General features: G+C 37.3%; 3 protein-coding genes across 4 annotated transcripts in view; 2 read left to right on the top strand and 1 right to left on the bottom strand.

The window, feature by feature from the left end:
- LOC104593348 (FRIGIDA-like protein 3) overlaps nucleotides 1–35,022 on the top strand; it is a 44,942-nt gene extending 9,920 nt beyond the window's left edge. The window contains exons 2-5 of one of the 2 annotated variants that reach the window (XM_010253107.3): nucleotides 2,421–2,518; nucleotides 5,078–6,143; nucleotides 8,856–9,028; nucleotides 34,417–35,022. In XM_010253107.3, coding sequence (XP_010251409.1) covers nucleotides 5,090–6,143; nucleotides 8,856–9,028; nucleotides 34,417–34,827 — 1,638 coding nt within the window. In that variant the 5' untranslated portion in view covers nucleotides 2,421–2,518; nucleotides 5,078–5,089 and the 3' untranslated portion in view covers nucleotides 34,828–35,022. The remainder of the gene's footprint in view (nucleotides 1–2,420; nucleotides 2,519–5,077; nucleotides 6,144–8,855; nucleotides 9,029–34,416) is intronic. The other variant, XM_010253106.3, reaches the window with a different exon arrangement.
- Nucleotides 35,023–37,051: 2,029 nt separating this feature from the next.
- On the bottom strand, nucleotides 37,052–58,464 carry LOC104593349 (coiled-coil protein). The gene is made up of 6 exons (XM_010253108.3): nucleotides 58,065–58,464; nucleotides 44,054–44,581; nucleotides 42,506–42,729; nucleotides 42,176–42,322; nucleotides 38,171–38,395; nucleotides 37,052–37,446 (listed from the first exon to the last, which is right to left on the bottom strand). The coding sequence occupies exons 1-6, from the start codon at nucleotides 58,320–58,322 to the stop codon at nucleotides 37,197–37,199; spliced, it is 1,632 nt and encodes a 543-aa protein (XP_010251410.1). The 5' UTR covers nucleotides 58,323–58,464; the 3' UTR covers nucleotides 37,052–37,196.
- Nucleotides 58,465–73,210: 14,746 nt separating this feature from the next.
- On the top strand, nucleotides 73,211–128,612 carry LOC104593662 (beta-hexosaminidase 3-like). The gene is made up of 15 exons (XM_010253630.2): nucleotides 73,211–73,394; nucleotides 73,619–73,950; nucleotides 83,738–83,812; nucleotides 85,942–85,977; nucleotides 86,087–86,198; nucleotides 89,959–90,029; nucleotides 91,249–91,379; nucleotides 91,474–91,539; nucleotides 96,450–96,550; nucleotides 96,626–96,685; nucleotides 103,735–103,768; nucleotides 121,880–121,978; nucleotides 122,066–122,125; nucleotides 122,720–122,970; nucleotides 128,257–128,612. Exons 2-15 carry the CDS (start codon nucleotides 73,630–73,632, stop codon nucleotides 128,421–128,423), a joined length of 1,584 nt encoding a protein of 527 aa, XP_010251932.1. The 5' UTR covers nucleotides 73,211–73,394; nucleotides 73,619–73,629; the 3' UTR covers nucleotides 128,424–128,612.
- The last annotated feature ends 15,567 nt before the right edge of the window (nucleotides 128,613–144,179 follow it).

Below are 144,179 nucleotides of genomic sequence, written 5' to 3'. Positions count from 1 at the left end.
TAGAATTGTCTCATTTTATATCTTTTATAAAATTTTTCCTTTATCTTAAGAGGTAGTTTTCCTATCACATAAGACTCTGGGTGCATCTCTCTATTTGGCCCATCCTGATCTAATTCCATGGGTGACATCTTCCTCAATCTCTCCCTTTTTGTGGATTATTGAACAAAGATGATGGTGGAGGTTGCTTGAGATATCTTTTAGGCTTCTCTAGAATAGGAGAGGTGATGAGAGATAAAGAAGGATGTCTTTATTCTTGGTCTAATAGGAGTGGGGGATTCCATCAGGGTTGAATTGCCTGCTACATTGCAAGGAGTACGGATTGTAAATTTAAGTATGGTAAACTTGGAGATTGGGGGGAGGGGACTGAAAATTGGTGGTAGTATGGCAGAAGGACCCTGAGTCTATAATTTGGTGCTTTAAGGATGAGATGAAGTTTTCTTGGGGGAAGGTGGGTTAGATTCTAGAATTTGGGGTCCTAATTCTGATGGATCCTTTTCTTGTAAATCCTTTCTACATTCGATGGTTGCCACACAGTCTTCTCTTCATTTTCCAGTCAAAGAAATTTGGCGCCCTCCTATTCCCCCTAAAATCAGTGCTTTTTGTTGGGAAGTTTTTCATGGTTGTACTAATACCTTTGATGTACTTCAAAGGAAAAGACCAAATTGGTGCTTGTCCCCTAATTGGTGTGTCTTGTGTAAGTTGAGTGATGAGACTGTTTTCCACCTTATATCATGCCCTTTTGTTAGTTTTATTTGGAATTGGTTTACTTCCGTTTTGGGTGCAGGTGGTCCTCTCCTGACAGGGTGGAAGGTTTATTCAACCATAATGGTATCAGTGGTAAGACAAGGAGGGGAAGGATTCTTTGGAGGTGCACTAGAGCAACAATACTTTGGACCATTTGGGAGGAAAGAAATGATAGATTATTTGAAAGTAAAGAAAAATGCACGGAAGCTTTAGTTGAAACAATAACATTGAGGGTGGCACATTGGGTAAAAAGCTTAAAGCTGTTTTCAGATTTTAAAGTCGAAGACTTTTTCAGGGTTTGGGGACTTATTGCTGCTTCATCATCTATGAGACGATAGTTTTGTGAGACCTGGTCCCCTCTAACAGATGGTTGGAAGAAGTTGAATTTTGATTGGAGTTACCCAGGTCCTTCAGGTATTGGGGGGGGGCATTAGAGATGAAAATGGTTCCATTATTGCTCTGTTCTCCGGTCCTGTGGAGGAGGGTGACGTGGCAAGGGCAGAGTTTCTAGCTGCAGTATATGAGGTTGAGAAGGCCAAAGAGTTGGGGATTAATAGACTGTTCATCGAGGGAGACTCAAACACTGTGATAAAATGGTTGCAGAAAGGGGAAGGAGTGACATGACAGTTGAATAATGATTTCAGAAGATTTAAATGGATGCCAAGGAATATGTCAATTCAGGTGGGTTGGGTTAGGAGATTGGCCAACAGTTTGGCTGATAGCTTAGCAAAGCAAGGGGTTCAAAGAACATATATGTTTTGGGCACATTTGTAATTCTGTCCTGGGTCAGCTTCTATGCTGATTTCTTTTGCAATTTCTTGTTGTATCCTAAAGCATCTTAATTAATGAAAAATTTTCAGAGTTATTGATAAAAAAAAGGATGAGATGAAGAAGTTTAAATGGTGTACTAGAAATATGAATTTGAGGATATGTTGGGTGAGATCAGCAAATATGATGGTGGATGCTTTAACTAAGCAAGAAGTAACCAGGTCTGTTACAAGAGTCCCAGAGAGAGGCATGAGGTGCAGCCTCACTCTTAAGAGAAAATTACATCCAACCGGATTAAAATGAGGCTGTAATCGCTTACAAAGCAGCCCAAACAAAGAAACCCTATTAACCCCTTGTTTTGCAAGTAAGTCAGACATCTCATCTGCTGATCTTCTTGCTCATTGGACCTTCACCGTCATATTCCTTGTTAGCCAAAAAATTTTCTTAAGGAGATCCCTGAAGCCCCAAACAATCGAATCCGGATCCCCAACAACCATCCCACAACTATCTCGGAATTGCCTTCAATTACCAATCTTTCTACATCAAGTTGACTGGCCAGATGAATGCCCTGAATAGCAGCTAGCAGCTTTGCCCTGATGGTCTCCCACACCCATTGGACCTGAGAACAAGGGTAAAACAGTGCTATCCTTATCTCTCAGAACCCCTCCTATGCTAGAGGAGACAGGGTTACCTTGACTGCTCCTATCAAAATTCAATTTAACAAAACCCTCACAGGAGGAACCCAATCTGCAACAGTAAACTCAAAAGTAGGGTCTACTTTTTAGGCTTTCACTTCTTCTTCTTCTTCAACTAACCAAATGCCCATTTCACTCTCTCCTCTCTCATAACATATGTTTATATATGATCCATCTTATAATCTTAAACTAATATTCTAGTCTGATGGTCAGATACAAAATACACCACTCAACTGTTTTGACTCATTCAAACTGAATGGTTGAACTACTGACCCAGAAACCAGAGGGAGGGAAAGCGGTTCTGTTTCCAGGTTGTTTTTTAAAACCTTGCTGAAAACTCTGACATTTCTCCCACATGTTCTAAAATTAGTTGTTCCTCTATACTTGTTCTTAATTAAGTTCAGTTACCTATTTGGCACTCCTTTCCTTTACAATACCTGTCATATTATCTCTCTAGGGACTTTTTTATTCTTTATATTAATGAATATTATAGGAGTATATCTTTATTCTCTCTGAACTTTTCTATCAACTGTTTATTGATTCCATGGTTGATCTCCTTGGCATTAAAACACATAGACATTACTATTATGATATAGTTGTTTCATGTCATAACTTCTGCTCAGTTACTCTCTCTGAAAGTCTCACAATATGGCTCATGAGTGTAATCCCATGATAATCATTAAAACTTTGTATATTGCCTTTGTTTTTAAATATAGGAATCATATGTTCTTTCTCCATTCTTTGGCATCTTCTTTGTCTTCAGGATCTTATTAAATAATTTATTTAGCCATGATAGGCCTACCTCACCCTTTCCTTTCATCTTATTTAGGCATTTTTTCATATAAATGGATGGAACTTTTTTTATCATTTAATCAACTTTAACTTCTACTAAAATTGAAACTTTAATTATTATTATTTTCTTCTAGCTCATCACGTTTCTTCTTAATTGTAATAAAAAAAATGAATGAAATGTACAATACAGGGAGTGCTAAACACCCCATAAAATATTTGGATACCCTGATTATCTCCCTTGCTCCCCAATACTTAGCTTTGGTTCATTTTTCAAATTCCTTGGGGGGGATTCCCCTAAAACAACTTATTTCTGTTTTCACCTTGTTTGGCCACTGCATCTGTCATACTATTTACTGATCTTTGAGTCCAAGTGAATGCGGATCCTCCTTGCTCATTGGTTCCATTCATCATCCAGATTCCTTGGGGGTGATTCATTGATTCCATAAAACAATTTATTTCTGTTTACACCTTGTTTGGCCGATGCATCTGCCATACCCTTTCTGTGGGTGTTGCCTTAACACCTGGATAGGTTGTAATATTTAATCTTTTAATGAAATTTTATTTTATTTTCAACAAAAACCCCAGGTTCCATTCATCATTCAGATTCCTTGGTGGTGATTGCCCAAAACAATTTATTTCTGTTTACACATTGTTTGGCCAATGTGTCTGCAGTCTGCCATACTATTTGCTGATTTTTGAGTCCAAGTGAATGTAGATCTCATATTCCTAGCGAAGTATCTAGCTTCTCTCAAATATGTCTATACTGCCAAGGTCCTTGGCTGTTATTTTTGAGCCATCCTATTACTACCTAAGCTCCTTCCACCAGCAGTTTTGAGCCATCCTAATACTACCTATTACTGCCAAGTGAATGTAGATCTTTTGTAATTTAGGAATTTTCCTAGTATTAGCCCTTTAGCAGTTTGGCTCTAATTGAATTTCCTTTGCTAATAGGACCTGAATAAGTTGACAAGACATCACCATAAGAGTTTCTAAAAACTTTTACGTTTCTTTCATAGTATCAGCCCTTTAGCAGTTTGGCTCTAATTGAATTTCCTTTGCTAATAGGACCTGAATAAGTTGACAAGACATCACCATAAGAGTTTCTAAAAACTTTTACGTTTCTTGGATTGCCTAGGCTGTATTTATCAAAATTTAATTTTATGGAATTCATGGATTGAGAAGACATTTAAAAAAAAACCATGGACAGAGGAGATCAATTGATTGATACCAAGCTTCTAGTAAATGAGTAGGAAACTACGTTATACCACCATTTGACAATCATAAAATTAAATGTCGTGTAATGCATTAAGTAATATGTTTTCAGTCATTGTGGGCTTATACTATGAATGATCATGGGCCAGCCTGGGCCTTGGCTGGGCTTAGCACCTATGGTAAGGGGTATAGCTAAGGCCCAAGCAGGCAGGCATGAACTGGCCCACACCCCTACTGTCAAATAAATCCCAGAAATACACTAAATCCAAGTTTTAAATGACTATAAATATGGCATGTGTACATAAGAAAGAGAAATACTTAATAATTTATGTGAAATGTGAACTCTCAAGCACACACAGGAAATAGTAGAAGAATTAAACCAGTGTTGTAAGACTTGGCTAGCCGATCATAAGTTGTTCAGATATAGGGGATATAATTCCTTTTTTGTACATAATCTTTTTATAAAAAGTCTGGGTTTGGAGACTATATAATACTTGGGCAGATACTGTATATTCCCTGTGTATGGCTCCTTGTTGTACAGGGATCTTTTGTTTTGTTTTTGATTAATACAGTACTTTTCCTTTTTCAAAATAGAGAAAAGAAAAAGAAAAAAAAGCATTCCCTTGTTTCATGCCGTGTTTAGCTTATCTGTTTCATGTAGGAATGGTTCAGTTTCTTAACGTGGTAATTATTATTATGGGTTTGACTATGATACCAGAAAAACCTCACGGGGGTTTTTGATTGGTCAAAGCTCTTCCGGTACCATGTCTTTCCAGTATCATAGATTTTTCCTGTCATGACATATCTGCAATTCATCTAGGTTCAGTTTGATTTGATGAGTTGATGAATGCTCCTTTTATTTTTAGGGTTCATCCACCATGGCTGATACTCAATCAGTTGCAACACTCATAGACAGTGCAACCTCTAAAATACAGCAGCTTCAACAGGCATTTGCTGAGCTTGAAAGCCACCGTGCTATAACCCTGAACCTGAAATGGAAAGAACTTGAAGAACACTTCCATGGGCTTGAAAGGTCCTTAAAGCAACGGTTCAATGAGTTGGAGGATCAGGAGAAGAAGTATGAGAGCAAGGTGTCAGAGGCCCAAGAAATGTTGGAGAAGCGGAAAGCTGCAGTTGTGGCAAAGGAACAAGCCTCATTGGAGAAGCTCCAAGAGAAGAGAGATGCTGCTCTCTTTGCCATTGGAATTGTTGTTGACAAGTACAAGAATGCATTGACTTCTGAACCTGCTATTGTTAACATTGAGGAAAGTGGTGGTGCTGATGCAGTTGTGGAAGAGAAACCACCTGATGCCAACTCTACTTCAGTTGACATAGAAGATGTGCAAAACCCTTCCAATAATGGAGATATGGAAGAAAATCCTCCTTCCGAGCTAACTAAACTCTGTAAAGAAATGGACTCAAAGGGACTACATAAATTCATCTCAGACAACCGGAAGAACCTAGCAGCCATTCGTGAGGAGATTCCTATTGCACTGAAAGCAGCAACGAATCCAGCTCACTTGGTTTTGGACTCTTTGGAGGATTTCTACCCTATGGATGTGACTACTCTAGATGGAAAGAAGGATGCAAACCTCTTGGGTCACCGGAGAACTTGTATCATGTTGTTGGAGTGTTTGAGCCAGATGCTAGCAGACCCTGAACTGGATGCTGTTTCTGATGTAATTTCGGAAGATATTAAAGAGAAAGCGAAGGCCATTGCTGAGGAGTGGAAGCCAAAGTTGGATGATCTTGATATTGATGCCAGCAGTGGGAACTCTTTGGAGGCTCATGCATTCCTACAACTTTTGGCCTCTTTTGGTATTTCATCAGACTTTAATCAGGAAGAAATATCTAAGCTAATACCAAGTGTTTCTCGTCGTCGTCAAATGGCTGATCTGTGTCGCTCACTTGGGTTGTCAGAAAAAATGCCAGGTTTGCCTTCTTTTATGCTTGCAGCCTTTCTGTCAGTTTTGAATCTTTTGATGGAAGAGAAAGGGGGATCTGTAAAGCTCTCATTCCACTGTAGCTTGCCTGAATAATGAATAAAACTTAATTTAATTATCCCATGGTCTTTGAGGTCCATGTGGATAATATAAAAAATGCCCTCTCCCCAGGGGTGGTGTAGAAAAGAATGGATAGGGAAAATAACTTGCTGGTGGATAGTTGCTTCTGCTGCAGATCCCTGTCCCTTCATGGTAGATTATTGTCCAGTCTGAATAGTTTGGTCAGATGATTCTTAAGATAGGATGGTGCATTGGCTGATAGCCTTGTAAGGAATGAAGTGGGAAGTAGAACTTTTTTTGGTACAAGTCCTAAAAAAAATAGCTTAGTGGGAAGCAAAACTTTAATGGATTCAGGTATCTACCAAAATTTTAATCCAACCCTGTTAATATTCGAACTTGAATAAGATTTTATCAGCCAGATTTTGATTGGATTTGGATATTATATATCATTAATAAATTAAACTATAAAATGACCACATTATTATATTTTAATAATAAAATGAGTTAGAAGTGACTTAGATATTATATATCTTTTAACAAAATAAATTAAGGCTCCGTTTGGTTCGTGGGAATAGGGGTCTGGAATCGGAATCGGAATGGGCAATTCCAACTGTTTGGTTGGATGAATCGGAATCCCATTCCCATTCCTGCTGGAATGGCATTCCCCCATTTGAGGGAATGGCCATTCCCTGCCCCTCCCTTGGGAATGAAATCCCATTCCTGCTGATTTCAATTCCCATTCCCATTCCTGTCTGAACCAAGCAGACTATGGGAATGGACCATTCCGATTCTGATGCGAACCAAACGGACCCTAAAAATAACTTCCATGAAATGTATGAGTCTTTAATGAAAGTACGATATTTAAACCAACTTCAATAACAAAATATGTTAATTTTATATAGACATGCATATGCACACTAGTATTATCAGATCATTGAGATTGGGGTGGACCCAGGTCGATCTGATTATAAATGGATCTGACTTTTTGAGATTGAAATCTGGCCTAATCAAATTGAATTTTGAAATTGTTGATGGCCTTAATGGGAAAGGGAGAATTCATTGTGGGAATGATTGGAATCCCTGATATCACTTATCAGTACAAGGTTCAAAGTATGAATACATATCACTTGTATCATACATATTGTATTGGTATCAAGGATCACCGGAATGATAAATAATGAGAGTTAGGGGACTTCAATTGTTTCAGATGTTAATAACCATCCTAATATATCAAACATTGAAATATCAAACTGAAAATGTAAATGAGAAATGATTGTTGAAGCTGCCGATAAAAAAGATGATTGATTTTTTTGATCAGTAAAAATGTATTTTATTAAATTCAGATTATAAGCAATTTATACAACTTGGTGATGGGACTGTTGATCCCCTTTAATCATTCTATTCTACCCCTCATTACAGTGCAGCCCAAAATAATTGTTGTCACAATGTCCCCTGTTTTACTAATCCATCAGCTAGCCCATTTGCACTTCTTCGAATCCATTTAAATTCAGCATCAACCCTCTTTTGCAATCTTCTCCACTTCCCTAATCACATGTTTAAACGTCCATAGGGTATGGCTGTTATTTGTTGCCCATGATATTACTACTTTTGAGTCCCCTTCCACTTCAACATGTCTGCATCCTAGTTATTTGACTAGCTTTAACCTTTGTAGTAATGCCAACAGTTCAGCCTTCAGCGAGTTTCCGTTGCCAATTGGTCCTAAGAACATACCCAATATCCTCCTGTCAGAGTTTCTTAATACTCCTCCGATTTCTGAGATGCCTGGATTTCCAAAGGAGCACCCATCAAAATTCAGCTTTACTTTATTGCTTTCTGGTGGTTTCCACTCCAGCCTTGCTTTATTTCTTACTCTCGACGATTGTGCTACTTCGGACCATGTTCTTAGAATGTCTGTGACTGAGAAGACTTGAAAGCTATCCAAGGATTTTACCCAATGGGCTACTTTCACCTTGATGCTATCAATCACTTCCTCTATTGTTCTACTTTTTTCCAAGAAGATTTTGTTGTTCCTCTCTTCCCATGTTACCCAGCAAATTGCTGCCTTTGTTGCTTTCCACATTACCATCCCTCTTTTCCTTCGCTGTCTCAAGAAATCATGGTTGAAAAGTCCTGCCACATCTTGAGAGGGAACTCACCTGCAGACAAAGAGAGAACAAAAGAATACCCAAATTCGATGCACAAAAGAACAGGATATCATTAAATGAGAAAGGGTCTCACCACTTTCCTTACACAAAGAACACAAAAAAAAAAAAAATGATTGTTGAAGCTCACAATTTGCAATTTTTGCACATTGTATCAATACTTCTTTGAACCTTGTATCGATATACCTTGCATCAGCATTGTCAAGCTGATCACGGTGTTTCCCTTCATCAGCCTTTGAGATTGTAGGGGTGCATTGATTTTTCTCTTTTGTGCCATTAAGGCTATGCTTGGTTTGGTAGCGAAAGGAAGGGAAAGGTAGGGAAACCCATACAAGGTTTGTACAGGTTTCCCTACCTTTTTCTTCAAACCAAACACAGCCTAATAATATCTCTTTGATCTATTGTTGATTATTATTTTTCTGTCGTTCAATTTGGTCCTGTTTATATCTTTTGAATCTTATTGTGCTCTTATTTTTCAGGTGTTATTGAAGTATTGTTGAACAGTGGTAGACATATTGATGCTGTTAACTTGGCTTATGCATTTGAGCTTACTGGGCAATTCTCACCTGTGACCTTACTGAAGAACTACTTAAAGGAGGCAAGAAAAGCTTCTTCACCTGTCAAACCTGGAAACACATCTCCCACTGCTCAGGTGTGATTTTCTTATCCAATATGTTATGTTTCAGTGCAATATCTCTTATATTCTTTTTATTTTTTCCTTATACTGAAATTATCCATGCATGTTCTTTTTATTATTTAACTTTATATGTTTTTTGGTGAAGCATTAACTTGGTCCTTCATTGAAGCCTCAAAAGGTAATAGAAGAGAGATCTATTGACCAAAACCTTTTAATTGAATACTATTAGTGTGACCACATCTTGAAGCTTCTTACTCCAAGATTCTGCTTTATATAGTCAAGATGCCATTTATCTCCATACAATGGAATCCAAAGAGCATAACATCCAGATATGCTAATACGTAGCCACCTCAACTATGGAACATACTCAATGTTACTGGTGTATTTGTTGTCTATTCGTTACATGCATGATGCATCCTTTTCTGATTGGTCAGTATTTATTTGAAACTAACAGAATGCGATTTTGGTTTGTTGGTGCAACTTAAAGCTATGTTGTGCTCATAGGTTGAGATTGGCCAAGTAATTTACTGACAAGTTTGTGCCATGGAACCATGTAGGAATGTATTAGAGAATTGCAGTCTAAGACCCTGCTGAGACCCTAGATAGCTGGGGACCAACATTGGATAATGACCTTTTACATCCAATTGTTGGACAGTTGGAGGTTATAAGGGCATACTTGTAATATTGATAAACTTCTGGGGACTTGTATGTATTTATGGGAGGAGGAGGGACCTATGTGTAATTCTGATAAATTGGGTCTTTTGCTTATTTAATCCATTGGTTGTGTTGGATAAGGGTTGAGTGAAAGTGGATGTTTGGTTGTGAGACTGTAGAGAGGTTGGTTATGTATCTATTACTCTCATGTTTGATATTTTTTCCTCTTCCAATGGATGTAGGCTACTGAGCTGAACCACATTAAATCTTGGTGCTTTCTCTCTTCTTCCGATTTTCTGCTTGGTTTACTATTCTTTCTTCTGCTGGTTGACACCAATAATGACATGGTGCTCCCTCTTCCATTTTCACACTTCCTGTACCTATGGGTAATATATATTAATAGTGGGAGTTACAACTTCAGGATAACTATAGAAGCCTTGGCAACAGAATTGAAACTTTTAAGTGTCATTTATTCTAGTTTTTTATTGATTAAACCATAGCCTAAAATCTCTGGTAGTTGAATTTCTAGCCTGTGCTACCTTTTTGATTGGTAAAATCATAGGCAAAATCTTTGGACCAAATTACTCAGTGCTTAGTAATCATGTCCAAACTACAATTCATTTTGCAAAATTTTAACAACTTTTTTCTGGAATTCTTGTTGGTTATTGTGTCAAGTTAATCATTGTAGGTGGGAGTGTGGACCAACTGTAATACCAAGTCACCTGAGAAAAAGGGATCTTAAATGATTATTGTTGAAATAATTTAGTTGTTTGTGTTAGGGTCTGTTTGGCTAGTTAAAGCGTTTTTTATTTCTATTTTTTTTTTACTTCTGTTATGTCTGTTATTGTACTCACTTATAGTAGGGGCACAAGGGTCTTTTCCCTTCTTATTTCTGCCGACCTATATATATTATAATAAAAGCTGGCGCTGCCAGCATTGTTACATTGCCAATCCCTTCTCTTCTCTTCTCCCTTCTCTCTTCTTCTTCTCTTCTCTTCTCTTCCTCTTATTTCTGGCCGGCCACACTGTCAAGATGGTATCAGAGTAGGAATACTGACTGAGAGAACAGATCGAACAAACTTCACTGAGAGAACAGATCGAATAGACTTCACCCTTCCAACTTGTTGAATATGGGCGGAACAGAGATCTGAATCTGGACTGAGGAAAACAGATCTACAATTGGTACAATCCTTCCTTTTTTCTCTTCCTTACCCTCCTTGGTCATGTACCAAGTGAAAAAAACCAAATGAATCTGGGCTGCTGAATGCTGTCAGATCTTTATACCTCTGTTTTTTGGGATCGTGTGATCCTGTTCCTGTGTTAAGGCGACTGTAGGTCAAGGATGACCTGTTATCTCAATTATTTGGCTTGATTATAAGTGTTAAGGATCTCTCCTGCTGATTAATGTTCTTAGACATTCTGGAAGGCTGGTAGGTTGGGACTGTTAAACCGTACAAGTCTGAAATCTGCCGAATATTGCCTTTTTTTTGTCCTGAAATTGGTACTGTTTGTGCTCAGACTGTTTTCAAACCCAAGTGTGTGGGTGTGGACTGAGTGGAGCATTTTTTGTGGAGTAAGGAGGGGTCCTAAGTCCGGTGTTTGGGACTGATTGTCTGTTTTGACCATGTCGTCTGAGAATTCTGCTACTTCAGAGATTTCAGGGAGCCACAATGGAGTGGGTGGGGGAATGGATATGAATTTCCCCATGACTGTTATTCCCTTTGATGGTCTGAACTACCTTGAGTGGTCTAGGGGAATAAAACTCTACATCACTACTAGGGGGAAAATAGGATACATCAATGGGAGAGTGAAGGAACCGAAGTACGGAAGTGCTGAATATGATAGGTAGAACCAAGAGAATAGTATGGTGATGTCTTGGCTCTTGGTTTCCATGCTGCCACAGGTAAGGAAGACTTTTATGTGGGCTGAAACTGCTTGTGAGATATGGGAACAAGCGAAGTCCCACCTATTCAGAGCATAGACACTATGCCAAGATATATCAATTGCAAGCTGAATCCTCTACTTGCAAGCAGGGGGAGAGGAGTCTCTCGATGTATTATTCTGATTTGACATCGATATGGAAAGAACTTGATCACTATCAGAATGTGAATTGGAAGTGTGATGAAGATGCAAAGGCGTATAATTCACTTGTATCTCAGCAACAGGTCTTTGCCTTTCTCCTAGGGTTGAATCCTTCATATGAGTCCATCAGGGTGCAGATCTTGGGTAGTAAAGACTTGCCATCAATTCACGAGGTGTATGCCTTAGTGCAGTCAGAAGAGAGTAGAAGTGTGATGAATTGTGTAGAAGGGGAGTAAGTTGCCCTAGCTGTCCGGGGAAATTCAGATACAAATGTCGGAGGTGTTTTTAAAAAAGGTGACTCAGAAAAAAACAGATGATAAAAGTAAACCTTGGTGCACTCACTGCCAGAAGACACGACACACGAGAGATACATGTTGGGATCTCCATGGAAAACCTAAATGGGCACAGAATTTGGGTAAGAAGTCAACATCTGATCAGGGCAAGAAACCAAGCCAGCAGAATCAGGAAAAGTATAACTCAGCTAATATGGCATCGACAGAGACTAGTCCTTTGGTAACTTAGGAGAGGCATCCCAGTTCTGACCCTAAGGAAGAAATTATCAACTCCTTTCGTGAACATTTGGAATTGTATGGTAGGACTCTTCGCCAGATAGATTCTGGTCCTAATCCCTTTACCTCTTTTGCGTCTACATCAGGTAATGCTGCCACTGCCTTCCATGTGTCATCTCATACCACTGATTTTCCTTGGGTTATTGACTCCAGAGCCTCAAACCACATGACCGGTAAGTCAAATTTATTTCAGACATATAACCTTCTCTCTGGGAGAGATAAGGTGAGACTAGCTGATGGTTCTTTTTCTATCATAGCTGGCCGAGGTACCATACCTCTCCCACTTGGCCTTACCCTTCATAATGTACTGCATGTTCCGAAATTACCTATTAATTTGCTGTCCATTAGTAGTACAATTCACTCCTTGAATTGTTTAGTCACTTTTTTTTTCCGTTTTCATGTGTGTTTCAGGATTTGGCCTTGGGGAAGACGATTGGTAGAGGAAGCATGGTGGATGGTCTCTACGTGTTGGATAATAAAGCTGGTCTTGTGGCTACAGAGTCCATGAGTTTGTCAAGTGAGAATCAAGCCTATTTATGGCATAGTCGACTAGGTCATCTTTCTTTTGAGTCATTAAAAGTTATGTTTCCAAAGTTGTTTGAGTCCTTGTCAGTGAGTCAGTTACAGTGTCAAACATGTCAATTGAGTAAACATTGTAGAAGTTCTTTACCTTTGCGAAATAAAAGATTTGAATTTCCATTTCATATTGTTTATTCTGATGTTTGGGGCCCTGTTACTCTACCCATGAGGCTGGATATAAGTACTTCATTTCCTTGATTGATGATTATTCTAGATACACCTGGGTTTACCCTATGCGATCTCGAGATGAAGTGCCAAAAATTGTGAAAGACTTTCAACGCATGGTGTTCACTTAGTTCCAAACGGAAATCCATATCTTTCAGTCGGACAATGCGAAGGAATACTTCCATAGTGATCTCATGGAGTTTTTTGCTTCGAGTAGGTCATTTCAGCGAAGCTCTTGTGCTAGGACACCCCAACAAAATGGTGTTGTTGAACAAAAGAACTATCACTTTCTTGAAGTAGCTCGTGGCTTATTAATTCATATGAATGTGCCAAAACGTTTTTGGATGGATGCAGTCTTGTATGCTACATACATCATCAACCGCATGCCCTCTCGGTTTCTAGAGTATAAGGCCCCACATAAGCTTTTGTTTCCTACAGCTCCGTTGTCCACCATTCCGATGCGTGTTTTTGGGTGTCGTTGCTTTGTCCATAACTTGTCCCCTACTCGAGGTAAGCTTGATCCTCGGGCTATTCCTTGTGTTTTCCTTGGTTACCCTTTATCTCAAAAGGGGTATCGCTGCTATGATCCTACCTCTTGCAAGTACTATGTCTCCATTGATGTATCCTTCTTTGAGAATCAACCTTTTTTCTCGATTTCTCCTCAGGGGGAGAGTAGGGTTGAGGAGAAACATGCGACTCAAACTCAACTACCTCCTTTACCCGATCCTCCTCCATTCCGGGTTTTTCATCGTCGCCATAAAAGCCAACAGAGTTCAAGAGCTGTGGAACCTGACATTATGCAACCAACATCATCGGTTTCACCAGAGGCAGATCCGTCTCATCAACCAAGTACACTTGCTCCTATTGATATGTCTGTTTCTCTAAATGTTGATTCACCTGTCATCAATGATCTTGATATTCCTATTGCTAAGAGAAAAGGGTATTAGGTCTTGTACCACTAATCATCCTATCTCTAATTTTGTGTCCTATGATCATGTTTCACCTTCATTCCGTGCATTCCTCTCTTCTGTGGACAGTGTCCCTGTTCCTAAGTATGTGGCAGAAGCTTTGTCTAAACTTGAATGGACAGATGCAATGCAGGAAGAAATTGATGCTTTACACAAAAATGACACTTGGGAGTTGGTGGACCTTCCTGAAGGGAAGGAACCAGTGGGTTGCAAGTGGGTGTTCACAGTGAAACACAAGGCTGATGGAACCGTTGAAAGGTACAAGGCTAGACTGGTAGCAAGAGGCTTTACGCAAGTATATGGAGTGGAATGTGTAGAGACTTTTGCTCCAGTAGCCAAGATGAACTCTATAAGAAATCTTGACTGGGAACTTCACTAATTGGACATCAAAAATGCTTTTTGAATGGTGACTTGGAAGACGAAGTGTACATGACCCAACCTCTAGGGTTCTGTGCCAAAGGCAGTGAACAAAATGTGTGCATGTTAAAAAAATCTTTATATGGGTTGAAATAATCACCTCGGGCTTGGTTTAGTAAGTTCCATTTAGCAGTTCAATAGATGGGGTTCAAACAATGCCAGTCAGATCATACTCTATTTGTGAAAAGAGGTGAAGGGAAAATTGCAGCTCTTATTGTGTATGTGGATGACATAGTGTTCACAGGAGATTGGGAGGCTGAAATACGGAGACTAAAAAAATTCTTAGCCACTCAATTTGAGGTGAAAGATCTAGGCCCCTTACGTTATTTCCTTGGAACTGAAGTTACCCACTCTCACAAGGGCATCTTTATTTCTCAACGGAAATATATACTAGATCTACTAGAAGATACATGCAAGTTGGGGGTAAAACCAATTAACTCACCAATTGAATCTAATCATCATCTGGGAGACAGTTAGGGAGAGTTTTTGAAAGATGTGAAGAAGTTCTAGACTCGTAAATAGACTTTTATATTTGTCTATGACCAGGCCTGATATTGCTTATGCAATGGGTGTCTTTAGTCAGTTCATGCACAATCCTAGGACAACTCACTTTAAAGCTGTAGAGAGGATCCTGAGATACCTCAAGAAGTTTCCCGGAGCTGGTTTGTTGTTCCAGAAACATGGTCACTTAAAGGTGGAAGTATATACTGATGCAGATTGGGCAGGAGCAGTCAATGATCGAAAATCTACCAGTGGGTATTGTGCCTTTGTAGGAGGAAACCTGGTCACATGGAGAAGTAAAAAACAAAAATGTGGTGGCTAGATCTAGTGCTGAAGCAGAGTATAGAGCGATGTCTCATGGGGTTGCTGAAATCATGTGGATAAGAAATTTGTTAGGTGAACTGGGTTTTGTAGTGAGCAATCCTATGTCACTCTATTGTGACAATAAAGCTGCCATCAATATTGTTGCTAATCCAGTCCTGCATGATAGGACGAAACACATTGAAGTGGACAAGCATTTTATTAGAGAGAAACTTGTAAATGGAAAGTGTGTACTCCATATGTCAGCTCAGAAGAACAACTTGCAGATATCTTCACCAATGGTCTTCATCATGTGCGGCACAAAGATTTGTGTGACAAGTTGGGCATGATTGACATCTATGCTCCATCTTGAGGGGGTGTTGAAATAATTTAGTTGGTGTTAGGGTCTGTTTGGCTAGTTAAAGCGATTTTTATTTCTATTTTTTTTACTTCTGTTATGTCTGTTATTGTACTCACTTATAACAGGGGCACAAGGGTCTTTTCCCTTTTTATTTTTGCCGCCCTATATATATTATAATAAAAGCTGGCGCCGCCAGCACTGTTACATTGCCAATCCCTTCTCTTCTCTTCTCCCTTCTCTCTTCTTCTTCTCTTTTCTTCTCTTCCTCTTATTTCTGGCCGGCCACACTGTCAAGAATTATTTCATGTCCTTAAAATTCCATGTGAGTCTTGGGTCCTGAATGAAGGCTTGGGCGATGGAATCCTTTGGTTGGTGTGGTCAGAGATTTGGGTCCATCAAGTTTGGTTTGGATTAATATTTTTGGGACTCCTTTGCATGCCTGGTGTTTTCAAATGTTTAAAGCAGTGGGAGAAGCTTGCGACAGGTTCATGGCGGAACCTTGTTGCTGTGTGCATTTTGGTGGAAGTGTTTGAAATACATTCCATTCTTTCATCTTTATCACTTCGATTTGTTGGAGAGAACTATGATTTGAGGCTTTTTGTTGAAGGCTCTATCTGATGAGGTGGGTTGATAATTTGGATTCGTGGAGGGAAGAGAATAGGAAAAGTCCTAATGAGATTGCTGAGTTTGTCGAGAAGTTGAGAGGTCAGTTTTGAACAGGGTGGTTTAGAGGTTGAAGATGAGGTTAGTTTGGGTATTTTGGACAAAGTTTTCTCTAAGAAAGGATGGCAAGTTCGGTCCCAATGTTAGTGGTGTTAGTTTGGTAGTCAAAGAGCTGTGGAGAGAGAGAGAGAGAGAGAGAGAGAGAGAGGGAGGAGGCCCATTTGAAGGATCTTTATGTTAGGGTGGTCTCCCATTTATTGGTAGTTAATAAAGTTTGCATGGGAAAGGGTGTGGTGGGACATGTGGATAGTCAGAAGGCTAGAAGGATTGGAATTGATAGAGGAAAGGAAAATCTGTGACCGTTGTATTTGAAGAGACACGTAGTGATATAGGGTTGGCTGGAAGGTCGGATTGGGAGCTTTTAATAAAGCTCATTAATAGAAGCGTTAACCAGTTGACTAAGTTACTGGTTGATAAGCGGAGTTTTGATATTTCCAAGTGGTTTAAGATTAAAATGTCTGGGGCTTCAGTTTGAGCTAAATCTTCTAAGGCGCGAAAGTGGAAGGAAGAAAAGTGGGTCTGGGCAATTACCAGCTACGATAGAGATGGAAAGGAGATCGATGCAAATGTTGAGGGACATGTGTATAACAGATGTGGTTGAAAGGTTCTTTGAATGACTGCTCTTCTGGGGATCACAAATAGAAAAATGTTTAGTCTGTTGTAGTCTCTGGCATGCCAGTTTCCTAGAAGGATGATGATATTTTGTTCTCTCGAGATTGCTTTTCTCGTCTGATGCTGATGATGCCGAGTGGCCTAGAGGAGGAGGTTGATGGGGTGGATCTTGGTGGCAGTGGTTGGAACAGGGGACATGATGGTAGATCAGGAGGATTTGAAGAAAAAAGTGAAGTTTTAGTTGATCTGTTTGAAAGGGACATTGTGGTGAAGTTAGGTGATGAACACCAGTCTCAGGTCTTGTGTTAGAGGTTGTTTGAATTGAAGTTGAGGAAGTGAAGATTGGTAGGATAGGAGTTGTATTGGGCCGTAGGAGGATGGTTGAGGAGGGGAATATTGATAATGGCACTGGTGTCATGGATGCTAAGAAGTCTCGTGCATCAACTAATTCTCATTTTGTGCATGTGACTTGAGTGTTCTCACAGTGGAGGGATGGGTCAGAGGAGGCAGGGCCTACGATTAGGTACAAAAGGATTTTTAAGAGAAAGGGGAGGAAGCCGAAGGTTTTGATGCCTAAGGCAAGAAGTGGGGTGGATCAAGTTTCTTCTGAAGCAAAAATTCAGTTAGGGGTTCCTAGTTTAGAGGAGGAAAGAAAAACAGATGGGCTTAATTCTGGGGAAGCTTATCACGATCTGTCTTCTGTTGGTAAGGTGTCAAGGCAAGGAAGTGTTCCGGTTGAAGATCTTGTTAACAAAGATGTTGAGGTGGGTAAGGGGCTTGGGCTATTTTTCTGGGAAGGAGAGGAGTTTGCCAAAAAAGCTTTTGAGGAGTTTGAAAAGAGAAGTAGGGAAGAGAGGTCAATGAAAATGATAGTTGGAAAAGGTGAAGAAATTTGGATGAGGATGTTTCAGGGCAGGAGGAAGTGTTTGAAGGGGAGGATTATAGTGTCTTTGTTGGGGGTTCCTTGAAGTTTCTTCTGTTGAAGCCGTGTTTTGAGTTTTTATGCTTGTAGGATCTTTGAGTTGGCACCTTTTGTGGTGGTTGGTGTTTTTCTGTTTCTATTTTAATTTGCTTTCAATGTTAGGGTTGAGGTTGGTCTTTGGTCTTGTCTTTAGTTGGGTTGGTCTTTGGTCTATAGTTTCTTCTCTCGGGTGATTTTTTATCACCTTCCCCTTGTACTTTCGGTTTTTGCTTTTGTTTTTTGGTTAATGAAGTTCTTCCTTTCTAATCCTTGAAAAAAAAAAGAAAGTAGAAGATATTCACCTGAAAGGTAAAGACCCTAGAGGTGTTTTAGAAAAGGATATAGCTGGAGCCTGGAGAGGAGACCTTAGGAGCTGTTCTTTGGACAAGACTTCTGTTGTTAACTCCTCTCATGTGGAAGTGGTGATCGGTAAATTAGGTGTTGACCTGGGTCATAAAAGGAAGAGAAATAAGTAAATTTGAGACGAATGTCCATTTGGCAATTCCTAAGAATCCTTGTGTTGCAAACAACAAGCATATCGTCTCTTTTTTTGATCAACAACAAATAAAGTTTTACTGAAACTAATTAAGAAAAAGGTTTCAACAAGAAATTGTCCCATCTGAACTCCCTTTACATCGAAAGAACCCCCCATCCCATTACAATTAAGCTCAATACAAGTGGTTTCTATGCAGTCCTTGCTTAGCTAATCTAATTTCCAATCCATTAGCGTGTCTTCTTACCCATCTAACTTGAATGTTCATAGCTCTGGACAACATCTTGAACTGCCTGAGATCATTCTTGTATTGCTAAATCACCTCCTCTCCTTTCTTCAGCCCACCCTATTATTATTCTTGAATCCATCAACCTTGTGATTCCCATTTCCTTGGCTTTTTGTACCCAAAAAACAGCAGCCATTAACTCTGCCCTGAGTCACCTTGTCCAATTGGCACCGAAAACAATCCACGTATGTTCACCCCTCATCCCGAATCACTCCTCTAATTGTAGAGGGTCTTGGATTTCCCGAACTAATTCCATCAAAGTTTAATTTCATCCATCCTCCATTTGGGGGTGACCAACCTCATGAACTTTTTGCTTCCTAGAGGATGAGTCAGCAATTGAAAACAATCTCAATAACTGTCTCCTTGTTCTTCTCTTTCTCCTCAAAGGTTCTTGAGTTCCTCTCCTCCCAAACAGTCCAAATTACTGCTGCCCTCGTGCATCTCATAATATTCTGCCTCTTCTGTTAATGCTCCTCAGGAAAGATGAGCTAAAGAGTTTATCCAAACTAACAGGAGGGACTAAGAGGGCAAAACCATTCCCAAACACAGAAAACAAAGGGGCAGGAGATTAAGAGGTGGTAAGCATTCTCACTATTCAACTTACACAAGAAGCACAAATTCCAATTGGGAGACAAGCATTACTTTGGTCTTTTCTTTTGCAACAAGTTGCACATATTGATGCAGCCATGGCAAACTTCCCCACAAAAAGCATTGATTTTTGGGGGATAGGGACACTCCAAACGTCTTTCACAAGAAAGGAAGGAGAAGAAGAGGCCACAAGAGAGGAAAAGAAGGATTTACAAGTAAACTACCCAAAAGGATTGAGAGACCAAACCCGGCTATCATTCCTAGATTCATCAAAGGATAAGTTATCCAACATATTTAGCAAGCAAGAGACTGGAGACATCTTAGACTCTCTAAGATTCCTAACTTTCTTCAAAAAAAAAAAAAAGATTCCTCACCATACCCAAGTTCTAGCTCAACCCAGTAGAGGAGAGAGATCCAATGAAGTCAGATATAGGTGTTTCTTTAAAGCTTGAGAGAGCAAACAAAGAAGGAAACACATCTTTCAGTGGAAACACCCCAACCCAAACATCTTCCCAAAATCTAATTTTATTACCAGAAGCCAAGTCATACTTGACATGTTCAAGAAAATGGGGGAGAAAACCATGCATTGCTTTTCATGATGCAGCAAGATTAGCTCTACGCAGAATACTGGCATACCAACCAATACTTGAGACCACTTTATGCCACAAATTTTCATTCTCCAAGGGGAAATCCCACAACCACTAACCTAATAGAGGCAAGTTTTTCAAGTTGATATTTCTTAAACCCAAATCACCCACCTTCCTTTTGACCACCTTCTCCCATCTCACCAAATGATCCTTTTTCCCATCTCCTGATTCCCAAAGAAAATCCCTCATTAATGCCTCCACTCTTTTTACAACCGCTTGAGGTATCCTGAAGACAAACAAAATAAATAGGGAGATTAGCCAGTGTGGATCTTATCAGAGTGATTCTCTCACCCAAAGAGATTTAGTTCCTTTTCCACCCAACTAGACTTTTCTCTATTCTCTCTACCACCAGGCTCAAAAAACTAGCCGATCTTGGGTTAACCCCTAGAAGTACTCCTAAATATTTTAAAAGCTCCCCCTATCTCACAGTCAAAAGTCTCAGCCATAAATCTTAATTCCTTTGCTTCCACATTAATCCAACTACCACACTCTTATTCCATTTGACTTCTAAATTAGACATTCTCTCAAAAAGGCTCACCACTAATTTCAAAATTTCAATCCCATCTCTGTTCTCCCCATCATAAAAAATCAATATGCCATCCGCAAACTGAAGATGGGTGACAAACACTTTATCCCTCCCCACCATCCGTCTTATATAATTGCAATTGCCTAGCCTTAGATATCATCCTACTTAGATCCTTTGTCACCAAAGTGAAGTGGAAAGGGGATCACCTTGTCTAAGGCCTCTAATAGCTTCAAAGAAATCTACCACCGTCCCATTAACAATTACTTAAAAAAATGGCTAGTTGGCAAGCATCCTTTAATCCATTTGCACGAAAAATCTCCAAACTCACAATTTCTCAGTGTTAATTAAGAGCTCCCAATCAACAAGTTCATAAGCTGTTTCTAAGCCAATTTAATTGCCACTCCCTTTTACCTAGACATCTTTTGAGCCTCTACACATTCATTCGCAATAAGATTTTGGTCCACAATCTGCCTATCCTGAACAAAGTCCCCTTGGAATTGGGAAATAATTGAAGGAAGCGCTTTCCTTATCCTTATTCCTTAAAGACAGCACTTTAGGCTGTGTTTGTTTGAGGTGTAAATGAGAACCGGGGTAAACTTTACACCCCGATTCGACTTTGCAAACGTTTGGTAGAGGTGTTAATATACATCGTCAAACGGTGTAAAGATCCATTCTTGTCAATATATCCATAAAAAATTAGTGGAAAGTTTACATCAATTTTATCGATGTTAAACTTTACCTTCCTCTGTCCAACAGCCACCTTGGGTCTCCTCTCTGTCTTGCAATGGTCTCCCCTGTTCTCTCTCTGGGATTTGACATTAGCAGTGAGCAGTGAGATCCAACTCTCTATGAGATTCAACATTAGCAGCGAGCGGTGAGAGACCCAACTCTGTCCATGCGGAGCATCAAGCAGTGAACACAACTCTATTACATTAGCAACGAGCAGTGAGACCCAACTCCATCCATGCCTAGCATCGAGCAATGAGACCCAACTCTGTTACAGTAGCAGCAAGCAAACACTTCCCTGAAGCAGTCGCTCGGTTAGGGAATCTCCTTGAGTGGTGAGACCCAGTTGCTTGGTTCAAGAATCTCCTTGAGCAGTGAGACCCAACTCTTGTCTCTTACAAGTGAACACTTCCCTGAAGCAGTCATTTTTAGTAGCGGCTGTTGCTCCGTCGAGATCCAGTTTTTATGTGAAATTCCCTTATTTTTCTGTCTCTGGTGTGTTTCTCCACCTTTAATCAAATAGCTTTTTAATTTTGTAAATCTCTTTCAAGTAAAATCCGAATACCCTTATTCTTCTTATTTAATCTGGTAAAGGAGAGCTATTTACACTGTGATAACCAAACGTTATCAGCATAAAAATTCAAACCCACCTGGTTCCATTTTCCATCGATCACTGAACTGGCACTATCATTTTCATTGGTGTAAAAGTGAATTTACACCTCAAACAAATGCAGCCTTAGCAATTATTTTATAAATGCTAGTAACCAAGCTGATGGGTCTGAAATCCTTTGGATGACTAGCATTAGACTTTTTTGGCACTAGGGTAAAAATAGTGGAATTCATTCTTGGATTAATTATTCCCCTTTTGTGAAACTCTAGTAACACTTTGATCAAATCATTGTAACAATCCTGGTAGAAAGCCATTGTAAATCCATCTGGACCTGGGTTGGCAAAAATTGCTTCCTTGATTTCCTCTTGCTCATGCCTTTTTTCCAAGAGTTGGAATTGAGAAGCTTCAAGTAACTCCCAATCAAGCCTATCAGCTGATCATTTTTCACCAAGTGGCCTCAAATAGATTAATTTGAAGCGATCCACAAAGGCCTTCGCTATCTCTGCCTGATCTATCACTTCAATGCCATATATTTGTAAGCAAGAAATCAAATTTTTTTTCTTCTTCTACCATTGGCAGTTGCATGGAAGAATTTGGCGTTACCATCCCCTTAATCTTTTTCTCCCTCGATTTTTGTTTTGAACTTATTTCCTCCCTTAGCAAAGTCTCCTCAAGTTCCTTTTTTAGGCCGAGTCTCAAGCCTCTTTTCTTTTAAGAATCCTTCTACTTCCTTTCTATCTAACTCAGTCTGTGAAATCAAACTAGCCTTCTTCTCCTCCAGTCTCCCAAATTGCAATTTGTTCCATTCTTTTATATTTGCCTTCAACTTTTGTAACTTCTTAATAAATCTCTGCCCCTTCCAATTAGGCAATTGCAATTGCTCACTCCACCACTCTTTCCCCCTTTGTTTAAAGTTAGGAAGTGTAAACCACATATTTTTAAAATAGAAAGGGGTAGGGCCACCTACAACACCCAACTGGAATACATTGATCGACCAGGGATCAAAGTGATTCTAGGAAGAGTACTTCCTAGTGAACCATTCCAATGTTCTACCCAATTAAGAGACACCAAAAATCTATCCAGTTTAGAGCAAGTAGGATTTTCTTGAAGATTTGATCAAGTAAACCTAGATTGCCCCAAAGGGATATCTGTCAAATTAAAGGTATCAATAAACTAATTGAATCTTCTCATACTGGTTGCTATCCTCTGTCTTGTACTGTTTGTTTTCTTTGCAAATCTTATCACATTGAAATCATCTCCCACATACCATGGCTCCTTCTACAGACCCCTAATATCTACTAACTGTTCCTACATTAAGTTTCTTTCCTTGTAAGAATTTGGTCCATGAACATTGGTTAGAACCCATTCAAACCCATCCTGAACAATTTTCAATTTCACTGACAACTCCCTATTAGCTCCTTGGTGCATTGTACTACCTCTTCCTTCCACACAGTTACTAAACCCCCTGAAGCTCCCCAAGATGGATTAAAGCTCCACTTGACATCTCTCTCCCCAAAAACTTCTAATCCATCTCCTATTCAATCTCCTGGATTTTAGACTCTCAAATCAAAAGAACATCAGGCTTTTTCTTCCTAAGTAATTCCTTAATCGCTCTCCTCTTTTCTGCACTTCCTAACCCCCCAACATCCCAACTGATAATTTTCATTGTAACACTTGAATAAGACCTAACCCTTCTGCCTCCACTCGCACTAAACTCTCTATCTCCTTCAATATCATTGATTAATTTCTCCACTTCATTTATCTTCCTCCTCCATTTTCCTCCCTGCTCCTTCCCTCTTTTTGTATGTGCCTTAATTCCCTTAGAAGGGTTTACTTTCAAAACCCATATTAACAGCTAACTCTTCCATTGCATCCTTTTTAATGTTCTCTGTGCTTCCTATATCTACCTCTTCTTCTGACTCCATCTCCTTATTAATTATTCTTCCACTATAATCCTTTACACCACCCACTTCTCCTCCCCCCCTTTTTTTTATCAGCAGCAGAAAAGAAATTATTATTAATTCAGGAAAAATTTACAATAATATGAGTAGCCTCGGCTATCCCAAACTCTTAGGGCAATAGAAGAACCATATTCTTACAGTTACAGATGAGCCCAAAAGCAATTCCCTCTATTAACCCCTTGCTTAGCAAAATAATCAGCTATTTGCTGAGCAAAATAATCAGCTAAGCTATTTGCTGATCTAGGTACCCATTGCACATTCACCTGCATATCTTTTGAAAATCTTTTAAATTTCCTAATCCTACTTCTGAAATACCATGGAGTTTTATCGTTATCTTTCATCCAGCTAATGATCTCCTTTGAATCTCCTTCAACCAACAACTTCCTGATCCCTATCTCCCATGCCTTTTGGACCCCAAATACTGCCTTTAGTTCTGCACCCGTTGAGTCCCCTTGTCCTATATGCCCAGAATACAAGAACACCAATTTTCCTTCACCCCTCCCATTACAGCTCCGCCCGGATTACCAAGACAGCTCTCGTCAAAATTCAACTTGAAAAAATCATCCATTGGTGGTTCCCAGATTACCATTTGTTTCTTCTTAGCTGAAAAAATCATCAAATGTGAAATCAAGAAACAAGTTTGCTGTCTTCACCCAATGTGTCACCTTTACCATTATAATTTCAACCAGAGACCGTTTACTCCTTTTTTCTCCTAAAAATTTCTCTTGTTTCTTTCTTCCCACAATGTCCAGATCAGTGCAGCTCTTGTGCACTTCCAAAGCAATCTTCCCCTCTTCCTTGGCCAGCTGAAAGTCGAGGGATCAAACAATTTATCCAAGCTGAAAGGAGTGTTCCACCTGCAACCAAACAAGGAAAAAAACCAATCCCAAATACAACAAGCAAAAGGACAGGAAATGAGTAAGTGATGAGAAAATTCACCATTTGATTCACACAGGACACACCAGTTTGGAGATAGGAACCAACCAGGTCTCCTCTGTAAAAAGTCATGAGCATTGATTGCACCATGGTAAACCTCCTAATAGAAAGAACTCACCCTAGGGGGGATTGGATGACACCACACTTAACAGGGAAAGATATAGGAAGTAAAGGAGAGGAAGCCATCATTTTAAAGGAGGCACAAGTGAAATTTCTAGAGGAATTACCCATCCATAATCGGCTGTCCACTCTGCTATTATTGATAAAAACACCATCCAATAACAGAAGCAATTGCAACACCAGGTCCACCTCTGAACCCCTCACATTCCTATGGAAACCCAAATTCCAACCAGATCCAGACTGAGAAGGGGAATGAACCAGGAACTCAGATATGGCCCAATCCTCGAAAGATCAAACAGCAAACAGTGAAGGAAAAGACTCCATTAAAGGAGTTTTTCCTAACCATAGATCCTCCCAAAATCTGATTTTGTTTCCCTATTTGGTATCATATCTAGTATGAGGCAAAAAGTGTGGAAGAATTTTGTGGATAGCCTTCCAAGGAGAGGCACTAGAAACCCTGTTAGATATTCCAGCATCCCAACTGTTCTCTAAAAGCCCATGAATGCTCACTACCGCTTTATGCCAAAGTTTGTCTGTCTCCCTTGGAAATCTCCAAAGCCATCTCCCTAATAGATTCTAGTTCTTTTCCTTCGGTCTTTCCAAACCCCAACCCACCACACTCTTTCCTTCTACATACCACCTCCCATCTAATTAAGTGATCTTTCTTTTCCTCCCCAGGTTCCCATAGAAAGTTCCTCATTATTTTCTCAGTTTTTTTTTTCACAATGGTTTGAGGCATGTAGAAGACTGAGAGGTAATAAATTGGAAGATTAGCCTAGTTCTTTTCCTTCGGTCTTTCCAAACCCAACCCACCACACTCTTTCCTTCTACATACCACCTCCCATCTAATTAAGTGATCTTTCTTTTCCTCCCCAGGTTCCCATAGAAAGTCCCTCATTATTTTCTCAATTTTTTTTTGCACAATGGTTTGAGGCATGTAGAAGACTGAGAGGTAATAAATTGGAAGATTAGCCAAAGTGGATTTAATAAGAGTTATTCTACCTCCCAAGGAGATATAGTTTCTTTTCCAACCCGCTAATTTCCTTTCAAATTTCTCCACAATTGGGTCCCAAAAAGACAACACTCTAGGATTATCTCAATGGCCATCCACTTGAAGTACACCCTAACTCCCTAGCCCAATCATTGATCTCAGAATGATTGAAATTGCTTCCAGCAACCTCACTCTTGCTAAGATTTACCTTTAAATTTGTCACTCTCTCAAAGAGATTCACCAACAATCTCAAATTCCTGCATCGTGTTCTCCCCCCTTTTCACAAAAAATTATGAGGTCATATGCAAATTGTAGATGGGTCACCCTTACCCTATCTCTTCCTATCCTCCATCCCTTTATTAGACCTTTCTCATCCACTTTCAAGATCAATCTACTAAACACTTCCGCAATGAGAGTAAATAGGAAGGGGGAAAGTGGGTCCCCTTGCCTCACTCCCCTTAGGGCACTAAAAAAGTCTTCTACTCTCCCATTCACCAACATTGAAAAGTGGCAAGTCTCCAGGCATCCCTTTATCCATCTGCACTATTTTGCACCAAATCCCCATTTAACCATAATTTCAATCAGGAACTCCCAATCCACATAATCATAAGCCTTCTCTAAGTCCAATTTGCACACAATTCCTTTCCTGCCCGACTTTTTAAGGTCCTCAACACATTCATTGGCAATAAGGATTTGATCACTAATTTTCCTATCCTGAATGAACGTCCCTTGGAAATAAGAAATAATTGAAGGAAGAACCATTTTCAGTTGCAAAGAACTTCTCTCCCTATTTTCCTACTCTCCCTTCTTTCCTCCCCCAGCTCTCTCTTTCTAAAAGAATCCACCTTCCCTTATCTACCTCCTTGTTCTCTTCACCTTTTCACTGCACACTCCATTTTTGTGTACCCTTCCCCAATATAGCCAATCTGAACATTTTGAAGGGAAGCACTAGTGCATCCTTCTGTAACAAACTCCATCCTTCCTCCCCAACCAATATTTTAGTGCAAGTAGTCTAGTTCAAATGCAAATCCACTGTCTGGATACCCTGATCTTGCTGCTGATTTGTTAATGCTTCTCGCCCTCTCCTCTTCTTTGATTTTTGTGTACCCCCTACTTTCTTGGTTTGAACTCTCATCACCTTCACTTGACCTGATTTGCACCTCTGTAGTTTTAACTAGAGTTTCAATGTTCACCTGTTCACCTTCCACCTTTTCCAACTTCTGGGCTTCACTGCTCTCTTCTACCTCCTCTGTCTTTCCCACAGTTGATCCAGTTGCTGTCACTGCCATCGTCCTTGCCAACATCTTTACTCCTTGAATATCTTGGGTTGGGTTGATCCTAGCTAGGGGTTTGGAATTTTACCTACTGTAGCAAATTGGAAGTTAAAGCCTTAGACCTGTTAACCATCGATGGGGATGATGATAGACAGAGCTTATCGTTCCCCATTGACTTGACGAAATTGCTCTGGCGTGTGATTTTTAAGTACACCTCCCGAATTTCTATTAAATTCAAAAGATTTTGAAATCTTTTCATTAACAGAGTAATGGGATGCTTCGTCTCCTTTTGCTGCCTTTACAGCTCCCTCATTTAACACTCCAATTAGTTCCATCTTGCTCCCCTCTCCTCTTGCCACGTAGCCTCCATCCTTCAATGTCAGCTTCTTTTTCAACCTTAAGCCTAGCCCTCCAGAGAGTTGCTTTATTAGCTTTCAAGGTTACCCACAGTCTATCCATCGTCCTTTAGCGAACAGATCCAGAGCTCATGGGATCAACTCTAGTTTATCTCCCAGAATCTTCATTCTCACAGCAAGAAGATCAGTGGTATTAACAGCTTCTAACACCCCTCCACAAATTACTGCGATTTGGAAGCTTCCTCATTCAAGGTCCTATTCTCTGCCCTAACAAACCATTTTCTCTGTGCTAAATCCTCCAAAGCCTCTACAGTCTTAATCCATCCTTGTTTTCCCCTTCTCTCTGGAAAACAACCAATCTTTCTTCTTTCTTTCCTAAAAGTTCCAATCAGCGTAATAAAAATGTTTCTGTTATTACCTTTCACTATGGTAGAGACTTTTCCTTCCTTTCTAATTTCACTCTCCCAACCTGGTGTGATAGCAGTCATAATCACCCAATTGATAAATCCCTTGAACCAATCTATAGCTTCTTTGACCAAGATCACTATCGATTTCTTTGTCCTCTCTAACTTTCAGTGCTCAACCGTCATTTGTTTCCTTGAACAAGAAGTTTTTCTTTTCTACCATCATCTCCTTTCTCTATTTTGTCGCTGGTTTGAAGCTCTCAGTCCTTGAGTTCCTAGCTGTCATTTTGTTACTAGGTTGGTTCAACCTATTGACACCAACCATCTGCATCAGTTGACCTAACAAAAAGCATATTGTTCACATTACTAAAATATTTTCGCGGCTGAATCTTGCATTGGTTGGGGCAGGTCATGTAAAAGAGAAAAAGGAGGATAAGAATGTTGGCGTCAGAGAACCCTTCTGGGGTAAAGCCACTGATCATTAGTTTGGATGCTAGATAGTGAATTCGGCTCAAGAGAAGAAGAGTGGGGAAGGGAGCAAGGTTGATGGGAGAGATTGATAGGTCTTTAGAAGAAAAAAAGTAGAAAAGAGGGGAAGGAAGGAATGTGGGAAGGTGCAGGAAGAAAGGTATAGGAGTGGAAAAGTGTGGGAAATCATTGAAAGAGTGTTTAAGGAAGTGGAAGGGAAGCTGATCTGGAGGAGGGAAGGGGAGGAAGGAAGAGAGGAGGGGTTAGTGGAGAGGAGGGAAAGGAATGAGGGTAGAGATGGAGAGGATTACGGGGAGAGAGCAAGGAAGGAGGGAGGTAACATGAAAGGGAGGAAGGATGGAGAGGAAAGAACAGAGGTGGGACCAGAGGAGAGGAAGGAAGGGTAGGTGGACAAAGATGGAGGGGATTCTGTAGGAAGGGTAGGGGTGGAGGACTCGGTGAGAGAAGACACGATAGCAGAATTTGTAGGGAAGTTGGGTTGTAGGCTGGAAGATTTAAATGAGTTGAAAGAAAGTTTACAGAAGAGGAAGAAGCAGATCATAACAAAGAAGAGGAGATTGAGTGAAGTAGAGAGATTGAAGAGAGATGTAGAAGGAGACAAGAAGCTCGGGGTAAAAGGAGATAGAAGGAAAGGGGGAAAGTAGTGGGTAGGTGGCAAGGGGTTTTAAAAAAGAAGCGGAATGAAGATTCTTAGTTTGAATGTGAGGGGAATTGGGAGTGCAAAGAAGAGAGCAACAATAAAGGAGGTAATAAGATGGTATGACCCAAACATTGTGCTGTTGCAAGAGTCTAAGAGAATGGAGTTTAATGACAAGTGGGCAAGGAGTGTATGGAAAGCCAGGGGGATTAGCTGGGTGGCGGCTCCATCGTGGGGTGCTTCCGGGGGGATTGTAACAATGTGGAAGAGGGATGTGGTTGAAGGTCTGGAGGAGTTGATCGGAAAGTACTCGGTTTCCATGAAGTTTAAGCAGCAAGAGGATGATTATGTGTGGGTGCTCACAAATGTTTATGGACTGAATGACTATAGAGAGAGAAAGGAGCTGTGGGAGGAATTGGCTGATGTTAGAGGGTTGTGGGATGGGCCTTGGTGCATGGGTGGGGATTTCAATGTGATCAGATTCTCGGAGGAGTCCAATAAGGTTAACTAGAGGGTGACAAAAAGCATGAGGAAGTTTAACAGTTTTGTGGATGCCTTTGAGCTTAAAGAGATTCCCCTAGCACATAAGGCATTTACATGGTCAAATCTCCAATCTTGACCCATTTGCTCTAAGCTGGATAGATTCTTGTTCTCTTTGGATTGGGAAGAACATTGGGGAACCTTGGCTTCTAAAGCTCTCCCAAGGGTGACCTCGGATACTGGCCCATAGTGTTATGTAAGGAGGAAAGAAGGTGTAGAGGTCTTACCCCCTTTAGATTTGAAAATGTGGTTACTTCATCCAGGGATTCCTAACAAAGCGAGGGAATGGTGGCGCGAGTGTAACCACCAACTTTCCTAACAAAGTGAGGGAGTGGTGGCACGAGTGTAACCCGTTGGTGGAGTGGGAGGGGATGAGATTCCATAAGAAACTACAATTCTTGAAAGCAAGAATCAAGGAGTGGAATTTGATGGAGTTCGGGAGGATAGAAGAAAGAAAGGGAGACCTGATGGATAAGATTGAAAGCCTTGACTCTAAAGAGGAAAGGGGAGAATTTGGAGAGGAAGACAAGGACCTCAGGAGAGACTTGAGAAGACAGTTAAAGGACTACCTGCACAAGGAGGAAATTAGCTAGAGGCAAAAATCTCGGTGTAAATGGTTGCAAGAGGGAGACAGAAACACTAGGTATTTCCACTCTCTAGCAGATGGCAGGAGAAGGAAGAACTCTATTTCCAAATTGGTAGTAGATGGAGTTGAGTTGGTACAACAAGAGGAGATTGCCAGGGCCTGTGTGGAGCACTTCAAATCTATTCTAAGAAGGCCTGTGAGTAGAAGGGTGTGGGTAGAAGGTTTGGATTGGCCAGATGTAGGGGTGGAGAACAAGAGAAGGTTGGAAAGAAGCTTTAATCTAGAAGAGATCAAGGAGGTTGTGTTTTCTATGGATAGAACAAAAGCTCCAGGGCCGGATGGGTTCACAATGGCTTTTTATCAGGATTGTTGGGATATCTTGAAAGATGATCTCTTGCGGGTGTTTGAGGAGTTTTTCAGGAGAGGAATTGTTAATCCGGGTGTGAACTCTACATTTATAGCCTTAATTCCAAAAAAGAAAGATGCATCCCACCTGAAGGATTTTAGGCCAATTAGCTTGGTTAATAGCTTGTATAAGATCATTGCAAAAGTGTTGTCTTTGAGGCTGAAGAAGGTACTGCCAGATATCATTGCACACTATCAAGGAGCTTTTGTGAGTGGAAAAATTACAAATCAGATTTTAATTGCTAATGAGAGTGTGGAGAACTTTAAGAGGGATAAGAAGAAGGGAGTGGTTTGTAAGCTGGACTTGGAAAAGGCTTATGACTTGGTGGACTGGGATTTTTTGAGTAAAGTTTTAACTACATTCGGGTTTGGGGCTAGATGGTGTAAGTGGATCATGGGTTGTGTCCGGAATTGTCATTATTCAGTGCTAGTGAATGTGACAGTGGTAGATTTCTTTCCAGCCAGTAGGGGTATAAGACAAGGAGACCCCCCGTTCTCCTTTCTTGTTCATTGTAATTGCGGAGGTTTTGGGGAAATTGATTCACAAAGCAGATTCTAGGGGGCTCATTAGAGGCTGGAGAGTTGGGAGGATGGAAACCCCCCTCACTCACTTACAGTTTGCTGATGACACGATTATGTTTTGTGAAGGCGGTAATGTGAGGTTTATCAGGAACTTAAAGTCGGTGATACAACTGTTTGAGCAAATGTCCAATTTGAAAGTTAACTTTGGGAAAAGCTATGTAGTGGGGGTGAATTTGGAGGAGGGAGAGATCAGGGAGAGTGTTGAAGTGCTGGGGTGTGAAGTTTCGGGGTGGCCTTTGAACTACTTAGGGTTGCCATTAGGTGATAATCCCAAGAGAGAGTTTTTGGAATCCGGTGATGGAAAGGTTTGAAAAAAGACTGGTATCCTGGAAAAAGAACTACCTCTCTCTTGGTGGGAGAATTACACTAATTAAAGCCACGCTTGCTAACTTACCCATCTTTTTCATGTCGGTGTTTAAAATCCCAGTGAAGATACCTAACAGTTTAGAGAAGCTAATGAGAGATTTCCTGTGGGAGCCGGGAGAGGAGAAGAGGGATCATAGAGTTAGTTGGGAGATAGTGTGTAGGAGTAAGTCGTGTGGTGGTTTGTGGCTTGGGAGTATTAGAAGGAATTTGACTCTGTTGGGGAAGTGGTTGTGGAGGTTTCCTATGGAGAAGGAGAAGCTATGGGCTAGAATAGTGGCAAGTATACATGGGCTGGAGCACAATGGATGGGACGCTAGAATCAGAGCTAGGACCACAAGCAATTCTCCTTGGAAAGCCATTCATGACCTGCTACCAGTTTTCTTCCCTAATATCAAGTATGACTTGAATTCCGGTAACTCCATAAAATTTTGGGAACAAACTTGGGTGGGGAGCGCCCCTCTAAAGGATCAGTTTCCGTCTTTGTATGCTCTTTCTGATTTGAAAAATGAGTCGATCTCGTCTTTCACCACCCTGTCCTCTTCCACTTTTGGGATTGGGTGGAACTTGGGTCTAAGAAGGGATTTGAGGGACTCAGACTTCAACAGTATTTCGAGCCTTATTGCACTTCTTGATAACGTTGTCTTAGACCCCACTAGGGCGGATTCTAGAATTTGGACACCTACCCTCAATGGCATTTTCTCTTGTGCTTCGTTCTTCAAAGTCTTAAGTCAGTCCACCAGTCCTACCCTTCCCCCTTTCCCTGTTGGTGAGGTTTGGTGTAGAGCTATACCCCCTAGGGTTGGTAGTTTTTGTTGGGAAGCCTATCTGGAAAGAATCAACACTGGTGATCTACTCCAAAAGAAGAGACCCAATACTTGCTTGTCACCTCAGTGGTGTGTTCTATGTAAAGCAGATGGGGAGACTGGTTTTCACCTACTGGTGTCTTGCCACTTCGCGAGGTTAATTTGGGATTGGGCTTTCTCCTTATTTGGATGCAGCTGGAATCCCCCATCAGACTTGCAGGGCCTTTTCTCCCCTTCCTTTTTCAGGTAGCGGATAAAAAGGGGAAGGACAATGTGGAGAGGACTAAGGGCTGCAGTAAGTTGGACACTGTGGGAAGAAAGAAACTCTAGGATATTCTCAGAAACTCAGAGAGGAGCGGCAGATCTGAGGGCTATCATACATATTAGGGTGGTACAGTGGCTGAAATCTTTGGAACTATTCACAGATTACACTATGGATGACATGTTGAGGAAGTGGGGTGAAATTGCAAATTGCATGCAGACCAAGTCAGTAATGAGTGTGGCTTGGACCCCCCCACCTAGTGGATTCTTGAAATTAAACTTTGATGGGTGTAGTAGGGGAAACCCGGGACAATCGGGGATCGGGGGTGTTTTTAGGGATGAAAATGGGGTCATCTCTGCTATGTTCTCAGGCCCAATTGGAGTGGGTGACTCCCTTAGAGCTGAGATCTTTGCAGTTATGGAAGGAGTCCGGAAAGCTAAGGAATTGAACATCAAGAAACTCATAATTGAAGGGGATTCAGAGGTGGTGATAGGGTGGCTGACTAAAGATCAAAATGATTTATGGAAGTACAATAATGAGAGGAGGAAATTCAAGTGGCTGGTGCGGGAGCTGGAAGTTAAGACATGTTGGATTAAAAGATCAGCTAATTCCCTAGCTGACGATTTAGCTAAACAAGGGGCAGAAAGGGATTCTTTGTTTTGGGCTAAGCTGTAAAGTTAGTGTCTTTTTCTTTTTTCCTTTCTTGAAGCTCTTTGTGACTCTTGGAAGATAAGTGTGTTTGTCTTCCACTTGTAAATTTTCTACTGATGAATTAATGAAAGTGTTATTGATAAAAAAAAAAGTGGAAAAGCGAGGATGTCTGGTTCTTGAGAAAATTGTTGAGAAAAACGTTCAAGTTGGCAAAAGTCTTGGTTTGTTCTTTTTGGGTGGTGAGCCTTTTGCTAGAAGAGCAATTGAAGAGTTCGAGAGGAGGGAAGAGAGTTGAAGGTTTCAGTTGGGGAATGGGGAGAAGCCTGGATCAAGGCTGATGTTGGCCAGGAGGAGATGTTCAAGGGGGAGGATTAGAGGTGGCTCTCATTGGTGTTTCTCTGTCTGGTTTTGTTGCTGGTTGGTGGTGGTTTTTGGATTTGGGGGTCAGGGGTTGGTTGTGTTTGTTGTTTTGGGTGGTTGCGGGAGGGCTCTGTTGTTGTTTTGTTTTGGAGTCTTGTTTATTTTGGTGGTTGTAAGCTGTATCTCAGGTGTTTTTCTTTCTTTCTCAGGTGATAGCTTATCACCTTTCATTCTTGTATTCTCTTTTTTCTTTTTAATGAGTTGTTCTTTATTATCAAAAAAATTCCTCTGCATCGTGCATTGGTCATGGCAGGTCAGTGGGGCCAATATTTGTTCATGTCTAAGCCATGAACAATACAAATCTTCACATCAAGAACTAAAATGTGGGAATGCTAATATATGAATAATTTTTAGGTGAAAATAATTGATGTCATTGGAAAGGAATTACAATTCCAGCTGGCTTTGATTGTACTGATTAAATTCTCTGAATTGGTAACTCTCTGGACAAATTAAGGTGTGAAAGATGATTTAGTCTGCCATTATGTTTAGGGTTCGACTATGATACCAGAAGGATATGATATCTGAAAAACTTCTGACCAATCAACTGGAATTGTAAATGTGGTAGCCAATCAGGTGTTATTTATCAAAATTCATGGGTGGGTTTTGATTGGTCAAAACTCTTCCCATTACCATGTCTTTCCCACATCATAGATTTTTCCTTTATGTTTATCATATTATATATGTAATTGCCTTCTGTTGCATATCTATTCATATATTCTTTCTTTTCTTGCTCATGATTGATTACGAATATGGGATCAAGATGATGATGATGATATTGGTTTTTTGATCAGCATGATGAATTACACTTAACTAACTCATCTGGCATTTTCTTACATAATTACTTTGTCTCAGAATGAGGTGAATGAGCGAGAACTCAGTGCCCTTAAGGCAGTGATCAAATGCATTGAAGACCACAAGCTTGAGGAGCAGTATCCAGTGGACCCCCTCCATAAAAGGGTGGCCCAACTTGAGAAGGCAAAGGCTGACAAGAAGAGAGTGGCCGAAACTGCAAAACCCCAATCCAAGAGGCCCCGTGCTAATGGTGGGGGATATGGGCCCCGGGTCACTAACTTCCCTGATAAGAGCTTCTATACTAGAGCACCTGATAGGTATCCACCGTACATGTATGACAGGCCATACGTCTACCCTGGACACACTGACAACCACGGTTCTTCACTTCTGGCTTCTGCCTATAGCCTCTCTCCTAGCCATGGCAACTACTTTGGAAATGGGTATCAGTACCAAGCTCCATATCTTCATTAGTTCAGATGGTAAGAGCTGATCCTCTCTTTTTAACTGGTAGTCTTTTAACCTTTGGGAGATCTTTGGGTGTTGCTATGTATTAAAAATCTATCTAAAGAAAATGATAAACAAAAGTCTCTGTTTATTGTATCCTGACTTCTTTCAAGTCATTCCTAACATATGCACTTTGCTTGATATTTTATACTTTCGTCTTAATCTTCTGTACATCAATAAGTTTCATTTCCTTTGTTGTTTCTCGTCTTTGATCAAGCAAAAATTGTTAACTTAACGGATGGTTTGGTGGGTTCATCTGTATCTATTCTGTCAGATTGCTAACCAGAAGAAGCAAGCACTAGCTTGGGCCTCGCAGAATCCAAAGAGAAGATTAAAATTCGTTTAAGAATTAAGAAAAACAGGCCATTCTTTGTTTGTGGTTTTGTGGACCGGGGGGGGGGGGGCGATATACTACAGCGTACACTACATAGCAACTGCTCGGTGGATAGGATTAAGAAGAGCCAATGAGTCTAGTGTCGTCAAATCACAAAGGAAAAAGAATTTTGAAAGCCCAAAACGTCCATATTTAACATGGGTCCAAACACCTCTTACTGTAGTGAACTGAACCGAACTGTATCTATGTAAAATTGGGATAAATTCTAAAAAACTTGTAACCTAAAAATCGATACAAGTGTAACCAATTATATCTTTCCGGCAGAACGGGTTTCCTTCGGAATTTGCAGAAAAGGTAGTAATGTCCTTTTTCAGAAATTTCCTCGGGTGAATTTCTCTAGTCTGCAGAATGCCCATCTTGAGTCAACATTTATCCAAGGTTCAAAGTAAAGTAATCTCTGGATACTGGCAAGCGAACTTGCTGGGAAATGGCCCCCTAAAGACAAATTGATGGTGTCTCAATTGGGAAGTTATTTTGTAGCGGAGACTTGGGATCAAATCTCATCGCCACCAGGGTTGGGGGAGGGGTACGAGTAAGGGGGCAGGCTACACCAAGGTTCAGAGTATCGACATATATCGGCTCGTATCAGTCGATACGTATCGTTCCGACACCCTACTGATATGCCCCTACAGTGGGTGTATTGGTGGTTTGACCGGTTCAAGGTGTGAAGACCTAAACCGGCTCCTCTGAACCAGTTGGCAAAAAAAGTAAAAAAAAAAACCCACCAAAATGAGCATCGATTCGCCTGATATTTTGAACCTTGGGCTACACCCGTTGTGTAGCTTATATATATATTTGAGGATAACTTATTAAAGATATCGAAAAGGGAAAAGCCCCTCTAAAGATATCAAAAAAACTTGTACGAATAATAATATTCAAATTCAAGAAAAAAAGAGATGGAACATGGTGCATAATCCATATGGAACACAATATCTAAACAAAAAATGATTACTGCTTAATTGATTTATTTACTAAAATTGCAAAAAGAAAACATGGAAGTGCGTTTCACAGCTCCCTTCCCCTGAATATACACGACGCAGATTAGGTCTTGCTTTTTTCTTTTAATTTTTAATTAAGCCTTCAACACTGGCCTAGGGTTTAGGGTTTCGTATCATGGTTTTTAAAAACGAACTGGTGATCGAACTGGTCAGGGGTCCGGTTACTAGTTCGAACGGTTCGACCGTTCGGATCATTCTAACAAAAAAAAATAAAAAAATTTAAAAAATTGGAAAACGGTCAAAACCGTTCGAACGGTTAACCAGCCGGATCAGCGGTTTTCTGACCAAAATCAACGGTTTTGGAGGAAAAAGTGGTTTTGGAGGAAAACGGAACCGGTTAGGTGACCGGTTCCTGGTTTTTCCTGTCCGGTTTCGAAAACAGTGTTTCTTATAATATGAACGTGAACCTTGCTTCAAACTCGTACATGCTCATGAGAGCAGGATCTGAACTGAAGACCAACAAGCATCTAAACATGATTAAAACATCCTAGAAGGTGAGAAATGACAGACATTTAACCGGATGCAGTGCAACAATAACTTGCTATTAGTAATTTGAAAAAATCTATTGCGTCCATCCTGCGGTTGTGAATGTGTTCATAATCCTGGTAGAAGTTGATGGGTCTACTGAAACATATTCTCAGTGATTACTTACACCCTAGAAAATTGAACATTTGGAATATGATTTCAGTTACAACGTAGAATTTTTAAGCTCATAGGGTGACAACGATGATTACATGAAAATATTGAAACTACTTGACAGGTTTAAGAGCCATGAATTTTACAAAGGCATAGCACAATTGGGGAAGGAAAATAGACAATCATAATAAATAAATGAAACTAAAATTTTCATTGTTAAACTCAAAATTTAGATTCTAGAAAAATTAATGGACTTAATCTACAAGTGATGTATGAAAAATCACATTCTGGAGGGGGGAGGGGGGTATTTACATCTCTCTGTTATGCAATCTTTGCTCCAAGAACTCATTCTCCCTCCTGATGGCATCAAGATCAGTTTGTAGTCTATTGATGTCTAAACTACGAGAGGCCATTGCTGCAAGCTTTGCTTCGTGCTCAGCAATCTCCCTCCGAGCTCTGTCAGTGGCAAGGATTTTCTCTGAGATCTGTTCAAAGCTCTGGTGGAGGCTCGTAAGGAGCCTATAAGCCTGCCGACTCACTGAATCTTTCTTTGCATCCCTAAGACACGAACCAGCAATGAATAATTAAAGATCTTTTTTATGATCATTTTGAAACATTGTAATCTCGAATTAAGAATATAATGGAGCTTTGAGACAAACAACTAGTTGTGAAAGGAGAAGCAAATAGTCAGGACAGGCCAAAACTATGAATAATAAAAGGGGAAGCCTGAACAGAATAGGACTTGAGGTAGATCCACCTAAGACTGTGTCAGCCATATTCCCACTTATAGGAGTAGGATTTTTATGTTCTTTTGACAGGTTTGTTTAATAAATGCAGTTGATCTTATTACTGATAGAAAAATCACTTGTCTGTTACCAGTTTAAGGCTCTAAACATACTATTCATGTGAAAAAGTTTTCCATCATAACCCCGTCATTTTAACAAAGATACCGTGCTATGATGTACAAGCAACAGATATGGATAACAAAGATGTCAGAAAACAATCGCAGATCAAAATTGACCTAATGTCAATCAATACAATTTTATATACATTTTTGGATTGCCTAACATGTATTTTGATCTCTTGAAAAGAAAAATGGATAGTTAGAATAATCATGGAAGCTGAATTTCTCTTAAAATGGACTTGAACCCTGTGGAAGGTGATCAAGACTTTCTGCATGTAGACTATGCCATTGTACTAAAATAAAAGGACAGCAACCATATTTCTAGCTACCCTAAAATCAATTTCCTCTTATTCAGTTTGTATCATCTCACTTTTGTACCTGAATATGGTTTCATCAACCACAGCATAAGTTCGATGGAGACGGTCTTGGATGGAATTACTCTCTATCTGAAGCTCTCTAGTCTCTTGTAATATCCGCTCAATATCAGCATCTTGTTTCCTACTGTTCTTTGTGATCTCAGAAATCCTCTGAATATAGGATTTTCGTGAAGCAACTTTTGGTTGGTCCTTAAGCTCAGCAGATAGTCTAGAATGTTCTTCCTCTCTACAACCAATGAGAACACAATAAGTAACAATATCATTAGGATATACAGTGCCAATCTGAAAGAAGCTTCAAGGTTAGTCAGCAACAGCCAACTTGCTGGTAAAATCTCCTGCTACTTGTGGAGATTTGGGATTGGATACTGCCTTTCTTCGGGGTTCTTTTCTTCTTTTTTTTTTCTGGGGGGGGGGGGGATGGCAGATGATCTACAACCTGTTGTATAGTAAATTTGCCTTAAAAGAGACTGGAATTTCTTATTGATCTCTTTTAACCAAAGAAGTAGAGAAGGAAAAAGCAATAAACAGAAAGTCAATGAAAACCCATAGCTCCAAATTAACTAATTGATCCTACTATTCAGATATCACAATAACCCACAGAGACAGGCATTGTTTCATATTATCCAATTGGTGATTGCTCCTCCATGCTTGGGTGGGTTTGTCAGGCTTGGGTTAGGTTGGGCACTTGAGCCTGCCCAAGCTACATCCCTATATTTTCCCATTGGAAATGGAGTTCATTGACGACTATAGGCTTCAGATCCAATCATATTCATCTCATGAAAGAGGGTCTGGTCTTCTGCTCTCTTTGAAAAATTTCTCTTTGATTTTCATATCTTTATTTTTCTTGGTGCAACTCCATAAATATTAGTTTGTCTTACACTGTCAATTCCAAGCCCAGATAAAGGAGGGCTGGGTCAGATTGGAATCTTGGGAAACAAAGGAAAAAAAATTTTGTCAATCCAATACAATATGAATTATATATCATCTAAGGCAACACTAGGGCATTGTCCAGATGATGGCATACTGCATTGACATGATGAAGTGATAAACTAGTGAGGTTTCACCACTATAGTGTTCTTTGTAAACAATGAACTACAATGAACCCATCTGCAGTGGTAAGTAAGCCAGTGTTCCTACACCTTGATGGATAAGTGCAACTGTGCAAGTAAAGAAGGCATATTATTTTAGCAATATGGACCTTTGACTAGCAAGAGGATGGAAATAGTGGATACAATGGAAACAAGATGAATTACCAGTGTATTTAGAAGAGATGAAATGGAAAGGGGATAAAGCTAATGAGATTGACAAATATAAAGTTTGGTACATAGGGAAGGTTACTAATAAAAATAGGGTCAGGATAATAATAGAAAAGGATTTCAAACATGAAGCTGTACATTTTAATTTAAAAATAGAATCATATTAATTAATTTTATCTTTGGAGAAAAGATAATTAAAATAATTAGTGTTCATGTGCCTCAAGTAAGATGAGACAAAAGCACTAAAAAATTTGGGGAATATGTATTGGAAGTATTTAAATGGTCATACAGGGAAAAAAGGTGCATAAAGCATAAAAGAAATGAGGCAGGGGGATACCATTTTAGATTTTGCAGGAGCATCAATCTTGAAATAACAAATATAGTCGCATACTTCAAGAGGAAAGTTTGACATTTAATCACTTTTAAAAGCCAATCTAATAAAAGAAAATAATTTTTTTATTAGAATAATATAACGACTAATGTGAAAAGATCACAAGGTTATCCCAAGTAAAAGTCTAATTATACAAAATAGGTTGGCAGTTTTAGATGTTTGTATTAAAAGATGGATGAAAAAGGAAAAGAAGAAAAAGAAGAAAGAGATTGGGTGCCCTAAACTTACGTGGTGGAATAAAAAAGGAGAAAGTAAATAAAATTTAAGGGCAAATTAAAAGCTGAAAAAATGGAATGTAGGGAAAGAAATTAATGATATGTGGTTCAAAAAAAAAAATTGTATTAAAGAAGAGGTTAAAAAGTCTTTGGAAAATCAAAAGGTTAAAAAGTCTTTATTGAGGAAAGTCAACTGGCTCACAAGAAACATGACTGTTACCCCTCTTTGGGTGGGAAGATCAGCAAATACCTTAGTGGATGGGTTAGCTAAGCAGGGGGCTTCAAGGGAACATTTATTTTGGGCTGCTCTTAATTTTACTTCGGGCTATTTCTGTTTCAATTTGATGTAATACTTTATTAGAAGAGGTAACAGCTCGTGCCTCTTTTTGGGTTTCCTGTATTGCCTTATTACTTCTGGATTAATAAATTATTTTCATTCATAAAAAAAAAAATCAAAAGGTAAAATACCTGCATTGCAATTTTAGTAATAGTAGTGCAATGGTAGTCCAATTAAGACTGGTGGTTAGGAGATACCCAATAACTGCTTCCACCTTGGATTAGTCATCCATAATGAGGAGGAAATTGAATAAGGTTATGCCTATAGAATTAGAACAGGGTGGTTGAAAAATTCTGGGAGGAACAGATTGGGAGATTCAAATTGGAGTTCCGCCAGAATTTATACTCTCTTATAATGTGATGTAATATTACATAAATACCCCCATAAGGCCCATGGACCCACTAACTGACTTAACAGGACCAAACTAAATGGAGAAAAGTAAATAACAACTACAGAATCAATCAGGTCCACATAATACTTATTTTCTCAAATCTCAACAGACGGAAAGGCTTTTGATAGAGCACATTGGTGGGACAAAATTCATGTAGGCTGTAGCTGACCCTATATAGCTACTAGGATTGATGCTGAGTTGAATATTTTTCTTGGTGAACCGATGATTTCCATATCTTGAAAAGATGGTATGATTTCCTTGATCATAAATAAACTTTTTATGGAATCCAAACTTGACCAAGGAGTTGAAGACAGGTGCAGCACTTTTATTATAGATGAAATACCACTTTTATTGGGAAGTATTCCATGGGAAAGTAAACACTTTAGACAACCTACAAAAGAGAAGACCTTTTCTCTGTATTTTTCCTAATTGGTGTATCCTCTGTAGAGCTCACGGTGAGGATTGTTACCATCTACTAGTATCTTGTCCCTTTTCTGCAGACCTTTGGGCTTGGCTACTTTCGTTGTTTGGGGGTAGTTGGAGTCTACCAGCAGAAGTTCACATGCTCTTCAACCATTCTACCTTTTATTGGCCTACAAAAATAGGGAGAATTATGTGGAGATGTGCTCGTGCTGCTTTGACTTGGACTCTTTGGGAAGAAAGGAATCTCAGAATTTTTCAAGACAAGGAAAGGAACAACCAAGATTTGAAAGACTGTGTTAAACAGGGCAATACATTGGCTGAAGACCTTGGAAATCTTCCATCAATTCTCCTTTAATGACCTTTGGAGAAATTGGTCAGCAGTAGCAAGGTGCTCATCTTTAAGGGACAAATCAATTACAAGCTGGTCTCCTCCACCCGAAGGCTCAATAAAGTTGAACTTTGATGGAAGCAGCATGGGTAATCCAGGATTATCTGGAGTGGGGGGTGCTTTGAGAAATGAGAAGGGAGAGATTTTGTTGCTCTACTCAGGTCCCTTGGGAATTGGGAACTCCATCAGGGCAGAATTCTTAGCTGCTGTACAAGGGGTGCAATTTGCAAACCAGCTGGGGGTACAACACCTAATAATCGAGGGGGATTCCAAAGTGGTGGTGGGTTGGTTAAAAAATTCTGAAGAGGCTATGTGGCGATACAAGAATGAAATGAAGAAATTTAGTTGGTTGACAAGGAATATGTTGGTCACTGTACAGTGGGTGGGGAGATCAGGAAATACTTTGTCAGATGTGTTAGCTAAGCAAGGGGTAAATAGGGAAGAAATATTTTGGGCTCAGTTGTGATTATTGTTCTTCTTTCCTAGTTTACTTGTAAGACTCAAGGAGGGGCTGCAGCTCATGCCTCTCGTTGGGATGATGTATGAACTCACTCTAAAGTTGCTTCTGAATCAATAAACTTATTATTATTCATAAAAAAAAATACCTCTTTTGAATTTCAGAGATGATTTCTTGTGTCTGCAACTCAACTTCTTTCAATTTTTTGAGCTTGTCCAGAACCTCTGGTGTTTGAGCATGGAGCGACTCCTCCAGGCTTCTCTTTTTATCCTCCAGAGGTTTATTCAAAGCATCCCTGCAGTAAATGTCAGACAATGTATCCTAAGACTAATAAACATGGTAGCAAAGAGAAGCCTGTAAAATTGTGATCTGTGACTGCTCAAAACAATCATAGGTTTGAAAACCTGTGGCTTAATAAAACCACTACAAACTTCATGAAACAAAAAATGATGGAAATGAACAAACAAAAAGCTCCTACCATTGCGATCCAAGTTCGACAAGATCATTTCTTCCTGCTTCTATTCGCTTATTGAGATCTTCAACGTACAAGTCAATAGGTTTTTCATGATCAGTTGCCATTCCTACCACTGCTTCAAGTACATTATATTCATATTGTAGACACTGAGATTCTAAAACCCTTGATGACAACTCCTCCAATAACATCTTTCCTTCACTGTGCAAATCCTTAATCTGGTTTTGTATCTGTAAAATGATCAAATACCAAATTTTTTCCATAGGAACTTTTACCTGATCTATTAAAGAATTATTCTTGCTAGAAAATGATCAAAATACCAAATTTTATCTTTGGATACTTGGACCACATAGTGTGCATAAGGGACTTCCTTTGGGAAGGTCGTGATGGTGAGCACATCATCTGCTGGCTTGGGATACAATTTGCAAGCCCGAAAAAGCTGGATGCTTGGGGCTTCGCAGCTGAAAACCCATGAATAAAGCATGTCTCTGTTTAAGTGGCTTTGGAGATTTGGAATTGAGAGGGAACATCTCTGGCAGAAGTTCATCAGTGATAAATATGGCACTGCACCCTTAGGCTGGGATACCCCTGTTCCATCTCAATCATATGATTGCAATCTATGAAAGGAATCGTGGGACTTTGCAAGGATTTCAGAAGACACTCAAATGGAGGCAGGTAGTGGAGTTTTTTTTGGAAAGACAGGTGGTATGGTGAAGAGGCTTTTGTGAGGTTTTCCCTTGTCTGTTTGCAATTGCTACCGATAGGGATGCCACCACCTGAGATTACTATGAATCCACAGAAGTGGGTGTGATTTGTTGCCCCCAGTTCAGGTGAAACATCAATGATTGGGAGGGTGGAAGATTTCTTCAGGCTGATGGACCTTTTTTGCAGAGCTAGCTTACAGTTCACAAGGTCTGATCACAGGCTGTGTGCTGTTTTCAATCAAATTGCACTATAACAAATTGGAAATTGGAGAGTTTCGGCAGTTTGGTTGTATGGGATAAGGCCTTAACGAGAGAGAATCTATCTCAAGAGGCATGGTGATGGAGGTTAGTTGTGGACTGTGTGGCAGGGAAGGGGAGTCAGCAAGTCATCTATTTATCCACTGTCCTGTTACCTCAGGCCTCTGGCATTATTTGCTTCAGCTGTTTGGAAGGCAATGGATCCCTCAAGAAAGGTTGGATTAGCTGCTTACATCCTCTGGAATCTCACACCGTTGGCTATCTGTTGGGCTCTCTGGAAAAATCAAGGTACTTGAGTTCTTGAGCTCAAGCCTCTTCACAGTACCATGGGCTTGACTTAGCATATCTTCAGTCGAATTAGGGGGACATTTTGCTATCTTAAGGTTTTCTTTTGGATGTAAAGTGGGGTATGGTGTAAATTCTTTTTAGCTATCTTTTGAGTATATATCTCTATACTCTCTTATAAAGTGGGGTGTTTTGCCCCTTCTACCACACACTAATAGAAGTACTTTGATACCATTTATCAAAAAAAAAATCTATCTGAATTAGTTCATTCATCAATTAAATTTTACCTCCTTTAAAATAAGTATACCTTGGATGAGTGCTCCTGAAGAAAAGCCAGATTCTGCTCAAATACAGTGTAGCTATTGGCTGGACTTTCTCTGACTCCATAAGAAGCCCCTTTTAAGTTTCCAGATTCTTCTATTAACTCCTTGACATCTTCCAGTCTTCTGCATCTCGCTTCCTTACTAGACTCTAGCGACCCTTCTCCAGATATGCCAACAGCACCTTTCTCAGCCTTATCTCGTGGAGCCAGGCAAGCATCAATGGGCCCATTAACAGAGAACTCCTTATCCACAGGACATGTAGTCTCTACCACCTCTGTCTCCAATTTCAGATCGTTTAATCCAGTTGTAACAATTAGCTGATTGAGATGTAACCTTGGATTATCATCCTTTTCTACTGTATCCTTCAGCACAACTTCTAATTTATTGTTTTCTGATCTTATTACACCATCAATTTTCTTGTTAGCATTTTTCCCACCTTCTGATGCTTCAGATAATCTCTCCACCAAGAACCTCACCAACTTATATGAGTCCTCTTCAGAAGGATACAGGAACTGCGGTAAGCAACACATATTTTCTACTTCTAAGAAGCATTTAGAACAATAAAAATAACAACCAAAATTAAAGGAATTAGCAGGAGTTCAGTTGCTAAAAGAATAAAAATGCACCTCAATCAACATATAACCTGCATCCAAGTAAAGTTGGCATAACTTAAAAGAAAGAAAAAGAGAGTGATGCCAATATTTCTTTTACAGGGATTGAATTTTCTAATAATGGAGAATTTGAAAATATATCATACTAAGACTTTGTGGTTGTTAGAGAATAAAAACCTATTCAGGCACCTCACCTAACAACTTAAGCTTTTAGGTTGAATGGTTGCTTGAGATGATATCAGAGCATGTTTGACCAAGTGGTTTAGTGTCATTTTTTATTTATATTTAATTTTGTCAAGGGAGACTTCTTTTAAAGACCTTATTAAAAATGATTTATTTACATTATTTATGATCAGCCACTATGTTTATTTTGTATCATATGTAGGTTAAAGAGTCATTCTAAAACTTGATTATATCATCTTAGGCTTCTATTGTATAAATAGTAATTCTATTGTTTTAAGTACCTATATGGTATATATATATATAGCCTTGTAATATATCTAAACTTTTTTTTCACAAGTTTGTAAAATATAGAAATAATCTTACGATTCATGATTTGATTCAATTCAACTTTCACTACAACTTATGATACAATTATGATTTTCAAAACATTGGTTGGGGGTTCTGAAAGTTTGGGAAATTAGGCATCCCTCTCTCATGCATTTAAATAAAAAATTGTTAGTATTCAGTCTGCTTGTTAGATTGATAACAGTCAAGGAAGAGAGAGAGAAGAGAGGAGAGAAAGAGAGAAAGGAGAAGAGCAGAAGAGAAACAAGGAGAAAAGATTCTGGTTCGAATGAGAGAAAATGTTCACTCTCCCATTTGGCCAAATGTATTTTATATTACTAAAATAATGTGGAAAAGTCACATATGCCCATACTTAAGTTAGGGAATTAAATCTAACATAAACTTACACATCAGCACCTAAACACAAGCACAAAGACAAGGGCTGCAGTATGTTGGACATTGTGGGAAGAAAGAAATTCCATGATATTCTCAGAAACCCAAAGAGGAGCAGAAGATCTGAGGGCTATCATACATATTAGGGCGGTACAGTGGCTGAAATATTTGGAACTATTCACAGATTACACTATGGATGACATGTTGAGGAAGTGGGGTGAAATTGCAAATTGTGCACAGACCAAGTCAGTAATGAACGTGGCTTGGACTCCCCCACCTAGTGGATTCTTGAAATTAAACTTTGATGGATGTAGTAGGGAAAATCCGGGGCAATCGGGGATTGGAGGTGTTTTTAGGGACGAAAATGGGGTCATCTCTGCCATGTTCTCAGGCCCAATTGGAGTGGGTGACTCCCTTAGAGCTGAGATCTTTGTAGTTATGAAAGGAGTCCGGAAAGCTAAGGAGTTGAACATCAAGAAACTCATAATTGAAGGGGATTCAAAGGTGGTGATAGGGTGGCTGACTAAAGATCAAAATGGTTTATGGAAATACAACAATGAGAGGAGGAAATTCATCTGGCTGGTGCGGGAGATGGAAGTTAAGACATGTTGGGTTAAAAGATCGGCTAATTCCCTACCTGACGGTTTAGCTAAACAAGGGGCAGAAAGGGATTCACTGTTTTGGGCTAAGTAACTTTAGTGTCTTCTTTTCTCTTTTTCTTCTTTTTTCCTTTTATGAGGCTCTTTGTGGCTCTTGGAAGATAAGTGTGTTTGTCTTCCTCCTGTAAATTTTCTACTGATGATTTAATGAAAGTGTTATTGATAAAAAAAAAAACAAGCACAAAGACAAGATTACCCCTACATACTCGACACTAACACTCCCCCTCAAGCTGGAGAGTATATATTATATAATCCTAGCTTGTTACATATGTAGTCCACTCTCCCTCGACTCAACCCTTTAGTAAACGAATCTGTCCACTGATTCCCTGTGTTGACATATGTAGTGTCTATCACTCCACTCAACACCTTCTCTCTAACAAAGTGATAGTCAACCTCTATGTGTTTGGTTCTCTCATGAAACACCGGATTAGAGGAAATGTGTACTGCAACCTGATTGTCACAGTAGAGCTTCATTGGAGTATCAACAGTGTACCCCATCTCCTGTAGAAGGTCCCTTAGCCACACTGATTCACAAGTAGTATGTGCCATAGCCCCCTTTAAATACCTCACAATCCTTATAATCACATCCCAATGTGGAACCAGAGGTTTTTGCATGAACTGACTTACCACACTAACTGCAAATGAAATGTCTGGCTGAGTGATGGTTAGGTAGTTTAGTTACCTACCAGCTGCCGGTATCTGCCAGGGTCTTCAAACACTGCACCCATATCACTGCTCAACTTAGTGTTTGTTTCCATAGGAGTTTCAACTGGTTTGGCACCTAACAAATCTGTTTCTTCAAGCAAATCAAGAGCATATTTCCTCTGACACAAGTTAATACCATGCTTGGACCTTGCTACTTCTATCCCCAAGAAATACTTCAATTTACCAAGGTCCTTTGTCTGAAAATGATCCTGTAGAAAGATCTTCAACCTGTCAATGCCCATTTTAATCATTTCAGGTAATGACAATATCATCTACATACACCACTAATAGGATCTTCCCTGCCAGAGAGTCATGACTGAAGACGGAATGGTCAACTTGGCACTGTTCCATACCAAACTTCTTTACTACCTCACTAAATTTGCCAAACCATGCTCGAGAAGACTTTTTAAGCCAATAAATGGCCTTCAGTAGCCGGCACACCTTACCATCCTCTCCTTGAGCAGCAAACCACGGTGGTTGCTCCATATAGACCTCCTCGAGCATATCACCATGCAAGAAGGCATTCTTGATATCAAGCTGATAGAGGGGCCAATCATACATCGCAACAAGAGAAATCACAACACAGACTGAACCAATCTTAGCAACCAGGGAGAAAGTCTTTGTGTAATCAATACCATAGGTTTGGGAATACCCTTTGACAACCAATCTAACTTTCAGCCGCTCTACACTACCATAAGGTAAGTACTTAACCGTATAAACCCACTTACAGCCAACAGCCTGCTTACCAGGAGGAAGAGTGGTGAGTTCCCATGTATGATTATGAGCTAGAGCTGAGAGTTCTTCTTCCGTTGCACGACACCATCCTGGAGAGGCAAGGGCTTCCTGGACATCCTTAGGTATAACAACAGAGGATAATAAAGAGATAAACTGGCGATGGAAAGTGGAAAGGTGAGTCAATGAAACATAATTAGAAATAGGATGAAGGGTACAACTACGCTTACCTTTTCGTAAGGCAATGGGAAGATCAAGATCAGATACTAGGGTCGGGGCTGGTGTGGTAACAGCTGTCGGATCTGTCAACGATGATGAAGCTGGAGGAGGTGCCGGTACATGTGGGCGATGTGTATACACGTGATGGATCGGTGGTCGTTCAACAGGTGGTGGCACCAGAGGCAAAGACTTGGTCACTGTGGGAACAAGAGGAACAGAGTCCACAACTGGAAGAGGAAGGGGAGGAGGTGATGAGGAGGAAGAAACATCACAAGGCCCCAAGAAGAATGGAGTAAACTCAAAGAAAGTAACATCAACACATACAAAGGAACGTCGAGAGCTAGGGTGATAACACTTATACCCTTTCTGAGTCCAAGAATAGCCAAGGAAGATGCACTTAATAGACCGTGCATCTAACTTGTCCATTCCTGGTCCTAGATTATGAACAAAACAAACACATCCAAAAACTCGAGGAGAGAGAGGAAACGGATACTAGGAAACAATGTGGTGAATGGGGAATGACCATCAAGGATAGACATGGGCATCCGATTAACCAAGAAAAAAGAATTAAGCATTGCATCACTCCAAAAGAATTTGGGAACATTCATGCGATGCATGAGGGACTGAGCTGTTTCCAAGAGGTGACGATTCTTTCTCTCAGCCACCCGTTTTGTTGTGGGGTGTAGGTACATGAAGTCTGATGGATAATGCCATGTTGGTCTAGGTAGTCCTGAAATGATGAAGAGAGATATTCACGGTCATTATCAAAACGAAAAATTTTAATGTGAATACCAAATTGGTTGCGAATCTTAGCATAAAACTTTTGGAAAATGGTAAACAATTCACTTTTTTCTTTCATTAAATAGAGCCATGTCATCCTTGAATAATCATCAACAAAAATGACAAAATATTTATATCCATTGTATGACATCACTTTATAAGGACCCCAAACATCTGAATGAACCAAAGAAAAAAGACTCAATACACAATTATCAATTATAGGACTAAAGGGAACACTATGATGTTTCCCCAACTGACACGACTCACAATCCAAAACAGAAAGATGACTCAATGAAGGAACCAAAGACTTCAAAACTTTCAGTGAAGGATGACCAAATTGACAGTGCCACTGGAAAGGAGAGAGGGACGATTGGAGAGCTATTGACGTACTTCCACCACCATCAAGATAATACAATCCACTAGCTTCATGCCCTCCACCAATCTTCATCCCTGTCTTGAGATCCTGAAAAACACACGAAGAGGGATAAAAGGTAATGGAGCAATTAAGAGACTTGGTCAACTTACTAACAAACATAATATTAAAAGGAAATTTAGGGACATGCAAAACTGAGGATAGGGATACATGGTCCAGGTCAACATTACCAACACCACAAATGGAGGATGTGTAACCATTAGCAAGGGTAACAGATTCTGATGTTGAGCAATGAGAGAGGGAAGAAAACACACCTGGAGTTCCAGTCATGTGATTCGAGGCTCCAAAATCAATAATCCAAGGATGGAGTGTGGATGCCAAACAAGCCATACCTGAGTGTGCAAGAGTGGTTGTGTTCTTCTGAGATGTGGCCTGTACTAACCTCTCATACTCATCACGGGGAATACTCATCACCTCCTTCCCAACAACATATGTGGATGTAGGAGGTACCTGATCGGCTAAATGGCTCTCCTGTTTGAAGCTACTGTCACTGGTCATGGCATGATTGGCCCAAGTTGAAGGTAGACCATGCAAGTCATAGCAATAACTGATGGTATGTCCATCCATACCACAGTGTGTACACCTCCTTGGACCCGAACTACGTCCTCTGCCACGGGCTCCCCCTGAATCTCGACCTCCAATACGACCACCACCACGGTTATATGTAGGTCCACTACCACCACTCCGGCCATATGCTGGTCCACTACTACCACTACGACCAGACTGAGCTCCCCGAGCTCCACCTCTAACACCACATCCTTTGGATACTACTAGGGTTGATCTATCGGAAATATTAGGGTTCTCGGTAGATCCAATGGAAATCCTCCTGAGTCGAGGTGCTCTTCTAAGGAAGGGAGAGCTCCTAGTATCTGAGCCCGCACTGGATCATATTCAGATTTCAGCCCCACCAAAAACTGAGTCACATCAAGTTGTTCTCTCTGTTGTTGTTGAATTTTGACATCAGAAGTGAGGGGGTGATTAACATTCAATTCATTACGAATGTTTCTCATACTAGCATAGTACTCTTCAAGACTTTGATTATCCTATTGTAGATTAAAGTATTCCTGGTACAACTGATATACTCTGGTTGTGTTGTCTTGACCCGAATACAGCTTCTTAGCATGGTCCCACACTTCTTTGGCAGTATCAAAGAACATGAAATTTACACTAATCTTGGGTTTCATACAATTCCATAACCATGTAATGATCTGTCCATCTGCTTGCTCTCAATCATCACACTCAGGAGAATCGGTGGAAGGTTTTTTATCCCTTATGTGCTTCACCTTCTTCTTTGCCTTAAGAAAGACTTCTACAGATTTGGCCCAAGGTACATAATTTTCTCCATTCAGCTTAATGGAGGTCATTTGAACATTCAGGTAGTTAGTAGGGACCATCACACTAGTCTTGCTATCACTGTTGTCTCCCATTGCTGAATTCGGCAAACTGCACACTAGATCACACTACACCCTGATTTCAGCACTTACTACTACTGCAAATTGCACTCTTTACACCACAAACCCAACTCCATGACTGCTGGAAACTTCCCAACACTGTTTGAAGAACACCCCCCCTTCGAATCACACTGAAGGGTGCACAAACCCTAGTACACTACAATCTGAAATCCCACCATATAGTCTGAAATAGACTTCTCATTTGATTCACACAAAAAAAATGCATAAAACCTCTTACCTGATCACCGAAAAACAGACCACACAAGACACCCACTGCACCACACGAATCAGCCCTCTTCTCTTCATCGATTAGGGGAGGGCTTCTTAGAAACTGCAGCAACCGACCACAAACACCACAACTGGAGGCATAGAAACCTCCAAAGGAAGAGGGCGATCACTCCTTTTCAGCCTTGTCCCTTATCTCTAGCTGATGGCGAAGAAAATAAGATAAAACCCTAGGCTGGGTGCGCAGATAACAGAATTTTGGGCAGATCCGATTTGCTCAGTTTAGCTCTGATACCATGTTAGTGTTCGGTCTGCCTGTTATACTGATAACAGTCAAGGAAGAGAGAGAGAAGAGAGAAGAGAGAAGGAGAGAAAGAGAGAAAGGAGAAGAGCAAAAGAGAAACAAGGAGAAAAGATTCTAGTTCGAATGAGAGAAAAAGTTCTCTCCCATTCGGCTAGATGTATTTTATATTACTAAAATAATGTGGAAAAGTCACATATGCCCCTACTTAAGTTAGGGACATTAAACCTAACATAAACTTACACATCAGCACCTAAAAACACGCACAAAGACAAAATTACCCCTACATACTCGACACTAACAAAAATAAATAAAAAAAAGCCAAGAGTATTGGTGATACTGAGACAGACCGATATCCATCTTTGGAAAATGGGCATATCGATATTTTGATCCTTGGTTACACATGGATATTGGAAACAGGGATCCAACTCTCCCTTTCCTAAAATCCCAGGCACAATTATGGGTAAGGTTATCTCATGTAATATGTTTATATAATGTTTTTGTATCAAGTTTTTTAAGCTAAATGTTATTTCTGAAGACTTATGTCCTGCTAAATTTAATTAAATTTCTAAGATATACAGTCTTATGGTATAAATTGTTTTTACAGTGTTAATGTTATAGAGTACATCTAGAAGTGTCAACACAGTATCTGGTAAGCATTATGCCTGATAGTAGTATGCTAGACATGTACAAGGATCCAGGTATCATAGTGACAAAATAGTAATTTAAAAGAAAATGGGAAAAGAGATATAACTTTAGCCTACTCCAAAAATAAACATTATCATGTCAAGTTACAAAAAAGCACTTCATACTTTTCCAAAATAATGATACTTAATCTTTCTAGCCTTTTCACATAGATCACCATAAGCAAATTGTCATCAGCAAGATCCTCATGAATTATATTATTTATTGGATGGAAAAAGTTGATAAAATATAAAATTATTTTCAGAACAATTGCAATAAGTATGGTTAGTGGTGAAGGGAATGGCTTGTTCAATGGGGATGGAAAATTGAACAGTGTTCTCTTATCTTTATTCTCCTTTTCTACTTTTTTCCTTTTTTTTTTCTTTTTCTTTGTGGGGAGAAGTTGGAGAACAGGTCTTTTAGCCTCTTGAACTCTCTTTTCATTGCAAACTTTGGATTTAGAAGTAAATAAAAACTAGGAGGGAGATTCAAAGATAGTAATGTAGTGAAAGGGGACTCTCATGTTGTAGTAGATTGGCTGAAAAATAAATTAACAACAACCAGATCTTGTGGCAATATAGGGACATTACCCTCAGAAACTGGATCAAATTGGGACTTGGGGTTCAGAAGGGGTTTGAGAGACAATGAGTGTGATTCTCTCCTTGTCCTTTTGTCAAAGTTGGAAATGGTTTACCTGGACCAAAATGGCATTGATAATAGAATTTTGTATCCAGCTTCAGATGGTTTGTTTTCCTGTTCTTCTTTCTTCAACATACTTGCCCAGTTGGATAGTGTGGGGGGTAAACTTCCCTGTAAGAGAAATATGGTGCAAACCAATTCCTCCTAAAGTACAAGCTCTTCTCTGGGAAGTGTTCCTAGGGAAGGTAAATACCTGTGACGTGCTACAGAAAAGAAGGCCAAACATGTGCCTTTCTCCTTATCTGTGTGTTCTTTGCCAGGCTTGTGGTGAAACCCTTTCTCACTTACTTCTCTCCTGCTCATTTGTCTATAGTATTTGGGACTATTTCTGTTCTCTCTTTGGTTGCAGATGGGCTCCCTCACAAGACGAAGTGCGCCTTTCATCCCAACTTTCCTGAGGCAACAGAAGAAAAGGGGAAGATGTATGTGGAAGGTAGTACATGCAGCCATGGTTTGGTCTATTTGAGAAGAGAGAAATCGGAATGAAAAAAGTAAATTCCTTAGGAGGTGATTGAAGCCATTAAAATTAGATCAGTAGATTGGGTTAAAACCTTGGAACTGTTTAAGGCATGGATGACAACTTAAGAAATTGGAGAGAAGTGGCGCTCTCAGAATCACATAGAGAAATTATAAGAATGGAGTGGAAACCTCCAAGTCTAAATAAACTGAAACTAAACTTTGATGGTACTTTTGGCAACCCAGGAAGAGCAAGAATAGGGGGAGTTTTTCGAAACCATCAAGGAGTAGTAATGGCTTTGTTCTCAGGACCAATTGGTTTTGGTTACTCGATTCAGGCTGAATCAAAAGCACTGTTGCAAGGACTGAAGCTTGCTGAACAATTAGGGACAAGAGAGTTGGAAAATGAAGGAGACTCCCTTCTGATCATAACATGGGCAAAGCAAATCGAGTCAGCACCTTGGAAACTCAGATTCACTTTTAGACAGATTGACCAACTTGCAAAGAAATTTAACTCTACTTTTAGATGGGTTAAAAGGGAAGCAAATGGGTTGGTGGATGTGTTAGCCAAGAAGGGAGCTGATAGACCATCCTTATTTTGGGTATTGTTGTAACTTAATTTCAATTATTTAAATTAATAAATGAATTTATTTTCTGGTAAATATATATATATAGGCACATTATGAGGGAAGTTATTGACTCAGCAAAGGGAACTAAGATATGCACTCAAATGGGTTCCAAGGTCAGAAAACTGTTTGGCTGATTTGTTAGCCAAATGAGGGCTGAACAAAAATTCAACTATCTTGGGAAAATTTATTATAATGATAATGCAACTTGTAAATTATGGGGTTAGGTCACACTGACTTGCCTAACAAAATTGGGAATCTATCCTTTTAATGTATATGTCGCATACTTTAGTCCATAAAATTTTCAGTGTTTTTTTTGGACAACAAATTTTCATTTTAACCAATAAAAAGACTAGTAAATCCCTTTATATAGGGAAAGCTCTCTTGCTTTTGAAGGTAATTAGTGGCTTATTTGGGGACTGATTTGTGAGTCTAAACCAACTTTTTTTCAGGGTTAAAGCACTGGCATGCTCCTGCATCACATCCAGTGCTTCCCTTTCATCACAGTCTTTTGAAGAAGCATTGCTAAGATGCTCAGATATAGATACAGACATGGATACAGATGTGAAAAATATGGATACAACTCCCCATTTCTTAAGATCTTCAATATGGAATTATCGATACAAGCATGATTATCCCATTATTTGTTAATATACTAGAAGGGACCAATGTGATGCATGGGCTTGCGTTAAAAATGCCCTATCAACTTGGGAGGGCTGAGTTGGGCTTAAGGTCAACCCAAGCTCAACCCTAACAATTGGGTCTTAAGGCCTAAGCTTTGTAGCATAGACTTGCAGACCACCATAGACCCAGTTAAGTGTATTCGACTCGGTCTAATAATTACCCCAAGAAAGCATGTATTAGGAGATTCCAGAAACATCTTATTAAGGAAAATATAAATAGGGGTCCCATGCCCAAACAGGGACCCAAGACCCAAATACAGATGAGGGATCCAGATCTCTCTCCTCTCCTCCCCTTTTCTCTTGCACCATCGACATTCCCTCCTATATTCTCTTTCAGCTTCTCTCCTCTTCCTTCTCTGAGGTCATTGGCAAACTGTGGAGAACTACAGTGGCCTGATCCCTCACTGGAGGGGATGTAGTGCAGTCCCTCCAGGGGTTCGACCATTTTTGTCTTCCTTAACCCCTTTTCCTTTAAACTTCGAGAGACCTTTGACCACCACTGGATTGAGCCCGAGCTCAAGACCTATCTGTCCAACCCAGGACCAGCTTGAAAAGAAACTTGACACAATTGGGTTGGGCTCAAGTTGGTCAATTGAGATCAAGCAGGCCTATTAGGCCCAACCCAATGTATTGAAAATTTGTCCAAAAACCCATTTAGAACCAGTAATTTGAACCATTAAATAGGAATCTTATATATTTTTAATATATGCAAGCATGCATGCATATTCCTTTGGGCTAGAGTTGGGCCGACCCAAGTTGCACCCCTATTGGTAGGGGCCCAACTTCTTAAAAAAAGCATCTTGATTGAGCATAAGGAGACATGCTACGTTGATATATAAACTGATAATCCATGTTTGTTCTCTTTATTCAATAGGAAAAATCCAAGAAAGGAAGAGGTGGTAAAAAGAGAACCAATGAAGAATGGGGGATACTTGATTCCATGTCCAGAAGTATAAATAAAGAATGTCAGTTTACAGTTACTAGAAAACTAGAAACTAGACAATAGGAAACTGATTCAATCAGAATTTTACTGTTACAATTTGATGAGACTGATTGAGAAAAACAAGTATTTTGAAAAGTTTCTTGCTTATAGAAGACAATGGGAAGGCCAGAGATAACGGGAGATAACAGAGTCATGCACAGACTGTAAGGCCACAACCACAACATAGATTGGTGAATACTTGATTCTTTTGACTGTTTCTCAGTTTGAAAGTAAATAGATAAGCTTCCACTTTATCTGTTCTGCAACCACCTTACATATCAACCCCATGAACCACATTTGGATTTTGGTGACCATGACCAACAATTCAAAAAAAAAGCATCAATGGAAGAGAAGAATAGCAACCACAACCATAAGATGATATCTGTAGAGTTTCATGTTCAGCTAGGATTTCATGGGTTTTGGTAAATTTACCAGTGATCAACCTGATCAATATTAGTTATGGAGAGAGTAGTCATTGTGTTCTTAAAATTACATGCTAGTAGGGGACTTGCCATTTTTACAGTTTTCTTCCTAGCTAAATGAAGTGCTAAAGCAGGGGGGCTCACCATTTTTACAGCTTTTGACAAATCAGAATTATTTACTGCATTTGTTAGCTTTATGAAGATAGGTAGGTCCCTTTAAATTTTTTACAGGGCTAATTTTGTCTCCCAAAAAAGTATTTTTCGTCTTTCACTGATTTAAACATTATTTTCTAAATCACTGGTTTTGTCAATTTTGTTACCTTTGTTGAGAGAGAGAAAGATCAACTATTATTTCAAATACATTATATGGAACTCTTGAGAGAGAGAAAGATCAACTATTGTTTATGCCTAGAAAAAACTCAGGAGGATGGCTGAGTGCAAAATGGGTAAAAGAGGATTTCTATATGGGAAGGTTGTCATCCATGCTGTGTGGTAGTGTATCTGGGAGAGGCATAATAAAAGAACTTTTGAAGACAAATGCTCCTCTTTGGAAGATCTAAAAGGGAAAATTATTTTCCGAGTCAACTCCTGGATGACAACTATAAAGCAGTTAAGAGGCATCTCTATAGGAGATTTAGAAAGAAACTGGGGGCAGGTTCTGAGTTCTTCATGCACGGCTGCTGCTCATAATGCTTCATTGGTTCCAAGACCCTTAACTGAGTACATTCTCCAGTTTGATCGCGGTTATGTTAGTCTGTCAAGCCTCAGGGGTCAGGATTCTAAATTATATTGGGGATCTAGTTTGGGCCTTCAGTGAACCAATTGGAGAGGCAGAAGCTGTTGAAGCAGAGGTTCAGGCCTTGCTGGTGGGTCCGAGGACCATGGTGTCTCTGAACATTTCTTCAGTGGTGGTGGAAGGAGATTCTAGGATTGTTATCAGCTGGATAAAGAATTTGCAGGATGGGCCTTGGAGATTTTACTCATCTATTTTTAGATAGATAAAATGAATTTTATTAACCAAAGTCATATCCAGTACAAGTATCTCTAGGAGAGGCACGAGATGTAACCTCTCCCCTCACAATAAAAACAATATGAGCTTACAATTGAGCCCAATACAACAGATCGCTATTCACACCATGCTTAGCTAAAGTATCCATATTACAGATTCCGGATCTTTCAATCACCCCACTACCAGCATAGAATCACCTTCGGTCATCAAGTTCTCCACTTCAGCTCATTTGCAGTAAGAACTCCCTGAAAAACTGCTAGCAACTCAACTCTAGTTGAGTTCCCCGTTCCCACTGGTCCTGAGAAAAGAGAGAGGACATCCTGTAAAACCTTCCCTTTTTAGTGATTTGTTATTTCAGGTGGATCCCAAGAGAGCTGAATGGTGTGGTAGATGCTCTAGCAAAATCTGGGGTTGGCAGGGACCCCTTTATAGTGATTCTTTGTTATCTTTGTAAATGTTGGGAGGTATTTTTTTGGGGGCTGTTCTGGTAAGGTGTATTGCTTATATATCCTGTAAAACCTTCCCTTTTTTGTTTAATGAAAGTAAACTTCTTCTCAGAAAAGTAATATTCATGAGGAGATAGCTTAGTAGAGGAAGGGTTTTTAGTAAATTGAAAGCAGAGTAAAAGACATTTTGGGTTAACTAAGTAAAGGCAATCATATCCAGTGTCGCATGAAGCATATATCTTTCCTGGCATAACCACAGAAGTACAGTAAGCATGTAGTAAGTATTTTGGTATCATAGCGCAGTTGTTCCTCCATAGGGATTATCAGCATAAGTTGAATAGTCAGAGACAATGACCATCAATGAATAGGCACAGCCATTGGAATCGAGTGAGTGGAAATTAATGGTAGCCCTCAGGACTTAAGGGTTTTGGCAGTTCCCGAGAAGTTTGTAATTTTCCAACAATAAATAAAACAAATAGAACATAAATAACAGAGTGGGAACTAAGTAAGCAACACGAAGTCACAAACCACTATGCTTCAAATAGCACACTAGGCCTAGGTCCGATATAAGTTTTCTTCTTGACCTAATGCATCCGCTCAATACAAGATAACATGGTCTACCGCAATAGGTTATACCTATAAGGTGCAAAAGAGACTCCTTTCTTTTGTATGTCTGTCCTTCCATTAGTCTATAAAGTAAAGCAATCATATCGTATACTTTAGTGAAAAAATTTTTAGATTTACTTCCCTTCCCCGATTCGAAGTGTTATTACAGAATTCACTGCTGTATGCGTTCAAATTGTTGATAAAAGGGAGAAGTAGCCTATCTTAATTGTCTTATTCGGTGGGACATTTCCATACACTTAACAATAAATTTCGAATTAAGAATCATAGTCCCACCATTTTAAACAATGTAAATTCACTAAATTCTTCCGATACTGAACCGAGATTTCAAACATCATGAAAAGGTACCTGATTGAAGCTTATATCTCCTCTGTAACCAACACCTTTAATGGCCGAAGCAATCTCTGCACAGATCTTGAACCGCTCGGCCATTATATCTGGTAAGGACGTTGGGAAGGATAAAGAATCGTCGATCAGGTGAAGCGATTGAGCACAGATCGAAACCAATGTGCCTGGGTTGAGATCTTGGACCGAAGAAACCCCCGGAGGAAGAGAAACACCCAAGCTGCCGAGACTGTTCAGTAGAATTTCTTGAGCTTCGTCCATGGCTGCGTGAATGTTCGTTTCTTCCACGACAGATACAAGATTTACTGAATGAACAGTACCAGAACTTATCAATCAGCTTCAGCTCTGTGAACTGTGATAGGCTCTTCTCCAGTTGCCAGTTTGTTTTGAGATTGCTTGAGTTGTTAACTTGAGGGACCCGTGCGATACACGGACTTATTTGTTGTCATTCCTCACAACCTTATTTATATTTTTAGTATGGGAAATAAAAAAAAAGGATATCTATAGTTATTATAACCTACTGCTATTTATACCTTAATCTATGATGCAGAAAAAATATGGTATGGAAAGAGTTTTGATCAAAGCCCACCCCCAACCCATACCCATATACATGTGAAGGTGGGAATTGATCAATGTTAGGGATGGCAATTTTCTTCGTCCCCGATGGAGATTTGATTTCTCTGACCCGTTGGGGATGGATATTGTTTTAAGAGTGTGGGGATGGGGACGGGGATTAATAGGAATTCATGATCGAGGTCGGGGTCGGGGATGGGGATTGAGGTCCCCGTCCCGCCCCGACCCCACCCCGATTATGTATATATGTATATATATACATATATTATTTATACTATATATATTATTTATTATATTCTTTATAATATATATATATATATATATCAAAATATATTTAAAAAGTTATTTATAATTTAAAATTTTTATTTATTTAAGTAAAATTATTTTTCAAATAAATACTATTATCTAAAAAATTTTGGGGATTCGGGTCCTCGTAGGGAACCCATCCCCGACGGGGATCGGGGAGGGGGAATATGATCCCCACCCCCAAATCCGCCCTGTTGCCATTCCTAATCCATGTCTCCGCTATAACCAATAAGGCAATAAGAGAACTTACCAACCAGCTAGTTGGCACCTTCATAAACTTGATAGCCAATCGGGTGTTATTTATCAAAATTCATGGGTGGGTTTTGATGGATCAAAACTCTTTCCATACCATAGATTTTGCCTTTTTCAAAAGGTTCATTCATCATTCTAACAAATAAAAAGTGAAAGGTAGAAATATCTTTTAACTATTAATTGAATTTTCAAAACATGTTATTTTCCTTCAACCACTTCTTTTCCTTCTTCTTCTTCTTTATCATATTTTTTTGTTAAATTTCTTAAATTATCCCTACTGTTTGTGAAATTGGCTAACTACTGTTTAGCTATTTTCTTAAGGTCCGTTTAAATTTTCTCTGACAATTGTCTAAAACGCAAGCGATGGCCGCCACTGCAACTTCCGAACGGCAAAAGTTGGTTTAAAGGAGGTGAAGAAGGTCGAAGGAGCTAGTCCCGGTATCGGCCACTGGTTTCTTGGATGAGAACACATTCGCACATTGCCCTTTCGCACTCAAAGTTGTGGAGAAATATAACTTCCACTGCAAATTTCGACGCTGATTTTCATCCTTGTTGTCCCGTTGGGAGGTTTCAGTTCATTCCCGTCTCAACCACCCTTTCCGAAAAAAACAAAGAAAGAAGGAGAGAGAGAGAGACAAGGGATTTGTTCACTCTCTATAATCTGATTATAGAATTGGTGGTTGGGGATGGAGCAATTGGAGGAATTCCTGATGCAAGATTGGGAGTCCACTTTTGGCCGGGAAATGTCACCGCCGCCAACGATATGATTTTGGGTCTTAAGGAATGGTGGGAAGCTGAGCCTCCCAAGGTAGACGAGAAGGAGTCAGATCTATTTTCTTTCTTGGAGAAAAATGAATATTCGTGACCCCACAACCAGCATTCGGTGAAGAAGAAGATAGCAATAGATTTTCTTATTGTTCGTTCTAGGAATTAGTGCAAGAACAAGAACAGGATCGAGTTTTACTTAAGAACAACAACAGTTACTAGAAGAGCAACTTCTACAGCAACAGAGCAGTGGAGCACTGGGGCCGGAGAGATGGAGGACGAAGAAGAGGAAGAAGGAAGTGATAGCAAGAAACAATATGGAATAAATAGTAAGAATTTGGTTTCAGAACGCAATCGGAGGAAATAATTGAATAAGCAACTCTTCACTTCCCAACATCACAAAGGTATGCTTTCTTCTTCTTTTTCCTGTAGTTGTAAACAACTGTGTTTGTGGTGGTGACAGATGGATAAGCGATCGATTCTCATTGATGCACTGGCGTATCTTCAGGGTGTACTGCAACAGACAGAAAGAGAAATGGAGAGAAGTAATAACTTGTCATTGGATTTGCTCTTATAATCATCCTCAGGCGAAGATTCATGTTTGACCATTATCAATTTTTAGAAACCCTTTCCTCCTTGGGGAGACTAGTTTAGGCACCTTGGGGAACTTGTCAATCAAGTGATCGTAGATTCGTGGTAATAACACGAACCAAGTTCCGTTTGATCCTCGGTGGGAACTCGGCCACCACTGTTTTATACAACCTGGCTGGAAAGATAGTAAATGTCGTTCCACAGTCAACCACCATTCTTCCATATTTGCATTTGGAGAAAATTGGAAACCAGGGTTTTTTATCGGTTGGGTTTTATTTTGAAAATTTGATGAATAGTGGTGTAAATTAGAGTAGTTTAAGAAATTTATCCTCATTTTTTTAATTGATATAAAAAAGGAAATAGTAACCCATGTTTTATTGACCTATGGAAATCCATCATTTTCTCTAATGAAGCAACCAATGTTTCACCTCTTTAACCCAGCCATTGTTTTAAAACAGCAGAGGCGTGATGTGAGGCATTCCACTACCTAGAGGCGTGAGGTGTAGTTTAGAACGTAAGACGCATAAGCCTCCCGAACACAAGGCAAAGGGGAAACGAATGGATTTAATCAACTTGGCTTCAGCAAGATGGAAAAGCTGTTGAACTAGGCTATGGTTCCAAGTTTTCTCAAACTGTAAGTCTTCTTAGATGATACTGGGAACTTTCATGTTCTAATAATGGAACGGATTCTCACGAAGTTTGTTATCCATAGTCATCAAAATCTAGGGGGTCTGAGAATAAGTTCACACTCCAGCCATTTCCAATCAACCACTTGACTCCCTTTATTAGGTCTTCCCTAATCATTAAAATGCTAGTCCAAGTGTTGGATGCTGAGGAGGGATTACTAGAGGTCCAAAGATTTTTGCCATGTTTGATATATTTTTCTCGTAGAATTAGGTGTGGCCACGAGCCAAGCTTCTCATGAGCTATTCAAGCTCGGCTTGATTCGATTTAAACTAAGTTTCGAGCTGAGCTCGAGCCTGATATATATAGGCACATTTGCTAATTGAGCCGAGGTCAAGCTAAGTGAAACTCGGCTCGTGAGGTTCACGAGTCTAATCGAGCCTAGTATAATAAATAAATAATTTTTATTACATACATATACAAATACATATATATGTATAAATATATATAATAAATAATTCTTATAATTCTTATTTTGTTTATGTAAAATAAAATATTTTTATATGTATATTTCATATTTTTATATGTATAATAGTAAATAATTTTTATAAGGGTAAATCTCTTAAACTACCCCTACTGTTCACGAAATTGACAAATTGTACCCTTACTATTTACATATCGTCTTAAGCTACCTTTAAGTTTTCTAACAATTAACACATCAGTAAACACTAATGGAAAAAATGAAATATCGAATTTGCCCTTCACTATTCATTAAATTTTCAAAATAAAACCCAACTGATGAAAAATCCATGGTTTCTGATTTTTTCCAAATGCAAATATGGAAAAAATGTGGTTGGGATTTTTTCCAAAATAAAACCCAACATTAGCTGGATGCAGCTAATGTTAAAAGCCTCGGATGCAGCTGCGATCGAGCGTTTTATTGCAATCAACGGGGATTGAAGACCGTAAAACTTCCCTAAAGCACTAGTGGAGGATGGTTAATGATCATGTAAATGAAGGTTAACGATCTTGTAATCAAGTTTTTATGAATCATAAGAGATTTAATGAGTTTCTTTGTAAGTTTGATTTGTTTTTCTACTTGGCAATTCCTCTATTGCTATAACCAAATCAACTAAAATGAAATGAAAGCCAGTAGTATCTTGGAAGAAAGAGAAATCAAAGGAATCTAGGGTTCTTGATTTACCTTCCAGGAGTTGGGAATTGCAGAAATAATAAAACAAAGAGAAGCAATGGAAGATTTGTGATGAAGACGAGCCTCTTCAAGAGAACCACCACCCATTTCTGAGTGATGAGATGAATCAAAAGCATCGCCACGAGAAGAATGAGCTATGGGCCACAACGCTGGGTTACAGAGTTCGTCGTAATTTTGATAGAATACTAACATCCCCCCTCAAACTCAAGATGGTAATGTATCAGTCATTTGGAGTTTGCCAACTAGAACACGAAAGCGAAGAGGAGAGAGTGAGCTTTGGTAAATATATCGGCAGACTGATCCTGGGAAGAGATAGGAACAAGGCGAACAGTACCCTCGAGCACATGATGACGAACAAAGTGACAATCAGTCTCAATATGCTTAGTGCACTCATGGAATACATCATTGTGGGAAATCTGTATGGCGCTACGATTGTCACAGTAAAGTGAGGTTGCAGATGAATGAGTAAGTCCCATGTCATGGAGTAACCATCGTAACCATAACAGCTCGGAGGTAGTGTCAGCAAGAGCTCGATATTCAGCTTCAGTACTTGAACGAGAGACAACTGTTTGCTTCTTACTACGCCAAGATATAAGAGAGTCTCCAAGAAAGAAGCAATAACCAGTAGTGGAGCGTCTATCAGTAGGATCACCGGCCCAATCAACATCAAAGTATGCGATCAACTGAAGAGAGGAAGAACTGGAGTAGTGAAGTCCATGAAACAAAGTGCCCTTGACATAACGGATGATACGAAGCATAGCAGCATAATGAGTAGTGCGAGGGGCAGACATGAACTGACTTACAATATGAACAGCATACGCAATATCAGGACGAGTAATAGTAAGGTATACAAGATTGCCAACTAGTTGCCGATATAAGGTGCAGTCACTAAGAGGAGTACCGTTAGTGGCTGTAAAATGGGCATTAGGCTCAATCGGAGTGGTAACAGTCTTAGTATCAGTGAGTCCTACACGAGAAATAAGATCAGTAGCATACTTGGCCTGAGACAGATAATATCCTGATTGGTCGGAGGAGACCTCAACACGTAGGAAATAATTGAGGCGACCAAAATCTTTCATTTCAAATTGTTTGCTAAGAAAAGTATTAGGAGCAGAAATGCCCTGCAAATCATCGCCAATAATGATCATGTCATCCACATAAAGGAGAAGTACACAACCCTAAGAGGTCTTACGGATGAACAAGGCATGATCATAAGTGCTAGATTTAAAACCAAACTAATAAACAATAGAGCTGAATTTGGAGAACCATGCTCGAGGCGCCTGCTTAAGTCCATATAGAGCCTTACAGAGACGACAAACCTGATTAGGGCGATGATCATAACCAGGAGGGGGCTGCATATAAATCTCTTCAGAAAGATTGCCATTGAGAAAAGTATTCTTAACATCCATCTGAAATAGCTGTCAGTGCTTAGCTGCAACAATTGCAATAAGACTGCAAACAGAGGTGAGACGAGCAACCGGGGAAAAAGTCTCCTCATAATCAATGCCATACTCCTGTGTGAACCCTTTAGCTACCAATCTAGCTTTATACCTCTCAATTGAACCATCTGCTCGGGTCTTGATTTTGTAGACCCATTTACAACCAATCACGGATTTAGTATTCTATCAAAATTACTATCCTAGAATTAAGGAGAGATAGTTCTATCACAATTAGTATCCTATCATTATCTCCTTAATTCTAGGAGAGATAGTTCTATCGAAAATTGGTTGTGCATTTCCTCTTTGTTTTCTAACTTAGGTAGTCGACCTTGTTTCTCTAGCTCTATTATAAATAAGGGTTGTAACCTATTGAATGAGATATTAAGAATTATTATTTTCCCACTTGTCTTCTTTGCTGTAATTGCAGAAAGTCCGTTTTGAAGATTTAAATGAAGTTGAAGAAGTAGCAGACGTACCCGAAGTAGCAAGAACAACATCAGTAGATAATAAGGATCACTCATCTCGAAGTGTTTTTAGTCGAGTTTCTTCAGAGAGCAAATCTTTGATTACAACTTCAAGGGAAGGCAATGGGCTACGATGAAGTAGAGTACCACTAATAGGTTCATACTCATCCCTAAGAGTCATTAGAAGATGCCAAACACGTTGGTGATCGCGAAGCTTAGAATAAGTAGTAGCTGCAGAGGTACTATCCCATTTAGGTTCACACTGTGCTAACTGATCCCAAAGAACTTGTAACTCAGAGACATAACTGTGAATGGTTTGTTCAGGTTGTTGCTTCATACGGTGAAGATGCCTATAGAGCTGAAACTGATGCACATCATTAGAAATAGAATAACGAGCTTGTAAGAAATCCCATACCTCTTTAGGAGAGTCATATCTGCGAAATTCCAACTTGATACTTGCAATACAAGTATTGCGAAACTAGGTTAATATTTGATGATTTTTTCCGTCCCATCTTTCTACTTGTTCAGCAAACTTATCTTCTGTTTCATCAACAACTTTAGTAGGTTTGGGAATCTCACCAGTCACATATCGCCATAGAAGGCGGCCCTTGAGAAAACTGCACATCCCTTGGGACCATAAATCATAATTTGAGCCATCAAAGGTAACAGTGATGGGATGAGAGATATGTTGAGCAGCTTCAAATGAATCCATGAGGAGAAATACAGATCTTCGGAGCAACACAAATCATGGGAAAATCTTAAAATTGACCTTAAAAAAACTTCGCAGAATCACGGAAAAATCTGGCTGCGGTGGATGAGTCGGGAAGGTGAAGGATCCGTACGACTATGTCTGGCTCATCTGCTCCCTATGGCTATGTCTGGCTCGTCTGATCCCTCCCTTCCTCCTCGTTCTCCCGTACACTTGCTCTCTATCCCTCACTAATGGCACAGGAGAATGCTGCAACTCTCGATCTCCAGAACGGCGGGGGTGAGAACAGAAGCACCAAGACCATGAGCTTCTCTTCCCTCAAGCCTCAGTTTGTCCTTAAGGCTTCCAAGGCTGCCGATGTTGTTCAGTTCTACAAGACAGCATTTGGTGTCGGAGAGTTCAAGCGAGTCATGCATCCAAAGAGGAAGGAGGAACAGGTGGAAAATTCCGGAAGAGGCTGTTCCGAAGAGCGCCGACGACGCCTTACGACCGGCCGACGACGGCTATTCGGAACCCTGTTGAAGCAAGAAGGAACGGGTGGATTTCAAAGCTTGTCGATCCAGCTTCGAGGATAATCACGAAAAGCGCCCAGTTGTCATTCTCGTTTGTGTTTCACAAGGGTCTTCCTGCTGCGCCGCCCGGTACAGAGGTAAACAGAGAATTGAAGCTTGGATCCTCCGTCTTCCAAGTCTGCGACCAGACCGATGACTCCTTTGCTCCGGTTGGCTATGGAACAAGCTTGATGACGAGGAAGGAGTAGAAGATATTGAAGATCTAAACTCAATTCCTTACTGGTCCAACGACTTGGATCATGACGTCAACGAGCAGGAGGCCTGCGTTCATATTGGCGATGGAGATAGCTCTGGTACCATGATACAAACAAGCAAAGAAGACAAGTGGGAAAATAATAATTCTTAATATCTCATTCAACAGGTTACAACCCTTATTTATAATAGAACTAGAGATACAAGGTCGGCTACCTAAGTTAGAATACAAAGAGGAAATGTACAGCCAATTTTCGATAGGACTATCTCTCCTAGAATTAAGGAGATAATGATAGGATACTAATTGTGATAGAACTATCTCTCCTTAATTCTAGGATAGTAATTTTGATAGAATACTAACAGATGAAATGATTTGAAAGGCTGCTTCAATTGTGTCCTCTAAGTGCTTCAACCCCTCCACCACCAAATCCTGTGTGCTTTTTGTATTTGATATCACACCTTTCTCTTCCATGAGCTTGGTAAGTTACCAGTCCTAACGTACCTAGATCTATCTAGAAACCTACTTTCCAGGGCAATCCCGTCGGAGCTAACCAAGCTGAACCTCAACAAATTCAACCTCTTGGACAACAAGCTGAGCGGAAAAATTCCTAGTGGTTTTGCTTACAATGTATCATGGATAGCTTGGTCGGGAACCCTAATCTCTACAGTATGGAATCAGTAAAACCATTCTCTTGGTGCCCGAAAGTAAAATCCGTCACTGCCTAGTTTCTAGTCGCAGTTTTCGCCTGTTCTGATTCCTCTATTCCATGGTAGGTTCGACTGGAAAGGGATGTCGAGCTAATCACAATGGGGGGTGAGGGATGAGACCAGAACTAGTGGGGGATGGGATCGTAAAGCTTCCCCAAAGCACTGGCATTGACAGTGCAATTTGTCATTCATAAGTTGTAGTGACGATGACGATACCAAAATCACCGCCACCGCTGCAACTTCCAACAGCGGCAGTGAACAATAAGGGTATTTAGGAATTTAAAATAATTACCACTTGAGTGATGTCACATATCAACGGAGTGTGACGGAAAATTAATGGCAAGGGAGGTTTTAGACAATTGTTAGAAAACTTAAAGGGTAGCTTAAGACAATATGTAAACAATAAGAGTAGAGTTTGTCAATTTCATGAACAGTAGGGGTAGTTTAAGAGATTTACCCTTTTTATAATTCATATTTTTTTGTATGTAAAATAAAAAATGTTTTTATATGTATAATTTTTATTTTTTTAGAAAAAAAAACTTGACTTGCAGTCGAGCTCGAACTTGCGAGCTTTGAACCAAGCTGAGCTCGAGCTCAAGTCTCTAGCTTGAATCAAGCTCGAGCCTAACAAAATTTTAGCAATTTGCATTTGAAAAGCCAAATATTCAGCTCAGCTCAAATCCACCCCCACATAGAATAAAGGACCAAAGAGAAGATGGTTCACTAGTTCACTAGTAAAACACCAACCTAGTTTCATTACAAGAGCTTTGTTTTTTAGAAACATGTGACGGAAACCTACCCAAGCCTTCAAATAAATATGTCTTTTCCCATCTGTCCGACCCCACAAAAAATCTCTTACTATAGCATTCATACACTCGAATATTGATTTGGGGAAGAGATGAGTTGCCATGAAATAAGTTGGCAAGGAAGACAGTGTGGATTTAATCAAAATGGATCTCCCCACATGAGAAAGATTCTTAGCTTTCCAACCTTGGAGCTTTGCTTCTCTTTTCTTTGTTTTTTGGTTGAGTAAAGATGGATGGTTTTGAGTATATTTTTCATATTTTTTGGATTTAATTAACAATCTAGTAATTGATAGTCATTGGCTGTTCTCTTTGAGCATTTGCATGTTATTTCTTTTTAGTCTTTTGCTTCAAGATTGATTTCTCTTTTTATTCCTCTCCATCAAATTTAGTTGGGTTTGATTTTATCAGAAGGGATAGTCTGGTTCCAATTCTGCTTACAGTAAGAAGCATATTAGTTAATAGGAGCATTTGTGTGTGTTGTGCGGTTGTGCCCTATTAAAAAAGAAATGAAGGGAAAGAAGATCGTTTGCCCAAATCTTGTAGAACTGTTACTTTCTTAAGAGGTATAAGGTGCTTTCACTACTTATTTTTCTTTTGATTCTATTTCCTTCAAACAAGCTTCTTTTAACTTAAGAGAGTAGTTGCTTTAGTTAGGTCCTGTTTGGTTGTCTTTTCGAGTGGGTTGTTGGCTTTTCAAAAGTTTGGCAGCCCGCTTTTTCACCTTTTCCCCGTTTGGTTGGGAAAAGATCTAATCGCCGAAAGACGCAGCCCCAAAAAGACGTTGGAAGCCCATTTTGGTAGGCATGTCCACAGTTTGGTTAACTAAACCATAGCTTTTTTTTTTCAAATCGAACCGATCCTATCGGTTTTTCGATTTCTCCAAAATGAAACCGAACCAGTACCATTGGTTAATCGGTTGATCAGTTTTAGTTTTTGATTGGTTTGGTTCTTCAATTTTTAGTTTTTTATAATTATATATTATATAATAATATATGTAAAATTATATTATAAATAATAAATCAAATATAATATATTATAAATATTATAAAAATATATAATATATTTATAAATAATATATACATAATATGTGACATATATTAAATATATATACTAGTCGGTTCGGTTAATTGTCGATTTTTTAGGTTAACCAAAAATCAAATCGGTCCTTTGGTTTTTCAAAAATACCGAACCGATTAGTTCGGTTAACCTTATTTTCCTGTTCGGTTTGGTTTGGTTATTCGATTTTTTGTTTTTTTATGGAGACCCCTACATTTTGGGCTATTTTTGGGATGTTTTTTTTCCACCTCATCTTTGCACGAAAAGGCATGCCTCCACCAAACGGTCTCTGGGCTGTCAAGATCTTTATGCAAAAGCTCACATCATCTTTTGCCTGTCAAATCTTCCAGAAAATCTTTGGAAAAAGACTTTCCAAACGGCACCTTAGTCATTAGGATACGAAATTAAAATTTTGAACTCTGGAATTACACTAAAGGATTTCCTATGTGTGAGAGAGGTAGTTTATGGGATCATGAATCATTACAAATACCTTAGGGTTTCAAACAAAGAATAAGATCCCCCAAATGTTTTGAACATATTTGGGCAAAATTGGTATTATAAAAATTTAATAGGCATTTGGAATGAGCTTGCCCTAAATGAGATTCATTAATAGAGATCTTGTTTATGTTATGTGGGGCTAACTTAGAAGGTATATACAAGTGTTTCTGAAAGTATAGGGTATATTTAAGTAGTTTCTTAAAACAAGTTATAAATAAGTAATTATCCCATAAAAAAAATCTAATAAGTTTTGAGGGTCCTTCAAGCGAGGAAATATTGAGCTAACATGAATTAGATCAAAATATCTCTATATTTAAAATTGGTTTCTCAATAAATTCAAATCTTATATGCTAATGGAAATTGAATACCATCAATAAATTAAGGGGTATTTTGGACAACATTGGTGGTTTTGATTTTGAAAACAAAATCACTGTTGCGTCAGCACAAATTGCGGATGTGGTAAATGTTTTTGTTTTCAAAAACAAAACCAAAAATGTTGTTAAACACCCCCTAAATTAAAAATGATCAGAATAGTGTATATTATTAATAAAATAAAGTAAAAAACTTAATATTATATATCATAAATAGAGTTGCAAATTGGACTGGCTTAGCCCGAACATAAAACAAAAAGTTGGGTTGAGTTAGGTCAAATTAGGTCGAAGTTTGGGTTAGGGTTAGGGTTGAAAATACGAACCAACTTTAGGTTGGATTGGGCCAGATTATGTAGAAAGGAGTACTCCCAAATATATGTGAACCTAATGAAGGATATATACGAGGGTGAAAAAAACAATGTAAAAACACTTATAATAGACTTGTAGTTATAATGGACTTTCACCAAGATTTAGCACTTCGTTCTTGTTTATTTGCGGTAATCATAAATGAATTGATTGAGAATAATTATAAGGAGGTCCCATGCATGGTGTTTGATATTTACTAATGACATAATATTAATTGATGAAACTAAAAAAAGTTAAATGCCAAATTAAGTTTATGGACAATTAATCATGTTACAAAAGAAGACAAGTAGGACTAAAATAGGATATATGCAATTTAAATTTAACAATAGTAAAAGTGCAATTAAAATAAGGTTTGCTTGGGATTGTAAATCAAGAGATGACTCAATGTGAAGTTCATTACCCTGGTTTAATAATTCATAACAAAGAAGAGATTAAGGAGGATGCCACCCATAGAATTAAATAACAAGATAGGTAGGTAATTAAAATGGAGGAGTGCATCTAGAGTCTAATGTGATAGATGAATACTTCTTCGGCTAAAAGGAAGATTTTACAAATTAGTTGTAAACGCAATTTTGTTGTATGGAGCAAAGTATTGGGCAATTAAGAGACATATGTCTAAAAAATGAGTGCGATAGACATGCAAATGCTTAAATGGATGAGTAACACGGCACTTTAGAAATTTTCTTCAATTTTTTTATTTTTTATTCCATGTCATTTTTAAACGAACTAATGAGATGCTCTTCTTTCCCTTAAATAATTACCTAAATTCTCTCTCTCTCTCTCTCTCTCTCTCTCTCTCTTTCTCTCTCCTAAATTATCTCTAATTCCTATTTATCATCTCCCCCACTATTTATCTATATCTATCTAAAGAAAGTTTGAATTAAAAATTCAAAAATTATTTAAATATTCTAACAAAATTATATGATAACTTTAAAATATTTATTAAAAACTCAAAAAATAATTACAACAGATTTAATAATATTCATATTATTAATAATTTTATATTTATACAAAAATCATCATGAAATTATGTACTAACAATATAAATTATGATTTTCTAGATTATTCAATTTAAATGTTATTCAAACAATAACATTTAACATTAAAATTCAAACAATAAAATATTATATTGTTTAAATATTTCAATAACTAAATATCTTAAATAAAAAAATATTAAAAATAGCTACATAACTATATAAAATATTTAATATTATGTAATAAAATAAAAAAACTTAAAAGTAGAAAAATAAATATAAGATGATATTTAAATTAGTAATAATTTAATATTTTAGAAAATTTAATAATGATATTATGTAATAATAGTATAAATTATAATTTTATGGATTATTAAATTCAATAAATAACTAATATTTTAAAATTGAAATAATGATATTATTTAAATAACTAAATAATATTGTAAATAACTAATTTCACTTATATCAATTAATAATTCTAGAAAAAACTTTAAAAGTTAATATTTATTATTTTAAAATATTAACGTATACTAAAATTAATACTTATTGTATTTTCAATAATAATTTATTGTTTTTTGTGATAAGTATATTTTCAATAATTATGTATAATTCTTTTTTGTTATTTAATATAAAATTTTCAATAATTATTGCAGATTAAACTACTGTTATTTAACTTTTTAAATTTAATTTATTGTTCTTATTGTATTTATTTTATTTTTATTATAATTTATTGATTAATATTTATTAGAGACTAAACTATTTATTAACTAATTTAATATATTTTTTAGTATTTATTGTATTTTTATTAGTTATTTACTGTATTTTCATTATCTATATATTTTCAATAATTGTATATTTTTCTATAAATATTCAATAATTATTGGACAATAAACTATTGTTATTTATTTAGAGATTAGACTATTAATTTAGTTAAAATTAGGAGTGTTCACGTGTTGGTTTGGCTCAGTTGTAGGTTATTTGGCTAACCAAATCGACCTGGTCAAGTTAGAGAGTTGGTCATCCGAACCCAACTAACCATAAGTGAAAACTAGCTAACTCAGGTTGTACCGATTTAAGTCGATTTTTGGTTTGATCGGTCGGTTCAAAAGATTTAAACTTAAAAAGTTAAATTTAAATTTAAAAAATTACGGTGACATTTTTTAAAAAATAATTTAAAAATTAAATTTATGATATAAAATATTTTAGACTAAGAAATATGAGAAATTTCCCACTTTTCTGTATTAAAAAAAGTATATTAAAAATATAAAATATTAATATATATCTATGGTTAGTTCATTCGATTTTGGTCGATTTATAAATGGCCAAAGCGAAACTAATCCAACATGGCTGGGTTGGGAAATTGTTGAACCAAAGTTGATTGGAAATACTAGAAAAGTGACCAACTTGGGTCGAGTTGGCTGGGTTGGCTGGTTTCATCAGTTTGATGTATAACCCTAGATAAAATTAATTATTGTTATTTTTGTATTGTAAAAAAATTAGTAAAGTAGTATATAAAATATATAGTTATTAATTATTTAAAAAGTTAAAAATATAAAATAATTGTATATTTTTATGTGTTTCTATTGTTTAGTTTTCGCTTAACAAATCCCGTGCATCACACGGTCTCCACTTGTAGGTGATAATAAAATGAGAGAAAATAGATTGAAATGATTTGGTCACATGCACAGAAAACCATCTAGAACATATGTTAAAAGAGATATATTACAAGGTGAAGGGCTAAAAAAGTTAGAGGCATGCAAATCCAAAAGGACTTGGGCGTATAAGTAATAACAAATCATTTAAGCACTCAACGGCATATATGGCACTAAACAGAATGTAACAATGAAATGGAACTCGTGTAGCCAACCCCATTTGGTTGGGACAAGACTTAGATGATGATGATATGTACAAATGTGAATGTTTAAAAATCATTTGATTGTGTTGAATTGGATTGGAGTATATTTATATTTGCTTCATTTATAAAGAAATGAAATCCTAACCACTTCATTAATTTAGGTTGTGTTTGGTTTGAAGGAAAAAGTAGGGAAACCTATACAACCTTAGGAAAAATCTATGATAACGGAAAACCATGGTATCTGAAGAGCTTTAACCAATCAAAGCACCTCGTGAATTTTGACTAATACCACCTAATTGGTCATATCTTTTATGATGCTAGTTGATAGTGAGTTTTCTCAATATTACGCCTTTCCAATATCATATTCGAACCCATTAATTTAATAACATTGGACTTCCTTTATTAAATAAAATGGTATTGGAATTTAAATTTAAAAATAATAACTTCCTTTTTTTTTAAGTGTAAGTGACACATATTGTTATTAATGATAAAAAATAAAAATGTAATTTATATTATATAATCAAATTTAACTTTTATGACCTATACTAAAATCAAATTTAACTTTTAAGACCTACACCAAACGAAAGCTTTATGCCGAAATAAACAAAATCCAATCTTATTACAACCCTGTAACTGTCATCCTACAAACATGAGACACAATTAAGACCCATTCATGCTCAAACTTTACATCACCTAGTGCTCAGAAGTCAGAAACAAACTCCTACAAAAGTGAAGATACCTAAAATAAGGCTCACGGTATTGATGACTCCCAACAATTGTCCAACTAATCCTTTCTGCATGGCTCATGCATTAATGTGGCACGTAACAGTCCCTTCAAGCCCTCCGGATTCCAAAACCTAATCAGCTTCAGAAACCCTAAGATTCAAACCTTCTAGCATTTGTCTTCTCTTCATCATCTTCCCCCTATTTCCCACACTTCTGTTCATCAGGTTCCAAGGTTATTTCTGAGCTGGGTTTCTTTTGAGATTTATTTAAATAGTAAGTATTACAAAGAGTTTCAACCAAAGTATTTGAAATTCAGAAGCAGGATCAAAATAATTCTCTTTGGACCATCAGCTTCTTCCGTTTTCCTCAACAATTAATTTTTAGATGATAAATCCTGCACTTTAAATTTATGAAATTCAATCGGTTTGAGTTCCCACATTAATTTGAGAAATCCGCAAAAGAGTTCTCTATTTATTCAAAACTTTGTCTGACTGCAGGATATTCGTAAATGGGGATGAAAGCTGGATTCTTTTGGTTAGGGTTCTTATTGGCATGTATTCTTGCCTCAACATCTGCTGATGAGACGTTAAACCTGTGGCCAATGCCAGTATCAGTCAACCATGGTTTGCAGACTCACTGTCTGAGAAAGAATTTTGCACTGAAAACAGAAGGAAGCAAGTATGCTGATGGATCTGGGATACTGAAAGATGGGTTCTCAAGATTGCTTGACGTTATTGATGTTAGTCGTGCTGCAGACAAGCTGACCAATTTCAACAATTTTCCAATGCTCCTGGGCTTGCATGTGATCATTTCCTCGTCTAGTGATGAGGTATTAACAGATAAAATAATTTGATCCTAAGCAATATTTTAGACATACCTGTTCAAGGGTTATGAGCTTCTTGAGGTTGATTTGTTTATTCTTTTTAATTTTTATTTGGGAAGTATAGAAGATTTAAAGATGATTCCAATTTTGTGCAGATGGAATAAGCTGCAGTCATTAGGGCCGGCAATCTTGACCCCAACCCATTTGACCCATTCATATCCACCCATTCTATTGACGGGTTAATATGGGTCGAGTAACCCATTAGGATCAATGGAAAAAGAGTGAGGGTGGGTTGGGTTGAAGGTACTCATTAGGGCCAGGATGGGTTGGGTCGTGCGGGTCAGGATAGGTTGGGTCAAAGTTAAGCTCTATCTATACTCGCCAAATCTCAAAATAACAACAGTTAACGTGATACGAACTCAATCCTCCTAGCGCGTCCACATCTCATTACAAATCCAAATTACCATCCCACATTTTATTTTGTGATTAAGATTAAAAAAAAAATTATTAACTTTCATGTTCACATGCAATTTTACATGAAAGCACTTTTACAAAAGCAATTTTAGTAAATAATTTTATGAAAAATACTTTTACGAAAGCAGTTTTACAAAAGTACCTTTGCACAAAAGCACTTTATGAAAGTATTTTTATGAAAACACTTTTATGAAAGCATAAAAACACTTTTATAAAAGTACTTTTACGAAAGCACTTTTACACAACAACACTTTTACAAAAGTGATTTTATGAAAGCATAACAGCACTTTTACAGGAGTACTTTTATACAAAAGCACTTTTACGAAAGCACTTTTGTAGAATTACTTTTGTAATAAAAGTTATGCATTTTTTGTAATTTTCTGGTATTTTTCTACATTTTTTGAAAATATATGGCATTTTCTTGCATTTTTTATAATTTTTCTGCATTTACTAATGTTTTCATTCATTTCCTTCAATTTTTTGGTATTTTTTTCATTTTTTATGATTTTTCTACAAAAGTTCTACATTTTTAGTAATTTTTTGTTATTTTCTGCAATTTTTGTTTTTTTTTTTTGCATTTTCTGCATTTATCTACAATATTTGCATTTTCAGGTATACGGGTTGACCTGACCCGTTTTTGTTACGTGGTAGTCTTGAGAGAGATGATTCTCTCAAAAATATTTTTTTTTTCAGATATAAGGGTTAACCCAACCCGTTTCTATCACATGGTAATCTTAAGAGATGATTTTCTCAAAAATGTTTTTTTTTTCCAGGTATACAGGTCGACCCGGTCCGATTCTTTCATGTGGCATTCTTGAGAGAGATTATTCTCTCAAAAATTGTTTTTTTTGGGTATACGGGTTGCCTCAGCCCATTTCTACCACGTGATAGTCTTGAGAGATGTTCCTCTCAAAAATTTGTTATCTTTGGGTGTACAGGTCGACCCGACCCGTTTCTGCCACATGACAACCTTAATAGAGAGATGTTCCTCTTAAAAATTGTTATTTCAAATATGCGGGTCATCCCGACCCATTTTTGTATTTATAGGTGGGTCAGTATGAGTGAGGGTGGTTAAGGGTCAATATGGATGGGTCAAGTGGGTCAATATGGGTGGGTCATGATTAAGGTGGGTTATGACCCTTTAACAAGAATTGACGATGGGTCATGGTGGGCTGGTGGGTCAATATGGGTGGGCTGGTATTCAACCCTTACGCAACCCAACCCAACTCACCCATTTGCCACCCCTAGCAATCATGTTTGATTCTATTTAGAAAAATGAATAGGAGCTTGATTCTAAGAATTGATAAATTAATATTGCTGCTTATGTTGTAAGGAATTAAGGGTGGTCCATTTAATTTGCTTATATTGAACTGGTTTAGTTGCTATATATAATTCATATGGTGGTGATAATTTGTAGGTTATCAGTATTAGGGAACATGTATTTGCCCTCTTAATATCTTCATCCAACATAAAGGAAAAGGAATGCTGGATGAGAATTTGAATCAGAATTTCCTACTTGAAATTGTTGTTTCTCTTGAAAGGTAACTTCATTTTGAAAATGAACAAATGTTTATCTTGTTGATTTTCCCTTTCCCATCACCATGAAGCCAATTCAATGCTGTATTTTATTCACAACTAAAACCTTATATACTATAAGATGATAAAAAAGATCTATAATGTTTTTTTTTTTTTTTTATTGTGTGGATATGAGAAGATAAATCATTAATACTTAGAAGGGGTGGGGATACATTTGTGAGAGTGATCGGTGCTTCAAACAATGTTGTGGTCTTTGATATGAGTGTGAGCAAAGCCAGAGATGTGGAAAGGAACCCGGATTTCTGAGAAGATTCAAGATGACGATGTGTGGCTGCAATTTAAGGCGGGTAGAGAGTAGTGGGCTGAAAAGATAGACAAAGTGGGTATAGTTTTTACAAGGAAAAGAAGAATTTATTAATAAATAAAAGAAGGATTGGGCATGAGAGCTAATCCTCGAAACAAAACTATGTGCAGAAGCTTGAGACAAAAGAAAACAAAAGAACAAGGGTAGTTTAATTAATAATAACGGGGTGGTAGCCTTTGTTTGGTCTAGAGGATCTATGAACATGTTTTGAATGAGATGTCTCTTTTGGATCTTCTTAGATGTAAAATTCTTTTTCTTCCTCTTGCTTTCCACTATTACCTACTTCTGATTTGAGTCATTTGTCTCCTTGAATATAGCAATTGTAATTGGGTTTTCACCTATAGGAACAATTTTCTTTGCAGGAGTGGTTATATGAATAGAGGTCATCATACATATATCATCAAAAACACCCTATCTGTATAGCTATGAGATCTATGAAAAAGGAAGCCTACATTATGATGGATTTCAATCTCTTAATCATCATGACTCCATTGATTTAAATATGATTTACCATCATCACACTCTTCATTGCAATTTTGTGTCAAAAAACTTTTGATTACCTTCCTCTACTTGATCTCCATGCTCCTTCACTGTGTTCCTCTCGGCATTTTGTTGAATACCTTTTGTGCAGATGCACCCTGATCTGTACTATTAGTCATAGGGTCATTTTCCCGAACACCTGACATGTCTCCAGGAGTAGTATGCTGATTATCAAAGATAAGATCCCAATTTGATCACTTTGGTTGCTCTATAGGTTGCTTTGTTCTCACCATATTCTGAGAATTTGGGCTACTAAGATCCCAATTTTATCTTAGGGTTTAGTTTGTTTGTAGTATTTTTAATTGCAAGAACAAATGTATGGGGTTTTGTTGATGTACATTCACTTATTTAGCACTACCTTACCCACCACTTGTGCAATTAAATGAATAAACATGTTGTAAAGGATAACAAACAACTGGGGAAATTGATCAAAACCCTAAGGAACAATAGAGGACTCCCAATTGATTTCTAATCCTAGAATCGACTTAAGCAAATGAAAATTAAAAATCTTTTATGAAAAAAATTTCCTTCATCCAAACCCTAAGGAACTCATATTCATCATTAAAACATAAAAGAACATGATATTGATTCAAGGCAGTCACCACTATATCATTGTTCAGGGCAAAAGTACTAATTAACCAAAAACTCTCTAACATGGAGCAATAGAAAGATTGATTTTGGTCTTTGAAAAGAAAAACCATGGGTTGCCCTCCCTTCAATGAAAGAGGAAGAGGAAGCACTCAACACAATGAAAGAGGGTTCTTCTCATTTTCATGTTGGATTTAGAGGCATTGGAAGCTCTACATTCAAGTAAGCATTTGGTGCAACTTTTGTCCTAGCTTTACTGAGGTTGAATCCTTTTGTCCTATGTGGTTAAGAGTTAGGGGAGTATGGTAAATGGTGGATTTGACTTTTTAGGCTTCATTGTTGTAGACATTTAAGGAAATTGGTGATGCATTAGGTGGTTTCATTGTTGTAGGCATAGCTAATCTAGATTGGAATTAATGTTTTAGAATCTGTATGATTGCTAATATGGTGTAGGTTTTTGGCTGAAATTCTTAAAACAATTGAGGTTATTGTAAAGGGAGTTGGTTTTATGTCTAGGGTGTGGATGTTGAAAAGGGAGATTGTGAATTATTATCCCCACATGGCAACCTACGGCTAGGAAAGTTGAGCTGCCTCTTTATCAATAGAAAATGTATAGGCTCAAGCCTGAGTCTGGCCCAACCTTCAGGCCTAGATCTTGAGTCCGAGTTTGGCTCTTATATAAGGCTTAAAGCCTGATTTGCACATAAAATGTCTTATTTTTTGTATAATTTAATAAACTAATATTATACTAATTTGGTAATAATTTAATAAATTAATATATTAATTTATATTTTTTGAAAAATAAATTAATATTTGATAATAATTTAATAAATATATATATATATTATATATAAATAATATATATTTCTATTATATGTAGTAGTATCAAGTCAGGCCGGGCTGGCCCATTAAGCTACTCGGCCCATGAACAAAGTCCATTCCCTAGTGAACTAGTTTTGAGGTAGTATCGAAAAACCACCATCAATGATGATGGCCAATAACTTGCCTCTAGTGATAGTGATGGTGGATGGGGTGGTGTGGGTGTGGATCCATATGTTCCCAACATGCAAAGGTTAGAGAGGAAGAGAGAAGAGAGAACTTATGGGCAGTAAAATAGAATGATCTGGCCAACCCTAATTTTCATTTCTTAAGTAAAAAAAGACTAATAATACATGAAAGGACACAAATGCACCTAATTAATGATCTGACTTGTCAAGGGGCCCATATTTCATTGAGGTAAGTCCCTTAGGACATCCACTAACTATAGCTCTGAAGAGGTGTAGGGAATTAATACATAGTTTACCTGAAATAACTCTTTTTCTAACAAAGTATGTCTGTTGACCTCAATATGTTTTATCCTGTCATGCTGAACTAGATTATTTGCAATACAAATAGCAATTGAGTAATTAGAATTTGTAGCCAGAATGACTTTGCTACCCCATGAGCCATAACCCTATATTCTTCTTCTTTTCTCGACACCAAAGACATCTTTGATCTTCCAATAGTTACACAAGACTGTTACAACTAAAGGACTAACTTTGTAGAGGGCTGTCACACACAGTTGAACTGGAAAACACCACTGGTTGCATAAAAAAACTTGTAACAGACATCCACTGGTTGCACCAAGAACCCTATAGCAATGCTTGGCCCTCCATCCACAATCTGAAACCGACATCCTAAGGTAGTCTCCTCTCTCTCATAGTTGGATGGCTATGCCCTTCATACCAATCTAGTGTGGCATAAAAGAAAAACTAAAGCTTCACTTGGTCCCTACTACCAAAGAAAAACCTAGAGTTGATCTTCAAGAGTGGATGATCTAAACAAGAAAAGAGGGGAAAAGCAGATCAGTCCAAGAAGCAAACATAGTTTAATGCTCAAATACCATGTTTCCAACCTGCAAGAGTTAGAGAGGAAGAAAGAAGAGAGAACTTGATAGAATGGGCATCAAAATGGAATATAATAATGATCTGACCAGCCCTAATTAATTCCTTAAGGTTGTGTTTGGCTTGAAAGAAAAGGTAGGAAAACTAAATAAAAAAATTAGAGTAAATTACAAAGATCCCTTGTACTATGGTGTTTGTGACAATTCCCTGTACTTTCATTTGCAACAAAGACCTCCTCTACTATGGGGCCAGTGACAATTACCCCTTAAACTTTTATTTGCAACAAAGACCCCTGCACTTTCACTTTGTGACAAATACCCCTAGGCTATTTAGTGACAGAATGCATTAAATTACTAAACTACCCACATAAGCGTTACTTATTTTCTTTTCATTTCCCTGTTCTCTTAAGCCCTACTTAACCCAAGAATACATCCATTCTCTCCAAACGAAACTAGCTAAAATACAAGAATAATTTCACTGACATAAAAAAAAATTAAGTTCTTTTTTCATTTCAATAACATGAATAATGTCTCTTTCATCTTAAAATATAGAAAATTAATCACTCCTTTCTCTAATAAATTAAGAAAAACAAAATGAAACCTTAAATTTATATCTATCAGAAAAAATCTCTACCATTTCATTTGAATATTGAATCCAGTCAGACATATGTAAAGATCTATTAGAACAATCGAGAGGACTTCAATATTATATTCAAAAAACTAATAAAGTTACAAATTGTTCAAAAAAATAAAAATAGAGTAATTTGGAGATTTAAAAAAAATAAATAACTAACTAAAAATATTTTTTGAAGTTCACTGGCAAAACTCTAATAGAGATGGGTATTTGTCACAAATTGAAAGTTCAGGGTGTCACAAATGAAAATTAAGGGGATAATTGTAAGTGGCCCCATAATAAAAGGTGGTCTTTGTAATACAACACTAATGCCCCTGATTAATGAGCTGACCCGTCAATACCTCATCAGTACTAGTGGACCTAATAACTAAGGCCCAATACAAATACAAATTAATAAATAAATAAAGACAGCTAATAATCCACACATGCTGTTCACTTCTCACAACACTATCCTTCCCTTCAAAATTAAATTCATATTTTGAATTACCGTTGCCTCAAATTGAGTCACCTATAGAGTTAACAACAATGAATGTAGGGGTGCAAATGAACCGGATCATGATCGGCTGAGATTCGGTCCTAGTTGGTCGAATTCGAATCACCCCTTTTCGGATCTTTAGATTGGATAATAGGATTTGATCAGAAATTGGATAAGATTTGGATCACTCCCTCCCTTATTTATTTATAAATATATTATTAGATTATATTTTTGTAAATTTGTTATATTGTTTATTTTTTAATAAAAAACATATATATATAAATAATTAAAAAATACTTATATTTTTTATTTTCTTTATTTAAATTAGTATATTTTATTTTTTTAATAATTTATTAATTTTTAAAGAAAATAAATCGGATCGAATCAAATCCAAAGATCCAACTTTTCGATTGATTTCGAATTCAAATCCTTGCTTATCAGATCCGATCAGATCAGATTCACTATAAACAGTGTTGGATCAGATTTGGATATACCCTGATCCGAATCCGATCTGATCCATTTGAACCCCTAAATGAAAATGGATTTAGCTGTGGATCAGACCTCTGTGGTCAAGGCCAAGATGTAGGCATTGTTACATGCAGGGAGATCAACTATATCAAGCCTGTGAGCCAAGCTAATCAAGTTGACGTCCCAATCAATTATATCAAAGAGTATCTTATGATTTGGGTACAAGCTCAATTTAGAAAGAGTTCGAATACAAATATATATTTTAAAACCTTGTATTTTGTATTATTTTGTATAAATTTGTATTGTACATATTTGTATTTATACTCTTTTCAAATTGAGCCTAAGGCAGTGTTTGGTTGCAGTGAAATTTTATTTGCATTTGCACAAATGCATGGGAGTGCAAATGAAAAAAAATGTAGATTCTTGTTTAACTTTGTTTTGTGTTTTACTTTATTCTGCTTCATGTCTTAATTTATTCTATTTGTATTGCAATCAAACAAAATAAGCTAAAATTTGAAACAAAAATAGGTTAGAATTTACACTTAAAAAAATAATGCCCATCTATGGCGTATCTAAACAACCTAGGGTTAGGATAATGTGTAGGTGATCTTCTAAGGTCATGTTTGGTTTGAAAGAAAAGGTAGGGAAAGAAAAGGAAAAGTAGAAAAATCTATACAATGTTTATAAAGGTTTTCCTCCCTTTCTTTTCTTTTCCCTACTTTTTCCTTCAAACCAAACAAAACCTAAGGGAGTTGGTATTCAAAATTGGGAAGATAATATCTGGTGGGTCTGTTAACAATCATTCTCCTTACTTAGAGAGTGAACAAATTGCCCTATAAGTGGGGCAGGGGAAGGTTGAGGCTTTCGCAAGGAAAGCCCAAGTGCAAGTGAGAACCCTCTAGTGAAAGCAGAGATTTTTGAGTTAAGGAGGTCATGAGGGTAGGAAATAAAATGATCTCAATTAATCTAATAGAACAATGTGTGGTTGGAGTAGTTTAGATCCTAGTGAGTTAAAGGATCAAGAAGCTCGGGTTAAGATGAAGAAGAATCGGTTATACTAGGAGAGGTGAAGGATCAACTTGCTAAGAGAAGTGATGACTCAGATTGGTCTTTTGAGAGTCTAGATTGTCTCCGAGGATCTATGGAAGCAAGAAAATTGGTGGATTCCTACGATGATGTGGTAGTGAAAGCTTGAAGTAGAAGTACTATTTGACAGAAGGGTGGAAGTAGGGGTGTAAATGGATCGAATTCGAATCGAACAAGGCAATATTTGAATTCAAGTCCGATTAGAAAATTCGATATCCGAAATCGATTTGATATCCAACGGATATTGAAAATTAGTATTCCAATTCTAATTTGATTCGATTGGAATTCAACCAATTAATTATTTTAGGTAATTAATAAATATAAAATAAATATTTTATTTATATAAATTAAGTATCTAAGTATTTAAATTATTTATATAATTTAATTATTATGTATATAAATTATATAAAATATTGAAATATTTTATATATTATATATAAGAATTAAATAATCAGTCAAGTTCGGATATTTAACGAATTGAATCATGTCATACCCAAATTCAAATTCGATTAGCTATTCGATATGAACAGGATATCCGAATTCAACCGATTAGATATTAGAATTATCTAAATTCGATTCGATTATGTCAAATCTTGAATTCGAAATCGGATTTTCGAGTACCATTGACACCCCTAGGTAGAAGGGGTAGAGGAAAAAATGTTGTGACCTAGGTCTCATTCATTTTTCGGGAAGTAGGGGCAAGCAGATAGGTTGGTAGGTCTCTCATGAAAGACATAAATTCACATTCCTTTTCTGATATTAGTGAGTCTCACAAAAAAGACAGATTCCCGAGCGTGCATTGAATTCACATCTGCGCCTTGTGACACATCTGAGCGTGCATTGGTAGGTCTCGCACGGCTTGGATGTGTTGCGGGGTTCTCGTGGGGTGTGCTGTGTGGGGCATAGATGTGATTTCAAATAAATTATTTACCCATGTGTGCCAAAAATTGCTAATATGTGATGGGCAATATTGTCTCTTCAATAATGCCACTTTTTTGGATAAATCAGTATTGTACATCTTTACCTAGAGAATAAAAAAACACTGATAAATGCTCTTGCATTGGGAACATCTCCCATACTTGTCATTGGGAGATGTTCCCAATGCACGGCTTGGATGCATTGTGGGGTTCTCGTGGGGCGTGCTGTGCAGGGCATAGATGTGATCTCAAATGAATTATTTACCCATGTGTGCCAAAAATTGCTAATATGTGATGGACAATATTGTCTCTTCAATAATGTCACTTTTTTGGATAAATCAGTCATTGTACATCTTTACCTGGAGAATAAAAAAACTCTGATAAATGCTCTTATCTGGACAAGTGTTTTTCAAGAAACACTTGCCCAACCTTTATAGTAAGCGTTAGCAATGGGTATTTCATATTTGTGCTCCCTGGTTGTCCACTCTTCCTTTTCTCTTTTTCCTTGAATATATACCTTTTAAAAAGAACAATAAAAGAAAAATAAAACTCAGCAAGGATCGTTTCCATTATGGGGGAAAGGATCATAAATACTTATGATAATTTCATTTTTGGGTTAGAGAAAAGTTAATTTTGCTTCTCTAGATAAAATAAAGAGGACATCTTGCTTTACTATAAGTGGGCCCAACTTGATTTTTTTTTTATTTTATAGCTATTTTATGAAATTCATATGATGAATCTTCGGTTTCAAAATGAAATTAATGGTTTGGTGGACTAAATGCTTTCCTTGGTGGAGCTTTCAAATGAAGCTGTCCTTTTGCTCTTGCAGTTACAATATGGTGTTGATGAGTCCTACAAGTTATCAGTGCCAGGAAATGGAAATCCAAATTATGCACAACTTGAGGTGAGTATAGATTTAAAGCTTATGTATGAGAATAGATTGAAATGAACACTTCATTATATATGAGTGTGTATGTAGCTAGTTAGATCTCATGCTCCCCACAGTTTCAATAGAAGCTTGTTGAATTGAATGGAGTCTACGCTACAACTATAAGTAGTAAGGTATCAACCGGTTGATTGATAAGGTTTTTTGTTGGTTGTAGCGGAGACTTGGGATCAAATCCTGCTTGAATCTGGGTTAGGGGATTTATAAGTTTGGGGGAATTATCAAATCTATGTAACAAAGATAAGTAATCAAAACATAATGTACGGGGGAATTATTCTTATTGTTGTTGTTGCCTTTTTCAACCAAATAAAAATAATTGCAAATCTTAGTTTATATCAATATTTTCAATATGTGGTTGAATTGGACAAACTTTTGAGTATGTGGCTCTGACGTGGTAAAAATTGACAACGATACCAAACATTACCCTAGTTAATTGAACCATTTGACCCAATTAATACGGTCACATGTTAGTAGAGATGCAACTTGGGAAGGCTCAACTTAAGCCTAACCCAACCTAATCCGAGATTTTTCTCTAGTTGGGCCTGAGTTTTAGGTTGTGGGCTGGGTTTGGGCTAAAAAACTTATGCTTGCCCTAAACTTAGTTGGGCCTAGCCGCTTGGGTAGCCAAAGCCTGGTTCAATCATTGTCTTATGCATCTATAGGTTTACCATGTTAAGATCTCTAGTTTTGACTATCAATCTTTTCTTTCCTTCTTCTGCTGAGTTTAATTTGTATAAAGTTCTGAAATCTCTTTTAGCTACATTGATGTTGGAAGAATCCATTGAGTACTAGTGTCACGGTGTCACCTACGAAACTACATGTGTAAAAGTCATGCCATCTAAAGAAAACAAAATCTTCAAAGTTGATTGGATTTTAAACAATCGGTTGGTATAGGGTTGTTGTTCATGGTCTGGTTCGTTCTGGTTTGAAAAAATATAGACCAAACCACTAAACACGAGTCAGATTGGATCGGTCCAGGCCAATTACCCACTTAAACAAAGTTAACTGCATTAATTTAGGTGTTAGAACTCTCTAAAATAATTGTCAAAAGGGTAAAATGGGTAAAGATTAAGTATAAGAAAATTCCGGAAAATGGAGGCCCAAAACACCCCCATACCCATATGGGGACCCATTAGGTCTTCTCCTCCTCCTCCTCTCTCTTTTTCTCCTTCTCTTGGAGATTCTCTGTAGCCACCGCCATAATAATATACATTACAAGGTTTAAAAAATTGTTACGCATTTGTATCATATTGGGAGTATCCGGATATGTCTCTACAGAGGGTGTATCGTAGTTTTGACCGGTTCAGAGGTGAAAGAACCTTAAATCGGCCCCTTAAATCAGATTTGAAAAAAAAAATAAAACATTAAAAAAGTATTAATATGCCCCCACCGGCGTATTGGACAAATCGATATTTAAAACCTTGATACATTATATAATATAATTAATACTAATACATAATATGCTAGAGAGTTAGACAGTTATTATATATATAGATAGATAGAAATTGGTTTATGGTTTAGTCTGATTTACGAAATTTGCAATCGGACAGAAATCATAAACCAAATTTTAAAATCTTTCCTAACCAAATTAGACCATTTTTAAGTCCAGACCGTTTCCAAATCAAACTATCAATTTTAATTTGGTTAGGTCTGGATCATATAATAAATACCCTTAAATTTAAGGTTTTTAAAACTGAATCAGACAACGAACCAGTCAGGGGTTCGGTTCCCAGATCAAATGGTCCGAACGTTCGAACCAAACAGACGGCCCGTTCTAATAAAAAATTAAAAAAATAAAAACCAGCCAAACCGTTGAACGGTTCGATGGCCCGGATCAGCGGTTTGCTGACCAAATCAACGTTTTTGGGGAAATAATGGTTCTGGGGTAAAACGGAACCAATCACCTAACCAATTCCCAGTTTTTCCGGTCCGACTGCCTGATCGGTCCGGTTTTAACATGCTTAAATCAGTATTTTTTTTTTTCATTTTGTTGGCCTGACTATTCTTTTATAGTTGATAGCATTTCATTTTCCTTTTCCCCTATTTCCTGGAGAACTCATTTTTTTTTTTTCTGAACGAAAATATAGGCACAGACAGTTTATGGTGCTTTACATGGACTGCAGGTTGGTTCCTACCCCTCTTGTTTCTACGATTGTTCATTTAGTACTCATATTCAAGATGTGTCCAATCTTATATATTTTCTGCTTTTACTTTTTGGATCAACTCTTGCAGACTTTTAGCCAATTGTGCCATTTAAATCTTGAAACCAGAATAATTGAAGTCCGTCCGACTCCATGTACCATTGAAGATCAGCCAAGGTTCTCTTATCGAGGGCTTCTAATTGGTGAGATTCCCTTTGGTTATGTTTGGTTTGAAGGAAAATGTAGAGAAAGGAAGGAATAGGTAGGAAAATCTATACAAGATTTGTAAAGATTTTCTTATCTTACCTTTCCCTACTTTTTCCTTCAAACCAGTGCATATTCATATTCAATTCATATTTAAATTGATTCCTTATATTATCCCCTGAAGCATCCCAATAGTAGGTACATTTTTACCAATTTATAGTTTTTTATATGAGGTTGGACCTAACCTTTTTTATTGTCTTTTCATATTATATTTGTGTTTAAAATTTCATTTTCATTTGTTAACTAGTTTAGCAAGTATTTTCTTATGATATGACAATTTTGTTTTTTCTTGTTATAGACTTCTAGTAGGCAACTCTAACTCTAACATCTATATATTTGTCTTAGGTGGTAAATTTTAATGTATATTGTATAGACCTATTCACAGGCCGGGGTCGGTCCGTGGTTTACAAATTTTTCAGGCCCAAGTCCAAGCCCAATCCCAAACCCAAAGCTCGATTTGAATTGGAAGTAAAAGTAAATGTTACTAATATATGAGTAATATAATATTATTAATATATATTTTATTGTATATAATATTATTGGACCGGACTCGGGCTCGGGCTCAGGCCAAGATTATTTAAGAAGTCCAAGCCCCATCTGAAAAAGAAATGGGCCTGATACAGCCCAAGCCCATGGGCCTCAAAACATACTCAAAGCCCATTGAATGATTTTAAGTATTCTCTCTCTTCTTTTTCCTTCTATCTTTTCTAAATCTATAAATAGAATCAACATTCCAAATACTTTTCATTAAAGAGTTGCTTTAATGTCCCTAAAGCTGTGTTTGGTTTGAAAGAAAAAATAAGGAAAGGTAGCGAAACCATGTACAATTGCCTTTAATCAAATGTAGACTAAAAGTAAAACAAATCAAGTCTTAAGATAAATTGCAGATTAGTACCTGTACTTTGGGGGTGGTCTAACTTTAGTATGTAAACTTTGAAAAGTGTCATAAACCAACATCACAATGGATAACAAAATTACCAAGCTGCTCTTTACTGTCATGAACAATCAAATGCCTTGACACAACCACCGATACACTGTCATCACAATGTATCGGTGCTTTTTTATATGTTTTATTTATTTTTTCAAAACCAGTTCATAGGGATCGGTTTAAGTCCTGGCTATCCTCTGAACCATGGTCTGATCCAATACAACCCCTGTAGGGGCATATCGGAAAGTCATCAATACGATACATATCAGCCAATACTGACCGATACATGTCGATTACTTTGAACCTTGCTCCTATCTCTATCTCTCTCTCACAGCTCTTGATGGTGTTCTATTGTCTGTGAGTTGCCATTGTTAAACGTTTGAAGTTTTTTATCTAACATCATCCTTTGAGGTATGACATAAAGCCTGTTCACACATGAGTGACATGACCTCTTCTAGCTTCAACCGTGCTGCTCATCTATTTTAAGATGATCGTTTCATCTGTCGGTTCTCAGAATAGTCGAGGAAGACCAATGGAAGGCCTTTGTTTCCCAATATTTTACTACTACATCATTCTCTGATCTGGTATATAACTCCATTGCAGCTTATGATAGTCTCTTACCCGTTTCAATCCATCAGTGGTTTTAGCCACACAACACATTAGTTTCCTTTGGGGAAATCTTTGAATTAGGCTTCTTCAATCTAAGAACAGATATGTGGGAATATAATATGGTACAAGAATATCCCAATTCAAACAGTTATTTGGGTTGCATACAGAGACAATCCTCTCATGGATAGATTCATTTGGAGTACTTTTTAAGGATGAGCAATAATGGAAATCTGTTTCTTCTCGACCCAACAGGGAACATTATCTGGTTTTTGAATTCTTCAAGAGTAGTCAAGTATCAATAGATACTGGAAATCTTGTTCTGAGAGATGGGACTAGCCATGTTAATCCAGAAAAAAAGTTATGTATGGCAGAGCTTCCACCATTTAACTGATGTGTTGTTACCAGGAATGAAAATGAGATGGAAGTTAAAGACCGGTCGAATTGGTATCTGACATTGTGGAAGAATTTGTTTACACCATTCAACCTTAGGAACAATTTGGGGATGTTTGGTATTGATGTCGTTTATCAAATTTGACATTTGCTGCATCGGTGAACCGTTGCTCCTAAAGGCTCTCTGATGTGGCATTGATTTGTACAAGCATATTGCACATTCAAGAAGAATGGTGATGAAAAACGTTGCTTTATTGCTTACCTGGTAGAAACAGAAGCAGTACCAAACAGATTAACAGGTGACTCCCAAGAGGAAGAAGGAAACATGGGGAGCTGGGGACAAAGGAGCACTCCTAGGGAACTAGGTGCAGGATGCCAACAAAGAAGAACTCTATTCAAACAAAACTTGTTCATTGCAGTCCTACAAGTAGGGGTGTGAATTGGACTGGATTTGGTCCAATCTGATCCAGTCCAATGTGAGTTCATTATAAATGGATCAGGTCCAATCCAGTCTAATGAATTTTTTGGACCATTCTGGACCGGTCCAATTCAATGTCTGGACCATTCAATTTGTTCAGATTCGTTTTGATTTAGATTGGTTTCAACCCAAACCTGGTCCATTGACACCTATATTCTTATCTTATACCAATGGACCAGATATTAGCTTAATCCAACCCAATCCAATATAAATTTATTACAGATGAACCAGGTCTAATCCAATCTAATAAATATTTTGAACCAGATTGGTCCAACTCCAATCTAATATGTCTTGTTGATCCATCCAACCCGTCCAAATTGATTTTGGACTGGACGGGGTCCAATCCAAAACTCCCGTCCAGTCCAAAACTGGTCCATTGACACCCTTACCCACAAGCAACTTATTTCCATAGCTTGGCCTCACGGCCTTGTGAGATGATAGTCTCGTGGCCTTGCAATTTGGCAGCCTTACAGGTTTTGTGACCTTGCCATGACTTTGTAGCTTCATGGGATGTGGCATTGCCTATTTGTGCCTCATCTCTTTGTGTTGTATTGGGCTAGGACCTGTTCCCCTGGGCCTCATGGGTTAAGACCAAGGTTCAAAATATCGATACAGATTGATACGTACACTGCTAGGGGCATATTGGATTGTATAGGGTCTCGCTCCCTTATTTTTTTTAGTGTTTTTTTAAACCTGGTTCAGAAGGTATGGTTTAAGGCCTGTCTACTCCCTTATTGAAAAGCCCCCAATACGATATATATCGGGCTGTATATGTATCGAAATTTTGAACCTTGATTAAGACCTCATCTTCTCTTCTTCCCCTGCCTCATGGGCTGCATGACTGGCCATTGGTTTACTTGATTATTTTAGTGTTTTGTGATTTCATGTAAACTCTATTCTTTGATACCACTAGTTTTTCCCTTACATTTTGGTGCATAAAATAAGTGTAATTTTTAATCTGTTCATTTTTTAAGGGTTTTAAGTTTAATTTGGTTTATGTGAGTTTGATCTGCTAACATTTTTCTATTTCTATTATCTTTCCAATTTTCTTCCTTAATTCTTTCTTTTAGGGGTGGGTGGGAAATGATCCACAAAATAAAGTCTTTGAGAAATGAATTTCAAGTGCATGGGGTCTTTTTTTCCTAATCTTTTTTCTTGTAGAAAATTCCTTTGAAATGTAGGATAATTCATGTAGCCATACTTCCAACCATCATTTGATGTTAATCGATTTTCTTTTCTTTTCTTTTTTTTTTAATTCTTTCTTTTCCATTACTTACAACTCATTGAAATGCAGATACCTCTCGACACTATCTGCCTTTGCGGACGATAAAGAGTGTCATTGATGCTATGGCCTACTCAAAGTTGGTATGTGATGCAGAATATAATTTTTGGGTTCAACTTCCAAAACTGGTTATATTTACAAAGTTGGTATCAAGGATCAAAATTTCATTAAGTATCGTATTGGAGCCTTTCCGATACGCCCTTACAGGGGTATTTCGGGTCAGCGAGTGATTTAGAGGATAGATCGGCCTTAAGCTGGCCCCTCTGAACTAGTTTCGAAAAAAAAAGAAAAAACATAAAAACAATACCGATACAGGCCGATGATATTTTGAACTTGGTTGGTAGATGATATGTTGTAACCTGCACACATTTTTTGTGTATCTTATTAAATAGTTGATAAAATAGTCCATCTTGTGGAGCTGAATAATTCTTTCATTCCAAATCTAAGATGGTGCAGTTATGTTGTTCAGACTCCTTGCTCTAGAGGATATCTCAAGAATTTCTGAATTTGTCCCATGATATTTCATTGTTTTCTTGCAATTGGCATAGAGCTTCTTTACTTGTATAGCATTTAGCTTGTTCCATTCAAAACCAGTTTAATTTGGCACCCCTACTGCACAGAGTGACTGACAAATTGAATTTAAGGGGTATCTTGATGAACTTGAAATTAATTGATATAGGGGGAAGATAATCTTCTACAAGGTGTTAATTAATCCAGTTAGTTTTTTTTACGGACACTCCTAAATGGTTTAGGGGTGTCAATTGGACTGGATTTGGTCCAATCCAATCCAGTCCAGTGTGAGTCCATTATAAATGGAGCAGGTCCAATCCAATCCAATGAACGTTTTGGATCAATTTAGACTGGGCCAATTCAATGCTTAGACCGCGTCCAATTTGTTCAAATTCATTTTGATTTACATTGGTACCAACCCAAACCCGATCCATTGACACATATATTCTTATCTTATATTAATGGACCAGATATTGACTTAATCCACCAATCCAATATAAATTTGTTACGGACAGACCAGGTCCAATCCAATCTAATAAATATTTTGGACCGAATTGGTCCAATCCAATATGTCTTGTTGGTCCATCAATCCGTCCAAATTGATTTTGAACTGGACGGGTCCAATCCAAAACCGGTCCATTGACACCCTTAGGTGTTGGGCATGAATTGGATTCTATATTCCTTTGATTTTTTTTTATGGACATTTCTACATATTATAGATTCATAACTTTAGTTAGTCTTGTATGATGGTACCCTAAATTTAACTTTGCCTTCTTATTTGATTTTACACAGAATGTGCTACATTGGCACATTGTGGATTCACAATCATTCCCCTTGGAAATACCATCATTTCCAAAATTGTGGAATGGCGCTTATTCAGCTTCTGAACGATATACTATGGTTGATGCAGCTGAAATTGTGCGGTAGTGGTTTGATTCCTTTGTGTATATTATTTTACTTTTCTTTGTCTCTTGTAACATTTGTTTCTGAGATCATATATGATCACTAATTCTGCAGTTATGCTCAAAGAAGAGGAATCAATGTATTGGCTGAATTTGATGTACCAGGGCATGCTATGTCATGGTAGTTATGATCTTAACTTATTTCCATCTTAGAATTATGATTTCTGATTTAATGTTTAATAGTCATCTTTACTGGTTTAACAGATTTAGGTTTCATTTTTCTAAGTAAACAGAAGGAATAAGCTACTTACTATATAATCCAAGAATCATTGTAGGGTTGGGGATTGAAGAATCGATATAGATTGTGTGGTTCTATATAGAAGAAAATTGAGAAGAAACTGAAAAGCAAAAAATATAAAGTTGGTCTAGTCCTATGAGCTTGGGGGAACCCAGTTTTTGTTTTAATTCTGCTATCATGCTAAACACTGATTTAAAGTATAGTCTGGTATTGAATTGCAAGTTCAGTACTTTCAATGAGATTCTAATATCAATGCCATTATTTCTATTGTTTCAAGTCTAGAGAGCTTTGAGGTTGTATCTCTGCAATTTCTGATGGCTATTTACCTTAATCCCCTGAAGGTGTTTTCCCTTTGTGTATGTATATATCTATATTATACTTTGTGCATGTATACATCCTTTTACGTGAAAGCCAATTGGACTTGAAGTGTGAACAAGTATAGGCTCACTGATACCTTGTGCTGAAACTCCTCAATATTATATATCATGCTAGATCACTTGGTCAAAGAGGCTCTTATACCATCTCAAGGAACCACTCAACAGCATAAACTCTTCAATACACTCTCTCCTAACTGTTGTGCTTTTGCCAATTTTTTGTTCCTTAAGAAATAGAAAAAAAAAACTATGACATAGATGCAATGAGGTTTGTAAGGGTAGGGAAAGAAAGAAAAAGATAGGGAAAGGAAGGGAAATGTAGGGAAACCAATACAAGGTTTGTAAAGGTTTCCTTACCTTTTCCTACTTTTTTCTTCAAACCAAACACAACCTAAGTGCCTCATTTACCTTAGAAGGTGAAATGTGGTGTGCCCATTAAAAGATTTTAAAATTTTTGTCAAACTTTGTAAACGTTGTGCCCGTTAATTAAAAAACTTCGTCAAATTTTAAAACTTCTATAAATTTCTTCTCAATCTTATCTTGATCAGCTAGTCCGTTAATTAATTAACACATATTAGACATTTTAACTGGGGAATCAAATGGAATGAGTTGACCCAAAATCCTATCTTGCAGCATATCCATATTTAGTTGATTTCTTTTGATAAAGCAACCAAATCCAAATAATTTGTTAGTTTTGGATTTGGGTGTGTGACCCATTCAAATCCTAACATCAATCTAAAATATAATATTTACTTATTTACTCACATACTTAATAAGATTTTGATTAAATTTAAAGTCAATTGAGTAAAAGTATGTTGGATTATATTTGGAAATGACCAAATATAATCATCAGCGCATTCCACTCTTTATGGTCCTCTCAAAACTTTCCCACTTTTTTTTTTTTATTTTTACTAAGATGCCATATATGTCCTATCCACCTTGAACCATTTTTTGTGCCCACTGGGTCAACAATTCCACTTCTTTAAATCAACTCAATTCAATTTCTTATGTTAAATAGGAAACTAATTCATCTCCCCTACTCATAAACATGATTCTAATAATTGTTGTTTGTATTCAGTAGGGGTGTCAATTGGACTGGATTTGGTCCAATCCGGTCCAGTCCAATGTGAGTCCATTACAAATGGACCTGGTCCAATTCAGTCCAATGAATATTTTGGACCATTTTGGACCGGTCCTGAGACTGTCCAATCTGTTCAAATTTCTGTTTACTTAGATTGGTTTCAACTCAAACCTGGTCCATTGACACCTATGTTCTTATTTTCTATCAATGGACCAGATATTGGCTCAATCCAATATAAATTCATTATGGACGGACCAGGTTCAGTCCAGTATGTCACATTGGTCCATCCGGTCCGTCCAAATGGATTTTGATTTAGACGGAATCCAACCCAAAACCGGTCCATTGACACCCCTAGTATTCAGAGCTTAGAAGAAGAGAAGTGAGGAGAAGAAAAGTTTAAAGAAAAAAGTGCCAACAGCTTCTTGTCTCCTCCACCCAACCACACTATATTATATGATTAAGGGAAAATGAGTAAAATTATAAGGATGCCCTTAATAGGGAAGTATAGCAAATATAACAAGAAAAAACAAACCTAGAAGGCCCAGGCCCATAAACACACATGCATATAAGAGGATAAAACTAGGCCAAGAAAATTAACCCTTACAACACTTACCCTCAAGCTGAGTATAGATATAAGATACTTGTCACGTTTGGCTTGCCTAACAGTTCATGGAACCTAGTTCTTAGTAGCTCTTTACTAAACACTTTAGCTATTTGCCTTCTAGAAGGCATATATAGAATATACAAGTCACCAAATATGATCCTTTCTCAAACAAAGTGTTTAATTATCAATCTCATATGCTTAGTCCTTGTCAAAAAAAATAAGATTGTTTTCTATATTCGTTGCGGCCTAATTGTCACAATAAAGTTTGAAAGGTTCAACAGTCCCAATACTCAATTCCTTCACTAGAATCTAAATGCATAACAACTTTGCTACACCATGATCCTAACTCTGTATTTTTCCTTAACACTAGATCTAGCAATCTCTATATCACTAAATTACTTCCTACAAATGTGCAATACCTAGTAGTGGATGCTCTATCACAATGGAGCCACCCAAATTAGCATGAGTATAGGCTTCGTTTTCTATTTAAATATTCTTTTTCGATAACAAGTCTTTTCCTAGACAACTCTATATATATCTAAGATTTATATCAACTGCTTTCATATGAGAAACTTTGGGAGCATGCATAAATTGGCTCACAACATAAACTGAATATGCAATGTCAAGCACACTAAAAGAATAAATAGAGTAGCTTACCTATAAGTCTTTGATACCTTTCTTTGTTAAGATAGATATCCCCATATATATCCCTCATGAAGCCAATGATTCATATCCATGGGAGAGTTTGAAAGTTGGCTACCTAACTATCCTATATTTTGTAATAGATCTAATGCATACTTTCTCCCTTAGATCTTGCCATTTCTGTTCCATTTTCCCATGTAGAACAAAGTGTGATAGGCATTACTTTGAGTATAGCCTGCACTTTTCATTACATTAGACAACCTTTCAAATCAAGCCCTATGTGATTGTTCCAAGCCATACAAGTTTCTCTTCAATTTGTATACCTTACTTTTCATGTCATATCCAGGAAGGGGATCTATAAAGATTTCTCCTTGCAAGTCACCATTAAGTCTAATTGATGCAATTCCCATGAACAATTTGCTACCAAGGATAGCAACACTCTTATAGTATTTAATTTTAGAACTAGGGCAAAGGACTATTTGTAATCTATATATAAACTCCTAAGTAAACCCCTTTGCAACCAACCATTCCTTGTACTTTTCCACAGATCCATCTATTTTGTGTTTCATAGTATACACTAATTTACACCTTAGAGTGCTCTTCCTATTTGGTATATCCATAAGTTCCCATATCTTTCCCTTCAATAAAGCTTACATTTCTTTATCCATAACTTTCTCTATTTATGGTTAGCCACAACCTCTAAGTATCTAGAAGGATTAATAACAAAAGACAAGGCAAATGCAAAGAAATTATAAGTAAGGAACAAGTGAGAATAAGAGATAATTTTAGTAATTGAGTGTATATATAAGGTTGAATTGATTTACGCAATGTAATAGAAACATTTAAATCTGTGTAAAGAGTGCAAGAAGTACTTGGGTCACCAAATGGCAAGACATCCAATGGATGCAGTCTTCAACTACAGATTCCCTATGTCTCTTTCTCCCTTAGACATTAAGCTCTTATAATTCATTATCTTGTATAGTAGGAGGAATATCGGGAGCCCCACTAGAATTAGAAGGGCCAAGAGAAACAATTAGAGGAGGAGAAGATGGAAGAGAAGGAGGAACAGGTACAAAAGGATTAACTAAAGAGAATTTTGAAGAGGTTTAAAGAACGATTGTAATTTACAAAAGGTAATATATTTTGTGACAAATTTTCTTTCTATTTGAGGATTAAAAATGTTGTAGACCTTTTGTGTGGGAGGATAACCCAAGACGACACCATGAACAATAATATATAGGATTCACTTTTAAACATTTTGGGTCTTTTAGATAAATAAAGAACACATAACCAATGATATATTTAAGGGAAAGGAAAAAAAATTACAAGGATACCCCTAATAGGGCATTAGAGCAAACATAACAAAAAAAATAAATAAATAAATTTAGAAGGCCTAAGCCCATAAACACATGAAACATAAGAGGATAAAATTGGGCTAGGAAAACTAACCCTCAAAACAATTAATGATTATTACACTACTTATAGAAGTTAAACATTATTATCTTTTAATCATTAAATTGATGGTTAGTTGTTTTTACTTAATAGGCTCTTGAATTTGTAAAAATTTATATTAATTGTTATTTATTTGCACTTTTTAAGAAATATAGTGGATTTTGTAGAGGGGCTTCCATTTATTGAAAGATCGCAAGGGATAATGTATTTTAAGAAATTGATAGATGGTTAATTCTCTATGAATTGAGTTTGAGAACTTATTTATTGGGTATTAGCTCCGCGAGCATTTTGTGTAATGCATGGGTTGATATATTTTTAAGAGGTCGTTCCCAATTAAATATGGGCTTTTTTAACAACTATGCATGGTTCCCTTATAATGCATTATAATATGCCTGGGTACCACATGATCCACTTTGAGTTGTACATTTTATATCATTACAAAATTTTTAGGTGACCTCTTCATTTATGGAATCATGCATGCCCAATAAATTAGGGCATTTAGGATGATTTTATTCGTATTATGGGCCTTTAACTATTTTGGGGAACAAGAAATTTCCTTTGCTTTCTCTAAATTAATTTTTTTATTCTAACTAGAAAATAAAAACCAATTGTCCTAGAACCTAACAGTTTTCATTTATAGGGGAAAAGGCTATCCTTCTCTATGGCCATCACCTAATTGCTCGGAGCCTCTTGATGTTAGTAATGAGTTCACTTTCCAAGTTATAAATGGAATTCTTTCAGGTGATTTAAGTATTCCATTTAGAAGTCTATTCAATATGACTTTGCGTCAAAATAATCAATAGATCTATATTTCAGATTTCAAGAGGGTATTCAAGTTTAGATTTGTCCACTTGGGTGGTGATGAAGTTAAAACAGGCAAGTTCGATAGTTTATTTATATGTCATACTTTATGACGATGGCTTCTATTATTGTTATCCTCATGCTACTAATTACCCTTGAAGAATCACAATTATCCATCTATTCCTGCAAGTTTTGGTATGGTCTTTGTGTCATTTGCTCTATATTCTACCTTTGCACTAGATATAATAAGCATTGATTTTGTTTTACTTCTCCAAGTGACAAGATTTATCCCAAAAAAAAATACATTACCTATACTAATCAACCACAAGGATAGTCTAGTCACCATTTATATATGCCTTTTCTCTTAAAAAATAACATTTTCTGAAGTACCATTAAGTTAACATTAAATATGATTAATAGCTATCAGATGATTAGTCCTACATAATGCATGAACTAGATCAAATCCCTATAGCAGTGCAATTTTGGGGCATTTTATTAATAAGTAGATAAGATTTCCTACAATTTCAAGGCATTTGATTAATGGATAGATAAGCTTTATTACAAGTCTCTAATTAAAACATATATATTATTTTTTAAGTTGGAAGCTATCTTAAGAATAAGGAGTGAAGAAGAGAGAAAAAGTTATTGAGCCAAAAGAATAGTGGGCAATTACCAATTTCACCATTATAAATAGTGAACATAAAGAGAGATAAAAAGACCATGCTGCCCCTATAACATAAGTAAAATTAAAAACATAATGCATAAACAACACTCCCCCTCAAGTTTGGACATAGATATCAATTATTCCCAACTTGTTACAAAGTCAATATGTCGAGGGGCACTATCAACTTTTGTAAGTACATTAGCCAATTGATTTGAAGATGTAATATAAGGCATACAAATGTCACCCATTTCAGCCATTTCCCTAATGAAATCCTTTTCAACTTTGATGCACTTGGTTCTATCACAAAGAACAAGGTTATGAGAAATGTTGATGGCAGTTTTGTTGTTACAATATAAGGTCATTTTAGTAATCATCGAAAGACCCAACTCAAGAAAAACACTTTTTACCCACATCTCTACTAATGCATGGGCCATAGCATAGTACTCAACCTCTGCATGAGATCTAACCACAACATATTAACTTAGCTTAGTCAGCATTTGGTATAAGTCTCAACTTTCAAGTGCCCATTTGTTAGCAAAGATGATACATTTTCCTAGGTGCTTTAGGTACCTCAGATCCCCATTTATAGTACCCATATAAGATGAACATGGAATAAGCATGTGTTGACTAAGGACCTCAATGACACAAGAAATGTTAGGCTAAGTCATAGACAAATATAGTAGTTGGCCAACTAATCTTTGAAACAATTTGACATTAGTTACTGCATCACCTTCATCATCACCAAGCCTATAATTAGGTTCAATTGGGGCATAAATTTATTTATACTCTAGCACATTAGTCTCTTCTTACATAGCATTAGATCACTTAGGAGATGCCAGGGCTTCTATAAGGGTTTTATTAGGAATAGAAACATTGGAAATAATTGAAATGAAGGCATAATAAGACAAAGACAACAAATCAAGAAAAGTAAAATGTGATTGGGTATTTTGTAGTACAAAGATCTAACACCCTTGTCGTGAGCAATAGGAACATCAAGGTCACTAGGGAGGTCATTGGGATTATGAACAATAACATTACTTAGCTGTTTTACCTCCTTAAAGTGGTCAAAAGAAGTAAAATGAGAGATTGGGTATTTTGTAGTACAAGATCTAACACCCTTGCTGTAATTTACCTCCTCAAAGTAGTTTATGTAGTACCACTTTAGGTTCCTCCACACCTATAGGATCATATCAGACCTTCTAGTGGTGTTAATTGTGAAGAAAGGTCTACATGTGTTTAGATGCTAAAAATGGTAATGGAATTTAAACAACCTACTTCTCCTTACTACCACATATTTTCCCTTAAGGAGGGGCAAGGAAGAATGATTAAGACTCAATAAATGTAACATCCAAGGAAACATGATACTTGGAGGAGATAGGATCCTAAAACTTATACCCCTTTTGAGAAGTAGAGTTCCCTAAGAAAATATAAGTAATGGACTTGGGATCAAGTTTACCTTAGGAGATAGGTTATGGACAATAGACATGCATCCAAAGACCCAAAGAGGAATGGAGAAGAGGGGATATTGAGGGAAAAGGAGATAATGAGGGGCCTTGTGTTGAAGAGTTTTACTACGCATGCTATTTATCAAGTATGCAACTGTGAGAATTACATCATTCTAAAATTGTATATGCATCTATAACATCAAACCCCATACAACTTCAAGTGTTTGTTTTTCATTTTTGCAAAACAATTCTATAATTGTCAATTAAGAATCTAGTTAGACCATTTGTAAAGTTCTTTTCTTTTGCATCATATGACCAAAAAATTTGGATGTCAACATGGAACTAGGTGTACACCATATGCTAAAAATTTTTAACCACTTGTGGCACATTTTCATGAGAGAAAATCAAATAGATCTATTTATATTGTTTATAGTCATCAACAAAGTTTATAAAATAACAATAGCCAACATTGGATAACATAGAAGTAGGGTCTAACACATTAGAATACAACAACATAAAAAGGAAATTTTGATCTTTTATTTCTCATTAAAAAAGAGGTTCTACAATGTTTACTTAACTGATATGTTAGACACTATAAAGATGGCATTGACATAAACTTAAACAAAGGAGGAAAAAGACTCTTTAAGGATTCAAATGATATATAAGTCAAACAAAAATGCTACAAATGAATTTGATTCTTAATAAAACTATCACTAAGACTTATAAAGACAACGAAAGGAAAAACCATTAATCCAACAACATCATCCAAGATGTAAATGTCATCCACCACACAACCCTTACTAATTAACCTCCCCAAAATCAAATCCTAAAAAGCATAAGTATAAGAGAAAGTCACTTACAATTCAAATATTAAGTGAAAATGCTAATTGAGAGGAGGTTGATAGTTAATTTTGGAACATGGGGAATGTGGGTCAACATCATCCCAGAAGGAAGAGAAATAGTTCCTTAACTAACAATGGAAGAGAGATAGTTCAATTGATAGTTAATTTGGCTTACTAATCATGTGATTAGAAGCCCAAAGTCAATGATCCAAGGGTCCCTAGGAAGAGAGGTAGCACAGAAAGTAGTAGCTTGGTTACCTGAGATAGCCATAAATGAAGTGGAGGCATTAGAAGTGTTTCCCTCAAGTTGGTGAAGTGCCTTACCAAATTCTTCAAAGAGAGATCTGATACAATCCCCATTTAATCTATAACTTTGATGAGTAAAATAGGTATCTAAGAAATCTAATCATCATGACGAAACGCACTAGTAACAACATTAGCCAAAACACTCTTTTCTTGCTTGTTACATGGCTTCTTCGGTTAGAAGCTTTTAGGCTTCCCAATCAAGTCCCAATAATGTTCCTTAATGTGCCTCTTCCTTCTACAAGAAGTACACTACAGTTTATCCTTGTTGACCCCTTTAGACTTCGTGGGTTGATCACCCTTTTTAACATCACCTTTGGTAGCTAAAGCAACATGTTTCTCCCCCTTACTAAGATTCATGGCTTGTCAGCTTATTTCTTTTAACTAAATAAGAGCGTACACTTCTTGTAATCAAGGTAATTCCTTACTACCCAATATTTGAACCAAGGTTTAAAATTTCGCAATGTATTGGCCTGTATCGACAAATACGTATTGTTTTAGAAGAGTTCCATATCAGACCGGTAGGAGTCCGTATCGGCCTTGTATTGGATCATTTCGGGTATGTATCGACTAATACAATCCTGAAACAGGCCAATATGCATTATGTACCAACCAATTTTCATTTTCCTCTCTTTTTTGAATTCAAATTTAAATTTAATAAATCTCTTCTATTTCTCATTTATTTAAATTTTAATTAAGCCTTTAAATTTGAAACATTATTAAATGACAATATTATTTAATTAAATGCTCATTTGATTTACCTTTAATTAAGGCATTCCATACGTCATTAAATGTTATTTAAGTCAAATAACTTGTGGTAACAAGTTTAAAACCCTAGTCATTTTCTTATGACAACAATTTATTAACCACTATGCCAACCTTAATTACTTATCATAACAACATGTTTTTTATGCTTAAAGTAATCTTTCATACCTTGGTGGATGTTTCCCAACAAATGTTAAAATTTGATTATATACATAATAAATATTAACTAATAAATATTAGTATATATACACACACATACATTTTAGTTCTTCTATTATTTTTCAACGGTTACTAATTATGTCCCGATACTTTATTTAGCTCATTAAAGTATGGTTTTTATGCTTAAATAAATTAGTTATAACTTATAATCACATAAAACTCATTTTTATTGTTGTTAATATTTTTAATGATTTTTTTATTTTCTAGTGTATCCATGTGTGTCTTGATTTTTCGCTTGTACCTATGTGTTTCCAAAGTGTATCTCAATATATCTCTTAAAATTACCTTTTCAATACACCTTGCGTTTTCAATACTTTGAACTTTGATTAATTCATAGGTAGGGTTGAGATCGGATCAGCTTGCATATTACCCTTTTGCTAAGATAACAACTTCCTATAACCATTAGTTAAAGCATGGTTTGATGGTAGTCCAACTCCTTCCACATGGTAGTGAGTGTAAAAAACCTTCCTAGTCACGTAGCTTTATGTTAGATTTCATTAGTGTTCTAACAGGTTTAGAGGCTAGTTTTCCTTTAAAGCCTAGTTTTCCCATTTTTGTAACAAAATTCAAGGCATACCTATACTAGCTATGAAGAAAACCAGCTTCAAACTTTGCAACTTCTATATTCAAGAAATACCTTAGAGTACCTAGGACCTCTCAAACTCCTCTAGGAAGCATTTCTTAAAGGCTTATATCACTTCCATGGTATCACCAATAACAACAATACCATTTACATAAACAATTAAGGATAGTAGTAAACCAATTTGATCTATTGATGAATAATTGGAGAAATAGTTGTGTGTCTTCTTTAGCTGCAGTTTTGACCTTCTTATTCTAACACTTAATAAAAAATAAATATCATAAAGATGCAACATAATTGTGATGTCATGGTGACATCAACACTCCTTGATTTGCTACCAACTTATAATTTGATAATAGTGTTGATATTGAGGAAGAAATCCAACAATAGTTACCCATACTTTAAAGATAAAACAAAAGAATACACTCTTAGTGGGAGCATAAATATGACTGCAGAATTACACATATATAAGGCATCGTTATACTTAAAATGGATAGTACCAATCTAGTCACCAAAATGCTTCTCTCTTATATATGGGACAAGTAAAGAGGATTGCACTCACTTATTTTTTGAATGCTAAACCGGTAAGTATGTCTAATATTTGTGTTTTGATAGTGCATCCTTCATAATCTCATCTTTGTGGGATCCATGGTTTGTGCATGGATCTTTTTTGTGTGTACGCACATGTTTCATAACACTTTTATATATCTATCAGAAAAAGGAATAAACTTTTTTCCCGCAAACTCATTGGTTGACTCATTCACTTGCAAGGGATGATGAAAATATAACTGAATTTTATTGGGGTTCCTAGCACAATGAATTAAGAGATTGTACAAACTATCAAGTAGGACTTCTTAACTCTTGTTCATGAAAAGAGTAGCACAGTGCGCTAGATTTTGTATCTTTTATTATACTTTATTTTTGGGTAATCTAGGACACTAGTTTCTAGCTTGTTAATTTCATCTTTTTATTATCAATAAAGTTTCTAATTTGTTACTCATAAAAAGAAGTTTCTTCTTGACAAAATAGGGCAAATCCTCTATTCTTAAAGAACTTATTAATCCCAAAATCACATTTGATAGTGTTACCTCTAAAATCAATTTATAATTTTACAAAGTCATAAGTGACTTGGTTGTTCTCCCTATAGGTCTTACTTAACACCTACAAACCTTGAATATGTATGCAAATATTAATCCATGGATACAGATTTTGAGCATGATTAAGACTGGATTAACTTAACTAAATATCCACAGTTACAAAGTAGTGACTCTACAAAATGGTTAATTTCATTATCTTTCTCCTTTTTATGTCTCTGATGTTTTTCCTCCCAAGTAATAAAATAAGACAATTGGAATTCAACTAAATAACCCAAATTCCTCTTCTTGGTCTTTCAATGTCTTCAACAATTAAGGTTCCTTGTGTTCTCCATAAAAGCCAACTTAAAATGAAAATAATAGGATAATCAGTTTTTGGTGTTATAAAATGCATTCCATGCAATTATTCAGAAATAAACCTGCTTAGAAAAAGAAAAAGAACTAAACGGAACCTCATTATTTTTTTTCTTACTTTTAACTTCTTGGGAGTAATTCTTGTTGTTACTTCTTGGTTTGCTTTCAAATTGTTTACTTTCATTTCTTTTTTAGGTATTTATTAATTCCCTTGTACATTTTCAATAGACAATAAAATTTAACTAGTGTTTTTGGTTGGTTTGTATTGAGTTGTTGTTTCTTTCCTTTATGTTGGTCGTGGATCTGAAAAAGATAAACCAAAAACTTTCTTTCTTTTTCTTATCATCAATCAGAAACAAAACCAATATTATATTAAATGATGAAAGACATATATATATATATATATATATATATAGAGAGAGAGAGAGAGAGAGACCTTGTTTGGTGTAAAGGTAAAATCTCAAGCTGACAAGTGTGAGAACATGGGTTCAAGTTGAAAGTGGAAATTTGGTGGAAAAGGCTAGGTCCATATCTAGTCCACCCCACCCAAGACCCTAGATAGTTGGAACCAACAATGGGTAATGGCCCTTATGAGAGTCAATAGGGAGAGAGGTGCATACAATGTCTTCAAATAAATGGCAACCTAACCTAAGTCATAAAACATGTCATAGATGGTTGCAAATCCCATAGTCGATCCCAAAATGGAATGGTTGATTCTTGGTAGAAATTAGATTGTTTGTCCTCTTCTCTAGCATTACTCTTGCCCAAAGAATTTATTAGTTTTTGTTTCTTTCTTTATGCATTAGTTATAAGATAATGAGAATTCACTAGTAAATCATATTATGTAATTTGTTTCAGATTGCTGGGTGACAACTCCTCGTGTAGGAAGATGGTAACAATCTCAAAACATTTCTTTCTATCAATCTTTCCTTCTCATCTTTTCATAGTTCCACCTATAGAATTCAAAGTTCCATATGCTGGTTCACCATGTATCCTAGATAATGAGAAGAGGAATATGTTATGGAAATTATGGAAGGAAAACAATTTCTCTTCCACAATTGTAACCTTGGTTTTACATTCCTCCTAAGACAATACTTTACATTGAAGATCCTTTTTTCTATGCTCTTTTCTAATTTTCTAGGATACTATAAGCCCTAGTTCATTTTTCGGGAAGTCATTTACTTGGGTAAATGCACTTTCCTTGAGAAATACTTGCACGGGTAAGCACACTTACTAGTGTTTTTTTGTTTCTCTGGTAAATTTAAACAATGACCATTTTATCCATGAAAGTATCACTATTGAGGGGACAATGTTGCCTCATCATGTATTAGCATTTTTTCCTATAGACAATAAAGTTATTTACCCAAGTAAGTAGAGGGTAATACTAACCTAGGTAACTGAGCTGCTCGGAAATCATTTTTTTTTGTTGGACATATCACATAGAGGTGAGCATGGGCCAGTTCAATTTGGTTCCATGGTAGAACCTGGAACCTACCTTGTTGGGGTCAGTTCTAGGTTTTTGGAACCAAAGCCTACCTTGTGAAGGTTGGTTTTGGCCTTGGCAATTCTAGGATCTACCCATGGAACATATTCTTTCATTACTCTCCTTAATAAAAAATGAAACATAAACTTTTATCATCTTTACTAATTAAATTGAATAATTAATATGTAGATTATCATAGTATATTAATACATGGTTCAAAATTGTCATTATAATTTAAACTTTGTAAATATTACCTTTTACATTATTTATTATACACAAAAATATTAAAATGAAAACAAATTATCCAATTAGTTTAGTAACTAAATGCTCAAGAGAAACCATGGATTTTGTAACCATGAGTTCTTGGATTCAAATCTTCACATCCTTAAAAATATTTTTGGGGTTTATTTCAAAGCAAGTTCAGTTCCAAGGCTTGTCTCACCAAGACCAACCAAGGCTAGTTCATCGAGTCAATTCGGGTAGGGTAAACCCCTAGACCCTGGAACCGACCTAGATGGGGGTTGATTGCATGAATTTGGAACCGAACCCTACTATGTACAAATTGGATAGGATCGGTTCAAGGCTAGATCCAAGTAGAACCTGTCCATTTGCTCACCCCTAAACCATGAAGACTAAAATACAAATGTGGTGAGCTGGTCAACTCTCATGTTGATCAACTTACCTGCCCTCATTAAAAGTAAACAAGGCATAAATGGAAACTCTACAATACCAAATGATTGTCAAAAGTAATCTTTAGACAAAAGATAAATAGATCAAGAGTCTAATATTGGTTAAGTTTTTAAAATAAATTAAGAGATCAAATCATGATAAGTGTTTAACTAGAATCCTATTTGATTAATATGGAGATAAATCATAGACTATGTTTCTATTTGTTGTCAGAATTGATTTGGGTTCATATTAATTTGATCAAATTTAGACTTGACCCTTACACCATCATATCAGTGGGTTTTTTTTTATGTACATATTTTTCATTATATCCAATGTTTTAAAAAAACATGAGGATTATACTTTGACGCTTTAGGTCAGGGCTTAACCTTGAGTCTCACACTTGTAAGTGTAAAACACATCTCTCGAAGATTAGAAAGCTTTAATGTGTGTATGTATATGTATCTATCTATGATTCGACATATTTAAAACAATTTTGAGGTATTATTTACTTTAAAAGCCTTTTAATTAATAGTTATTCAGTCGTTTCCAAAAATATAGGATATACTTATCTAAACTTCTTACACTCTTATAATGCTTGTTTGCATTATCATTTATTTGTTCATTAAATTCTATTTTCATGCAAAAGTTCACTTCTCCTTTGCATATCTTTAGGCCCAATTTTCTTTATTTAATTTAATCTTTTATTAAAAAGTGATAATTGATGAAGCTTAAGGTTTATGCCTCACAATCTAAAGGTCGAGCGTTTGCATACAATCTTCTACTCTTTTTAAACACTAATATAATTGTAATGTTATTTTTTAGAAAGCAAACTAATATATTTAACTTCCCAAAAAATCATTATACAATGTTAACAGAAGTCATACAGGAAGGACTCCTCCATACTTCACCTGCAACATTGTTTTAATTATTTGAGCAACTACATATGTTGCTCTATTTTCTTCACATTTCACAAATTGGAAAGAAGAGTTCCTAAAATTCTTAATATTATCTATTAACAAAATATTGCCAAAGAATATGAGGGGATTCATCCTTAATAGCTTTGGTTGTTGTTTTATACCCTGATTCAAAGATAACCTTCTCCAAATTTGAAATTTTTTCCAATTTAATAGCAGCCAAAAGATCCCATAGCTTAGTTTCAATGATATTGCTAAAAATAAAATTCACACCCGCATAGCCCAAAAACGAAAGTCATTGGTTCTTTGTAGTCAACCAAAAAGTACCCTAACTAGGTAGGAGATATGATTCTTGTCACAATTAATTTCGACATAACCATTTAGTGGTGGACTCCACTAAATAAGAAAACATCCTACATCTTAAGCAGTTTGATTAGTGAAAGATGATCTTCTAGTGATCATATTGTGCAAAACTCCCAACAAAAGAATGATGAAAATTCAGGATTTTTGTTCTATATCTAACGATGAAATTGCACAACTATGAGAAAACAGAATTTTCTCTTTGATCCTTTGGGTCTATTAGACCAGGAAAAGATCGAACCTTGTAATTGGGAAAGTTTCATACCTGATATTAGATGTCTACAAATGCAGGGATCAAAGTAGTAGTTCACATCCAAGATTTTGCACTCCCAAAACACTACAAGTGGAAGACAGTGCAACAGGATCCTTTGTAGTGAGTAGTCGATCTCCTAGAAATTCTAGCAATGTGTGCTTCCACCAAGTAACGATTTGGGTGAATTTTCTCACTTAAAACCTCTCTAGAAAAGAACTCTAATGATGGAACTCAAGGTCTGGTCGAATGTAGTTCAAAACCCTAGAAATATCTCTCAAATCTTGATGGGTGAATTCAGATAGTAGGAGGTGATTTTGTGTCAATCGATTTGAGTGAGTTATCTCACTCAAAACCACTCTGGAAAAACACTCTAATGATGGAACACAGGGTCTGGTTAAATGTAGTTCAAAACCCTAGAAGTCCCTCTCAAATGGGTGAATTCAGCTAGTAGGAGTTGATTTTGTGTCAATCGATCTCCTCTAGTTGAGTGTCTATTTATAGCCTTGGTTGGATTGTGAAGATCTGTTTCCTTAGCTAATAATGTTTCCTAAGATAATTAGAAAATATTTTGAGACAATCTTACTCTCCTAATTCATTTTCTAGTTAAGCATCATAGTCAAACTTATAACTAGCTTAGACTTTCTAGTTTCTAGTTTGACTATGAATAATTTCTTAAGAAGAATCACAACCAAATTAGAATGTTCATTAATCCTGGAAATAGGGGTGGGTTTGAGCTGAGCTGAACTGAATACTTAGCTATTTGAGCTTGGCTTTCTGAAACTGTGTTAGGCTCAAGCTCGATTCAAGCTAGAGACTTGAGCTCGAGCTTGGCTTGGTTCAAAGCACATGAGTTCTAGCTTGGCTCGGCTCAAGCTCGACTACAAGCCAAGTTTTTTCTAAAAAATAAAAATTATATATATAAACATTTTTTTATTTTACATACAAAAAATTAAGAATTATAAAAATTATTTACTAGTATACATAAAAAATAAAAATATTATATATAAAGTATTATTATATAATATAAATTATTTATTATATGTATATGTATATGTATATGTATGTATATAATAAAAAATATTTATTTATTATACTAGACTCGTGAACCTCACAAGTTGAGCTTTACTATGCTCGAGCTCGACTCGAAGCTCGATTTAAACCGAGCCGAGCCTAGCTCAAATAGCTCATGAGAAGCTTGGCTTGTGGCCACCCCTGCCTGAAAACCTTTTCAAAGAGGGAGGAATCATCTTGTGTAATGGGGCCTACTACTAATGTGTATAACCAACTTAGGTCCCTATAAGCGCATACTAAGACTAGTAGGGCCGACCACTTAAATAAGTTAGCCTACATGTCAAATCATCTATAACTATTATGGGCTTTAATGATCTGGCCCATTAAGTGTATAAACACTTAAGTCACTTGAGAGGTTACCATCCTAAAGGCCCAAGATTAATTAGTTTAGTTCATTATGTGATTATTAGCTTAAATCAATCCAACATATCGCTTGCATCCAATTTCTCGGCTAGCTATTAGCACTCAACACTTCTACGGGAAAGGAATTTTTCCCTCTAAGTATTTATGATACATTGTCTATATTCCACCTCTGGTGAACCCTAATACACAATTCAAGTAGTCCTACTATCATAGATTCAAGCATCCATCATAGGAAGTTGTATAGACTATTCTCTATGTCTAATATGATAGCAGATCCTATTACATTAATCATTGCCTAATTCACCATTCTTAAAAACCTCAACATACCCAAATATTTGACCCCAGAAGGATCTCACTAATTGGCATTTCAAGTCTATGAATTAATGTAACATCTACTTATTCCACCTATCACAAAGTTTAGAAACATATTGGATTTGGTCTAGTTCCATGTTTCTTGTAAACGCGCACCCTCACACCTTAAGTCATAACCCAAGTAGTTGAGACCCATTGCTCCACTACTTGGACAATATGAGAATGTCAACCATGCCAAGATAAACTCCTCCTTTTTCATCCACTAGTTTTGAATATTTAAGTCCATATTATGATACACATGTGGTTTCATACATAATTCTAATATAAATTGAGGAGTGATTAGAAAAACACTCACATGACACAAGATGTGAATGATTTTTTATTCATAATAAAGTCATGTACAATACATCAATTGGAGTAGTTAAGGGCATAAGCTATACAAAAACTCTTACTTGCACTTAGGTCCAATCTAATATAATCCATAGTCTTATGCTATCCACGTATTTTTCATATACCTTTTGCATAAAGTATCATGGAATCTACCTTTAACCTTTAATTACTACTCTTCCAACTAACCGCCCCTAAGTCTAACAAGAAGATGAATCATAATGAAGACTTTCTATCATTTGGGTATGATTGGAAGTCAACATCCATATAACCAACTAGCTTTAGTGAACTTCCTTAAAAGATAAGGCAATAGCTTTTTGTTCTTTGACGGTATTTGAGTGTGTTCTTTATAAAAATCCAATAATCAGTTCATGGATTTGATTGGTATCTACTTAATACACTTACTATTTGTTCTATGTTAGGTCTAGTACACAACATTGCATACATGAGTTTTCCTACAACTAAGCCATAGGATATGATCCCCATGTCCTTTACTTCCTTGAGAGTCTTGGGAGTCATGCCCGTTGTTAGAGTGACCACATGTCAAAAAGGTACAAAACCCTTATTGGAGTCTTGCATGTTGATCATCTTAATAATCTTATCAATGTAAGTAGCTTGGGATAATCTAATGATCTACTTTGCTCTATCTCCATATAAATGAAGTCCTAATATGTAGGATGCTTCTCCAAAATCTTTTATGGAGATCTATTATGAAAGTCACACTCTCATTATTAACAACATTCCTACATCATTCCTAATAAGAAAAATGTCATTTATGTATAGTACTAAGAATACAACTTTGTCTCACTGTTTTCTTATGAATACATGGTTCATCCAAATTTTGCTCAAAGTCAATCTTTAACTGTTTGAGTCAAAAATGAATGTTACAACTCCTAGAAACTTGCTTTAGTTCATACATTGAATGGTTCAACTTGTACACCACATGTTTCTAACCTTTAGCAACACACCCTTAGGGTTGTTGTCTATAGATATATTCAATATGATCTTCATTCAAGAATGCTATTTTGACATCCATTAGCTAAATTTTATAGTTAAATTGTGTAGTTGTAGCCAATAATATTATAATTTACTCTAACATATCCATGAGTGAAAAGATTCCTCATAATATTTTAATTTCCATGAGTGAAAATGTCTCAACTTTACCATCAAGGCATGCATCCTCTTGAAGATCCATTTCCAACTTATTGCTTTATAAATGAAAATTTTGGGGTATAAACAATAACATAACCCATTCATTTGAAACTCCTTTTCTTCTTCTCTTCTCTTCTCTTCTCCTTTTACTTTTTTCTTCTTCCTTCTTTCTTCATCTTCTTCATTTATTTTTCATTCTCACAACTCAATCTATGCCTATCCTATTGCCTAAAATTTGGATTTATTAAATTCTTTATAAATAAAGTAACTTGATTTACATTTAGAGGTCAAATAGGAGCATAATAATTATCACCATTTCATATCCAAGACATATTCTACATGTTCAAATCAAACCTTTTATGAATTTGTCAACTAAATGGGTGAAAATAAAGACATAAAAGGTCAAATATGGTTAAATGGAGTTTTTTTAACACCATTTAACTACATTTGGTAAGCACAACCTTATTCGACCTTTTCGGATCATAAAGTCAAAAACTTGGGATAATAAAAATGGTCCAAAGCTCATTCTTTTAAGTTATTTGATAATAGTTTTAACCTAGTTTCTCTATACAAATTTTCCCCAACCAATTCTTCCAAATTACTACTGTAAGAGCACGTGCTAAGAATTAACCATATATGATATGTGGTATTTGGTTTTAATTTTTATGACCTTCCTGGAACCCAAGGCAAGTATCTACTTTATAAAATATAAATGACATTACCCCTTAATACCGTGCAAAATTAATGAAACCCTATCTTTCTCAACCATTGTCGTTGCATTCTCACCCACACAACATCATCAACCAACATATTTAGCAATAAATTATTAAGGTCATTGATTACAATAAAAAAAAATATAGTTTTCTTAACCTTCATTGTGCTAACCCAAAAAATCCAACCACATCTCTCCATGAAATATAATACAAAACCTCAATTCTTTTGATCCCTCTATTTCTATCATCTACTATAGAGATCTTTCTTTCTTGATTTTAGTCTTTTTTTCATTAAAATTCTACTATTCACACATATCAAACTTGCAAACAGAAATCATGAATGTTGTAAAAATATTCTTAAACCTTTCAATTGGTTTAGAATGATCTTATTGGTATGAAGTGCTCCTACTTTCTTTTTGTTGGTCAATTATATTTGCAATATGGTTTTGTTTTTTTTTCCTAGTCTTTTTTTTTTATTTGGAAGACATTTTTGTGGGGTATCATGGAAGGGATTGGTTTGTGCATCTAAAATGTATTTTGCATCATCTTTTATTATCTTGAAAGCTTTGTGTAGTTAGTTATTTTATGGGTTGTGAAAGATTGATGAAGTTTGAAGATTTTGGTCTATTATGTTATCATGTTATGCATGAGATTTCTCTTTCTTCATTCATAAATGTTAGATGTCATTGTTTTCTCCATTATTTTCTTTGTTGGGGAATTCCACCATTACCTCACTTTTCATACCAACTAGAAAAAATGCACATGGCAATTTTAGAAGATGATAATCATAGTAATAATGTATCCAATTTTTAATCATTATTTATATTTCTGTATATAAAAATGATTCTTATTTATCACTCTTACTTTTTGTTTAATATTGTGAGGGTGAAAAATATATGAAAGATACATGTTTGGTCTTTCATCTTCATCTAATAACGAAGGCCCAATACTAATACAAATAGAAAATAAACAAAACAACTAATAGCTCACAAGTATTGTTCACTTCTCACAACAAATATGTTGATCATCAATATATAATATTAGAGATATACTCAAATGCTTTTTACAAAATTTATTTATTTTTATTTTTTTGGTTATTATTTATTTATTCTTATTATTTAATTATGGCATCATGGATTGACTCATTCGGTCCAGATGGTTGAATTGCTTACCTGCCACATTGTCAAAAGAAAAATTCAATTTTTGGGTTAGTTTAGAGAAAATATGGGTTTTATATTGTTAAAAGTATTGGATATGATCTGATTAGTAGAATTTAGTGGTAAAAATACCTAAATATAAGATTTAATGAAAGAAATGTGAGTTAATACCTTAAACATAAGACTTTGTAAGAGGGAATTAAATAAGATAAAAATTAGTAGTTCAAATTACATTTTAAAATCTCACAAATAGATAAAGGAACTAAATTCAAAAAATAAGGGTATTTTATTCAAAAAAAATCACAAGATTGTTCATACTTTTAATAGTAGTATAGATGGATATAGATGTTTTCAATTTTCTACACTTATTTTATATTTTTTTGTTAATATGATGAATATATAATATTAGAGATGTGACCAAATGTTTTATACAAAATTTATGTATCTTTTCATTTTTTTATGTTTTAGTCCTTTTTTAAATTTTTAATATTTAATTATGACATCAAACATTGCCACATTTGACTGAAAAGGTTGAATTGTTGACCTAACACCAAATAGGATAACAATTTCATTTTTTAGTTGATTTTAAATTATGTATTTCATTCCATTTTCAATGAAAACAATTCTTATTTATCACACTTATTCAAAGACATAACCAATTATTCTATACATTTTTCTTTTTGTGTTTATTTCTATGTTCAAAATTTTATTATTTAGCTATGACATGCCCATGGGGGAGGCCAGAAGGGAATGGAATTCTACTAGGAATGCAATTTTGAATCCCATTCCACCCAACCAAAGAGCTAGAATCAATAAATGGGCCATTTTAATTCCAATTCTAAACCCCTATTCCCACAAACCAAGTAGACCCTTAGTACTATAGTTATACCCAGAACAAAAAAGAAGAAAGACCTCTAATAGAACATAATTCGATCAAGCCATTAATGGGTACCCATGGAGAGATTAAGACATAGCTCATTACCCCATTCTATTATCATGTATACAAACATGATGTATATGAATAAATGTATGTATGCATGGTGTATGTGTGTAAATTACTTTATGTGCATATAAATAAGTGTTCTTGTAGTGGGACTTGCCACATGGATACCACCTAGATAGTGTGAAGTTTAGGATTTTATCACCTAAATGCAAATATAGGATAAAAATTGGCCATAAGAGAACACTTCTACTTGTTTGATGGTTGTGTCATAAGTAGAAAAAGTAAAACAATAATCTAAAATGATAACAGTGAGAAAGAAGAGAGAGAAAGAGAGAGATCTTAGTGAGAAGAGAAAAAGAGAAGGAGGAGAAGAGATGGGGAGAAGCCAATAATGATCTTTGGCTACCCCACTCATTATCTTATATACTCATAAAAAATATTAATTACAAAGACTAAAATGCCCTTAATGGGGCAGCTACTATTCATAATACAAAAAAAAATGCTCCAAAAAACCAACATAAACTAATGGGCCTTAAGCCCAATAACATTAACTAATGAGTTGGGAGTAGATGTCACACATTCCCAACTCCTTTTGTGAGAACATCATCTAGTTGTAAATTAATTGCAACATATAGTAGGCATACTTCTCCAAATGTCACCCTTTCTCTTATGAAATGTTTGTCCACCGATATATACTTGGTTCTACCATCCTAAATCGGGTTATGAGCAAAGTCAATTGCTACTTGATTATCACAGTATAATATCATAAGTTCTTTTGCATCAACTCCAATCTTTCCTAATAAAGACCAATCCCAAAGAAGCTTTGAAACACCATGTGACATAGCTGCATATTCAGCTTTTGCACTTGACTTAACTACAAATAGTTGCTTCTTACTCTTCAAATGCCCATGGTCAACAAATAATATCCCTCTACCTGGAAGTCCTTTTAGGTAAGCAAGAATCATGTCAATGGCCTCCCAGTGTTTAACTCATGGGGCATGCATGTATTTACTTACCACACTAACTGCATAGGAGATATTTTGTCATGTCATGCACAAGTATAACAACCGGCCCACCAATCTTGATACCTCCCAACATCCTCTACTAGCTCACCATCAAAAGCATTAATTCCGTGATTTTACTCAATGGGTATATCAACTAGTTTAACCCCAAGTTTTCCTGTCTCCTATAGTAGTCTAACACATACTTTTTCTAGGAATGAAGATCCCATATTTGGACCTTGTCACCTCAATGTCTAAAAATACTTAAGCTCCCCAAGATCCTTAATCTCAAACTCCTTATGTAAGGTTTTCTTTAATACATCAATCTCAGTCAAGTCATTTTATGTGGTTACAATGTCATCCACATACACTATCAACACTAACACCAATGATACCCTTCTCTATATTAACAAAATATGAGCATACTGGATTTGATGAGTATAACCAAACACAATCAATGCACTCCTAAACCTATTAAACCAAGTTGTAGATGATTTTTAAACTATGTAAAGACTTCTTCAATCTATATACCTATCTTTTAGTCACATCACTATAAAAACCAATTAGGAGGTCCATGTACACCTCCCGCAAATCTCCATTAAGAAAATTATTCTTCACATCAAGTTGGAAAAGGGCTAAGAGTAAGTAGTGTGAACTCTGGGAAGCTCATCGTCGGCTTAAAAAGATGGAATCACCATCCATTTTTAGAGAAAATTGGCCCTCATTTTCAGATTTGAAAAATTCAATTTAAGTCTTCAATAGTAACTCCGTTCTCCATGGAAAAGCCACACAACCGAGAGATTTCAGGTCCCAAGGATTGGGAGAGGGAAGGTATTAGGCACCCCTCTCTCCAAGTTGTTGTAGCAGCCCACTACAAGAGTTATTCAGGCTTAATTTCTTTCATTGAAAAACAGAAATGTTTGCAGGAATTTCTTAAATCTAGAGGAATATGCTTTCAACCACTCCTAAGATTGATTTTGAGGTGATGTTATCGGGTCTTAGGTACTGATTTCTCTAAGACCCCCACCTCTCTACTTCTATTCCCATTCAAGAATAAATTGCAAACGATGGTTCTCCAACATTTCAGAACCTCAAGCAACCCAGGAAAACTAAAAAAATAAACAGAGATTACCAAATCAGGTTTAAAAGTTAAAATGAAATACTTACCCTTCATATGTACCTTAATGGGAGTTTTCCAACAGTGGGAGCAAGTTCAAAGAAGCTTCAATGAGATACTGGGATGGATTGTACGCTTTTTGGTTTCAAATCTCGTAGCAAAAAATAGATGGGCAGATTTTGAGTTTGATCTTCAAGGACTTTGGGATTATAGAGGTTGAAAAAAATGTTCTTTTTTTTTTCTCTTCTTCTCTTTAGATCTCTCATTTTCTCCCCCTTTCTCTTTTCCTCTTTCTCTCTCTCTCTCTCTCTCTCTCTCGCTGGGGGCCTCAAATTATATCAGTATTTATAGAAAAAGAAAAGGAGGTCAGGTTTGAATTCGCTCATTTACAGTGCTTGGGATTCAACAGAGGTTTTTTACAAAAATAAGCAAAAATTCTTCAAAGAAATAGATATTCAATCAAGCTTTCCTATTTGGTGAAACATTTTCTTTTATTTATGGGAGATTTTCATGGGTTTTGTGTGTTCAATGGGAGCTTGGGGCATGCCTATCATGGCAATTTCGTATTTGGGGCTGTCAGTAGCAAAAAATGTAAATTTGATGAACTTTTAAATGTTATTTTATCTTTTCTTGGTTTTAAGTAGGTATATCTTGGGGTTTGGGGGCTTTTTGGGTTTATTAGGCTTATTTTCATTGGTCCAAGTGTTCTAATGAGTCAAGAATGGGTCTGACATCAGTCATCACCCTTTTGAGGCTGCAAGTTGGGATGGATGACATGGCAATTTAATCTAGTAAGTTGAAACGATATCTTTCTAGTTTAATGGTCAAACGGATGAATTTGATCATGAAATTTGGTGTGTTGGGGTTTTTTGGGTCTCTAAATATAGTGGTGAGGTCTGATCGGACAAATAGGGTCGGGATACTTGAGATCTATGGATGACAAGTTCGGATTCATAAGATTTGCTGAAATAGAACCTTTGTTTGATGAATGGTCAAATAGGGGAATTTTGGGATGAAATTTGGTGGGTAGGCATTTTTTATCATCCCAAATATTATGGAAATGATGCATCTTTAATCAGAGGTGTATATTGATTGATCTAGTTCAGATCATGGTCTTAGCTTATGATTTTTCAATCAATGAGAGGGCTCAAAATGGAATCTTACTTTTTCAATGGTCAAATAGAGGTGTTTGGCCACGAAATTTGACGTACAGGGGTTTTTTGGGCTCCGTACACAGCGGTAAGGTCTGATTGGTCATATGAAGTTGGGATGATGGATGGTAAGCTCTAACTAAAGAGATTTACTGAAATAGGATTTACGCTTGATGAGGGTCAAACAGGGGAATTTTGAGTTACAATTTGGTAAGTAGGCATGGATTAGGGTGAGGAGTCAAGTGGATGGTTCTGATCTGAGAAAGATATGGTCAATCTTAGCAATCGTTTAGAGCCATCAAAATGGGATGTTGGTGTTTTTGCCGTTGATCATTATAGATTTTTGGTGGGATTCGCTACTTGTTTGTTTCCTAGTGCTCTTGGGGTGTTGGATTTGATTTTGGAGGAGTTGGAATTTGAATAGCGCATAGATCGGGGACGTTAGAAATGAAGTTGGCATGATGAATAGTGGATATTTGCATTTTAGTCATGAAAAATGATGTGTAACTAAGTTATAGTTTTCTAAGTCTGGGGATGATGTCTGATCGGACATTAATATTGATCTCAAGGTTCTTATTTGTCTTGTGGATTGTGTCAAATGAGGGAATTTCAGGTTTTGGAAAGTCTCAAGTTGATCTGGTTATGTTTCCAAGTTTCTGGGGTCTAAGAAGAAGGTATGAAGAGGTAGGGTGAGGGGACCGAGCAAAAATTGGGTGCTAACAAGCAGTTGTTAGAGATAAGAGGATCCAAATTGAACTCATCTTGGCTACCGGTGCCAAAGTCTCCAAGTAGTCTCTGTCCCATAAGTTTGAGTGTACCCTTTTGCTACTAGCCATGCCTTGTACCTTTCTATGCTTCCATTAGCCCTATATAAACCCATATACAACCAACTATCTCCTTCTCATCAAGTAAATCAACAATTTTCCATGTCCGATTTTTAAACAATGCTTCTATTTCCTCTAGCATAGTTGTCTTCTACTCAGTTTTGATAAGAGCCTCACTAATAGACTTGGGTAAAGACATAGAGTCAAGAGAAGAAAGGAAGGCTTGTTAGGAGGGAGATAACCCAATATAAGAAAGATGATACTGATATGAGATACAATAGGCTATAGATTTCTCTTCCCCTTTTGGAATACAATAGGAAGTTCTAAGTCATTTGCATTGGTGTTAGGAACAGGAGTGGTAGTATTAACAGAAACTAAAACATTAGATGGAGCAATTGATATACCTAGGTCTATGTTAGTCGAACTTGGAATCTCAAATGAACTAATGGGAAGTGGCATAGGTTCCTCTGTTGTAGAATCAACCTCCTTGTGTTGTCGTAGGCACTATCATGTAAAAAATTGAGAAGCAAGACATAATGGATCAAGAAAAGTAGGTGGAATAGGTGGGTCAAACACTAGAGTAAGCAAAGGAGCTAGAACAAGAAGTGGTGTGGGTTGCTTATTTTCTTCGATAAAACACTCCCCCTAAGAAAGACACTATAAAAAGAAAGGTGTGAACTCAAAAAAATGACTCCATGGTGACATACCGGCTCCCTAACACTGTATCATAATAACAATACCCCTTTTAACTTCCTACACACCAAGGATATAGACAAAACATACACCCCTGAACACCCTGAATGGAACATGAATCATCTCCCCCTTAGGAAAAAGAAGGCAAAATGGAGTAGTGTATCCAAGAACATAAGAGGGTACCTAATTAAGTAAGAAGACTACTATGAGAACTGCATAACCCCAAAATGGAAATGGGACTATGGAGTTACCGTCATACTTCTTGCCACTTCCATAATATGTTTGTTCTTTCTTTATACTACTCCATTTTCTTATGGACTATATGTACAGCTGCTATGATGGACTACTCCATGCTTTAATAAATATGATGCCAAGTTTTTCTCAAAGTATTCCCTAGCATTATCTAATCTGAACACCTTCACCCACACTCTAAACTACGTTAACATCATTTAATGGAATTGTTGTACCAAAGAAGGTACCTCATTACAAGATCTCATCAAGTATACCCAAGAATGCCATGAATAGTCATCCACAAATAGAAGAAAATAATGGTAGCCACCCACAGAAGGAACATGATTTGGTCCCCAAGCATCAGCATGAATAATGTCAATAACTAAAGAACATCTTTTATTACTTACCTTAAATGAATGTCTACAATGCTTTCCAAGTTGATAACCCTCACACCTCAAACTGGACAACTTAACAGATTCACAGTTTTGGAAACAAAAAAAACACAAAGACCCAAAAGACAAATTCCCTAACGAATTATGCCAAAGCATAATCTAACCCATTAACTCGGACCCATTGCTCTTACTACTAACATGATGGATCTGATGACTAGGAAGAACATCAATAAGGTAGACTCTATTCACCTCATGACCACTCCCAATTGTCCTCTTTGACTCCAAATTCTATAAAGCACAATGGCTAGGAGAAAAAATTACTAAACGATTCAATTTTTTGTCAAATTGCTCAAGAACAAAAAGCTAGTATTCAATCTAGGAACACGAAGTACAGAAGGTAAGGTAATAGTATCAGTTATAGCAATGGAAATGGGGTAGGGCCGAGCCGGGTTTTGCCTGCCCCGTACCCGACCTCGAATTCAAATTCTTTGCCCCATACCCACCCCAAACCCCGATGGGATAAAAATCCTAACTCCATCATAGTCCCTACGGGGAACGAGGATCCTTGACTTTGCCCCGCCTGCCTGGCAATTCTTACTTGTATACATATTAATTTTTTTTTAAATCTACCTAGAACTATTTTATATTATGTAATATAATATAGTACAATATAATATATAATACAAATATATAATACAATATAATATAATATAATATAATATAAATATATGTTAGCATATATTAATAATTATATATATATATTATGTTATATAATATAGTCGAGGCAGGGTTAGGGTTGGGGTTGGGGCAGGGTGGACAAATACCATCCCCGCCCCATCTCTGACCCTAAAGTTTTGGGTTTTCCCCAAACCCCGATTAGTGGTCAAAAAAACCGGTGGGGCCCCATGGGTACGGGTCAAATTGCCATCTCTAATCAGTTATTTTGATAGACCCCTTCCCAACAATGAGAACATGGCAGCCAATAGTTGTAGAGACCCTATCTCTACTAGAATAGAGGTGTTATGAGGAGAAGATGGTGGAAATATTGGTCATATGTTCTAAGGCTCCTTAGTCTATAATTTAGGGAGGTCCCCTATACTTGTAGTGGAGGCATAATTTGTAGTGCCATATGAACTACCTATATGTGCAAATGAAGTAAAATGACTAGCTTTTAGGCTACTTGCACCTTGTTGTACACCCTGTGAAGAGATAAAACTAGTTGTATACCACTGATTTAGAAACAGACCATATCTCTCCGATTCAGCCCTAACTACAACTGTTGCAACTAACTCTAAAGAAGCTATAATAGGTGGTCCAAATAAATCACCAATCATTGCCATATTAGCATTCCCTTTCTTGTTTTTGAGCTAACTTGGTACAAGGTGTGGATGAAGCTTCCAACAGGTATCTCTAATATGCTTAGGCTTCTTACAATAGTCACAAATCAAGTCCTTCTTGTCCTCCTTCCTAGCATCATACCACCTTTTCCCCACCTGGCTTAGGTTTCACTATACTGACCATAGCCGACTGCTCAAGTTTATGTTTTCTCATTATCACATTCCTCTTTCTCTCTTTTCTAGACACCAAGGCATAAGCCTGGGAAAGAGTTACACTATTATGAAAGAGAACATATTGTCATGCAATGCCATACTCTAAGTTGAGTCCTGCCAGAAATTCAAACACTTTATTCTTCTCTACCAACTTTTGATATGTGGTTGCATCTTTGTTATTCTCCCAAACCATAGTCTCCAAATGATCTATCTCCTTCCATAAGGTTTTGGGGGCTAAACAATAAAGTGCAATAGATTTATCTCCCTGCCTAGTAGCAATTACCTAATTCCTTAACTAATAGGCCCTAACAACATTCTCACACTATGAGTAAGTCTCTACAATTCCATTCCAAATCTCCTTAACTGTGTTAGCCCATAAAAAGTTTTTGTTTATATGGGTAACATAAAATTGCACAACCAGGTCATCGCCATGTAATTCTCATATACCCACTAGGAAGAGTTATTCTTAGGCTTCTTTTCTTCACCAATGACATACCCTAATTTTTCTCGAGCACTAATAGTTATTTTTGTTGATTGGAACCACTCCAAGTAGTTTGTACCATCCAACTTAATTATAATTATGGTTCCTACCCCAAAAGGGTCACTAGGACCTACTCCACCTAGTCCTTTTAGCTGTGGTCTTGTATTCAACTCCACTACCCTCCATAATTCCCAAAATAACTTTGGAAAGCAACTGTAGATAAGGAAAAATAGATTTACCCCCTTTAGAGGCCTCAACCACCCTTATGATACTCAAAAACCTTGCCCACAAAGATTCCTTTCTCTGTATGAGCAAGTAGTATGTGGAGAAAAGGTTGTTACTCCCCTCAAAGACCTAAAAAACTCTAGAATTTAAGCCGTCATCTTTAGAAATTACAAATAAATCCAAAAGATCTAGAGTGCCCTTCCTAGGTCAAAAATTAAAGATTCCCACTACAATTAGGACTCTTCCTCATTCTCCTACTCTTCTGATTTTGATGATCAACCCAAGATCTGATACAAAGGGTTCTAGATCAACCAAAAAAATCCAAGAATTGGGCACTTATGAAGTCTTCAATCAGCTCTCTAACTCACCATGTAGTTAGCTGATCTAGGGTTACATAATGGAATACTTAAAAAATTCCAAAAAAAAACTGCAATGATACCAAGTAGAAAAGAAAAAAACAATAATATGATTCGATAACAATGAGAAAGAAGAGAGAAAGAGAGAGACTTTAGTGAGAAGAAAAGAAAAGAAAGAGAAGAAGAGATGAGGAGAAACTAATAATGATTTGTCCACCCTACTCATTATCTTATATACTCATACAAAAGATTAATTACAAAGACTAAAATACCCTTAATGGGGTGGTTGTGGTTATTGTTCATAACACAAAAACAACTCAAAAAAACAACATTTACTAATGTGCCTTGGGCCCAATAACACTGACTAATGATTATAAACAATAAAAACATAAGAAACTACTTAATTTCAACATCATAAACATTTAAAACTTCAATTTTGGCATCACCTGGTCATTTAGGCTATATGTGATGTATTAGACCAAACATGGACCAAGGAAAACCAATACCAAAGGTCATTTGTTAGATAGATGATCTGGATTGGCACATCAATCACTCCATGTAGCTAAAATAAGGTCATCTAGTAAAAACTTAAAAGTAATGCAATTATAAATCCCATCAGGTGGATATATGGCATACTTTAGGCTTGAATATGCAATTGTCTTCCCTAGACTAATGCTATCTTTTACTTCAGTGGTTATCTCCAAGGAACTTAATTGACATGCTCCTATAATGGAAAGGCACAGGGCTAGGCACAAAGGGAAAGATCAAAGACCTACTAAAAGGCCATAATCTATCCAGTCATGTGGTGTGGGAGGAAAGGGAGAAAAGAACCTTTGAGCCAAATGAGCCTTCTTTCAAGGCCCTAAGAGGATGTGTGCCTATTTTCCCTTCTTAGCTGCTGGCCACGGATGAGTTTAAGGGGGTTTAAATAGATGACATCCAAAGAAACTCACTACTAATCAAGAGGAAATAAGACACATCCAAATAATTGTTTGAATATTATCATTTATATCATATGCTAATCAAGAGAAAGTTGGCCTAGTAGTAATATACCAAATTGTTGTTTGAATATTCTCCTTTGTTTAAAATATTTCATCTCCTATATATATATATATATATATATATATTCTGGTTTATCTCGAGTGTTCCTTGATTGACCATTTGGAGTGGACAAACCTTAAACCAAACAACTATCTGATTTTCAGGTTATCCAAGAAAGGGATGAATAAATCTGATGCATACAAGTACTTTGTTTTGCAAGTACAGAAGATAGCTTTGTCCCATGGATATGAAGTTATTAATTGGTAAAATGTCTAGACTCTGAAGTTTTCCAAATCTTATTTGTGATATGTGTGTATAGCATCTTAATTATGCACTCATAAGATGAACAGGGAGGAGACCTTCAACAACTTTGGAAAGCAATTAAGCCCGAAGACAGTAGTGCAAAATTGGTATGCCTTTCTTCACATCTTCCCTGAGGCATCTATAGTTCAAAAGGCACTATATATACCCCCATTTCTCAAAATGTTGCCTAATCATTCATCATTGCTTTTCTTATAGTTGTTAATGATATTATTTACTGGGAGAAAATGGTCACTACTGTTCATGACTATAGGATAAATTAGTATAAGAAAGAGGTTTGGACCTCTGAGGAGTATCTGAAGACACTGCCATAACATTATTTGCCCCCACTTTAGTCCGAGTTTAATGAGATTAAGTCTCAACAATAGGGTATAAGAGAAATCTTCCATCAATATTTATACAATTGTTTGCTTTAACTATAGATTCAAAAAACCAATTCTATTCCATTGGGTGTCAACTTCTAATCCATGTGGAGTTATCATTTTTATGTCTTGGTTGATTTTAGGCAATCTGAACCTTGTTATGCCATATATAGCTTCTCCATTTTATTGTGATCATTATAGTTGCTTTTCCAATTTAATGTAAATATTAGAAGTAACCTCTTATTTTCAAAAGAAAAGTAGTATATTGTAAGAGGATTTTGGTAAACTGGGTTTGATGTCCTTTGCATGATGCCTTTGCAGGCTTGACAATAGTGTTCCTGAGAAAGTGGTTGCAGCTGGGCTGAGATGCATTATCAGCAACCAGGACAAATGGTATTTGGATCACATGGACCAAAGTTGGAGGGATTTTTACACGAATGAACCACTCTCTAACATAACAGACCCTACTCAGAAAAAATTGGTTATTGGAGGTGAAGTATGCATGTGGGGAGAGTATGTTGATGGGTCAGATATTCAGCAAACTATCTGGCCTCGTGCTGCAGCAGCTGCAGGTAGCTTTTATTTTCTAATCTTGTATTCCTTGAGAGGAAAATCAATCTTTTTTTAAACCACAAAATCTATTCCCAATGGAGAGGCATCCATCATAACTTTATTAATAATATGAAAAAATAGCCTAAGAGGGGGGACATAGAAACCTTACCCCTCGAAAGAACATATACACCAAAGATTTCAACTCATAAAAATACAATAAGCATAATCTAGAGTCTAAGATAAGAAAGAAGAAAAAAAAATTAACCATGACAAAAAAAAGGACATCATAACCTGTCCTATTGGAGGCACTAAAGCATGGAGACAAACAGGCAACCATGGAATCAAAAGAAGCCATGCAGTGACTATCACATCCTAAGTTGGCAAGAGAATCAGGAACCTAATTACCTTTCAACAAAGTGTGTTTTAATTCGAAAGTTATAATACCAAATATCTCCTCCATTCTAGACCACCAATACCAAAGAGATGGATGCAAATCTTCAGAATGATTCATCAAATTAATCAGGACAATGGAATCAGAGAAGATAATTACCCAATTCAAACCAAGAGATCTAACAAGGTTGAGGTCATCCCAAAGAGCATAAGCTTCTGCCACTAAGTTGTTAAAAAACCCATAGCAGTGAGCTAAAGTTACCCCTGTCATCTGAGTATCAAGAAAACTCATCATCTAAGTATTGTTTATACAAATATCAAGACATATAGCAATCACATAGGGAGTAGAACTCTGCATCTATTGATGGGTCATTGAAAGGAGTTATCCTGCTCCTGCCTTAAAGTAGACCTAATTGGATGATTGTAATGATCTGCATAATTGAAATTTTTGGCTTATTATATACTACATGGCAAATGCAAAGGAAATCCCATGGATAGGATGGTTAAAATGACCAAACCATGTTAGTTGTGGCAAATGAGATTTTAGGAAGATCCACCAATGGTGGTTTGAAAAACATGTATACCTTCATGCTTTTGTGTTATAATAAGGTTGTCCTTAAGATTTACTAGTTCATGTATCTTAATTGCCTTGTCATCATCATCAACTAAGCCTTGTTCCAACCATTTGGTCAGCTACATGAATCCCATTTCTCCATCAATCACTAGATAATGGACAATTAAATCAATTATTATTACTTCCACCCAATTCCTTTTCAGTCTGCCCCATCTCTTCTAGCTCCTCCAGTTTGTCACATATCACTTTTTTCTAACAGGTATTGTAGATGATGTTAGGAACCTACCTATAACTTAGGGCTCTTCGAGGGAACCAACATCCAGAGGAAAGAGAGAGAGAGAGAGAGAGAGAGAGAGAGAGAGGGATTGATTACTAAAATTCTTTGATGCCTTCTCATTTCCTTCTTAATGGTATTTATTTCTTTTACATTCTGGTTGTTACAGCTGATTACGAAACCTCTTGCATTAGATGCTAGTCCACTTGCATTGTTATACTGGTGTAGCCTTTTTGTGTACACTTGGCAAACTACCTTCAGTTGTACAGATCTCCCAATAGATGCTCCTCAACTTGTGATCACATATCCCATTATTTGATTTTTTTTACTTATTTATTTAATATACTAGATTTTTGTTTTCTTTATTATTCAGTATTTCTAAGTTTTTTATCTTTCTTTTTTTTTTCCTTGGTCTTCCCTTTCTCTATACTTATTTCATATACTATTAGAGCAGTTCGGATATTTTATTGTTGGGATCATTGGGATCAGCAACTTCCTTTGGAGGAGTTTATTGGTACTATCAACAATGCCCGTGACTTTGTGAGGGTAAAAGACTAGAAGTAGTTGCACCTTCCAAAGTAGATAGTTGTCTCCACTCATTTTGATGGGGAGATAGTGTGAAGTAGTAGAGATCGAAGAAGAGATTACTCCTCCATATGAAGATTTGTTGGACTAAGAGTTATGGGCTGAATTTTGAGAGTTTTGGACCGAGACTGTATCACCGTTGGAGGCCATGGTATCTAGCTCTGATACCAAGTTAAACTAATAGCACTCAGTAGATTGAGAACTGAATGGTTAGGTGTGTGTTTATGATGGACTGAACCCTATATATTTATAATGAATAATCAAAGTCGAGTTGCAATAAAACACTTAGGTGTTTAAGATAGATTACTGCACTAAGAGATAAGATATAAGAGATAGAGAAGGATTAGGAGATAGAGATGAGGAGATGGATTAGGATTCTGAGTAAATATCCAAACTGCTCTAATATATACAATATAATTTATTAGAAATCAAATAAAAGGAAGAGAAAATGCAAAACATTACCAATTACCACTCCTAGTTTTTTTTTTTTTGAGTAAAATAGTAGGAGATTGGCATGAAGTAGTAAATCTTTTTTGGTTAATTAGTAATTCTACAGAAACCAAGCCAGTTTTTATGCCTTCTTTTAGTCCTGAAGACAGTGTCATGGGAAACCTTAAGAAATACCTTGCTAACCAGCTATGATTTTATGAGGATCACCCTTAAAATGAAGGCAGTTAGTGAAAGTACTAGTTCCTATAATTTTTAGCAGCATATTCTAACTAGGGCATTCTCTAGGGAAACTCTTTTCGTTTATGTTAGTTCTTAAAACTAGTGCAAGTTGAAGGCTCTAGAAAAGATGGTGAAAAATAACTTGCATTTAGGAGTGAGAACTCATTCATTTGGAAAGAAACTCTCGTTCTGAATAGGGTGAGATTTAGACAGTCAACATGGTACCTACAATTATTTCTATGAGGTCCTATGTACTATGGGATATGATTTTTCTTGTTATAGTTGGTTTAAGTGGTGAGTAATTTCCATGCCCTAGAGTGATCCTAGGTCCTTCATTTATTAGTTTCAATCTCTCTCTCTCTCTCTCTCTCTCTCTCTTTTCTTTCTCTTCTTACTCTTTAAATCTACAAGCAATATTACAACAACATCAACCCATAAATTCTTCAAATAAGCTTGTTCCTAAAGCTTTGTTTATTTGCAATGTAAATCTGGACTGAATACAAATTTTGCACCGGTTTAGGTTTTCATCCATTTGTTTGTAATTATGATTTGCACTCCTATCTTTTACAAAGTTTGTATCTTCATCTCAAAAACTATGCACCACCTTCTTCCTACCTCAATTCTCTCTCATGTAAGTTTAGAACCACATTTTCCTGCTTCCTAGCTACCTCACTCCCAAACAAATATCCTCCATTTTCTTTAATGTAAGGTAGGAGCCACACCATTTTACTTCTCACAAACAAACAAGACAAAGTCAAATATGAAGCAAAAGTGAACCAGAACTTACACCTAACCTGTTTGCACTCCCATGCATTTACACCAGTGCAAATGAAATTCACACTACATACAAACTGAACCTAGAAGATTGAAACTAATCCAAACACATTTTCTTTGAGTTTATAATGTCAAAAATTGAAAATTTTCCATTTTATTACTTACTATTCTTTTGTGCTAAAGTGTTGGTTGCTCTCCTATAATGTCCCCTATATTTTCATCACCTTTATTGTGTAGGAGTAAACAAGTCAACGCTATATGATTTTACTATTCATTACATATTTTTATTATTTATAGAAGGGTGTTTTTATCAACTTAGATATTACTATGTATCCAGCCTTAGAATTTGATTTGCCCATCTATCGTTCGGGTGTGATTTAAGATTCAAAGTCATTGCATAAATAGCATAAGCGTTATAAGAGTTATTGAGTTTTCTTATGCTAGTGGCAATTTTGTAATTTATGTGTTCCCTAGCTCTAGTAGGATTGACCAACACTAGTAAAAACATGGATGAAGGAATTAATTGATTTTATTTGAGTGTTTATAGCTCATTTTAGGTGTAGGAGAGATTCTTAGGTCCTATACTTATTCTAAGCACCTCATTAAGTGGTCCTAGGTTTTCTCTCTCTATTTTCTCATTAATTTTATAAGAAGCTATTAACAGCCATCAATGGTCCCCTAGTTTATTGCAAGTCTTTATTAAAAGTCATCAAAGGATTGAAACCAATTGAGGTATTTTGGGTAAAAGACTTAAACATATATTGTGTTTTCATAAATTGACTTAAACATGACGTAGGTTTTTCAAAATGACTTAAATATACCTTGCGACTTTTTTATCCTTTATTTTCTTTCAAATTTTCAAAATATATCTTGAACTTTTCAAGCTTGTATTGGTGGTGGGCATATTAGTAAAAACACCAAAGCATAACAAGTTCCAACTAGACCTGTTCATGGGTTGGGTGGCCTGATGAGCCGGACCAGCCTGGCCCAGCCCTCGGACGGGCTTGAACACGCAAATGAGCCCGCGGGCTTGACCTCGGGCCAAAAAGCTCGGCCCAGCCCGACCTATAGACTAAACCCAAAAACCCTAATATCCTAACCCTTCCTCATTCATCTCTTTCCACATTTCCTGTTAGTTGAACTGCCTAGTGCCGAACCTCTCTTCTCTTCACATCCTCCTCACACTCTCAAGCAGTCGCAGAACCGGCGAACATTCACTAACGCAACAACTCCGGCAGACTGACAGTGAGTCTTCTCTCTCTCTCTCTCTCTCTCTCTCTCATTCTTCTTCTCACTTCTTCTCTTTCAAATCAGACACCGGCGAGGTGGCGAACACAGGCACCAGTGGCGGCGGCGATGAGTCCTCTCTCTCTCTCTCATTGACATGAATCGACTCCTCTTTTCACTGTCAAAATCGCATCTCACCGCAAACTGAGCACCGGTTGGCGAATCCTTTCTCTCTTTCTCTCTCACACACACACAGGCGCGAACTCAACACCAACGAACACAGTCACCGGTGGTGAGTTCTTTCTTCTGTTAGGTCGGGCTTTGGGCTCGGGCCCAGGCTTCAGGCTTTTATTAGGGTCAGGCTCAGGCCCATGTTATAGGCCCGTTGATCGGGCCGGGCTCGGGCTCGAGCCTAACAAAATCATGTTTATGAAGAGTAAAAGCCCGGCCCAGCCCATGAACATGTCTAGTTCCAAACCCCAACAATAGGATGAGAAGAACATATATATATATATATATATATATATTATTAGGGTCGGGCTCGGGCCCATGTTATAGGCCCGTTGGTCGGGCCGAGCTCGGGCTCGGGCCTACCAAAATCATGTTTATGAAGAGTAAAAGCCTGGCCCATGAACAGGTCTAGTTCCAAACCCCAACAATAGGATGAGAAGAACATATATATATATATATATATACATATATATATAAGAGCTCCTTTCATTTGTGAAAAGGCATTCCATTTACACATGATTATTTGTTAGTTAGTTTGCTTGTTTGTTTGGTTATTTATTGAAATGTTTTGTCTGGGTATAGAGAGACTTTGGACTTCCTACGATAAGTTGGCAAAGGATCCGGAGCAAGTTATTGGAAGGTTGGCTCACTTCAGATGTTTGCTGAATCAAAGGGGAATTGCAGCAGCTCCATTGCTTGGATATGGTCGAGCTGTCCCTACTGAACCAGGTTCTTGCTATAAACAGTAGCAACTTGGAGTTCTGAACTACATGTTTGACGTTCTTATCGGCAAACAACCCTTGTAAATCTTATCAATAGCTTGAATAGTGCAATTTCAGCAATATTGCACCGATTTTGTCTAAGATGTAGATGAATCAACATTGTTTCTTTTTTCAAATATCTTGAAAATAAAGAATAATACTCATGAAAGAAGAAAATTTGGCCAAGTTTTGTACAATAATATGAGGTTATTCCATCATCATGGTAGCCAAAATGCTCTTATAATTTTTGAACATGTTTAGGCCAAGGTTCTAAATATAGACACGGGCCTGTGTCAGTGCTTTTTTTATATGTTTTATTTATTTTTTTCAAAACCAGTTCAGAGGGATTGGTTTAAGGCCCAATTACCCTTTGAACCAGTGGCTGACCCGATACAACCCCTATAAGGGCGTATCAAGAAGCCACCAGCATAATACGTATCGGTCGATACATGTCAATACTTTGAACCTTGGTTTAAGCTTATGCTATTTGCATTTTGATTTGGCTTGAATTTATTGTTAAGCTCACATATGATAAAGCCCAACCGGATAAGCCAAGTTGAAGTCCATTGTGTGCACTTGTCTTGTGTGACCCTTGCAAACCGTTACTATGCATGATCACCTTATCTTGTTGTTACTTGTTTGTATGTAATAGGCACTAAACTCTTTGTATAGTAGATTGTAAAAGATTAAAAGTTGTACTTATCCATAACAAAGAACATATATTAAAAACTCTCTCATCCCTAAATGAATCAAGACTGAGAAACTATTCTCTCAACTTTGAGTTCTTTCATGGTAATCAGAATTTTGATACTAAGTTTTATTTTTCATCTACTTTGATTGTAGAAATTGGTTTTATCAATGGCATCTTAAACAAATTTTGGTGCACTGAAAAGAAACTCATTGTGGATCTTCTCAACTATTACTACCCACAACTTCCTTGATCTTCCTAAGTAACAACTATGCAAATCTGATTTCAATGATGATGGATGTGGCAAGAACTGCCTATTGTGGAAGTTTCAAGACTTACCTGTTTTAGGCGGAGTTTGGGAGTGCCTATTTGAAAAGTAAATGCTTATTGAATAAGTGCTTAAATAAGTGTTTATTCTAAATTTCTAATAAGCGCTCATGAGTGCTTGGGTGAAAAAAAAAAAAAAAAACACTTATTTCAAATAGGGGTAGTATAGATATTTTCAAAATAATGTGGCAGGCCAAAACAGGTTAGAAATGAAATAAGCACAAAATTTGGGATTCTCTTCTTGAATAAGCACTAATTCCCAGGAACTAATAAACACTTATTCACAGGAATAAGCATTAATTTGGGTTTATTTTCCAAACACAAATAAGCACTTATTGTTGACATCTCCACCCAAAATAAGTGCTTAGTCGAATAAGTGCTTTTTAAGCACTTCAACTTAGCCTAAGTATTTTAAGGGCAGTCCAATGCACAAGGCTCTTGCCAATGTAGGGATAGATGTACATAGCCTTACCCAAGCACATACAAAGAGATTGTTTCCTGTGTTAGTCTTTTATTAGAAGGTTCTAAATTATTTGGATTTGTCGGGGCACATTGTTTTGGTGATACTTAAATGGTGAACACAGCCTATCTGCAATTGGAGAAGTTGGACCAACTTCTCATTTTTCTTTTCAAAGGCACTAATGCATAACTCCATCAAAAGCAAATACAAACAAGATTCATTGCAGAGGCAAGGTGCTAGTTCCAAGAGCCACTGAGAAGTGAATAGAAGCCTTTGAATGAAGAGAAAATTAGGCAAGATGATGAGCCCTAACATTTGCCTCCCACATGACATTAACAAATTTAACATCAACAAACTTGGCTACAAGGTCCCAGATGTTCTCCAACACAACATGAAAGGGGGAGAAAATTTGTTGAGTAGGTTGAATAATTACATTAACTGCTATAAGAGAATCAGATCTGATAACCAACAAGGTTTTGGTAGAGGCTCCCTTTGGGAACTATCTTTAATGATCACCTCGCATCCTATAGCTCTTGAGAGTCCACTCATCCAACTACTCCAAAAATTTTGCACTCACTATAATATATGAATCTGGATCTCCTACCCACAGGACACTACAATTGTGCATTGGGAGCATCTCCCCATGAATGATAACATGTAAACATAGAAGATGTTCCCAATGTACAATTGTAGTGTCCTATGGGTAGGTATTGGTAGGAGACCCAAGCTCAAATAAAACTAGGGAGGCATATCAGTACACTTGAATATGAGAAAATTAAGAGTGCACCAGAGCTGCCAACAAATAATTGCCACCAATTCTAAATAGAACAAAGGATGGCCCGAAGATAGAGATGAAAAGCATTGAGCCAAACCACACACTTTGAGAATAAGGATAGTGGAGTAAGATATGGTCCACTATTACTTCTTTCACTTGACACCCCAAGAAAGCACTTAAGTCCCCATAACCTCTCTTAACAAGATTTGATCTACTAGCAACTTTATCCAGAATTGTTGATCTAAAGCTTTAGGAACATGCTCAAATCCATTAACCTCTTTGTCCCAAATCGCTTGAGCCACCCGATAGGCACTCTTCACAGTGAACCGACCATCTATACAAGGATTGATCGGGCCAATTTGACCCACCTGAACAACACTGTTCCACTTTGTTGAGAGGCCTTGCATGGCAAGAATAAAGAGATAGGGGAAAGAGGGTTCCTTCCCTCAACCCCAGGGATGGAGTAATATGACCCTTAAGAGATCCACTTATGAGAAATGAGTGAGACATCGAGCAGATTGCCTTCATTGCTTAAGAAATCCACCTTTCATGGAACCCCATTCCCCTTAGAATTCGTTTCAGAAATCTCCACTCCAACTAATCATAGGTTTGTGCATATCGATATTAATGGCTAGATCATACCACTTCCCTTTCTTTTTCTTGTGAAGGTAATGAAAGACTTCATTAGCAAGGAAGGCACTATCAGATATCCTGTGACCCGGATGAAAGCATTATAACAGTAAAAATGTGCGCGCGTTGCACGTGGCAATATCAAATGGTGATGATGATAATAGTAAGCAACCAAATGACCTTACTGGTTGAACCATTAACCTATTTAACCAGGAAAATGGACTATGATTAAGACATTAATTCATTTTTTTTCCTTTGTACTTTAGCCATTTCTATCTTTACTAACAATAATTCTTATTTTTCAAACATATTTTTGTTTAATATGAAGAATATATAATATTATTGCATGTTCAAATTTTTCTATAAAATTTATAAAAAATTCTATATTTTTATTTTTCATTATTTAATTTATGAGATAATAAAAATTACTTATTTACCAAGAGGAAATGCAATTCCAATATATTGTCTGAATATTTTTTTTAATGTTATGGTCAAATCAATTATTTATATATATCATTCATATATAATATATATTATTTATTATTTATTTATAAATATGTTATTTATATTGCATTTTTGTAAGCTTCTTATATGATGGAAATAGTTGAAAAAATACTTATATTTTTTGCTTTTCTTTATTTCAACTATTATATTTTCTTTTTCTTTCAATAATTTATTTTTTAAAATTAAATTAGGTCGTATAAGATTTGGATATCCAACATATTTATCAGATTCGAATTTGAATCAATATTTATGAGATTTGATAAGATCTTTGGATTGAATCGAATTCAAATTCAATCTCATCTATTTGCATCCCTACCAAACCACTTGCCTACAATGACCTAGCTAATTAAATCACTGAACCATTTGACATGGTTAGTCAGGTCATGTGTTAGACATTAATGCCCTTTATTTTGTATCTCATTTCTATCATTAATGAAAATAATTCTTATTAATCACACTTTTTTATATAATAAATATATAATATTATACAATGTATCTAAGATTATCTACAAATTTCTACACTATCTAGAATTTTATATATTTTATTATTTAATAATAACATAATGTGTTGATACATTTGATATGGATAATTGAACCACTAACGCACTACTTGGATGGAAAAACCATTTTTTCTTTTTCAATTGATTTTAAATCATGTTTTACATTTTCATCATCAATAAAAGTAATTCTTATTTCCGCATTTATTTTTGCACGTGGCAGTACCAAATGATGATGATGATAATAATCAGTAACCAAAGGACCTTACTGGTTGAACCACTAACCTATTTAACCAGGAAAATGGACTATGATTAAGACATTAATTCATTTCTCTCTTTGTATTTTAGCCATCTCTATCTTTACAAACAATAAATTCTCATTTTTCAAACATATTTTTGTTTAATATGAAAAATATATAATATTAATGTATGTTCAATTTTTTTATAAAATTAAAAAAAAATCTATATTTTTAATTTTTACTATTTAATTTATGAGATAATAAAAATTACTTATTTACCAAGAAAAAATGTAATTCCAATATATTGTTTGAACATTGGTTTTTAATATTGTGGTCAAATCAATTATTTATATTATAGTATATATTATTTATATTAATATTTATATATATATGTTATTTATTATTTATTTAAAAATATGTTATTTATATTGCATTTTTGTAAGCTTCTTATATGATGGAAATAGTTGAAAAAATACTTATATTTCTTGTTTTTTATTTCAACTATTTTATTTTTCTTTTTCTTTTAATAATTTATTATTTTTTTAAGATATTAAATAGGATCATATCAGATTTGAACTATTATTTCAACTGTTATATTTTTCTTTTAATAATCTATTTCAACTTTTATTTCAATTGTTATATTTCAACTGTTATATCAGATTTTATTTTTCTTGATCGGATTCGGATTCAAATCAATATTTATGAGATATGGTTGAATCCTTAGATAAAATCAGATTTGAATATACCCTAATTCCAATATGATTTGATTTGTTTCCATCCCTACCAAACCACTTACTTACGATGACCTAGCTAATTAGACATTAATGCTCTTTATTTTTTACCCTAATTTTTATCCCATTTCTATCATTAATGAAAATAATTCTCATTAATCATATTTTTTATATGATGAATATATAATATTATAGAATGTACCCACCCTAAATTATCGACAAATTTCTACATTTTCTATAATTTTATGTATTTTATTATTTAATAATAACATCCATTTGACATGGATAGTTTAACCACTAACCCATCACTTGGATGGAAAAACCATTTTGCTTTTTTGATTGATTTTAAATCATGCATTCCATTTTCATCATTGATAAAAGTAATTCTTATTTTCACATTTATTTTTGTTTAATATGGTGAATATATAACAATAGAATTGTATCAAAATGCTTTATACAAAGCTTATATTTTTCTTTGAGTTTATATGTATGTATTTAATATTCATTCCCAAAATGTTAGATCATTGACTTACCTACCATCTAGATATGGAAATGGTTTCATTTTCAAACTGGTCTTAAATTTTGCATTTCATTTACATCATTGACAAAATAATTATTATTTATCATACTTATTTTGTTTATATTATTAGTATAAATATTATAGATGCGCACAAAATTGTTTCATATTTTTTGTACTATTCTATTTAAAAAATATATTTTTAATTATACATCATGGGTTAACCTACTTGACCAGAAAGGTTGAACCACTAACCCACCCCCTAGATAGAAAGATGGTTTAATTTCCCATCGGTTTTAAATTGTATATTTGATGTCTATCATTAATAAAATTATGTTTATTTTATCATATTTATTTTTTAATATGACAAATATATAATAATAGAAATGTGTCCAATTCCTTTTTTCAAAAAATCTTTTCTTCTATGTTTTTTGCATTTCTTATATTTCTAAAATTGTATTATTTATTTATGATATCATGAAATTATCCATTTGACACAAATGGTTGAAGTACTTACCAATGACCTAGATGGAAAATATGATTTCATTTCTAGGTTTATTTTAAAAATATAAAATTTCATTCTATTAATAATTATTGTGTATGATTAGTGGAATTTAATGATGATAAACAAAATTATTTTTTATAATTCTAAATTTTATTATTTATTTATGACACCATGAAATTATCCATTTGACCAAAATGGATGAACTACTTATCCACCACCTAGATGAAAAATATGATTTCATTTCTATTTTTATTTTAAAAGTATATAATTTCATTCTATTAATAATTATTGTGTATGGATTTGTTAGTGGAATTTAATGATGATAAACAAAAGTATAAATTTTGAATTCAAAGAGAGAATGTGATTTTTTTAATGACTTAAATGTGAGACTTAATGAGAGGTAATTGGATGTACTTAATGGTATTCTTTTCATTACATTTTTCACCTTTTCAATAGAGATGAACTAAACTCAAGAGGAGGGGTATTTCAGTAAAGAAAAATTCTAGAAGCCAATACCTCCTCATTCACACTTTTATATGTAGTGTATATGTACATATATATATATATATATATATATAATGTGTAACTTTAATATAATAATAATAATAATAATTGTAGTTGTAATGAAGATGATGATGTATATGAGTGCAAATGAAGATACACTTATGATTGGAGATCAAGAGATGAAGTAATGTAATTTTGATTCGATAGTCCATACCAAATGAGAGATTAAAGAGGATGTTTGGCTACAGAATTAGAGTGGGATGGGAAAAATGGAAGGGTACATCCAAAGTCTTGTGTGATAGACGAACACACAATAAAACAATTTTTATCATGCTTATTTTTCTTTATTATGGTCAATATAAAATATTGGAGATTTAATGCTCTTTTCTATAATTTTATTTTTTGTATTTATTTACATTTTAAAAGTTTTATTATTTAACTATGACATCATGGTTGTGCCGCTAGGACCAAATAACAATTTTGTTTTTTAGTTGGTTTTAAACAATATGGGTTTGTTAAAAGCAGGGTTATTTACTAAAACACCCCTATAATTTCATGGATTTACTAAAACCTATCTTATAGTTTGAATTTTACCAATGCACCCCTTATATTTTGCAATGGATTTACTTAATCGACCTTTCATTAGATGATAGTGGAGAATGATTGTTTTTACCCTAATGTCCATTTGAATGAATTTAATCAAAAGAAAATAAAAATGAAAATATCATTTTTAACTCTAATAAGACATGAGAAACCACTCTATTAGCTATATTTGGTCAATTTTGTTTTTTGTACAAAAAAAGTATTAGGGGTATTTTTGGAATAAATAATTATGGGCCCAATGGCAAAACAAATATTTCTTAATGAAAGGTCGATTAAGTAAACGGATTACAAACTATAAGGGTGTTTTAGTAAAATGAAAACTATACGGTAGGTTTAAGTAAATACGTGAAACTATAGTGGGTGTTGTAGTAAATAACCCTTAAAAGTATTAGATATTAATCCAATTGATATACTAAATTAATGAGAAAAAAATAGCTTAAATATAAGATTCAAAGAGAGAAAGAGTAAGTACCTTAAATGTAAGATTTAATGAGAAGGAATTAAATGAGGTGAAGAATAATTGTTTAAATTACATGTTCTACCCCCACAATTAAGTTATGTTTGGTTTGAAAGAAAATGTAGGGAAAGGTAGGAAACTTATACAACCAAACACAACGATGGAAATTAAGAAACCAAATTGAAAAGCAAGGGTATTCTACTTAAGAATATAATTAAATCAAAATAATGAAGTTAATGTCTTACTATTATACTTAATGATGGAGGGTGATTTGACCCGACCCCTTGAGACGGTGACACGTGGACATGACTCAGCACAAGTAACAGCTCAGCGCAATGGCCAGACCGCGACTAAGTAACAAGCCCGCAGGACAGCTCGCTGCGTTACAGCTCGCCACAGAATGAGCTTGATACAGCGCGAGCTCAAGGACCCCCGATGTACTGAAAGGGAATACTCCAAGGCAAGTCTATCCCAGCTCACGAGCTAGGATAACCAGTTCGCTCCAATACTTAGGCAGAAAAATTGCCTCAAGGGCCACTTCAAGAGGAATCACCTCGAAGTACTCCTAAGAGCTCGCTACAAGGTATCTTGCAACAGGATAGCTCGCTGCAAAGCGGCTCGCTATGGGATAGCTCACTACAAGGCAACTCGCTACTAAGCAACGTGACATTTTCAAGAAGCTTCCATCTAACAAGACCGTACCTGTCAAACTACACCACGTCTCTTGACTGGCGGCGCAGTCCCTGCCAGCCCGACAGACTGCACCCACATCTCTCGATAGATGGTGGCGTGTTTGTCCTTCCGGGACGTGTCACTCATCCGATTGGGTAAATACTCTGCAACGGTTACCTGCGCAGCCCTGACAGATAACGACTACAACAGAGGACCAGTGGCGGTTACGCCCGATTTGACAAGAACGCTCATATTTAAGAACCCCATGGTCGAAGGGGAAAAGGTATCTTGAACATATCTGAACTTTGCCTCGAGCTAATCTCGAATATTAAGTGATCTAGCGCGACCTGCACTCTTAGCCTTCTTTGCACTCTTCACAGCTTTCTTCAGCGTTCTAACTTAAGCATCGGAGTATTACCACCGGGCAAGTCCCCCGGGAATCCTTCACCGTCTTCTTCAAAGGTATTGTTCGTCGCCAGCTAAGAGCAAGTCAGCCGCCAGGTAGGAATGTCGGATTGCACAGCATCATTTGTTGTCGTCTATGGGAACGCTTAAAAAAAACATTCCTCTAAGTTTCTACAATTTCCCTCTGAGAACTTAGCATTCATGGCCTCCTCCAGCAATGTCGGACGTGGTGCCGACAAGAACACTTCTAGGGAGCAACCCCAGCTCCCCATTGTCTGCATCGGACAGTTCACCGTTCCCCTCTCTGTGGACGGGATTCCCAGCTTGAACGTGCCTCTCACAGTGGCACCCGTGAACGCTCCACTCCCTTCCACGGTTGGAGCGACCTTTGCTGAACCTTCGGTTGTGCCCCCAATGACCAACCAAAACTAGTTGGAAGACCTAGTGCAGTGCATGCGAGCCATGAAAGCTCAAATGCAGCAGTTCCAACTCTACCAGCAACAAGTGTTGCATTAGGTCAGTATCAGCAGCAGTTCCCTTCCTTACCTCAGACCCAGTAGCCTCTTCCCCCTAGGCACCCGGCCATGAAGCAAGTCAAGCCCTCCCGTTGGAGCGATCAACCTCGCTGGGGAGAAGCCTCTCAAGCCTAGAATCCTTCCAAGAGCCAAGCCTCATCCCATGGCAGAAGGGAGAGGCCGACCACCCTCGCCTCGCAGCCTGTGGGCAGGTCAGGAGCCTCCCAACCGATCAAGCTCGTATCGCCCCAGCACTCTCAATTCGAGCTCCCGCTCGCGGAAAACCAGTTTGAGTTCCTAGCTGCAGACTATAGGTAGGGCCCCTCGGTTCAGAGCTACCACCAGCAGTCCGAGCCCATCGAGCTCGGTAATACCGAAGCAAGCAGCACCAACGCTGAGCCGACAAAGCAGCAGCGGAGGAGCCGACGAGCTCGCCGAACTGCTACTCGCGTTTTGCCCGAGCTCAGAGGTAAGGAGGAGGTAAATTCATATGAAGTAAAAGCTACTCCTCTCCTTTCAATTCCTCCCCCGCTGTCACCAGAACTTCTTGTTGCCCCCATGCCCAAGGACTTCAAGCTCCCTCCCCTGGATAAGTATGATGGATCCTTCGATCCATATGATCATGTGGACACTTTTCAATCTCAGATGCACCTGGCAAGAGCCAATGAATCTTGCATGTGTGTGGCTTTCTCCACCACCTTCAAAGGGGTAGCCGGCACATGGTATTGAAACCTCGCGCCCAGATCGATAAGAAGTTGGGCGCAGTTCGTGCAAGTCTTCACCTCCCACTTTGTCACCAGCAAGAGGTGCCCAAGAACTCAAGAAAGCCTCCTCGGCAAAGTTCAAAAGGAAGGGGAGTCCATTCGGAGTTACATCAAGTGGTTTAATGAAGATTGTTTGCAGATACCCGACCTGGACACCGCAGTTCATCTCACCGCGGCCAAGCGAGGTATTACTCATAAAGAATTAAAGTGGCACGTGGTTTTCAACCAGCCTAAGACCGTGACCGAGTTCCTCAAGCTCGCGGATCGATTTATAGGGACGGAGGAAGATATCAACCAGAAGGGCAAGCAGGCCCTCGAGAAAAGGAAGAGGGAACCAGAGCACCCAACTCAGGGCGACAGCAAGAAGAAGAAGAACCAAGCTCGGGGGGCAAAGCCAAGCCAGCCTTTCCTATCTCCAACAGCAAAAAGGGACTACACGCCCCTCAACGCGAAGCGGGCCGAGATCCTCATGGCAATCAAGGACGCCCTGTATGTGAAGTGTCCACCTCGGCTGAAGGCAGACCCTAATGTAAGGAACAAAAATTTGTATTGTAGTTTTCATAAAGACCACGGTCACAACACCGAGAATTGTAAAAATATTCGCGACGAGATAGAGAAACTCATCCGTCGTGGGTATCTGAGAAATTTTGTACAGAATAATAGTAATAAAGCAGGTCGGCAGGGGGAGCAGAGTAGAGATGCTCCCGAATTTAGCAGGCAGGCAGAACAATCGATGAAGCAACCCCCTGAAGAGAGACCAGTTCGGGGGCCATCCACCTGATTGTTGGAGGTTCGATTGTGGCGGGCTGCACCTCAGCTGCAGCTCGGACATCAGCTCGCAAGGCTGCTAGGGAAGAACAGAACCCCCCGAAGCGGCCAAGGATGGAAGACCCAATCTTCTTCACAGAAGATGACGTGCGCGGGGTCCACTACCCCCATGATGACGCGCTCGTCATAAAGATGAAAATCAACGATTTTGAAGTCAGGCGTGTCCTCGTCGACTCAGGTAGCTCAGCTGACATCCTCTTCAAAGCAGCCTTCGACCAACTTCAGCTCCAGGAGAGCGACCTGAAGCCCTGCGAACACTCCCTTGGTAGGCTTCAACGGAGAGGAAGTCAGGCCCCTGGGAAGGATTACAGTACCTGTGGAAGTTAGCACTTGGCCTAGCGTAGTGAGGCGCAACCACGATTTCTTAGTGGTCGCAACCCCCTCCCTGTATAATGTCATAGTAGGTTGGCCATGAAGTTCCCCATGGACTTCGGAATCGGGATAGCGCGAGGTGGCCAACTTGAGTCCTGCAAATGCTACATCGCCGCCCTTAAAGGGAAAGCCAAGGTGGCCGACGACCTCGAGCTGGAGCGATAGAGCGAAGAGCGAGCTGTGCCCACAAAAGAGACCGTCTCCATCCCGGCATTGATAGAGGACCCAACTCGGACACTTCAGATCGGCGCTTCCATTGAGGAGCCTCTACAATCTAAACTAGTATGCTTCTTACTTGAAAACTTAGATGTTTTTGTATGGTCTGGTGGACGCGACCTCAGGGCATGAGTTGCTAAGTTTTCTAGATGCCTATTCGGGCTACAACCAGATCAGGATGAACCCAGCCAAAGAAGAAAAAACTGCCTTCATAACCGAGCTTAGCCTGTACTGTTACAAGGTCATGCCCTTTGGGCTAAAAAATGTCGAGGCAACCTTTCAAAGACTTGTAAATAAATTGTTTGAACCATTGATTGGCTAAAAAATAGAATGTTATGTAAACAACATGGTCGTCAAAACCCAATTTTTGCATGAACTAATACAAGACATGAATTCAGTTTTTGAAATTCTGCGTAGATTTAACAAGAATTTGAACCCAAATAAGTGTGCCTTTGGTGTCACCTTAGGTAAGTTCCTGGGGTACATCGTTAACCAGCGCGACATTGAGGCTAACCCGGATAAAATAAAGGCTATCCTAGACATGAGACCACCCCGAAAAGTGAAGGAGGTTCAAAGGCTGAATGGCCGAATAGCTGCTCTTAGCCGCTTCATGTCCAAGTCGGCAGACCGCTGCCTACCTTTCTTTAAAGCAATTAAAAGAAAATGGTTTGAATTGACCCAAGATTGTCAGCTCGCGTTCGACGAGCTCAAAAAGTACCTCGCTAGCATTCCAGTCTTAACCTAGCCTGAGGAGGGCAATGTTTTAGAGTTGTACCTCTCGACAAGTGACGAAGTGGTCAGCTCGGTACTGATAAAAGAGGTAGATCGGGTCCAATGACCAATCTACTATGTTAGTAAGGTGTTGCAGGGAGCAGAGACGAGATATCTAGAGATAGAAAAGCTGACCTACGCACTAGTTATTGCAAACCGAAAGCTTCGCCCGTACTTCCAAGCTCATACTGTTGTCGTCCTCACCAACAAACCTCTTAGGCAGGTTCTACTCAAGCCCGAGGTCTCTGGTCGACTGACAAAGTGAGTCGTTGAGCTCAGCGAGTACGACCTCCAATACAAGTCACAAACTGCTATCAAGGCCCAAGCCTTAGCAGACTTCGTCGTGGAATGCACTTTTAGCTCCGAAGTCCCTAGGCCAATTGAGCACGAGACCCCCAATTCAGGCGAGCCCAAAGCTCCCAGGCCGGTTGAGTTCGAGCACCGTGAGGTATCAACCAGTGCGGCATCTCTCCTAGTTAGGCCAAGCGTGAACTGGGATGAAGAGCCTTGGATCCTTCATGTAGATGGCTCCTCAAACCAGTAGGGCAGCGGAGTCGGAATCGTTCTGTACGGCCCAAGTGGCACAAAGTTGGAGTATGCACTACGCTTCGAGTTCGCGACATCCAACAATGAAGTGGAGTATGAAGCGTTGATAGCCGGGCTGGCTCTAGCCAAAGAAGTGAAAGCCAAGCATATCGTTGTCTGCAACGATTCCCAACTCGTGGTCAATCAAGTCATAGGCGAATACGAAGCTCGCGAACCAACTATGATTGCCTACTTAGCCAAAGTAAGAGAGGCTCTACTCAACTTCCAGTCACACTTCATCAAGCAAATCCCGAAGTCGGAGAACGCTGAGAATGACGCTCTGTCCCGGTTAGCCAGCACTAGTGATAAATACCATGAGAACCATGTACATAGAGAACCTGCCTCGGCCTAGATTTCTCAAGGGGTTAGAGGAGGTCGCTCCTATCGTTCACGCAGAGCCGAGCTGGATTGACCTACTTGCGAGCCTCTTGCTACATGGGACCCTCCCTGCAGATCGCAATGCCGCCAGAAGGGTAGAGCGTCAGGCGGCCAAACACGTCATGATAGACGAACGGCTGTACCGAAAATCTTACACGCTCCACTACCTGTGCTGTTTGGGACCCTTCGAAGCCGAGCTCGTGCTCCGCGACACTCCTGAGGGCCTGTGCGGCAGATGCTTGGGAGGCAGGGCCCTCGCCCAAAAGGCACTACGACAAGGGTACTACTGGCCAACAATGAAAACAGATGCTATTGAACTCATCATAAAGTATGACAAGTGCTAGAAGCATGCCAATATCCACCATCAGCCCGCTGCCGACCTTAAGTATCTCACCAACCCGTGGCCTTTCACACAATGGGGCATCGACATACTCGGACCATTTCCACCAGCGACAGGCCAGAGGAAGTTCATGGTGGTAGCAGTTGATTATTTCACCAAGTGGGTAGAAGTTGAACCTCTCGTGACAATCACAACTCGAAACGTACAAAACTTCTTTTGGAAAAATATAGTGTGCCGCTTCGGGTTACCTCGAGTACTGATTTCTAATAACGGTAAGCAGTTCGAAGACATTAAATTCCAGAACTGGTGCCAAGACATGGGAATTCGTCAGAACTTCACTTCAGTCGCACACCCTCAAGCAAATGGGCAAGCAGAAGTTACGAACAGAGCTATCCTCCGTGGACTGAAGGCAAAATTAGACCGAGCTAAGGGACTATGGGCAGACGAGCTACCCAGTGTTCTATGGGCTTATCGAACCACAATGAAGACCACCACAGGAGAGACCCCCTTCAACCTCACCTACGGCATAGAAGCAGTCATCTCAGCCAAGATCGAGGTTCCCTCGCTATGTCTAGAAGTGTATGACGACAAGGCAAACGAAGACGAGTTACATACCAACCTCGACCTACTCGACGAAGTAAGGGACCTCGCATATATTAGGACTGCGACCTACCAGCAAAGAGTAGCTCGATACTATAACGCCAGGGTTAAGAAGCGGAACCTCCGCATCGGCGACTTAGTCCTTCATAAAGTTATGGTAGTATTACTTGTAACGGGTGCTCGAGGAAGGAACATACGAGCTCGAAACCCTAAAAGGGAAACAACTACCTCGGATGTGGAATATTGTCAACTTAAGGCAGTATTACCTGTAACTACTGAGTAGACCACGAATCACTCTCAGAGCCTAAGGGCCAAAATGTCGAGCTAACACAGACCTCAGTGCGATAAGACTCAGTCGCCTCTATGGCATGGGCAAACTACTGAGTAGACCATGAATCACTCTTAGAGCCTAAGGGCCAAAATGCCGAGCTAACGCAGCCTCGACGCGATAAGACCCAATCGCATCCATGGCATGGGCGAACTCCAAGGGTGGACTATAAGTCATCCCCTCAGCTTAAGGGCTAAAACGCCAAGCTAACTAAGACTTCGGCAATGTGAAGAACCTAACCGCCTCATTGGCAAAGGCTAAGTATTAGTACCAGAAGCATAGGCAGCTTGGGTGTTAACCCTGTGAAGCTTAGCTCGCCTCGGTATATTGGTTGAACCCGACAAAGAACGACCTGTGAGCATACAGTTCGGGCATACAGGGTAACTACTTCGGGGTATACTATAAAAATACCTCAAGCACCAAGGGATAGCTCGGGGTAACAACTATCGAAAAATCCTACTTTGGGTATGTAGCTCTAACAGCTCAAGTGATAAAATCGCTTTAGCAGAAAGTAAAGAGCACACCATACTTAGTAGAAACAGAGAACATTTCATTATATAAACAAAAACCTGTGCTTAACAGCCCGGGAAGAGTTCAGCCAAAACAAGTAAAAAGTAGGGCCCAACCGCCTAAGAAAGGGATTTAAAACCGAATTTTGACACCCGGGAACCACTAGAATCCATTCAAAGAAGAAAAATATAAGAGAAACCGGCCTCAGGGATCCACCACCTCCACCTCGTCATCATCCTCTGGAGAGTCAAGCTCCTCCTCCTCCACAAGGTCCGCCGTCTCAGGGTCTAGACCCTTCATTGTTATGCCGTCGAGGTTGAGCCCGAAGAATTTCTTTTGGACCAGCCAGCGGCAGAGCTTAAATCCGAAGCGGTAGGAGCTTGAGCCATACTCCACTTGGAGGTCGTGGTACTCCTGGGAGTCCTTGAAGTCCCACACTGCCTTAGCCCGCTCGGCCTCCACCATGGTGTCGAAGTTCTGAGTTCAGTCCTGAAGCGTGGACTCCAAGTCTCGAACCTACTGGCGAAGAAGCTCTCTCTCCACTGCCACCCTCGACTCCTCCTCCTGGTAGCGAGCACTCTCCTTAGATAGCCGGGCGATCTGTGCCTCCTGGTCCCGGACGAGCAGTTCCTGGGCCTCGCACCCCTTTCGAGCCTGAAGGACTTCACCTCGAGCCCGGTCAAGGTCGCCCTAGAGCTTCTACACGATTGACCTCTAAGCACGAGCATTGCCGAAGTGAATGTTGGTATGGAGGGCCATGGCGTTGATGGCGGAGTTCACCTGCCAACAAAAGACTAAGGTCAGAAAAGAGAAAAGGAGAGAAAAGAAAGAGAAGGAAGAGAAAGGCCACTTACCACCATGCAGTAGGCAGAGGCTAGCCTGGCAAGCTGCTTGGGGTCCACCCCTCCCCAATTGGGGACCTCCTCGTGGGAGACCGCCCTTCGGCTCCTTCGTGATGCCATGGTGAAGTCAGTGACACTCTCCTAGTTCCCGGTAGGGAACTGCATGAAGAGCAAGGGGTGG

Source organism: Nelumbo nucifera, chromosome 7, assembly GCF_055504915.1.
Source record: "Nelumbo nucifera cultivar China Antique chromosome 7, China Antique-T2T, whole genome shotgun sequence".
Lineage (NCBI taxonomy): Eukaryota > Viridiplantae > Streptophyta > Magnoliopsida > Proteales > Nelumbonaceae > Nelumbo > Nelumbo nucifera.
This window is presented reverse-complemented; position numbering and strand designations above follow the sequence as displayed.

Coding starts and splice junctions, on each gene's coding strand:
- LOC104593349 (XM_010253108.3), bottom strand. CDS start 58,322: ATGGACGAAGCTCAAGAAATTCTACTGAACAGTCTCGGCAGCTTGGGT. Junction 44,582..58,064: donor GAGATATAAGCTTCAATCAG/GTACCTTTTCAT, acceptor TGCTTACCGCAG/TTCCTGTATCCTTCTGAAGA. Junction 38,396..42,175: donor ATCTCTGAAATTCAAAAGAG/GTATTTTTTTTT, acceptor CATTGGTTGTAG/AGAGGAAGAACATTCTAGAC.
- LOC104593662 (XM_010253630.2), top strand. CDS start 73,630: ATGGGGATGAAAGCTGGATTCTTTTGGTTAGGGTTCTTATTGGCATGT. Junction 91,540..96,449: donor CCAGGGCATGCTATGTCATG/GTAGTTATGATC, acceptor TTTCATTTATAG/GGGAAAAGGCTATCCTTCTC. Junction 103,769..121,879: donor ACTCCTCGTGTAGGAAGATG/GTAACAATCTCA, acceptor TCTGATTTTCAG/GTTATCCAAGAAAGGGATGA.